The sequence below is a fragment of the Malaclemys terrapin genome, chromosome 1, assembly GCF_027887155.1.
Source record: "Malaclemys terrapin pileata isolate rMalTer1 chromosome 1, rMalTer1.hap1, whole genome shotgun sequence".
Classification (NCBI taxonomy): domain Eukaryota; kingdom Metazoa; phylum Chordata; order Testudines; family Emydidae; genus Malaclemys; species Malaclemys terrapin.
The window spans coordinates 153330106-153470726 of NC_071505.1; the positions used below are offsets into that span (position 1 = coordinate 153330106).

Sequence of the window (140621 nt, forward strand, 5' to 3'; positions counted from 1 at the left end):
CCCCTTGGATCTTAAAAGAAGGAAAAATCAATGAGGTTCTTAAAAAGAAGGCTTTTAATTAAAGAAAGAAAGGTAAAAATCATCTCTGTAAAATCAGGATGGAAAATAACTTTACAGGGTAATCAGATTCAAAGAGCCCAGAGGAACCCCCTCTAGCCTTAGGTTCAAAGTTACAGTAAACAGAGGTAAACTGTCTAGCAAAAGGAACATTTACAAGTTGAGAAAACAAAGATAAACCTAACATGCCTTGCCTGGCTGTTACTTACAAGTTTGACATATGAGAGACTTGTTCAGAAAGATTTGGAGAGCATGGATTGATGTCTGGTCCCTCTTAGTTCCAAGAGCGAACAACCCCCAAAACAAAGAGCACAAACAAAAGCCTTCCTCCCCCCACCAAGATTTGAAAGTATCTTGTCCCCTTATTGGTCCTTTGGGTCAGGTGTCAGCCAGGTTACCTGAGCTTCTTAATCCTTTACGGGTAAAAGGATTTTGGTGTCTCTGGCCAGGAGGGATTTTATAGTATTGTACACAGGAGGGCTGTTACCCTTCCCTTTATAGTTATGACAGGTGTATAAGTCCTTTATCCTTGGATTAGGCTGCCACTTTAAAATGAGCTGTGTCCAGTGTGTTAGAATCAAAATATGACCAACCCATTTCCCGCCCCCTTCCCACTCCAGCTCCTTAAATAAACTGCTTCCCCATGGCACAGGCATTTCTGAGTGTGCTGCAGAAGTTAGTGCCTCAGAAGTACCTTTAAGACCTATAGACCAAGCAGCAATGCTGCTGATTTCCAGTCACTCTTTAAAGGCTACAGTGAAGGGAATGGAAGTATGATCGAGAAGCACCCTGAAGTGAGTGAAAGTGGTAAAGCTAGCAAGGGGCAGAAGTACTGATTTGCCTAGGTTTGCCCTTGCACACTGTATTTGATTCCTGCTCTGGAGAAGCATTGGAGTTCATTACTTTTTCAATTTTAGATGGATTGGAAGAAGGTGTGTGTGTGTGTATATATTTTAATATGCCAGGAGCTCCAACCCACACCTAGTGCTGGGTGACACTAGAGAAGAGTTTTGGAAGAACGTGGCTCTCTCCACTGCGGTGAACAGCTGCTGGAGTGAGCAGTTGGGTCGATGCACATTAACTCCTATGTCTGAACAAAAATATGTCTTAAACCTAACCACTGCTACTATCCTCACCTAGCATTCAGCATGCTATGACACAGTTTCCCATCTATCTGCAGGAATTCGAGATGGACCACAGAATCCGTGAGGAAATGGATAGGCAGACAGCACAGAGAATCCAACTAGTGCAGAAGGAGTTGGCTTGGGATCAGGAGAAGCACCGCATTGGGCTGCAGAAATTGCAGAGTCGGTAAGGACTTGCTTTCTTTTACCCTCCTCTACCTTGAGATCTTCCATTAACTAAGTTCAATCTGCCTTGAGGAACAAGAAAGGAACATTTTCTTCATAGAACTAAAGTGTATATATGTCCTGTTTGTGACTGTATTCTCATTTGGTCTGAAACATACACAAGTTAGGCAAGCACTGATATGCAAATCAGGTTATTACTGAATCAGGACTGTGCTATCCACCTCCATGGCATCAGAGCCAGGTTTTGGGGGAACAGCTCTGCTTGAGTTTCAGCCAGTGACATTTGCTGGGGTTCTAGAAGTGCTGGTGGAACTCTGAGGAATAAACTGTGCAGTGAACCCATGTCCTTCATGTGTGGTGAAGTGCAGCTGGGGACAAACTGTTGCTTGCTGTGGAAGAGATGGTCCTTGTCTCACTTTGGGAGGGCAATGTACCAGCATTCCTTAAGAACAGATGGTTTATTGAGTAGTGGTCAAACCATCTCCTGATGTGGAGAATCTCACCAATTAAAACTCTATTGGAAATCTCTGTTTATAATAAATATAATAATAATATATGGAGATATACCTATCTCATAGAACTGGAAGGGACCTTGAAAGGCCATTGAGTCCAGTCCCCTGCCTTCATAGCAGGACCAAATACTGTCCCCTGACAGTTCCCCTCCCCATATCCCTCAATGGCCCCCTCAAGGATTGAACACAACCTTGGGTTTAGCAGGCCAATGCTTAAACCACTGAGCTATCCCTCCCCTCCCCTTTGTGGGGAAGAATGCTGTAGTGATGCAATTCTGTTGATTCCTGGACTCCTCAGATCTCCTTGACCCCATCGAGTCCAGTTTTAGGCCTGAGTTTGATATAGAGATTTGCTCTGCTAGGTGATTTTTCTGGTGGTAGACAAAGATCAACTATCTACACTAGTTCACCTTGATCTGTCAGATGCCTTAGACACCATTTTGGTTGATGGGGTATTGTTGATATGCCCACGCTTGAGGGGCTCCATTTCTAGACTTCATGAGGTCAATGGAAGGTACTTCTATCATAGCACTGATATCTGTTGTTTTATGTTTGCAAATACTATGGTTGTATAATATATTTAATTAGTATAATACATTGTTTAAGCCTTTTGGGGCAGCAATATGGGCTAGAAGGAAAATACGTCACAGACTGCTACTGCAGAAATCAGACAATAATGAATGCTATCTCTATTTTGTTTCCTTAGGTTTCGGGACACTCTGGAATTTGACACAGTGGTCGTTCGTGCTATAGGAAGTAATCATCAAATCTCCACGTATAGGCTCCTGGCAATCTCCGAGAGGTACTACAAAGCCAGAAAACAAAGTCAAACAGGGAAAAGGAGAACAAGCAAATTAGGAAAAGAAGCAGAGCAAAGGCGAGAAAGCCAGAAAGAGACAAGTAAGACATATGCAGAGGCCTAAATGCTGCCATTCTGTTTACCATAATGTGCTTTCCAGCCTTCATCTCACCTTGTTTATTTTCCTGAGCTTGAGTGGAAGAGACTGCAGTACATCACATCACCTTTAAGCAAAGAAACTTGGCAACAGAAGGTGGTCACAGAGTTATCTTCATGTTCTGTTTCAGTCACCACTTTGCATTCTCAATCAACAGTTCCCCTGTGCCATTTAGAACCCAGATGTTTTCCACATTCTAGTCAATGTTGGCAAAAACCCATCAACCCAAAGGGGAGACAAAGTTGCACAGCATTATAGTTTTTTTCACCGATTGATAATATGGCATGAGCAAAGGACCATTGACTGCAGCTATGCTGATTTATACCAGCTGAGGAGCTGGCCCAGTATGGCTTACAGTAACTGTGACTTGCTTTTAGGTCACATCAGAATACCTAATGCTTACACATCCACTTCATTCTTTTTAGGTCAGGCTGCTGGAGTTAGTGAAGAGGCGATGGAAGCTGACAAGCTGAAGAAAAGGCCCCAGCTGCAAGGTGCTATAGGACGTTTTGGTGGAAACCGACTTGAACAAATTAGAAAAAATATGGAGAAAGCTGACAGGGCCAAAGCTAAGATTATGCAAAGAAGGAAGGAGTGGGATGAACTGTAAGTCCTGAATCACAAACTGCATCTTTCCATTGGCCTGCCTTTGTCTGTGGTCAAATAATTGTATTTAGCTCTCATATGCTACTGTTATGTTTTTGTATAATTCCCTATTATTCTAAGGGGGCAATTTAAAAACTAATTAGCTCCAAATGTCAGTTATGGACAGCAGATGCTCTGGAATCTCAGGTGAACCTTAGAATTTTTTGTGCTGGCTGCCACGGCTCCTCTTTTAAAGCAATGCCAATGTAGAGGGCTAAATGACACAATCAGGTGGGGAGGTGAGGGAAAAGGAAGAAGGGAGTACTTGTTGGAGGTGTCTAATTCCATCTTGGCTTGGGGCCACCAAGACTTCTAGGGTCTGCCCTTGATTAACCCCTTGAGCAGCGATAGTGTGGTTGAGCCACTTGCACTAACATCATAAACATTATGTTAGCATGTGTGTACGTACATGTCACACTGTCCCTTCCCTTTCCCTGCTGGCTCCACTCTTAAAATGGAAAATGCCAAGAAAGTCTCTCAAAATGCATGGAAAACAGGAATCTCTTCAAACTTAATGTATAGCTTACTGACATGAATAGAGCCAGCAATGAAGGCAGAAAGATAGTGCAGTGAGTTGCAAATTCTTGAAGTCAATGAGAATTTGACTGGGTAAGAACTGTACGATTAGGCCCTGTACTCTATGCTGCAGCCAAGCAGAACTTTGCCAACCATCTCTCTGAGAAAGTCAGCAGCATGTGCTATGCACATTAGTTGAATTAGTCATGTAACTCCTATCCCCTCTCCTGCCCCTACCCTTTCCTTGGGTCTTAACATGGCTTGAGGTATTGAATCAGGGGAGGTGCTACACATGGTTGGTGCCATCTCCTCTTTGTTGGGTGTTTTGTCAGCTAAAATCAGCTTTATAGCGTACTGTCTGCTGCTCACTGCTATACAAGGGTCTTCTCTGAGCCCAGAGCCTCATTCAAGGGTCTTATATGAATCTGTCCTTAATGGCTACATCATGTATTTGTTTAGTTTTTAAAAATCACATTTTCCTATGGATGTTTGTTTTTCTCTTCAAAACTAAAGGAGACATTCGTCCCCAAGTATGGATCACTTTCTAACATTCCTGCTACACACAGATAAACTCTTCCAAACAATTGATATTTCCTTCTAAGTAGTACTTAGTCTTCCGCTGACTCCTAACTCTTCTACCACGCCTTGTTTCACAAAGCAGAAGTTATCAACAGGTAAGGTAAGCACAGAAGTGGGAGATTTGGGCAGTCTTTGAATTTCTGCTTGGTTTCGGTGCTTGGCAGATACAAGAGCAAACCCAGTGACAACTATGAGAACCCCAAGGATGTTCAGGACATCAAAGAGGCTCAGGAAAACATGGGGGATTTCAAACTGAAGACAGCCACAAACTACAAGATCCCGGAGCACATGCGTATGAACGCAGAGAAGAAGAAGATGCAGCTTAGATCGTTAGAGGTGGCGGTATGTAAATGGATTCACTGGCAGTGGGGCTGCCCCCTTTTTGGAAAATGCTCCATTGCAAAATGTTTTGAAAGTGACATGGTGGAGGGCCGCTAAGGACAGACCATGTGTGGTCAGTTTTTACTGCACATTGGTGCTCATTTTGCCAAGCTTTTGTGTTTCACCTAGCCCAAGGTTACATCAGTCCATACCTGTTATAATAATCCTCAGATGGCCTTCATTGACCAAGCAAATATATTAAGCAGAGGAATTGATTTTTCCCTGCCCTTTAATAGAAACATGCTGCAGTGTTAGGAACATTTTGGATTTTCATCCCCTGTTGGATGTAGCAGGCAACTTTGTTTCAGGCACAGATGCCTAAAATTGTTCTAAATGTACCTGAACCTGAGTGCTCATGTAGGGAGGATGCCTGTGGGAAAACTTAATTTTTTAATCTCACTAATCTCTGATGAGTGGGAATATACAGAGGTCACTCAAAGAAGAAAGGAGGTTGCTTACCTGTAACTTTGTTCTTTGAGAGTGTTGCCTCTGCATGTTTACGTTCCCTGTCCACCTAACCCTCTTCTCAGATCAAGAACTCTGAAATTAGGGAAGAAACCAAGAGCAGCAGAACCAGGACAGTGGTGTGGGCTAGTTCCCCTGCAATAGAAATATTGTGGGAGCTGATCTATGTTTCTGCCTCTGCAGAAACACAGATAAGCATTTCGTAAACTGCAGCTGCTCAGGCTGGGTGGGGCTCTGTTGCAGCTGGGGGCAGAGGTGAGACCAGGACCAAGAGAGACTGGAACAGCTGTTGTGGCACCTGGGATCAGGCCTGGAAGCATGTAGAAATGGGGTGATAGGACCAGGACCAGACCCAGGAGCAGTTATTCCTGGTGAGAGAGAGACCCCAATTTCTTCATTCTGTTTCACTGCCCCCACACTTTGCCCACACCTCGCCCCCATTCAAAGTGAACTTCTGCCACCTCTGGAAGGAACTGAAGTGTGGTTGGGGCCCCACTCCTCCTTTGATACCCATGGAATCTTCTGCAAGGGAAAGAGTGTGAGTGGCCTCAATAGATCCTGCTCACTAGAAAGATTCCACAGCTCAGTGCCAGGAGGTGCTAATCCCATAAGTGTGACTATGCAGAGGTGACACACTTGAAGAACAACAGTTACTGCTAAGTAACCTCTCTTTATCTGTCGTGTTAAGCGTTTAAACCCTTCGGGATTGTTTAAGTTAGACAAACCACTGATCAATGTCCTGTGTCAGAGAAGATTTTATGCTGTAGAAGTGTCCTTGGCAAGTCACACTAAAATTCCTCCTCTTTGCAGGTCCATGAAAAGAAATTGACAATGAACAAATGGATCATCTCACTTAGGGACCTCAAGGTGGCTATTATTGAAGAGATCGTCTGCCTGGTCCAAGAACTGAAATCCATACAATCAGCCTTGGATGCATCTGAACAACTCCCTATTCCCCCAATCCCTCAGTTACACCCGGAGGAGACTCCAGAAAAAAAATTCCAGTATGACAATAATATTCTTTTGAAGTTCAAACAAGAGCAGGAGCACAAGCAAAGGCTCTCTGAGCAGGTGGAAGATAACGCATCATTTCCAGTGTTTGGGGGAAAGTTCCTTCATGCACCTTCTCTAAAAGAAATAGATTCCCCCTCAAGAGGCTCAAGTGTGAGATCAATGAGAATAACATCCTCAGTCACCCCAATGCAACCAAAGGTTTTTGAGATTGAAAAGGCAGAGCCAACAGAGATGGAACTGGAAATTTTAAAACGGGAGAAGATCAGAAACATTTACCTTCAGGAGACCTTGATCAAGAGGGTAAGAGAATAAAAGGGAACTTTTCAAGGGTGACTGCCCCTACCATGCCCAAAACAAAACCAATTCACAGAGCTCTCTTTACAACTGTCCCACTGATGCTGTGGCAGCTTTTGGCTTTTGCATTGCCTTTGGGAAGTCCAGGAGAGTCCACTAGAACAAACTTTGGAGCTGATGTATTAAACTTCAGAGTGCACTAGAACACCATTGTGGGTATTACCTTGCCTCTGAAAGAAAACCCGTGGTTAACCTAGTTTTGGCAGATACTCGTGCTGAAACTGTTGTACCTTCCCAAGGAAGAAGTTGGTAGATATTCTGCAAGAGGGTGGATGAGGTGGAGGTCAGTAACATGGGTCTGCTGCTGCAGCAGGCAGGAGATTACATGAAAGTGCAGCCAGCACAGAAATGTGAGATAGTTCTTTGGAGATTAATTGGGGATGATGGGAGGCATCGAAACATCTGTGGAATTTCTGGTGATTCTTATATTTGCACCATGGATATCAAAAATATTCCCAGGGATTAATGTTGTTATCTTGAATACCAAAGTAGCTCATAATAAATGTTGCTGGCAAATTGTTGGTTTAACAGGCAGGAAAATTTTCTTTTTTGCTCCTGTCTCTTGCCTTGCATATTTAGACTCATTTCTTGATTTTTTTCCCACTCCACTTTTCCCCGTTCCGACATTCCAGATCAATGAACTGGTGGTCACCTTTGATGCTGAGCTCCACCTCCTGCGGCACCAGAAGCTGAAGCTGGACACGCAGATGAAGTGTGCTGACCTACGTCACATCACGTGGTTTGAGGAGCTGCTTCTCCTTAAGAACTTTGAGAAACACGAGGACACTCTCCAGGAGCGTGTCAACAACCTCAGCAATGAGGTGGAAGAGATGCAAGTATGTAGGATACGCTATCTGATTTGTTACTACTGCAACTGGTGGCCTGGAAACAAACATCCCAAAAAGAGGCGGGAATGTCCTTCTGCTGCCCTTATGCACCAGCCGATTCCTTAGTGCTGAATTCTAAGAAACAAGAAACATTCATTGATAATATAAGGGCAGTCCTTTTAAACTTAAATATGGATTCTTCTTTCCCTTCATGCTTGTATTTTTATAAACCATTGGAAGTATGAAATTAAAATCTATATCCTACCTTAAAATATGCAGTTCTCCTTTGGAAGGTGACTGTAAAAATAGCATCATGGGGCTCCACCTTTATGGCTTCTCAGTGATGCCAGATCAGATTTGCTTTCTTTACAAATATAAAGGTGAATTTTCAAACTCCGAGGCCTACTAACTCATCCTGGGATCTGAGATTCAAGCTGGGATCTTTCTGGCTCATGCATCTTCAGTAGCAGATTCTTCAAGCCAAATTCTGCCCAGGGTGACACAGATGTCACCCTTTCCATTTTCAAATGGGTAACACAAGTATAACTTCAGAGAGAATTTGCCTCTGCAATTGGAACTTGGTTAACAGTGAAGAACTGAAGTCAGTAGAACCATGTTCTTTCAGTTAAACAGATGCTTATGTGCTTTCCTAGATTGGGGCCCATATTAGGGAAGAAGAAAAAAAAAGTGAATCGAATTTCAAGCCTACCAATTTCAACAAGTCTGTCTGTCTGTTTCTCTCTAGATGGATAAATTGCTCTTAATTCAACAACTGAAATGCATAAATTATAATAATTAGCATGTATTTAGTGGATTTCATCTGAAGATCTCAAAGCACTTTGCAAAAGTGGGTCAGTATCATTATCCTCATTTTACTGATGGTGAAACTGAAGCACAGAGAAGGAAAGTGACTTGTCCAGCATCACACAGCAAGTGACTGGCAGAGAACTGGGACTAGAAAGCAGAGACCCCGACCTCCAATCCCTTGCTCACTACTAGGAATTGCTGCCTTTACATATACACCTCTACCCCGATATAACGTGACCCAATATAACACAAATTTGGATATAACACGGTAAAGCAGCGCTCCAGGGGGGCGGGACTGCGCACTCCGGCAGATCAAAGCAAGTTCAATATAACGCAGTTTCACCTATAATGCGGTAAGATTTTTTGGCTCCTGAGGACAGCGTTATATCGGGGTAGAAGTGTATGCTAAAAAGATCTAACAGGTGCTGACAACAGCCTAAAAGGCTAATGCTTCAGCAGCTCTCTATCAGTTTAATATACTGAGTTGTTTTACATTGTTTGGGGGGGGTGTTGTTTTTGTTTTTTAGTGGAAATTAGACAACTACCTCTCACAGATGGAGGATAAAAAATATGAGATTGCAAAGCTTCAGGAACGCGAGAAGGCACTTTATGCCACTTTCCAAGCATCCCTTGGAGAGAACAACAAATTTGCCAGCTTCCTCACTAAGGTCCTGAAGAAGAAGATCAAGCGTATTAAGAAGAAAGATGTGGAAGGAGACAGAGGTTGGATACGTTGTTTCTATAGTTTTATGTATTCGTTTACACAATTCAGCCTTGTCATGTAGCGATGGCACTGAACTGTGTCCCAAAACTTGGCTGAAACCCTGGACAGATACGAGGCTTTAACCTGGTTTCAGGTCATAAACAAAACATATGACTAGGTCCAATCTATACTATAAGACCAAACTGTTTTGTAACCATCATGAGGGATAATAGTGTTGTAATCACATCCCTTGCACAATTGTATTTGTAGTGTCAAAAGACCTTAAAATCAGCGATGAGGCATGTAGGTGTTGAGTGGAAAAAGGGAGCAAAGTTTTACACAGCTGCCGCCTATGCTGTACCTGATCTGTGGACAGCTGTCAGTCTGGCATCTGTGTACACTAAATTTCCCTTTCAATCTATCAATTGACTAATGAGTAATCATTAGGGTTGCCAATTCTGGTTGGACGTATTCCTGGAGGTTTCATCACATGACATAATCTTTAATTCTTGGAGACTCCAGGACCATCCTGGAGGGTTGGCAACCCTAGTAATCATAGACCCAATCTGTAATCATCCATTAGTCAATTAATAGATCAATTCGAAGAACCCAATCTATTGGATTTTCCTCAGCAGATAGGTTCTGCACTGTTTAATACTAGACAGTACTATTGATGTGAAATATTTCTTCTTTATCTTTGATCTGGCATTTGGTTTCTAGGAGGTGATCATGTACAGTATGAACTGGCAGCAAATATAGGCAATAACAACACATAGCTCACCTTTTTAGTTAGTTAATTTCCTCAGCTGGATGGTAACACACAAGATGACCGAACCCCTAGGTTTCAATGCAGAATAACTACAGTACATTAAAAAAGGATATATACATTAAGGAATGCAAAAAAGAAAGAAAGAAGGTACCTTTATCTAACTGTGCATGTACCAATATCTGTTAATCTCTTTCTCCACTTCTTTGTCCTGTGGATTCATTGAATTAGTGGAAGGGACTGAAGGTGGTTGGGCCCACATGTCCCTTTACTAACCTCTTTCAGAACATTTGAATTGTTGGGGGATGTGTTCACTCAGACTCAATGGGCACAGTTCTCCCATCTCATAAGTAGGGATCTGCAAAAATAACATACCAGGAGAACACCTATTGCTGTAAGTGACCTTTCCATGCCAGGTATGAACTTTAAAAATAAAACTATTTGAGTTGCTGATCCAAGTTCAAAGAAACCAACCTGACATTTCTAACAACAGAATATATTTTTCTTTCTGTCTTCTGATAGCTTAAAAATAGCCAGCAAAATGACATTTTACCAGTTTCCCCCAAAATTCACCCGTGGGTTGTGTACAAGTATAAGAAAATTCAGTCCAAAGAGTCATTTTACAAAAGTTTTTAAGCAGCCTTAAATAGTTTATAAGAATGAACATCCATCTTCATCTATAATTCTAGGGTCTCTACTGTAATCCTATAATACAAGATACTGTCACCTTTTCCCTTGCCGGATACCTGCTGTGTGTAAATGCCAGCATGAATTAACTTCTGCTGAGTCCTTTCAACTCACTATACATTTCTTTAATAGGATAACTTTTTGTACAGGTAAGATACTGTATATAAGTGAGAGATACTGTACCAGTCTGGGCTTATGCTAGTGGGATCAATGTATCTAAACAGGGAAACTAGAATCCTTGAGCAGGTGCCAGTCACCATTTTGTCTTGTTCAAAATATATAATCATCACCTTTCTGGGAAACTAGCTCTTTCCAGTTACTCTAAAGGGTTAATTTGCTGTGTCATTCTTAGACTGCAAACTCTTCTGGGCCTGGAATAGATCCGAAGCCCTGATCCTGACTGACAGTGTCTGGGTGGACTGCTGAGCCTTTGTGACTTCAACAGGGCTTTGTGCAGGTGCAGCAGTTTGGCTACATGCTGTCAGTTGCAGGACTGTGGTCTCAGTAGTTTGTAAAGCACTGTTTCCATTGGTGGTGCTCTTTAAATGATTTAATTGGCTTTTGAAAGCCAGGAGTATGGTATTGCTCATTAGGGCTCCACTGGTGTGCTGTACAGCCAGCCAGCCTGTCACAGATTAGAACCAGGGTTTTCTGAATGCTAACAATACTGCTTTCCTTTCCCAGATGAAGAGGAGGAAAGCGATGAAGAGAGTGACGATGAGTCTAGCTTGGAGAGCGATGAAGAAGATTCAGGATCTGATGATGAAGTCTTTGATGACTCTGTTTGCCCAAAGAGTAAGTGAGCCATTACTTTCTGGTGCGCTCTACTTGTTTAGCTTTATGGGTAACACTGTGAATTTAAATTCAAAATCAGGATTTTTTTCTTAGGTTTAATAATATTATTATGGCCCAGACTCTTTCCCACCTTGCTCCTTAAGTAATCTCAGTGATGCAGATGGGACCACTGTGGAGAAGAGTACTACTCAATTTGAGTAAGGATGACAGAATCTGGCCTGTGTGTTAAATAGCATTTGGTTATTTGTAAAGAGGAGTAGCAACCATTTGCAATAGATAAACATAGATAAACGTTTCAATATTCCCTTGCTTCATCAACCTGTAATAGCTGAAGTGCAATGACATATAGCCTAGGGGACTTCAATTACCATCTCTGGGGAGAAGGTAAGTGAAGGAAAAATCTAATTCTTAAAAATCAAAAAGGGAACTAACTTTAAATGAGTTCTGATGAGAGCCAGTGGGGCTGCATTGGTATTTGCTTCCAACTTTTTATTTGTGAAAAAAGGAACAAAAAACCCAATAGGTTTTTTTTTCAAAACATTACATACCTATAGCCAACCCTGAAATACTTATGGATGGGGGACAAATTACCAGGAGGTCTGGGTTCTCTTCCCATCTCTGCCACCGACTCAGTGAGAGACCCTAGGCAGTAGACACTCAGTGAGAGTCTTTTCCCCTCTGTAAAATGGAAGTGGCATAATACTTATTGCACAGAAGTGTGGTGATGATCATCACTCACAAGTCAGGTAAATGTACAACACAAAGTTCAATGAATTAATTAAGAGTGAAGGACTGTTTCCCATTTCCTGACCGTTTTCTCTCTGAGGAGTGGAATTGGAGCCTGTAATATATGCTCTTACCATGGAAACACAAAGAATAAACATTTTTGCTAAGATTGTTTTCCTTCATCCCATGGAAATCCTGAATGGTCCCTAATTTGGAGTATCAGGGGGTAGCCGGGTTAGTCTGTATCCACAAAAACAACAAGGAGTCCGGTGGCACCTTAAAGACTAACAGATTTATTTGGGCATAAGCTTTCGTGGGTAAAAAACCCCACTTCTTCAGATGCATATGGGTTTTTTACCCACAAAAGCTTATGCCCAAATAAATCTGTTAGTCTTTAAGGTGCCACCAGACTCCTCCTTCTAATTTGGAGTGTAAATTAAGTTCTTTGTTGCCATCTAGTGGACATAGGCCATAATTGCTCATTGGCAGGCATATTTCTTTGATTTACCAGTAAAGGTTAAAGGTTTTATTTATTTTTAAACTTGTCTGTTCAGCACCTTTGTAAAATCCTACCCGCCCAGTCAGCAAGGGCAAGTAACTTATTTTGTTGAGTGAGTAAAACCATTAGTTTAGTAAATGTTTGAGCTTGGCCTGGTGTATTTTTATGACCATTTACAAGGCTGCTTTTCAGGCTGGTTTATTTCTGATTTCATTAGAACTGATTAGCAAATTGCCTTGCCATATTTTTATAACTGATTTTTTTCAGTTCGCTAATGGTATTGTTATCCATATTCTTTCCTTCTATGCTGTGGTGGGAGGAGAATCCTGATAGACAGTTAAAAGCTTCTGCAAAGTACAAATTATTGATGCAAGGAGAAGGCAGAGAATTGAATTTGTGTTTTTATCTTTACTTGTTTGTGTTCTTAATGAGGTTTGTCTTGTTCATTTACCTGACTCGTGAGTGATGTCTGCTGTCTTTCACACATGCTTAGTGTTTTAATTGACAAACTGAGCTGACAGTATGGACTCCCTATCCCACAGTCCCCCGTCTCAGTCCCAGTCTTCTTTCCCAGCCATTCCCTGTACCCTCCACCCAACCCTCATCTCCTTGTCCCCAGTTTTCTTGCCCAGCCAGTTCCAGTTCCCCACCTCTTGGCTCCCCTTCTGATTTGTCTGTCTCCCTGATCCATCCATATTCCCCATTCCAACTGACTCCAAGTCCCAATCTCCCTTCCTGTGTTCCTTGTCCAATATTGGGTGATCCCCCTCTTCCCATCAATTCCTTGTCCACATCTCTTTGCCCAGCCAGTCCCAGTTCTTCCTATGCACCCTGGCTCCTTGTCAGATCTCTTTTCCCTCCCACCCTCCTTTCTCCACCCCACTGGTTTTCTGTTCTAGTATTCTTGCCCATCCAGTACCAATATCCCCCCACTCCTCATCTAATCTTAGTTCCCACTCCATTTCCCTCCTGGCTTCAAGATCCATCTCTTAGCCCAGCCAGTCCATTTCCCCCTCTCAGGTTGCTTGTCCCAATGTACTCTCCATCGCTCCCTGCAGATCCAGCTCTCGTCCCCTCTGTTCAAATCAGACAGCTTCCTCGCTCATGCTGCCTCAACCTGGTGCAGGAGATCATTGAAAACACAAGAGAGACAGGCTTCTTGCTCTTAGTTCTGGTGCTTAGACCTGGAATGGCTCACAGCAGCCCAGAGATGCAATTGCAGGGAAGGCCCTGCTTTTAGCCCAGGGCTGGTGCATGCTCAGTACAAATGGAATCTTTGGGGAATTTAGATCCCTGACACATAGGTCACCCCATACCAAATTCCAGGTTCTTGTTCAACACAAGGGGGTGCTAAATCTCAAAAAAAGACTTCCAGAATTTAACATGGCAAAACAAGTTTTTTTCCCTAGTCTTGTTCTTGGAAATGACTGAAGCATTGCATCTGAAATTTTCCAAAATGAATCAGACTGAGGCAGGCTCCTGGGATGGAAAATTTCAGCCCAAGAGAGTTAAAGTTTGGCAATGTTATAAGCAACTGAAAACAGGGTCTTATAATGGGAAATGTCAGGGAATCTTAGGTGGGGCTACCAGTCCAATCTATAAATATAGTTAAGTCCAAACTAAACTAAAGCTGCCACCCTTCTAGTTTAATTCCAACCTATCTTCCTTCTCAGATTGTGATGAGGCACTCTTCGAAAACACTCTTCAGCTCCGGGAGAAGCGGCTAGACATTGAGGAAGCCTTAGTGGAGGAGAAGAAAGTTATTGATAATCTCAAAAAGGAATATGATGCCTTGGCTAAAAAGGTACAATAGGCTCTCAACTTCCCAGCAAGCCTCATTTGCTCTGTGTGGATGGGAATGGCGTGGTACTCGAGTTGTCATTTTTTCATTGAGACTTAAAACCTAGGGCCTAACCTCTCAAAGTCATCGAAGATCCATTGGCACTTTTGGCAGGATTTGTGGGCAAAGACCTGGCAAAATTGCAGTGAGGGTGATTACATTCTGCCCACATAAATTCCCCTTTTAGTAGCAATTTGATACACTGATCTTCACATCCTGTCCTAAAGTGGTATGCAGTGTTGCTGTGCTACACGGCTGTGGTATTCCATTGCTTTAGTGGTGGGTGAAGTGACATGTAATGCACTTGAGGCTGCAAAGCATCACTGTTGAGAAATGTTCTTGCAGCAGTTATTTGCTGTCTCTCTTTTATAGCTTGATTGCATGATACATCTGAAACTATATAATTTTATGCCTCTTCCCTTAGTGTAAAGATACCAGGCCAGATTCTCAAAGTGTGAAAATCAGCATAGCTCCATTGAAGTCAGTAGAGCTACAGTGATTTATAGCAGCTGAGAATCTGGATCATTTTGCTGCATCATTCACATCATGTTATAGCCATGTCACAAACAGGATTTTGCTGGAATGAGAGAGAGAGAGAGAGAGAGAGAGAGAGAGAGTGTGTGTGTGTGTGTGTGTGTGTGTGTGTGTGAGAGAGAGAGAGAGAGTCTGAAATAATAGCAAATAAAGTTAAAAAAAACCTTCCTATTTTAGGTATTTCTAGAACACTCATCACACTCGTAACTAACAAATAAACCTGAGCTTTGTTGAAATATTATTACAAAAATAATCCACACCCTTAAATTTATTTAAGTGTAATTTGCAGTCTTTTTGATTGCATCTTTTAACATTAAGTTATTCTGAGCTCTTGGGCTTTTTTTTTTTTTTTCATCTGGAAGTTTAATTTTTTACTAATTCAAAAACACGTTTTTTTTTTATTTAAAGTGAGATTCTGTTTTGAAAAACTACTCTGCAAAAAAAAAAAAAAAACAGCATTGTGTAAAGGTCCATTTTTACTGTGTCTCAAGGATACCCAATCTAATGTGCTCAGTTTACAAGTTTGTATGTTTGTTTGATAAAGATTTTTCTAATCTCAACACCACACATTCACCCTGGGATCTGAGAGTCAAGCTGGGTTCTTTTCTTCTCACATTGCATCAACATCCTCCAAGCAGAATTTACTAGAACAATGCTGTTGATGATGCATGAGCCAGAATAGAATCCAGCCCCCCCTTCCCATAGCTTGTGGACTCTGCAAGGCTAATTGAAGTAAAAGCTTATTATTTTAGTCACTAAAGTGGGTTGATGGTATTCACCCAAGAGTCCTAAGGAACTCAGATGTGAAATTACAGAACTACTAACTGTAGGTCTGTAACTTATCATTTAAATCAGCTTCTGTACAAAATGACTGGAGGATAGCTAATGTGACGCCAATTTTTAAAAAGGGCTCTGGCAATTATGGGCAGGTAAGCCTGACTTCAGTACTGGGCAAACTGGTTGACACTATACTAAAGAACAAAATTGTCAGACATATAGGTGAACATAATTTGTTGGGGAAGAGTCAACATGGTTTTTGTAAAGGGAAATCATGCCTCACCAATCTACTAGAATTCTTTGAGGGGCTCAATAAGCATGTGGACAAGGGGGATCCTGTGGATATAGTATATTTAGATTTTCAGAAAGCCTTTGACAAGGTCCCTCACCAAAGGCTCTTAAGCAAAGTAAGGAGTCATGGAATAGGAGGGAAGGTCCTCTGATGGACTGGTAACTGGTTAAAAGATAGGAGAAAAGGAGTAGGAATAAATGGTCAGTTTTCAGAATGGAGAGAGGTATATAGTGGTGTCTCCCAAGGGTCTGTACTGGGCCCAGTCCTATTCAACATATTCATAAATGATCTGGAAAAAGGGGTAACCAGTGAGGTGGCAACATTTGCAGATGATACAAAACTACTCAAGATAGTTAAGTCCCAGACAGACTGTGAAGAGCTACAAAAAGATCTCTCAAAACTGGGTGACTGGGCAACAAAATGGCAGATGAAAATCATTGTTGATAAATGCAAAGTAATGCACATTGGAAAACATAATCCCAACTAGACATATAAAATGATGGGGTCTAAATTAGCTGTTACCATTCAAGAAAGATCTTGGAGTCATTGTGGATAGCTCTCTAAAAACATCCACTCAATGTGCAGCGGCAGTCAAAAAAGCGAACAGAATGTTGGGACTCATTAAGAAGGGGATAGATAATAAGACAGAAAATATCATATTGCCTCTATATAAATCCATGGTATACCCACATTTTGAATACTGCATGCAGATTTGGTCGCCCCATCTCAAAAAAGATATATTGGAATTGGAAAAGGTTCAGAAAAGGGCAACAAAAATGATTAGGTGTATGGAACGGCTGCCATATGAGGAGAGAATAATAAAACTGGGACTTTTCAGCTTGGAAAAGAGACAACTAAGGGGGGATATGATTGAGGTCTATAAAAGGAAGTGTTATTTACCCCTTCTCATAACACAAGACCTAGGGGTCACCAAATGAAATTAATAGGCAGCATGTTTAAAACAACAAAAGGAAGTATTTTTTCACACAACGCACAGTCAACCTGTGGAACTCCTTGCCAAAGGATGTTGTGAAGGCCAAGACTATAACAGGGTTCAAAAAAGAACTAGATAAATTCATGGCTGATAGGTCCATCAATGTCTAATAGCCAGGATGGGCAGGCATGGTGTCCCTAGCCTCTGTTTGCCAGAAGCTGGGAATGGGTGACAAGGAATCAATCACTTGCTGATTACCTGTTCTGTTCATTCCCTCTGGGGCATCTGGCACTGGCCACTGTTGGAAGACAGGATATTGGGCTAGATGGACCTTTGGTCTGACCCAGTATGGCTGTTTTTATGTCATTCTGATATGCACAGTGAGGGGGGGCTTACTGAGTAAAAAGGCCACTTTTGCACCAATACAGTCAGCATAGAACCTCACTTTAGAAAGGAGATGATCCTACTATTGGGCAGGGAAGTTCACTACAGATAACAAGACAGAACAAAATAGCGTGGCCCTTCCATATCACATTCCCTTTAAACTAGACAAAAGTTGCCTTCACTTTAACATAGAACCCAACAGTACAAATCTGATGGATTGGGACCCTACTTCTAAGCCAGTCCCAGAGCAGCCCTCAGTCACCATTGCTATGGTGGCTGCTTTAGGGCCAAATTATGAAGTCCTCACATCAGTATGTGGCTTGCATCTCTGCAGGTGAAAGTGGTGGAAGCCAGCTTGGACACAGCTGAGGGGGAGCTGGAGGCCTTTCAACGGGAGAAGCAGCAGAGACTGAATGAGCTCCATGTAGTAGTGCCTCTGAAGCTACATCAGGTGATGCAAGAGTGTGTGTGCTGCATCTGGTTTAGCAGCCGCAAGACGATTCCAAGCAGATGGAAAATAGGCCAGGTTGTGACAGTAGCAGTAGTATTCTCATGGGCCCACAGTTCATTGCTTGCAGTTTTTCTTCTCAGTGTTATGGGACTCTGGACTGACTTGGAATATCTAGTTTTTGTTAAAGTAGAATTGTTTGCCCCTCTACTGCTGGACCAGTAAAGGAATACACTGAGTAGTAAGGCCAGGCAGAAGTGCTCATTACTGCTGAGTGACCATGTACCTCAAATATGGTGTAGGTTTGTGGTCAGAAGTCTATTAAGGACTTGATCTTGGAGTCTTCATGTGAGCAAAATTCTCATTGAAGACAATGGGAGTTTTGCCCAAATAAAGACTGGCAGATTGGGCACAGTGTATTAATCCACAGATGTCCCAGTGGAGGTGATTTGAAAGTAGGGAGACAAACTTGACACGCTGTTACTTTTTCCTCTGGGTTGGGTGCTTTTTTGCTGTTACTTTATTTTGTGTCATGCTTGGAGGTTTATGCAGAGGCCACTGAAAAACTAGGACAGGCCCTGCCCACTCTTGCCCAGCTGCCTCTGGGGCAGGCCCTGCTCCCCTTGCCTGCTTTCTCTTCCTTCATTGAAATTGATCTTTGGTCAGAAATTCAGGACAGAAACGTGTCAGAACTGGCCTTATAGCGCTGCAGACCCCAGACTGCTGGAATGCGCAGGTAGTTGGGTAAAGAATTGCCTCCCCGCTCCATTCCAGTTGCCAAAGGTGGAAGCCTGAGCCAGCATCTGCGTTGGAGTCCATAGAGGGCTATAAGCAGGCTCTGATCATGCTGGGGTCTGCCTTGTTGGGAATGGGCTGTCCCTAGGCTGTACTCTGCCAGTCGTGTTTAAAACAGCATGCTGTCCTCACACAATGGCTGTGCCATAATCACTTGTCCGCCAACCAGACCACTGACTTGAGTTCCCAACGCCAGTAACATGCAGTCATCAGCCTTGTCTGTGACTATTTCTGGCAGGTGGAGTACGTGGTAAATGGGGAGTTACCCACTGACCTGTCCCAAACGTTGGTATTTACCAACCAATCCTTGGAGTATCTGCAGCAAAGGATCATGGTCCTGCAGCATGAGAAGTTGGATCAGAGGGAGCTCTACAAGCAGGCCCGGCAGCAGCATAAGCAGCTCATCCGGGACAGGAGGGAGATAGAGATAAGGATCGAGCGTAAGTTCCTAAGCACAGTTTGGTTTTCTCTGCTGTGTATATGGCATTCTAGGTCTCTTTCCACCTTATAGAGATGGGCATCTCTTCTTGCATGCATCTGTGCTTAATGTATACACATTGCTGGGTGTGAATTACTTCACTAGCTGTCTCTATCACCTCTGCTCCCTGCACCAACACCGAAATCCCAGTGGGTGACTGTGGAGATGGTGCGGATGTCATTATGACCACACAGGAGAAATAAGCAGGAGCACAGCAGAACTGTTTCTCATAGGCATCAGTGGCTTTTCAATGATATACATTGATAATGGATGATACGAAGAAGTGCTGGTTAGAACATCAGGACTCCTGGCTACTATTCCAGCCTCTCACGCTGAATCCTGGGGCCCTCAGGAAAGCACTTTAACCTCTTTATGCCAGTTTCCTCCTCAGTTTAAAAAAAAAATACTTATCATTTAGGGTTTTTTTTTTTTGAGGCTTTACATGAATTAATGTATTTAAAATGCTTTGAGGTCCTCAGATGAAAAGCGACATAATAATAATATCTAGCTCTTATACAGCGCTTTCATCAGTAGATCTCAAAGCGCTTTACAAAGGAAAGGAATCTGTATCTGTATCATTGATGTGACTTGCGCAAGATCATCTACTAGCAAAGCTGGGAACTGAACCCAGGTCTCCTGAGTTCCAGTCCACTCTCGCTCTAGCCACTAGGCAACTGCATCCCCATAGCTCTGCTAGCCATTATTATTCACCTATGAAAAATGTTTCCAAATACACATCTTTCTGGTAGGACTGGAAGAGAACTGTAATCAGCTGATGCTGATGAAGTTTGGCCGGATGGTGGACTTGGAAGCCCTGCAGACACTCTCTGTTAACATAAACCTGGAAGAGCTAAAGATGAAAATGATGGAGAAAGAGCACATACAAGCCCAGGAACTCAAAAACTGGGAGGTAAGGAGCAGGGACAGAGGCCCCCAGGCCAGTGATACAGCTGCAATTACAAGGAATTCACTTGCCTAGAAACTGAATAGCTGCATAAAAATCTCTTCAGCAGGAGTTCTCAATTTCTTTTCACCCATCATTCTTAAACCACACCCTTTTCCCTCCCATATCCCCAAATCCTTTCTGCTTCAGCCCCAAACTGCTGTTACACTTGCTGTTTTGTACTGGAGAATCATGACATACAGTCACTATTTTCCTGAGTTCAGTTCCTGTCTAAGGTATTTCTAGGGTGTTCTTCCCATCAGGGCCGGCTTTAGGCCAATTCCACCAATTCCCCCGAATCGGGCCCCGCGCCTAAGAGGGCCCCGCGCCCAGTGGCAAGGCCGCCGGAGGGGAGGGGAGAAGAGAAAGAAGTAGCCGAGAATCCCTTCCCTGGCTAGAGGCTCCTTTTTAATTTTTACTCACCCTGTGGCGCTCCGGGTCTTCGGCGGCACTTCGGCAGCGGGCCCTTCACTTGCTCCGGGTCTTCGGCAGCACTTCGGCAGCAGGTCCTTCAGTGCCGCCGAAGACCCGGAGCAAGTGAAAGACCCAAAGACTAGGAGCGCCGCCCGGTAAGTACAAGCCCCACGTGTTTTTTTACGTGGTTTTTTTTTTAGTCATCCCTGCTGGGGCCCCGTCGAAACTGTTCGAATCGGGCCCCGCACTTCCTAAAGCCGGCCCTGCTTCCCATTGTTTTCAATTGATGTTCAGCACCTAACACCCTAAATTTCCTTTGAAAATCTCAGCTGTAATATTGAATTTAGTTCATAAGTGCTTTAGGGTAGGTACAGTCTTTGTGTTCTGGTGTATGCCTAGGGTTGCTGAGTGCCACAGGAATACAAATAATTAAAAAAATACTTCCTGATAACTCCACAACCATCCTGGGCTAATAAACTCCTCAGCCTACTTGGTACTTGCCCTCTAGACCTAAGCATTTATTCAGCCTGAGACCCAGCTATTAGTTTGTAAACTAGAACCGCCTTCCAGTTATTGTTAGAATACCCAGGCGTTATTTATGTCATTTTAAAAATATGAAAACCATAGGGAACATCTGCAACAAATTTAAGAGTGATTGCAACAGTCAAGAGACATGGAAAACCTCCCATATAAACATACACGCTCTTGCCTGCTTTTAATTTGAAGGCATTTGACCAAAATATTATTGTTTCTCCCAGAAGTGCACAATAAAACATCCAGCCTACATACATATTTTTGATACATTGTACCTTCTTTTCACCGCCTTCTCAAGAAATCAATTGCAAAACTGTCTTTGGGCAAGATTTTGGGCCCAGATCTGCTGGGGTAATTCACTACACTTCAGTGGAGTTTCTCTGAGTTTACATTGGTGTAACTCAGATCTGGATCTGGCCCAGGGAGTTTTGCCATTGACTTCAGTGGGAGCTGGAGCAGGTTCATTAAGAAACATCTACTCCCTGCAATATTATGGTATTTGCCACTTAAAAAAAAAGAAAATAAAAAGTTTCCTTCAACTTTCCTCCATCCCAGGAGAAGATTTTTGAGCTGCGGCAACGGCTGATGTTGCTGATGAAAGAAAACACCAGCAAGCTGCAGCAGCTGAACAGCTTCTGTATTGAAAAGCAGAGACTCGGAATGAAGCTGGATGCACTGCAGAATAACCTGGTAAACTTGCCTGCTGCCCTGACTAACACTTGATTGTGACAGTTTAGTAAGAGGCATTTGTCTGTTCCCACTAGGACGCCTTTATAGAGTGTACTGCCATCAGCATTTAGTGATCTGGGTTAATGATGCTCGTGGTAAAAGTTGAGCAGCAACTCCTGATACTGGAACAGGCAATGCCCAGATTTCCCTTTGTTAAGGCCTTGCCTTCCTTTTACCACTGCAATCCAACCTCCATATTTCTGATCAAAGGAGACTGGATGGAACTTCCCTCACAGCAAGTCTGCACCACTCCAGTGTCCAGAGTGATCTGAGTGAAATGACGTGTGTTCTTTCCCCTGTGCTATCTGTGGTGCCTGCTCTGAGGCCCAGCACTGAATTAACTGTCACTTACCAAGTGGGCGTCAGATGCGAGTGGAGAAGGTGTAAACTTGTCCTGTGCCTGGGTTGGTGAGGGGAAGGTTTTGCTTTCCCAGCTGAAGTGAAGCCATGCCTTCTCCCGGTGCTTAAAGGGAGCTCTGTTTCCCTCTCCCTACAGGGAGCAGAATTCAAAGGCCCCCGGAAAGCTGAGATCCAGGAGAGAGAGAGGCTGATTACACTGGTCCAACTCCAGGCCCAGGAGGCAGAAGTACTCAAGGAGGAAATCACTATCTTAAGCAGAAAAGATGGGCGCATCTTCCCACCACCTCAACCTCCACCTGATACCAAGATACTAAACTAAAGTTCTCTCTGTCACTAGCCTCATTCATTAGACATGTCCCTGGTGACAGGCATATGTCAGTGAGAGGCCCTGTCAGCAACCAGCTCTGGATCCAATAACACACTGGGTGTCAAAGTTTGGGCCAAAGGTTTTGTCCCATTTGCAATCTCCCCCTGGGGTTTCATATTGCCAGTCATCCACAGGGCATCTTTAATACAGAGGGGCTGTAAACACTACAGATCCCAGCCTGCAATGCTCCCTTTTGAACTTCCATTCAGACCCAGCTAGAGCATTGCAGGCTGTGTTCACGGGCTGCATTGTGGTGAGCTGCAGCAAATGGCTTGGTTTACTGCCGATTAGGTGCAGTCTTTGTGGACCCTTTAAGCAAAGTCTGCACTCCTGCAATAAGGGCTCATCCTATGCTCCCATGGCTTTACAAGCTATTCTTCATGGCAGTCAGACCTGCCTTGGGATACACTTGTGCACAGCTCATTTGCCTCAGACTTGTCCAGAGCCCGGTAGCTGTCTGTCACCTATTCACTTCCTTGTCTTCCAGCCAGCAGGGTAGATCTTCCCTTCAATGCCTCTTGAAACATGATCCATTTTGTGTCTTCTTCTGCTGAGTGTCATGGGTAATTCTTAACTGTATTCATTAGCCAACACACCCTTACAGGATAATATGCATAAAGAATGGGAAGAGGTTGCATGGATTTTAAATATGTAAAGTCAGTTTTGAAGCTGGCATCATACTGTAGATAGTAAAAGTTTGTAAGCAGGTTGGAGTGTTTTGAGGCTAGTATACACTTTAATTTTTTAAGGCCAAAAGGGATCATTATGATTATGTCGGGTAAAATGTTCAAAAGTGACTTAGGTGTCTAAGTGCTTAAGTCACTACGGTGGTTTTTGAAATTGTTACTGTTAGTCTGACCTCCTGCATAACACAGGCCATAAAATGTCAGCCGCTGATCCTTGCATCAGACTCAAGCACTTATGGTTGAGCTGGCACATAGCATTTAGAAAGTCATCCAATCTGGAGTTAAAGTGATGGAGAATTCTCCTGACTTCAGCTGTCAGCCATTGGATCTTGTTATGCCTTAGGGTGGTAGACTATCCTATATTAGTATCATGGCTTGCAAAGCAAGGCTAAAATGATTTCCTTAAAGTTTTGTTTTGATCGTGTGTGCTCTGACAGCTAGGACTAATTACAAAGGGTAACCCTCGTAAACCTGCAAAGAAAGAAATACATTAAGAATGCACTGGAGGCTGGTGATCTTGGACAGTCAGAACACTCGTGTTTGGGTCCAAATTTTAAATAGTAGTACATACAGGTAATAAAGAAAAAGAGTGAGTAAGAAAGAGGGATAAAAATGGTGTCCCAACTCACATTCACTCGTCTTGTTTTAAACCTTTATCATAGTCTTGGCTAGACAATAAAAGAGGCTAGGTAGTGCTCCAGAGACCATCATAGAACAGTGTTAGTGATGTGCTATAGTGATTTGCATTGAGCAAATGCTGGATGTACTCTTTGCCCTTGTTCAAGAGGAAGCAATTTTGATGTGTGGGATCTACCCACTGGAAATTGCACTCCTCAGCTCTATCTTTGGTACTTAGGTGCCTAAAGTGTAGTTAATGGGTTTCTTAAGGTTGCATCTTGTGATGTAGCATGTCCTGACAAAGAGCAACTGGGTATGTATTCCGAGAGAAGCATGTTCCACCAGCTGTCTGCTGAAGAGCAGGCTAGCCCAGTACCACAGATGCTCTCTGCCCACTCCACTGGGGGGAAAGCGGGAAGGACACATTCTGAAAGGGGGAATGAGAGGGAGGAACAAGTTTTGGAGGAGCCCAAGACAAGTATGCTGTATACTGTGGATGAACTTCTTCAGGGTCTGAAAGGTTAAACTTTGCCCAAAGAAGGGAAGGCCATGACTAAATCACAGACTTTGCTGCTTGTCTCAGCTCAGTAGAAATAAGACACTGCAATGAATTGGGGTACTGAAGTCAGTGTTATTGAAAAGTGCGCCTGGTGTGTTTGTTCTTACACTGGTTTGACATTGGGGTAACTATGGACTTGGTCCAACTTGTTAGAAGAGAATTAGGCTGGATATATCATTGTTTTCGTGTTTTCTTCTTCCTTTCCCTTCTCCTGGGATCTGGTGGTTCTTTAACTATGGTCTACAGCACTCCTGCTGTCTCACTGCCTCAGTCATCAAGTGGTGAGATTTCATTCTAGTGTCCGAGGTGTTAATGGTCCAGAAACCTTTTTGAACCAACTAAACCAACCAATCCTCCCAGGCTCTCTGTCCCTTTTCAGGTTGTTCCAGATTGTTCTTTGTGAGGTGTTTTGTGTAAATTGAACCAGGCTCAAATGTGTGAATCACTCTCAGGTTGGAGGGGAAGCAAAGCAACAGCAGGACAGAACAGAGCATGGGACGCTTCCTGCATCCAGGGAAGATTCAGTCCTAAATAACGTAAAGCAGATGGAGCCAGCGAGCGGAAATGAAGAACAGCAGAGATCCCAACTGGGCAGATGCAATGCAGTTGCACCCATCACAATACAGCTAGTGTTTCTTGTACTGTCTGCTTGGGGCCTATAAGCACCTTCAGCTACCATTCAAAGGGGCACCTTTACCTACAGTTGCTAAAGGCTTTTGGAATTAGGGAAATGAAAAAGAAAACCAGGAGAGTCTGCACAAAAGATAATTTTTTCTGTGCAGCTCTGTTCACAAAGATAGGGGGAGTTCCACCTCCATCTTTGTGAACAGAGCTGCACAGAAAAAATGTTTTTTTCTTCTTTTCTGGCCCCTCGCCAGCTAGTTCAAAGGTCCGACTTTGTACCCCCATGGGCATTGTCTGGACTTCACCTGGAGCCGGACTGGGCCTCACCTCGTCTGTTGACTCCTGGAGTTAGAGGAACCAGCTGGGGGCTCTGTGTAAAGCAGTAACTCATGGAAAACATCCCCCCATCCCTGCTCCTGCCAGGGAAGGAGACTGGGCTCAGCATAGGAGTATTCAGCGTACAGCAGACCACAGAGAAGACAAAAGCCTTTATTTTAGCTGTTCAAGCAGGGGTTTGTCTTTGCAGATACGCTACTACAGACGGCGTGTATGTATGTGAAGGGTTGTTAATGCCAATATGTATTGTACATGATTTCAATCCATGCTGAGGGACATGTCGCCAGGAGATCCCTTCTAGCTGGGAGAGGAAAAGGGACCCTCCTTTCCACACTCTCATCTTTCATGTGGTCCCTGCTGCAAACAAATACTTTAGACCAGTCTCCTCTTCGCAGCTGTGCTTGGCCCAACGTCCTACGATGTCTCTTGTGCTTGTGCCGAGCAGAAGGCTGTCGTTCCCGGGCTGTGTTCTGATAAACAGCCCGATGCCATCGCTGGCAGATGCCCCAGTTTCTTGTCTCCTCCTGTCACCTTGCACAGGCTCCCCTCTGTCTCAATAGCATTATAAAAGGCACATGTACATCTATTTACAAGTGCATAAATATATAAATAGGGATGTTATACAAAAATAAATACCCAGTCTCTCTCTCTCTCTTTAGAATAATAGTCTTTTGCAAAGGCAGCTTTGTCCCTAACTGGTAGGAGGAGGAGTCTCAAAGGGCATGTGCCGTGGAGGGCTGCTGCTCAGATGCCTCATTGGGTCCTGCCCCAAACAGGTGATGGCTGGGTTCTGGGGACACCGTTCTCCTCTGAGCTGGCAGCAATCTAGCCTCTCTACTTCTTCAACTGGCACCAGGCCAAGGCAGCAAGGGGTACCTGAGAAGGGAGGGGAGCAAGAACCAATTATAACCAAAGGAAACAAAGCTTTGACTAGTGCATGAATGTGCCAGGTAGAACTGCTACCTCCAAACCACCTTCTAACAACGGATCCTGTTGGCAAAGAGAAAGTGATGTGGTGCTTGGTTCTCAACATGGCTGCTATGCGGGTAGCTGTGTCCTACAGAGACATGGCAGCAGGTACCAAAGTAACAGTGTCCTAGGACACTGACTGACCTGTTTTCCCCCACCAAGAAGAATTGTTTTCGTGGATCAGGCCCCTGCGGAATGGATCATTCTAACCTTTCATGAACTGTGAACTTAAGTGTGGCTTCCCATGCACTTGTTTGACTGACAGCCTGGAAAGCGCAAGCACTGGAAGGGTTAAGGTACTGCAGCAGCTGAGTACATGTCTCAGGTACATCTCCAGCCAGGTTAGGTACCTGCCATGGTGCAGACCAGTTAGTTCCCTGGGTGTAAGGCCTCAGAGCAATGAGAATCAGCGGGTGCTAGGAACCCCTCTTCCGCCAAATAAATGCCCCATCCTCCAATATACTGGGCCAGTTTTGTGGTCTCCACCTGCTATTCTGGCCCCCTCACATTGCTGTGTGATCCTGGAAATTACAGGCCAGTAATCCTAACTTCAGTACTAGGCAAATTGGTTGAAACTATAGTAAAGAACAGAGTTATCAGACACACAGATGAACACAATTTGTTGGGGAAAGAGTCAACACAGCTCATCAATTTGCCTCACCAATCTACTAGAATTCTCTGAGAGGGTCAACAAACATGTGGCCGAGGGTGATCCAGTTGTTACAGTGTACTTAGATTTTCAGAAAGCCTTTGACAGGGTCCCTCACGAAACGCTTTTAAGCAAAGTAAGTTGTCATGGGATAAGAGGGAAGGTCCTCTCATGGACCAGTTAAAAGATAGGAAACAAAGGGTAGGAATAAATGGTCAGTTTTCAGAATGGCGAGCGGTAAATAGTGATGCCTCCCAGGAGTCTGTATTGGGACTAGTGCTGTTCAACATATTCATAAATTATCTGGAAAAAGGGGTAACCAGTGAGGTGACAAAATTTGCAGATGATACAAAATTATTCAAGATAGTTAAGTCCAAAGTAGACTTGCAAAGAGTTGCAAATGGATCTCACAAAATTGGGTCACCCAATGAAAATAATAGGCATCAAGTTAAAACACAAACAAAAGGGGGTACTTCTTCACACAATGCACAGTCAACCTGTGGAACTTGTTGCCAGGGGATATTGAGAAGGTCAAAACCATAAATGGGTTAAAAAAAGAAGAATTAGATAAGTTTGTGAAGGTTATGTCCATCAATGGGTGTCCCTAAGCTTCTGGCTGCCAGAAGCCGGGAGTGGATGACAGGATGGATGACTCGATAATTGCCCTGTTCTGTTCCTTCCCTCCGAAGCACCTGGCATTGGCCATTGTCATAAGGCATGGTACTGAGCTAGATGGACCACTGACCTGACTCACTATGGCCATTCTTATGCCCTTTGTGATATTCAAATACTGCTCTAGCACAACAGTGCTGAACATTAAAAATGACAGCTTGCCTTCAGCCCTGCCCTGCAAGAGCCTTGGAAAAGTCTTCCCAGACTGATACTTTCCTTTCAAGATCAACCTAAACACATATAGCAGCAGCAAGCACTGAGCTCTCATGTTCACTGACCTCTGTGGAACGTGAGATCTCGCAGGGCTTCCAGGCTGGGGCCTCCCATCTTGCATCCTGTCACTGGGTGATGTAGGCCAACAAGTTGTTCCTGAAGATGACAGCAGTCATCTTGTGCCTGGAGCAGCTGGTTGGTGGAGTCATCTGGGAGGCTATAGAGGAAGGAACTGTCTTCTGGTCTAGCATCAGAGAGCCTGATAGAAAGACAGATTAGAGATGGGTACAGACAGTACCAACCCTTAATACTCCTTCCCAGAAGTCTGCTAGAGGGACATGGTGATTGTTGTATTCCAGCCAACTGAAGGAGCTACGAGAGGATTCCCTTTGGGTGAACAACGGACCTGTATTGGATATCACCTTCCATGGTGCTGCGTTCCAATACAATATCAGCTTCATGCAATAACAAAGTGAGTACTCCCAAATGGGGGGGAAATGTGTGTGTGTGTTGGGGAGCGGTAATTGAGATGCTGATGGAACATCAGGAAGACTAGGCATAGATACAAACCCTTATCTGATAAACCAACATCTGGCTAAAGACACAACACAAAACAGAGTGAGCTCAAGGGCTGGCAGGCTCCACGTCTGGTTTCAGATACGTTAAGTGCAGCCTGTCCTTCTACTTCAGGGCGTGTTTCGGGGGGGGGGGGGAGTTAATTAGAGCTGGATGGAAAAACTGAATTTCCCTCCCACAAAAAAATTCAAAGTTTTGAAAAATATTTAATCACAAATTGAGACAAAAAAGAATTCTAATGCAAAATTGACATTTTCCAGAAACAAGGGGAAATTTTTGATTTTTGCAAACATGGAATTTTCCATCAGAAAATCATTCCCAACCAGCTCTAGCTTTAATGTAAAACCTGGAGTCTTCAAAGCTGCTCTGGTCACAGCCTGGTCAACAAGGGTATAGAGAGGAGATGGCAGGAGCAGGGAGTGTCACGGATGATAGAAACCATGATCTGAAATCTGAGCAGTGAACCGCATTGCTACAGCAAGCCTAGAACTGGACCAAAGGCATCTTTTGAGGGATTTCATCAACATGGTGGATGTGAGCATTAATCCTGTTAACCTGTCTGAGTCTCCATCCCCATTCGGGACACAAAAGAGGGGGAGAAATGGATCTTGGCCATCTCTAAAATGAGGCCCGGCCAACTCCACCCTGACATTCTAGGAGGGATGAGATAGAATTCAGAGAGAGAAAAAATGTAGCCTGGAAAAAATCCTAGGCAGTGAGATGTTTTAGGGTATGGACTAATCTCCCAAGGGAAGGGTTGGGGGAGAAGGGTGGGACTTTAAAACTAGACTGGAGAATAGGCTGTGGCAACGATCCTGCATGTCAGAGAAGTTGACCTAACTAGCTCTTTTCCATTGCTAAGTTCCATGTCTGCGTATCCTGTCTGCACAACCCTCATCAGAGTCCCATGACCCCGAGCTTACCGGGAGGTTGGATAGTGTTCTTGGACAGTCCCATTTTGCAGCACCCTCCCCTGCAGTAAGGTGTTGGTCTCATCCTGTGGTTGAAAGGAGAAAGAAGAAAAGGAGCATCTTAGAAGAGCAAGAATCCAAGCAAGATTTAAGAGGTTCTGGACTCCAGAACTAGCGCAATGGAGGCGGCCAGTGATGAACATGCCTCCCGACGGGAGAGGGCAGAATTGTTGCTGCGAACTGGACTGAGCACCAACAAACTCATTTCACACTGGCCATGGAACCATCAGATGATAACGACATTTCCGTAATAGAACTGGTGGGCTGGGTTCTCCTATGTCTTAGCCCCTGTACAATCCCAGCGTGCCCTGCCAAGGTTTGAGCCAGGAGCTCTTATTGATAGGAAGTCAGGATCTCTTGCTAACTTCTCCAGCCGGCCTCTCAAGGGGCCCCTCTGTCTAATCACTGGAGCTAAGAAGATCTTCCCTATACCCCTTCTGCCCATGACTCAGGATCCATGGCACAGGGGCCTAGTGTTTCCATCCAAAGTTAACTAGAACTGGACTTCCCTTCCCAACCTGCCCATGTTGCCTCCTTTAACTGGGCACTGTGCCTGGCAAGCTGCTCCCTCCACCTGACCCCAGCTCTGGAGAGGGAGTGACTGGAGACCGGAATCTCAGAGCAAGTTCTAACCCAAGTAGCCAATGAGTCAGACCGGGCTTGACTGAAACACCCCCCTCATTCAGCCCCCAACATGCTGGTTGTTAACAAAGGGGGAGAAGGTACCTGGTGAACTTCATCCGGACTATAGTCTCGGGACTTTGTGCTTGGGTAGCCTGTCCCACCTGAGGGGCAGCCGCCGTTCAGTACACCATTGGCATAGGGCTGCCCGTTGGCACAGGGCTGCCCGTTGGCTCGAGGAGTGGGGACCCCTCGCAGGGGCACCATGGTGTACTGGCAGGAGGACACCAGCAGCCCCGTTCCAGAGAAGCCCAGGTCGATGGTTTGTTCTGAAGAGGGAGAAGAAGGAGGCAGCTTAGAGAGAAGACGAAACACCGCTGGTTGTTTGCAAGGATCCTGCGGGCACACTGGGCTGTACCACATGCTAACATGCCTGCCAGGTGGAACAATGATCCAACGCCCCCACTGAAGGGGGGACTCTGCCTGATGGAGACAGGAGAGGGGAAAAGGTCCCTTCTGTCTTCCTTTCCAAAACTCAGGACTCTTTATTGGCTTGACAAACTGGACAAGGGAGAAAGCTTGGGCCTCTGTCTGCATAAGCTTTCACTGGGACTTTGCTCCCCAATATAGCCAGGATCTTCCCACCCAACTATTCTAACTGGGACACCAGCCCCTAACAAACACCCTCCCTCCTCTTCAGAGTGAAGCCACTTACTCTGCTTGGACCAGGCTCTCCACAGACAGAAGGGGATGAAGGCCACAATGATGAGGACGATAGAGCCCAGCACTACCCCTACAATCAGGTAGGGCAGATCACTGGAGCGGGCCACCATGGCACCAGTTCCCAGCCCGCTGTGCCCACCACTGAGCGGTGGATGCTGCTGCGGGGGCACCGTTGAGGGTGGAAGGCGCCCAGGCAGCCCAAGAGACTTCCGAGCTGCAACAGGAAGACAGGGAGTTAGAAGCGGACATGTCACTCAAGACAACAGGCAGTTAAAGGGGGCTGCATACACAGTGTATGGTTCACAGAACCCCCGGCTCTCTAGGTCCATCTGGCTTGGTGGGTAGAGCCCTTCCTTACTGATCGTTATAATAATCATATTTCATGGAAATGTAGCCGCCGCTGGGATAGAACAGGGCAGTAATTTCCTATCACCCCAAAACACTACCCAGCAGCTCAGGACAGGAAGTGAAGCGGATTTCTGTGTCCAGTAAGAGCTGCAGGGGAATTTTAAGGGAGGCAGAGATAATTATCACTCTCCTGCTCTACAGAGGGGTCCTATGGGGCTTGGTCCTTGGTCTCCTTCTCCTCTCCCACTACACCCTTTCCCTCAGCAACATCATCCGCTTACATTGCTTCAACTGCAAAGTGTGCAGGTGAGTCACATATCTACCTTTCCACTCCTGAGCTGCTTCCCTCCATCCAATCCTGCCTCTTTTGACAATTCCTCCTGGATGTCTCACCAGCAACTCAAAGCTAACATAGCCAACAGTTAAGCTGGACTTTCTCCCTGAACCCTCTCCACTCCCCATGTTCTGTGTCACTCACAACATCACCAGCCTCCCTGCACTCGGCTCCACAATCGGGGCGTTATCTTTGGCTCCTCCCCTCTCACATCCAAGTTGTGTTCAAATCCTGCCATTTTCTGCACACCAACCATTCAAAAGGCCAGCCCTTTTCCTCTAACCTGACAGCAAAATCTCTTCCAGGCCTTGATCATCTCCTGGCTTCATCACTGCAGCCTCTTCCCTGGCACCCACATTGCCCCTTCCTATCCCCTCCAAAACGAGCCCACTAAATTGTTTCCTCAGACACTGTACACAAGAGTCACCTCTTGGACTGTCTCCATTGGCCCTGCCTTCTCCACTGCACCCGGGTACAAGCCACTTGTCCTCATGTTGCACACCCTACACAACTCCTCTGTTTGGCCAGATTTCCTCTCACCGTGTGCCAGCCCCACCATTGACACCAGCCTGGCTGCCTGACTGATCAGCTTTCTCAAAAGGGTCTCTGTGCATGCTGCCCCTCTCGCTACTCTGCTCTCTTCAGCCTCTATCCTCCCCTCAGTGAAAATCCTCCTGAAAGCTGCAGGCATCCTCCACAGGGCCCATGCCAAGCGAGTTAGTTTGCTCTGACAGGAAGCCGTGCTGTTATTCTCCTGACCGCTTCCTAGCGCCCCTACACCCCTGCTTGTTTGTTTCATTCACCTCTTACATCTCATCTTTAACCCAGACTAGGGGTGGGGACTGTCTCTTCCCAGCATGTGTGTACAGAGCCCAGCCCAATGGGGCTGTACCCCACCAAGCTGTGCACAGACCTAATACCAGTGCGACGGCATCACTGCAAACAGTGCCCTTCCTCACCTCCCTCATCTCTAATCCAGACTGTTGGCTCCTCTGGGCCAGGCCCCGAATCACTCCCCTGCGTTTGGAAAGGAGAAAGGGGTGGCTGCCGACCCGCCCAGAGGAGCCGGATACCTTTGGTTTCACAGATCATCACGTTGCTGAACTCGCTCTCGCCGCCCTCGTTGAAGCACTGCATCTTGATGTCGTAGGAGGTCTCTGGCTGCAGGTGGCTGATGGAGTGCCAGTACCGGTCCCCTGAGGGGTGGGGGAATGAACACACGGCTCCTTTAGCTCCCTGCCCTGGCACTCAGGCCAAGCCTCACTGCCTTTGCCCAAAGGCCACTGGCAAATGCGGACTCACTAATCCTGTCTCTGCACCCCAGCGAGGGCAAGGGGTGTGCTGGAGACAGGCTTCCCATTGCCACCTTGCCTTGTCATGTTGGAAAAGCCTCAGCAGGGCTGTGCCTGGACAAATGTGGCCCCTAGGCATCACTATAGCCAGGTGCCCCCCCACAGCCACTCCTTCTTTCCAACAGATGTTCTCAATGGAGAAACCATCCAGCACGCGGCAGCTGGAGCCAGTCGCACTGTGCCTCTTACCTTCCACCACGTCCTTCTTGTAGTCACTGTCGTTGTCGCTGTCGGTGGGGCGGTAGTAGATGTAAAAGCCATGGATGGGGGTGTTGTTGTTACTGGCTGGGATGTACTGCAGAGATGAGGGGGAGGGCAACATTTAGAGGTGTCCATGCTGATCAAACCGCCTCTCCCCAGGGATGTTCCCCTCTCCCCATGCTGCCCTTGGATAGGGGCTTCTTTAAGAGACCTAAGGGAGCTCACTATCATTTCCCAACCTCCTGCCCTTCCGTGGGGACCCGGGTAACAGCTGGAATGCCATCAGATTTGCCATGAACAGCAGGCCCACCCCCCTGGTCCCAACAGTGATGCGCCTGGCCATGCATGAGATCTGATGACCTTTGTTTTTACTCTACTAAGGCTCAGGTGTCCTGTACAAGCTGCATTGTGTAATGATCCAGTTGTCACATGCCACATACTGGAGAGAAAGACAGACAGACTAACCTCTCCCCCTCACCCCACTGGCTGACAGCACAGCCACTAGCCATCAGCTGCTTCTGGCTTCCCCCAAGATATTTCAGGTGAGACCTCACCTTCCTTGCCCTCCCCGAGCCCCCTTCAGATATCATCTCAATGTTTAAAGGAAAAGCAGCCAACAGTGGAAACTCTGCCATGAAGCCCCCATGGGGATTTGTGGCCAGAAGATGCGGGCTGGGAAGCGGGTAAAGCATCTCTGGCTCACCCTGGTCTAGTGGAAGCCCTTAGATCTGTGCAGGTAGGAAAGGAGGATGCCATCCTCGGCCCTTGTTAATTCATGTGTATCGATTAATAAATAGTTTCAGAGTAACAGCCGTGTTAGTCTGTATCCGCAAAAAGAAGAACAGGAGTACTTGTGGCACCTTAGAGACTAACAAATTTATTAGAGCATAAGCTTTCGTGGACTACAGCCCACTTCCGAAGAAGTGGGCTGTAGTCCACGAAAGCTTATGCTCTAATAAATTTGTTAGTCTCTAAGGTGCCACAAGTACTCCTGTTCTTCTTTTTGATTAATAAATAACGGCCCTTTCAACAGCATCCATGAGCCTGAAGGATCCCACCCAAAATTGTAGAGGCTGTTTAGCAGCACCCAGAAACACCACCCAACAGATGAGCACAGGAAGTGAAGATGAACAGTGTATCCCATTGAAACTGCAGGGAAATTTAAGGAGTCACTAATTAATCAAACAGGAATTAGGCTAGGGCAGCAAGCTTACCAACCCCACTTTCGTGAATCTTTGTTCAGCAAAATGGTCAGGTCACAGCCCCAGCATCACATCCCCCAGAAGACCGCATGTCCAGCAGCACATCCCCCAGCACCATGCGGGTCACTGAGTCAGTACTGACACTGAGGAAGGAGAGCACTTCAATGCATCACCAGCAGCACTTCCTAGATGATTGGAGTTTCCCCACCCAAAGTACTGAGGAAGCCTAGCCTGCTGTAGCTGGTGAGATCTGATAGCCACCAGAGATGTTATCTTCTAAGCCACTCAACCAGTGCCCATCCCTCCCTCCTGCAGACACGGATTCCCTCCCTCACCATCCATTTCAGCATGATGGTGGTCTCATTGATGGCATCAGTGAAGGTGATGTAAGGCCCGGTGACGGGGCGCTCGTATACTCGGTTACTGTATCCCGACACAACATACGGCTTAGATGCGGCGCTGGGGTCGCTCTCCCCCAGTATGTTCAGCGCCCGGACACGGAACTTATAGGAAGTGCCTAGATGGAAGGAATGGGTTGGAAACAACGGCATTAAGAGAGGATTGGTGCCTCCTGCAAGCCCAATAGCCAGCATGGCACCTAAAAGAGGAAAGCTGTGTGTGTGTGTGTCTCTCTCTCTCTCTCTCTCTGTTAGCTCAGTCCCACCCCACCCTACTGGATGGCACAGAGAGATGTTGCAAAGAAGGGGCTCCCAGCCCTTGACATCAAAGAAACTAATGGCCTGAGTTCAATTGTGTCCCAGACCAAGGCTACTTTTTCTCCCCGGGAGGCTGTCTGGATGGTCCACAGGCTACAGCTGTGAAATTCCACCACCCTGACAGGAAACAGCTGGGAGAAGAACCACCCCTCCTCCAGCTCACTGAAGATGCTCAAACGCCACAGCATTGAGCATGGCATAATAGAAGGGAACCACCACATAGAAGCAGGACTATTTGTCACGTCCCCCAGAAAGACAGCGGGGAGGAGCACATCTCCTACCTTTCTCCAGGCCTGTGATTTCCACTGAGAGCCGAGAGGGGGGGATGTCGCTGGTGGCCAGCACCCAGTCTCCTAACTTCTTCAGTTTCTTGTACTCCACTCGGAAAGACTGGATGGGGAACCCTCCATTCCCGCGGGGGATCCAGGTCACATAGACAGATGTCTCCGATGCTGTGGAGATGGTAGGGCGGTCTGGTGCCTCGGGAGCTGTGAGGAGCAGGGTAGAACATGAAACACCTCTCTCTCTGCCTCTCCTTCTCTAAAGCAAATTTAGGGTGGATCAGAGGTACCAGTTTGATTGACCCCCTCGCTCTCCCTCATCCTTGTACCTCCCACACAATCCCTCCCACTCCTCTTTACTGCCCCTGCTGCTCCCTGAAAACTCAGTGAGTTCCTTCTACCTTCTTTTTGCAACTTCCTCATGTCCCACTCCACCACTTCCAGCAAAACCCCTGCTGAGAGGGGCCCAGCTGGCTCTGAGCACGCTCAACCTGGGGACTCCCCTCTTTCATGTCAGGAAAGAGCACCTTTCAGCCAATGGCTCCCACCCAGGAGAAGGACCATCTCAGCCTCAAGCAAATGTGTGCAGGCCAGACGGGGCAGGGGTCTTGTACACGCGTGTGTCTGGAGAGGGAAAAGGGCTGTGTGTTGGGGAGAAGGGTGTCTGCATGTGGCAGGATCGAGGTAGAGAAGAGAGTTTGATTGATGGGGTATGCAGAGGCAGTGAATGATAAGAAAGATGGTAGAGACTGATACCGCAGCTGAGAGAAAGAGAGGAGGAGAGAGTGAAATGAGACAACAGAGAAACATGGAAAAATTATACATGGGGAAAAAAGTTTGAGGGAAAACCATCAAAATAGTGGGAGGAAAAGATATGCAGGACATGGAAAGAGAACAGGAGTGAAGGAAGGGGAATGAGAAGGAAGAATGAATACAAAGGGGAAACAGACAATTAAGAGAGAACTTCATAGGAAGGGTAATGGCCCCAGTAAACAATACCCACGTCAAACATGGGGTGGGACATGACGAACAGGACAAGCTGGGCTGGATTCATACTGACGTTCCCCATCTGCAACGAAATGCCAAGGCCTGGCCCTGCACAAAACCATCCCTAGAGTTAACATTAAACATCCCCCTGCTAGCAGGCTCAGTTGAGAGGCCAAGAACCTCACGGGCTACAAAGCCAGGACTCCCCGCTCGTCCTTGGAAGGGGTCCCTCCAGAGCAGCATGGGGTGTGGGAAATGTATATGGTCCCTTTGCCATGTTGCAATGGTTCTGTGGCTTGCAGTCTCCCTGGCTGGGAATACTGCACCCTTCACCAGCATGAAATTCAGTTAAAGAGCAGGGTAGATGTCTGATGGTCTCCTTGGGGATGGGGAAAGGGAGCAAGTGTGCTGTTCTGCAGGTGACACAAATGCTCTGTGCTCCACTCGTCATGAGCAAAAAAGCCCCAATAAACTAAGCTTAATGTTACCCAGGGACTGACTCTGATCCCGACACAGCCTGGCCTCGGATCCCCACAACGCACACGGCATTCCGCCCCTCCCCACTCAGGCAGGGCCTTACGGGAGAGGCGGCTGTTGTCCAGATGGCTGCTGCTCTGAGTGCTAGTGCCTGGGTCGTCCCTTTGGATCTGCTGCTCTTTACTGGCGACAATGTCGGGTTTTGGTCGTCGGCCTGGCCAAGGGAGAAAGGACGTCACAGAAGATGAGGCGCGATGGACAGTTATCTACTGGTGTTTATTTCCCATTGGAAATTCGCAGCCACTACATGGGAATAGTAGCACTTTGCACTTACAGAACCCGAGGATTTCACAGCATTGATAAGGCCCAACTTGCATTGCAGAATGATTGTCAGATAATCGCGGCTGAGTTGCAGGCACGGCATGGAAAATCGCGGCAAAGTGACAATGGACCGTTATTAATTGCGGTAACTTGGAAAAGCTAGAAAAGACCTATTTGTTTAAGATAAATTTGCTGGAACAACATATTATGTTATGCCTGCTAATTTTTTTTTTTTTTTTTTTTAAATAACTAGACATTTTACTGCAACTATATTACAGACATTAATGTGTGTGGCTGAGAGCCCAAGTTCCAGCCGCTATCAGCTCGAATAAATGGGATTCTACTGTACTAACGGGGAAACAAGTGTGTGTTGCAAAGCTCAAAAATGTATGCAAAATTATGGACTGGGCAAAGTAAGCTAATTACAATCAAAATTGCAGTGGAAGCCTAATATTGTGGGACCCGCAATTTCCGCAATATCGCAAATGAAGTAGGGCCTTCCGCAATGATGAACAAGCTCTAGGCTCCGATGTGTTGTGAAGATCAAGTGACTCTTTATAAATGTTCAGCTACATTTTTTGCCATTTAAAAACATTTCTAAATTCTTCCCAGAAAAATCCAGCACCATTTCCCCCACTAGCTGAACCTGAGAAGTTGATAACCATTGGTAGAGAGACCTCTACTTGGGCCACAGAGAGGGGAAACTGACTTGGCTAAGGTCACCCAGCCAGTGATTGGCGGCAGCAGGAATGGAACCCAGGAATCCTAATTCCCTCCATCCAGTGCTATCAGCACACTGCCTACCACCCTGCTCATTTCCTCCTGTAATGGGCGATGACTCTCAACATGGTGGCAGCTGCCTTTCCTCCTAACAGGCACTGAACCAAAACACAGCATGTGGCTAAAAGTCATCTGCAGGGTACAAGGTAGAGAGGCTAACTCCAGAACAGTGCCTGCTATCAAGGGCTGGGAGATGGGACCTCAGAGAGTTGAACCAAAACATCTAGGGAAAGATTTGACCTTTACCAGTCCTGAAGGTCACCATGGCCGTCTGTCCCTCCCCTGCACAGTTATAAGCTGCCATCTCCACCTCATACAAACTCCCAGGATCCAGTCTGCTCAGGGTCAGGCGGTGCTGAGTCGCAGGGATGTCCCTGACCGTCCAGTTGGCTGAAGAGTTCATAATCTGCTGAAGAACAAGTTACGAGCACAGGGATCACTGGCCTGGAAAGGGGGGCTGGCTTTGCTTTACTTTTAGGCTGAACTTGAACTTTTGCCGAAAACTTGAAATGAAGCCTGGAAATTTTGAAAAAGTTTTTCTCACTTGTCTCTCCCAGCCTTGTTGGCTTTCTGCAAAGGAGTGCGATTTTCCAGCCCAATTTTGCAAAGCTCAGCGGTCAGATATGTCTAGGATAAGCCTCCAAGCGTTGGGATGCTCTTCTGACCTTAGTACAGCTTATCCACCCTCTAGTCCAGTGGATCTCAACCTTTCCAGACGACTGTGCCCCTTTCAGGAGTCTAATTTGTCTTGCGTACCCCCAAGTTTCACCTCACTCAAAAACTACTTGCTTAAAAATATAAAAGTGTCACAACACTGTTACTGAGAAATTGCTTACTTCCTCATTTTGTCTGTGAGAAATGTTAGTTTTTACTGACTTCACTAGTGCTTTTTAGGTAGCCCGTTGTAAAACTAGGGAAATATCTAGATCAGTTGATGTACACCTGGAAGACCTCTGCATACACCCAGGTGTACCCGTCCCTCTGGTTGAGAGCCACTGCTCTAGTCTCACCCCACCTTAATAGATACTGCAGGGTATTTAGCTGTGTAATGGTTATGCAAATTTAAATCTCCAAGGGCTCTTCTGTCTATCATTTTGCGTTCAATTCAGCAGACTGCCAGACTGCGCCTGCGTGTACACACACACACACACACACACACACACACACACACACTGTGCTCTCTCATGGTGACTTCACTTCTGTTCTTTCTCCTTTTGATGTTTCACTTAAGATAAAACAACAGTCATTCTGACCTAAAGCGTCTGGCTGCTCTGTGTGTCTGGACAAACACAACCAGTGCCATTTATATTTGCTGTGGAAAGGCTCCCACCAAAACACAAAGGATACAATTTCCAAAAGTGCCTAAGTGACTTAGGAGCCTAGGTCCCATTTACTTTCTGTGAGATTTAGGCTCTTAAGTGCCTACATCACTTTTCAAAATAGGATTTTACCTACAATCATCTGTTTCCTGTTGTGCAAGTTGCCTAGATTTTTTTTTTTTAAGCTGATCAGCCCCTGCATGCTAGAGTGCATAACTACCGGCTTGCAGGTCACAATCCATTCTGCTTAGTGTCAACAAGCCATTACCCCATGGCCATCAGCCTTCAGATACCAAATATCAGGGTGTAGCTCTTTACATCTGTTATTCAGTCATCAGGAAATTCAGGGGAAATCAAATACCATGCAATAATTTCCCCTTACAGTGTGTGAAATGCTGAGCACCCCCTGCTAACTCGATACATAACGAGTAACAATTACAGTCCTTGGACCCTTAAAATCACCTGTCCTGCTAGTGCAGGAAGGGAGTGCCCATTAACAAGGACTCAGTGTTATTCAATGCAATACCCCCAGCAGGGGAAGTGGGATTTTAAATCCACCTCCCAGTGCTGCATACACTCTAGCTGAGGGCCTCACTGATGCACCAAGGAAGAGAACATCAGAGAGCTGGGTCAGCTCTAGTGATACAAAACAAAACTGTCTGCACAAGGGGATTTTAAGGCTGGGCTTTGTCAAATGAAATTCAATGGGAATTGGGTGCCTAACTCCCTTAGGCTTCTTGGAAACACCCAGCCAATGGCTAAGGAGAGACATTCTCATGCTGCCTAGAACGGGGCAAAGACAGTCAGTGCTATTTAAAGCTATATTGCATTATAGGAGTTTATGTGACCCTCTAGTTTAACACTGAACAGACACATATAGGAATAAGGGGGCGGAGTTAAGCTTGTGACCTGATCTCTGGTATTTCCTGACTTTTGAGGACTTCACCGTGCAACCTTAGTGTTCATTCAACATAGCTTTCTTCTGGAATATGCAGCATACGGCCATGGTCTCCAAAGGGTTTTTTAACACAGCTTCATCTTTCAGTGTAATTGAACAGCCAGGTCTAGATGCTGCGTACCACAGAGTATGAGGCCTTTCTCTTTTCCTTCCTCCCGTCCCAACCAAAAGAGGGGAACCTGCAACTGCAAGGATAATATTGTGCAGGCAAGCAGGTGGGACACCTCAGTGACCCTGTATGGAGGGGAGCAGTGGCAGTGCAGGCAACATGATGACACGGAGATGCCAAGCCTCTGCAATGTAATTTATCTTCTCTGAGTGTTTGACACTGATGGATTAACGTCTACCCAGTTTTATTTTTATTACAGAGTCTGTGGGATTGCGAGGCCAGAGAGAGGTCCCTCAGGACTATTACATTCAAGAAAGCAGGAGCTGGGGTGTGTGTAAAGAAGAATATTAAAAACAGAGATAATGACTGGATAGGAACGGACTTCCCTTAGGCTGTAAAACAGTAGAGTAGTTGCTCCTGTGTCTATAGAGTGAGTAAATGTGGGTGGATATAAATCACATACTGGTTGTAAAAGTCTATAGATCATTAATAGCTGCTGAAGTTAGCACAACAGAAAGAATCTTTACAATCTTATTTGCTTTTCACTATTTGTGCTGTTTATTTACTTTTTTTGCATTTCCTTCCACTGACTGGTCAGTTTCACTCTCATAGCCTAAGGGGCCTGATTTCAAAGGCACTCAGCACACACAATTCCAGTTGAAGTCAATAGGAACTGCAGGTATTCAGCATGGCTGAGAATCAGATCCTACGTTAGCGCCGCTCTGACATATATGGGTTTCCAACATACTAGATCTCGTGTGCTCTCTCTCTCTCTCTCTCATATACACATATATTTTTAAAATTGAAATAACTCCTCCCCCCCCATACACACACATATTTCTATTCATATTAGTTTTAATTAAATCTGGATCTTTATAAAACCATCCCTTGGGTTCGCAGTCACAGAAATGACAGCAAATTAAGGGTTAATGGGGCTAAACCCCATATGTAGGGACTTAAGAGGCACAAGGAAGAGTCTCCAACTGAGAATTTGGACTACACTGAAAATGTGTTAGTGCAGACTGCAGTGACCCTTGGCAACCTTTTCTGCCCTAATGACCTTCCAGGTGAAACACTGAAAAAACAAACAAAACAAGAACAAACTGCAGCCCATAAGCTAAGATCACGCGCAGAATTGATTTCATTCCAATGCTATTTGGGAGCTGCATCTTGTCCTTGCAGATGGAAAGACTCAATGATCCAAAGGTTTTATCCCCTCTCTCTATTAGATCTTGTGTTGATATCTCACATCTTTATTTTAAATGGCTGTTTAAAGAGACATGGTTAGTTTACGCCCCAGATTTCAGTTTTGTTTAGGAAAAAAGCAAGGATGTTCTCAGGGGTTATAAAGTCTTATACTAGAAATGGTTTCATGAAATTAACCATTTCTGGGGAAATAGACACTTTTTTAATATATATGTCAGGGATCGGCAACCTTTCAGAAGTGGTGTGCCGAGTCTTCATTTATTCACTCTAATTTAAGGTTTCGCATGCCAGTAATACATTTTAATGTTTTTAGAAGGTCTCTTTCTATAAGTTTATAATATATAACTAAACTATTGTTGTATGTAAAGTAAATAAGATTTTTAAAACGTTTAAGAAGCTTAATTTAAAATTAAATTAAAATGCGGAGCCCCCCGGACTGGTGGCCAGGACCTGGGCAGTGTGAGTGCCACTGAAAATCGGCTCGCGTGCCACCTTCGGCACGCGTGCCATAGGTTGCCTACCCCTGATATATGTAATTGAAATTTGAAATCCTCCAAATACAACAGAATTGGAGTGTGTTAGAACCGGAAATCTGTATCAGTTTTCTGTCCGTGATGAAGGAAATGCAACAAGTAAATGAATAGCAGCAGTAAATTACAAAAAAATACCCCCAACATTCTAACTTATTAAAACTAAGAAGGAATTTTTTAATAAAAAAAAAAAAAAAAAAAAAGTAGAACTTTTATCTTATCTTGACAGTGTCCCAACATTTTGAAGTGGCTGTCAGATTTTGGGCTCTGTAGTTTTTGACACCTCCCCCCAAAAATGAAGCACCTTAGCCTAGCGGGCCTTATCAAAATTTATGGCCCAGAGTTGAACTCGCACAAACATAAGGAACATGTATATTTGCATTTCGAACAGGAGTTGTGTTTCAGGATGAAAATTTGAGGTTCATCATTCTGAATATTAATTAACACTTATAACCTGGTGTGTTAAAATAACATTCCAGGGTGCAAGTGGTGGAAATTTTTCTCTGGCCTATCAGTCTGAAAGTCCCAGCAATGATTCACACCAGGAGGAGCAGCATCATGAGTGATTAGGTTGGTCAAAGACATTTTGTGATGTTACAAGGGGTTAATCCCTGAAACAAGGCAAGGATAGTTACCAGAGCAATAACAGTTCATCCCACACCACCAGGTAGTTTGTGTGCTCACCACCTTGTCACGTATTGGCTTCCAGGAGAAATCCTAGAAAAACAGGTAGTTTGGGACATTCCCTGAAGATTTAGGATTATTAGGACAGCTACCATACCTGTCAGCATAGCAATCCTGCACATCATGTCCCAGCCTTGCTATTTGTTGGACAGCACCATTTAGTTAGTGGGGGATTGGGGTGGATGCATTTAACGTTGTTGGGTTTTGCAAATGAAAAGGAACTGTAATTTTGTTGCCTGCATTCTGTACCTTTAAATTATTATTTAATGTTTTATATTACCATAGCACCAAGGAGCTGCAGATGAGTGCTCTCTGGCTTTGCAGTCAGTTGTCACTGGGTGATTTGGCTCAGGCACAGGACGTTACAGAGCAAGTCAATGTGCACTCTTCCCTAGAGACTTAGTTTCAGAAACTTAGGACATCCCAGCAACAAAAGCAGAAAGAAACCAAATGTCACAGGTAAGGCGCATCTGATTGCAAGGGTGAGTGACTGCCCCCATGAGGTGAGTGGCTGCACTTGGAACGCACTGTTATTTAACTGCACAGCCCAGTCACAAATTCACCTACAGAACATCAGTGATGGAAACATGGAAGCAGCATGGTGGTACCTTGCGATGCTTCACAGTGTAGTAAAGGATGGGGGCCCTGCCGTCATGTCGCGGTCTCCACACCAGCTCGTAGCAGTCCGTCTTGGACGTCCTGGGAGAACTGAGGATGATGGGCGCCTCGGCCGGAGACACATGCCCTCTGTTAGTCATGCACTGGAGAGATGCTTCCAGCGCAGTAGGCTTAGGCCTTTGCAGCATGGCTCTCTCCTTCAGAGCCTTGTCGCTGGACGGCGGCGTGGGGGACTGAGCTAAGCCCGACCTGGAGTCTTGCCATGGCTTCATAGTTGATCCTGAAATACGAGTTGGGGGTGGAAGGAGAAGGGGCAGACAGAACAAATGCCATTTTAAATCACCAGTAAATGCAGAGATAGTAAGAAGCTACCTAAATTCTCCTGCTAGCCCTGGTGCCAGGAACCTTAGAGGAACCATATCCAAGCTTCTCAAGAGGTGTTAGGCTGCTGCATCCATTTCACTTTGTCTGAACGACATAACTATAACACACCCCTCCATCTCTCCCGCAATAACAATGGGGCACATGGACACTGGGGGCTGATTGCAGAGAGGGCAGCTTCCTAGCACTCGGTAGCACCTCTTACCACAGACAAGCCCAATGGGGCCCCACCCCTTCCTGTCATGATAAAACTCGAAGGAGACAAGGGGCACTTGTAACATAGCCAGCTCCTACACTAGGATCTCCATGTCTCCTAATGAGAAGCCAGCTGGGGGTGTCCTAGCAATTTGGAGGTAAGCTGCTAGAAGAGCAGGACAGCTGAAACGCAAGCAGGACAGAAAGGAGGTATCAGCCCTTTCATACTCCAGTCACTTATTTGTACATTAGCCCCTTGAATTAAAGCACTGATATCTGCGGAAAGGTAACTTGTGAACTCTACTGAAGACTCACCAGGCTGGGCGGTCCTAAGGTGCACCATGGCTTGTGCACTGCCAACTTCATTCTCTGCCACGCACTGATATATCCCGTCATCCTCAGGCCCCACACTAATCACCCGCAGGGCCTTACGGGACAGCCGGAACCGGTGGTTGGAGGAGAGAGGCACGGCATTGCGCAGCCACATGACTGAGGGCTGGGGGTTCCCTCGCACCTCGCAGGTGAACTTTGCACTCTGACCCCAGGGGATGATCTGCTGGGACAGCTCCATGGTGACCTCAGGAGGTTCTGTAGGGTAAAAACCATGAAACAACAACTTGCTTTAGCTCTAGCAGAGAGCACAGCACTACCATGATTGGTCATTCGCTTCTAGCGGAGAGAGGGGTTGGAAAACCGAGCCTCAACCAAGAAAAGTCCTCCTCCTTGATGGGGTCCCCCAGGGATCCACCCTGTCGCCGCTCCTCTCCAGTCTCCACAGGAGATCACTCAGCGAGGTGGTGAGATGCCACACGTCCAGTGTCAACAGTGTGTCAATGATACACAGCTGTGTATCCCATTTTCCCCCAGTGCCACTACAAGGGTGTCCTGATGCCTACAGGAGACCAGCGCCTGGATGAAATACAGCTGGCTCAAACCAAATCCATTCAAGTCCCAGCTAATGCCTGTCGGAAGCGGGAAATGCTTTGCGGAATTATCTGGGACTTATCTTCCTAAACGTTCTTCCCTCAAATGGAGCCTCCTTATCCAGAGACTCTGAAGTCCGCTAGGGTTCCTTCCCATGCAGATTTCAATGTACCTGGAAAGCGCTAGATACTACACTAATGGGTGCTATAGAGTACCCAAAAGCAGAAATATAAATAATGGGAGATGGGATTCCCCACCTTAGACTCACAGTGGAACCTGTGGGTGAAAGGGGCAGGTGATGGGATCCTCAGGGGCAAATCCATCACCTCACACTAAAACGGACGCTAAAGATGCCAGCAAGGAGGGTGGGTTCACTTCACATTATAATGGAGGTGGGGTGGATATTTCTCCCTGAAACAGGTGCTAGGAGAAAGCCCGGGCTTTATCTGGGGAGACGGGAGGAAAGCTGCAGTACTACTCACCAAACACCTGAACGTTATAGAATATGAACACGGCTCCAGCCTCGCCCACCCCATTGTCAGCCATGCAGCTGTAGGTGCCGGAGTCTTCCTCGCTGGTGGCGTCGATCAGCAGGTTGCTGAGCAGGAAGCGGGTCTTGTTGTAGCCAGAAATACTGGAGCCGTTCTTGGCCCAGGTGACCTGGGGAGGCGGGATCCCGCTAGCCACACATTCCAGGATGAGGCTTTGACCTTTGATGACGATGATGGTCTGAGCCTCCGGGGGATAGATTATCCGTGCCGCCTCTGCTGTGGAGCCTGGTGAGGTGGGAGAAGAAAAAGAATAAGACACCACAGCTCCTACGAATGGGAACAGTGCCTTGTACAGAGCACTGACCTGGGGCAGCGGCACCCCAAGAACACTCGTTTCCTCCGGACAATAGGACAGACGGACGCACCATGCAGGCTGAGAAACTTGGTAGTTCTTATGTGACCAATGTGCAGAGGACCCAGTCAAGCAGTGGCGTTCAAACCCTTGCTCCCAGGTCTAAATGCTCCTCAGAGGGTATAACAATTCCACGGGGTAGACGCATGCACATGCAGCACAGAGAACAGACCTCTCGACCTTCTACTGTGAAAACTACAGCCCTCCACCATCTGCTGCAAAGGAAGTTTTCCAGGAGCAAATCCTGGCAGTCCATACATAAAGCTACAATAATAGAACACAGAGGCTGCAAAAGTAAACACTCAACAGTCAAGAGGTGCCAAAGATAACATCGCACACACAAAGAGGGATGGGTTGGAGGCCAGGAACCCAAAATGTTTATAGGGAGGCATCTTACGTCGCACGCGGAGTCTGTCACTGGAGACGGAGGTTTTCACTTCCTGGGTCACGGGGTTGTAGGCAGCACATTTGTACGTTCCTTCATCCTCCTGGCTGGCATTGACTATCTGAAGGTTCCCAGACGGCATGATCAGGTAGTTGTCTGTAAGGGAAAAGAAGAGAGGACCTTTCTCTGTGAGGAGCTATTCTACCAGCCAGATAACATCTCAGCAGTAGGTTTCAAACATGCCTGGGCAAAGGGAAGGGAGACGGTGGGCAAAGAGGAGGGAAAGAGAGCTGGATAATCAACATCACAAGCATGGTTCTCCTGGAAATAAACTGATTCAGTCTCAGAATCGGGATAAGGAGAGAACTTATTTGGGGAGAAGGGAAATGAACAGACCTTCTGGTGAAGCTGAAGTGTCACAAGTACAGATGGGCTCAAGTGGCAACGTTCAGACCTAGATTTCTGAACCCTTGGGAAGTTTTTAGGGGTTCAGAGACGGGGCTTTGGTTCTGACCCATCTCACGGGGGCGAATAATTCATTTTAACAAAATTAAACTTAGGATTTATTCAACTCAGGCCCTCTCCTTTTTCTGTTTGCAAATTGTTGTTGAGCCTGGCTCCCTCAGGCACGGCTGCCTGGGGACATCACAGAGGCCAGGCAGTGGCTCAGAAAGGAGCAGCTGTGGGGGAGACATACATTAGGCAGTGGGCAGAGGGGGCTTATTCTCTGCAAGACTGGAGAGCTAGAGGGAAGGGTAAAGGCAGAGCCAGCGGATATGGAGACGTGACAGAGCTCACTGGGACAGAAGCATGGGGTAGCAAAGAGAGTAGAGGGACCCTCCCGTCCCTGAATGCAGCTCACCTCTGGAGGCCTCCAGCCACTCCTGTTTCACACTATAGCGCACCTGGGCTTTGGGGTGGCTTTCGGGCAGGTCACATGCAATCACAGCTGTGTTTCCTTCATCCACTTCAATCACATGCTGGCCATCAAATTTGAAGTCTTTGATCTCTGTTAAGAGGACAGTAACAGTAAGTCTTAGCACTGGGGTGGGAAATTCAGGAGTTAATGGAAAGGAGTAAAAAAAAAAAAAAAAACACCCCAACAACCTGAGGTACATTCAGTACGTAAACTTGTAATTCAGCTGGATTCCAAAGCTGGACTAAAGCACACAATGGGGAACAAGACAATGCATATAGCTAACACTGGGCCCTTCTGTCCTAGGACTTCAAAGAGCTTTACAAACATTGGATTTGGCTTCCTGACACCCCCATGGAGCAGGTCTTCCATGTCCATACAGATTAGGCTGGCTTAGTGCACAAAGCTAGTCACGCTCTGGATCTTGGGTTTGGCGCGAAGAGTATCCTCTTCCTGATGTCTGACCTTTACCACCTCAGGTTTGGAGTCAGGACCCAGTTTAGTGCATCTTGGCAATGGATGGTACTGAAGGGGTGCCCTCGGCGATGAGTGGGACTGGGCTGGTGTCAGAACGCTGCTCCTTTCTATCACCTAATAGCTCCAAAAAGGGCTCATCAAGAAACTTTGTGAATAAACTGCTCCTGGGATGTGTATGAACATGAGAAATCCCAGCCCTAAAAGGTAACTTACTGAGCAACTGAAAATTGAGATGTGAAAGGTAAGTGCCATTTCAAACATAACTGTAGCCATGCTGCCCAGAAGCTACCACAAACATTGTGAGCTGAGTCCGTGCAGACAGGGTTCAAAGGCTGGGTAATACAGAAGAGAGGATTACATCATGACCCTTTGACTTTGCCTGAACACCTGAAATATGGTTAGAAAATGATATCCCCTTCTGATAAGTGGGGAGGACGGTCTTGAACTAGAAAATGTGGGGGCTGTGAGGATTAATTCATTAATGTCTGTGAGGTGTTCTGAGATCCTCGGATGGAAGGTGCTGGAAATGGGTAAAAATATTTGCTGCCCAGATCTTCCTCCTCTGGATTCAGTTCTACCCCTAATTATGCATTCACTGCTCCTACTGACTTCACTAGGAACTTGCTGGGGTGCATCTGGGGGAAGAATTGTACAACTGTGAAAAACTCAAACTAGGTTCTGGGTTCTCTCTCACCTCACATGTCCTCAGTGCCATTTCCATCTCCGGACAGCTGGTATACACCAAATCGGGGGTGGGAGTGGGGCAAAGCTTGCTTAGCGGATACCAGGGAAAGACAAAGAGCAGGATCAAGTGTGACGGTTACTATGGACAATGCTTTCTGGATCTAAACAACTGTTCAGCCCCTGGATAATATGGTGATGAATGCTATGCATCCTCCCATGCTATACATCCCAAACAGGTGTATTAGACCAGTGGCTCTCAACTTTTCCAGACTACTGTGCCCCTTTCAGGAGTCTGATGTGGCTTGCGTACCCCCAAGTTTCACCTCACTTAAAAACTACTTGCTTAGAAAATGAGACATAAAAATACAAAAGCGTCACAGCACACTGTTACTGAGAAATTGCTTATGTTCTCACTTTTACCATATAGTTATAAATCAATTGGAATATAAATACTGTTCTCACATTTCAGTGTCTAGTATATAGAACAGTATAAACAAGTCATTGTCTGTATGAAATTTGAGTTTATACTGACTTTGCTAGTGCTTTTTATGTAGCTTATCATAAAACTAGGCAAATATCTGGATGAGTACCCACTGGACGACCTGATTGAGAACCACTGGTTTAGACAGATGAGAGTATAGGAATAGATAGATAGATTCAAGAGATTTAGAAGGCAAACTTTGGGAGTAGAGGGGGGAAAAAAAGATCATAGTATTTCAACTCACAGACTTGAAAGATTTGCTCTGGAAGCAAATGGAGAAGAATTAATATGGAACAGGAAGTAAAAAGTCATTTTCAGAGTCCACTTTTGTGACCACAGCCACCACTTCAAACTCTTCCATTGCCTAAATACTAAGCATCTCCACACAGGGAATTCTTGCTCGAGTCAAACACTCAACAGTCACAGGCTGGTTTACCACTAGATTATTATTGTGTCCTAAGGTTCCCCCACCCCCAGTTTGTTTGGGGAGCTGTTGGAGGGGATGGTGGGAGGGAGGTCACAGAAAAAATAGAAGGGAATTATTGGTCTCTATAAAAATTAAAATGAGTTTAAAAGATACCGGAGAGGGAGAAAAGCTCTAACGACTGGCTACGAACCGAACTTTGACCAAGTTCCTTTGTCTGCTGACCCAGTTACCTACACCATGCCCTGAACACACACCACGTTCCTGGGGGCTAAAAAAAAACCCAACAGAGAGAGAATGAGAGTACCAGACAAAGAGGAACAGATCAGGTTTCAGAAGGGAAGGCATTTGACGTGACACCTGCCTGCTGGTACATTTGAGAAATCCATTAGGAGAGAATGTTTTGACAGAGCTGTTCACCGCCCCCACCCCCACCCGCCAGCCCAGTCCTCCACCTTCCTTCTCCCCTGCTGTCTACATTCTTCCAGCTGCACTTCTCAACCAACTCCACATGAGGCAAAGAGTTAGAGGCCATAATGGAAACACTGCAAGGACTCTCTGCTAGTCTTTATGAGCTGACTGACCCCTTCTCATCAGAACCTGCCCCTCCACCACCCTGCACAGCTGACCCTTCCTACAAAAGTTCAGTGACCTCAGAGACACACCAGCTGAACCATTGCCTCACCATGGACATGTCTCTGTAAGGAGACTTGAGGACTCAGATGAACTCATTATGAACCCTCTACACTTTGCTCCCATTAGGGGTGGGGATGGAGAACGGGAAAGTATCTCTCTATTTTTTAATACTACTCAGAAGAGTCGGAGCAGATACCAAGGTGAAATGGCCTGAGTCAGGTAGCTCTTCAAGTCTGCGCTAGCCACTCAGAAGCTGAGAGCAGCAATGCAGCTGGGTTTAAGACAATTCCAATCCCAGACTGGTAGTGGCAGGATTGCCAAACCCACAATATCAAAGACCAGAAGATAAACCAAAATAAACCCAGGAGACCTATTTCCAAACCCATTCCTGGTGCAGATGCTCCTGTAGCCTATATGTGCATTATAACATAGTAGCATTGGGAGCCAGTGCATCTCAACTCACTTATAGGGCAGGGAAATGCATCTACTATAGCCCTTACACCAAGTTCGGGAACCAACCTGTTTGAGAGTGCTTTAAACAAAGTTCTAGCTAGCCTGGCTCCTGGTAACAGTTTGACCAGCCAGTGTGGATGAAATCAACCCATGTTTAGAAAGCATGCTCCGACCAACTGCAAGTAAACTAGAACATGGCTCTTCTAGCAAATGTTTGCAAGTGTTTCCTGAGTCCTGCAAGCCCAGCTCACAGGAATGTTAAAGAGATGAACATTTATTTCAGGAATTTGGTTTCAGCAGCTGCTATGGGGGGATGCTATGTCCTTGCATTGGCACACTAGGTCAAGCAGGTAATGGCATTGTGTTTTGAGGATCCTGCATCTTCAGCACCTTGCTGCAATATGCTGTGACATTACAACAATACTCAAAGTTGCATCTTCCCTAGCATGACCTAGCATTGATACACTTCTTCAGAGTGGCATGACCCTGCATTGAAATGAGACCACATTGCCTCTTCAAAGCATAATGTAACAGCAACGCAGTATGACCTACACCACCACAACTTTGCGCAGAAGCGTGCCACTATCACAAACACAACTATTTTGTTCCTTGGAACCAATACAAAGCAAGGCCCGCACAGCCTCAGGCAGCTCAGAGAGCAGGGATCAGAAGAGCTCGTGGATTGCAGACTACACATGACCTTCCCTTGGCAGACCGGGAGAGTGGAAAAATGTGTTTTCATTCTCTGGGATTTATACCAGCTCTCCAACAGCAAAGACAACTCTGGCTCCAAGGTTCTCCCACCCACAGTCCTGGAAAAGTGACATGAAATGTCTCAAAACAGACTTTCTGATTAAAGCAAGATTCTTTTTAATTTTAAATAAAAACCAGCTCCCTTGGCAATGTGCTGAAAAACCTTCCCAAATGTAAAACGTATTAGTTGTCAGGCACGTTGTTTGGAGACGGTTCTAGTGCCCAGATTCGAGAAGCGGGGGGGGGGGGGTGAGGAGGGAGAAAGGAGGGAGAAGGTTGAAAAGAGAAGGAGAGGTTTAGCAATGTCATAAAAATGATTTGCAGCGAACATGCTCAAGACTTCAAGAATTTCCTGGCATCATTCAATTAAAAATAATAACAATAAAAAGCAGGAATAAGAGTGAACTTCAGAAATGTGATTAATCCTTTAAGACAAGCAGAGAAGGGGAGCCATGTTTCCACTGAGTATTAAAGCCAGATGAAGGTTAACTCTTAACATGCAGCACATTCTGTTCCTCTGATAATAAATGTTACCCTTGGGGAGGGGAAGGGTGCTGGGTGTTTTCTCCTCTGACATTTGATCCAGGGATTAAACAGGAAGAGACACAAACAGAAGGGGGTGGAGAAAAGGAGAGAAGCAGAAGTCTGCCTGCCCATATCACACATACTTCTCTGATCATCAAAATATAAACGAGCATCAGGAAAATTAATGTGCACCCTGGTGGTCTGAATTAATCACGGCCAAATTACAATCTCAGAGCCAAGGCCCAGGCTCCAGCAGTGCTGGCAGGGGTTTATAGACCCAGAAGAGGAGAGAGGCCTAGGAGCCAGTGAGCTTAGAGAAAGAACAGACCAACACCTCAGATGAGAGCAGCTCACCAGTGAACATAGTTCTTTAGGACATGGAAAATAACGACGAGATTTCTGCAATTTGAGACAGTGTTTCAGATACTGAGCTGGGTGTGTAGAGCAGTAGCGTAGCTAGGGGGGAGCGGGGCCTCGATTGCTCTCCCACTGAGCACAAGTGGCACCTTTTCAATTTCTTGGTGCCTTTTTAATTTTTACTCACCCGGCGGCGCTTTTACTGATGGGACGGCGCTCCAGCACTTCTATGGCGGGTCCTTCGCTCTCTCTGGGTGTGTTCGGCGGCACTGAAGGACCCACCACCGAAGTGCCGCCAAAGACCCGGAGTGCCGCCCCGTCAGTAAAAGCGCTGCTGAGTGAGTAAAAGTGCCGCAGCAGGTGGCGCCTTTTTTTGTGATCGTTTCCAATGTTCCTTCCACCTGAGTATGCCACTAGTATAGAGGGGAAGGATCGTCCTGAGGTTAACACACAGATCTCAGAGTCGGGGCTCCTGGGGTTTATGGTTGCTTGTGCCACCCACTCGGTGTGTGGCCTTCAATGAGTCGCTTTGCTTTTCTGTGCTTCATTTGCCCTCATCTTTAAAGCAGGGATATCATCTCCCTTCCACACGGGAGGGTGCAGAGCTAAAGGCCAGTGAGACTGGCAAGTAGGACACTGCACCCCATATTCTGCAGTGATATTATTATGATATGATTATGGCATAATGATGATGAATTTTGTACAAGACAGGTCATGTGAGGTATCATTGGAAAAGTTAGGAGTTGCTGAATATGATTATCCTGTTTGTATGCATGTATCATTTTTTGTATCTAAAGTTAGGAATATTGACTATGTATCTGTATTTCAATCGTGCTTACTCTGGGTGACACCCACAACTAGCCTTTCTAGTGCAACAATGAAGAAGCCAAACAGTGCTGATGGCCCATCAGCAAAGACAATGGACCCTGGAAGAACTTAACCGTCCTGAGAACACTCCACACAGCCTGTAAGTAACAGCTGCTATGACTCAGCAAGGTATGCAAGGGCATGTGACCAGGCCACTTGTCTCTGGACTCCATCTTGGGATGTCAGTGTTTTTCCACAAACTGATTTGGGACAAAAAGGTTCCCGCCTTATGCTAAAGCTATATAAGACAGGGAATGACATCATCTGTGGTTCTGCACTCCCCACAAAAGAGGACTCCTGAAAACACCTGAGAAACAAAGACTGGACTGGTGGAAGTGCTGGATCCAGGCGAAAGGGATTTTCTAGCCTGTGTATGAAAGACCTGGGGTTCCAAGCTATAAACCAAGTACAGCCTATCCCTTAAGAATCTGGAAGCCTGCTGGTAACATCTCTCATAGTGAGAAACTACTAATTCATATGCAGTCTACCTAGTATGTTAAGCTTAGTGTGCATTTTTGTTTATTTGCTTTGATCTGTTTGCTATCACTTAAAATCTATCTTTTGTAGTTAATAAACTTGCTTTTGCTTTATCTAAACCAGTGAGTGAAATGCATGGGAAATCGTAGCTCAAGGGGCAAAGGCTGTTGCATTTTCCTCTCCACATTGGGGGGTGGGAGGGGGGAGGGTGGCGCAAACTCTATGAGCTTACACTGTACAAATCCCTGTGCAGTGCCAGACAGTATAATTCTGGGTTTATACTCCAGGGGAGGTGCATGCCTGGGGAGCTGAGAGTTACCTTGGCTGTAGCCCTTCTATTATTGATTCATGCTGTAGCTGGTCAGAAAGCCTGAATGTAACTGCAGCTGGGTATGTCCCTACCTGGGTGAATGCTGGAGGAAGTGTAGGACCGGGAGCGAGTCTGCAGCTTGTCACAGCAGCACAGTGAGAGAGGGGGCCCAGGCTGGTGGGTCAGAGGGCTCAGTGGTACCCCAGTTCCAGGTGGCACCCCAGGGGGGAACCTGTCACAGGATGGTCTTGAGGTTAACACAGGTCTCAGAGTCGGGGATTCCTGGGGTTTATGGTTTCTTGTGCCACCCACTTGGTGTGCAGCCTTCAATGAGTCGCTTTGCTTTTCTGTGCTTCATTTGCCCTCATCTGTAAAGCGGGGATAATATCTCCCTGCCGCACGGGAGAGTGCAGAGCCAAAGGCCGGTGAGACGGGCAAGTGTCAGTGGGGCCTTCCACCCCCAGACCTCCAGGAGTACCACCCTTTGATATCACAGCAGCTACTCTGCCAGTCCAGGGAAGAGGGGGACCACCGCCCCTTCCTCCCTTCATCTCTCAGCCCAACACCTGGTCTCCGGGGGAGCTGAGGGTGAGGAAGTGGGTGGGAGTGGAGAGAGCCAAGAGCAGTGATGGGGAGGCAGTGGGGAGCCATGGCAAGCAGAGAGGCACCAAGAGAGGAAGAGAAGGGAACAATAAGGAACTTAAAGCACAGGACACAGAATATATTATTTTGACTAATTGGTTATTCAAAAGTTTAATGCCAGATTGTTCCCGTAAATGTCCACCCCCCACAAATAATGTTTAGTTGTATTTGTAAATGGCTTCTACCCAGGCCTCTGGAGTTCAAACCTGCCTCCCCTGGGGTACGTTTGCCCGTGCGCACTCACAACCTACATACAAACAGGTCTGGCAAACAGAGGGGCAGTGTGGTCGTATCTGGGCTGAGGTGCTGCTGCAAAGATAGTGCCAGTACTACCGCACCTACCCAGCCTGGCCGGGTGTCACGTGAGCCGGAGGGATCCTGCAGGGCGGGAGCCGGCCGGCCCAGAGCTCACCCACTGCGGAGCAGCGGCGTTAGGGGGCTTCCCCGGAGCCTGCAGGCCCTGAGTCGTTGGGGTCGATCAGAGGCCGGGTTGGTGCTTAGACAACGGCCCGGGACAGTTGGTCAGTTTGACCGTGTGCTTGATTGCTTGCTTGTTTGTTTGAAAAGTGTGAATTGGGAGTGCTTTGTTCCAGCTGGGCCTTGAGTGGGCCTGACTGGTATATAAGGGCAGTCAGCAGCGAACCAGCTGAGCGGCGAACAGCAGAGGCTAACAGCGGGAGTTTGCCTGGGAGAGCGCACTGAGGCTTTCATCTGCAGGTTTCTCCGAGTAGTTCCTGCAACAGTTGAGGAAGCTCCTAAGAGGACGGTGATATGGAAGGTGAGCGATCAGCTGTTGTAACCTGCACAGGTTGTGCCATGTTTGTCTTTCTTCCGCAGGACAGAAGCGACTTTGTCTGCACAAAGTGCAAGCTGGTCTCCATATTGGAGGAGAAGGTTCGAGGGCTGGAGAAACAAGTATCAACTCTGCGTTGCATAAGGGAAAATGAAGATTTCCTGGACAGACGTCAGGAGATGCTTCTACGGCCACAATGTTCTGAAGATTCAGAGCAGGCGCAGCAGGGACAGAAGGATTGTGAGGAGGTTTGGCAGCATGTGACCTCCAGAAGAAGAAAGAGGAGCGTCCATGCACCAGCAATGGAGATACAGGTGAGGAATCGTTTCCATGTTCTCTCTACAGGTGCTAATGCGGAGAGTGGACTAGATGGCCCATCTGAGGGAAGGGAGCAGAAGGAGACTCCACCGATTGGAAGGCAAAAGATGCACTGTCCTAGGGATGGGGGTTCCACGACCACCACTCCCAAGAGGAGGAGGAGGGTAGTGGTGGTCGGGGACTCCCTCCTCAGGGGGACTGAGTCATCTATCTGCCGTCCTGACCGGGAAAACCGAGAGGTCTGCTGCTTGCCAGGAGCTAGGATACACGATGTGACGGAGAGACTGCCGAGACTCATCAAGCCCTCGGATCGCTACCCCTTCCTGCTTCTCCACGTGGGCACCAATGATACTGCCAAGAATGACCTTGAGCGGATCACTGCAGACTACGTGGCTCTGGGAAGAAGGATAAAGGAGTTTGAGGCGCAAGTGGTGTTCTCGTCCATCCTCCCTGTGCAAGGAAAAGGCCGGGGTAGAGACCGTCGAATCGTGGAAGTCAACGAATGGCTACGCAGGTGGTGTCGGAGAGAAGGCTTTGGATTCTTCGACCATGGGATGGTGTTCCAAGAAGAAGGAGTGCTAGGCAGAGACGGGCTCCACCTAACGAAGAGAGGGAAGAGCATCTTCGCCAGCAAGCTGGCTAACCTAGTGAGGAGGGCTTTAAACTAGGTTCACCGGGGGAAGGAGACCAAAGCCCTGAGGTAAGTGGGGAAATGGGATCCTGGGAGGAAGCACAAGCAGGAGAGCGCAACAGGGGAGGACTCCTGTCTCATGCTGAGAAAGAGGGACGATCGTTGAGTTATCTTAAGTGCCTATACACAAATGCAAGAAGCCTGGGAAACAAGCAGGGAGAACTGGAAGTCCTGGCACAGTCAGGGAACTATGATGTGATTGGAATAACAGAGACTTGGTGGGATAACTCACATGACTGGAGTACTGTCATGGATGGATATAAACTGTTCAGGAAGGACAGGCAGGGCAGAAAAGGTGGGGGAGTTGCGTTGTATGTAAGAGAGGAGTATGACTGCTCAGAGCTCTGGTATGATACTGCAGAAAAACCTGAGAGTCTCTGGATAAAGTTGAGAAGTGTGAGCAACAAGGGTGATGTCGTGGTTGGAGTCTGCTATAGACCACCAGACCAGGGGGACAAGGTGGACGAGGCTTTCTTCTGGCAACTAGCAGAAGTTGCTAGATCACAGGCCCTGGTTCTCATGGGAGACTTTAATCACCCTGATATCTGCTGGGAGAGCAATACAGCGGTGCACAGGCAATCCAGGAAATTTTTGGAAAGTGTAGGGGACAATTTCCTGGTGCAAGTGCTGGAGGAACCAACTAGGGGCAAAGCTTTTCTTGACCTGCTGCTCACAAACAGGGAAGAACTAGTAGGGGAAGCAAAAGTGGATGGGAACCTGGGAGGCAGTGACCATGAGATGGTCGAGTTCAGGATCCTGACACAAGGAAGAAAGGAGAGCAGCAGAATACGGACCCTGGACTTCAGAAAAGCAGACTTTGACTCCCTCAGGGAACAGATGGGCAGGATCCCCTGGGAGAATAACATGAAGGGCAAAGGGGTCCAGGAGAGCTGGCTGTATTTTAAAGAATCCTTATTGAGGTTGCAGGAACAAACCATCCCGATGTGTAGAAAGAATAGTAAATATGGCAGGCGACCAGCTTGGCTAAACAGTGAAATCCTTGCTGATCTTAAACGCAAAAAAGAGGCTTATAAGGAGTGGAAGATTGGACAAATGACCAGGGAGGAGTATAAAAATATTGCTCAGGCGTGCAGGAGTGAAATCAGGAAGGCCAAATCACACTTGGAGTTGCAGTTAGCAAGAGATGTTAAGAGTAACAAGAAGGGTTTCTTCAGGTATGTTAGCAACAAGAAGAAAATCAAGGAAAGTGTGGGCCCCTTACTGAATGAGGGAGGCAACCTAGTGACCGAGGATGTGGAAAAAGCTAATGTACTCAATGATTTTTTTGCCTCTGTCTTCACGCACAAGGTCAGCTCCCAGATTGCTGCACTGGGCAGTACAGCATGGGGAGAAGGTGGCCAACCCTCTGTGGAGAAAGAAGTGGTTCGGGACTATTTAGAAAAACTGGACGTGCACAAGTCCATGGGGCCGGATGCGCTGCATCCGAGGGTGCTAAAGGAGTTGGCGGGTGAGATTGCAGAGCCATTAGCCATTATTTTTGAAAACTCATGGCGATCGGGGGAGGTCCCAGATGACTGGAAAAAGGCTAATGTAGTGCCCATCTTTAAAAAAGGGAAGAAGGAGGATCCGGGGAACTACAGGCCAGTCAGCCTCACCTCAGTCCCTGGAAAAATCATGGAGCAGGTCCTCAAGGAATCAATTATGAAACATTTAGAGGAGAGGAAAGTGATCAGGAACAGTCAGCATGGATTCACGAAGGGGAAGTCGTGCCTGACTAACCTAATTGCCTTCTATGATGAGATAACTGGCTCTGTGGATGAGGGGAAAGCAGTGGATGTGTTATTTCTTGACTTTAGCAAAGCTTTTGATACTGTCTCCCACAGTATTCTTGCCACCAAGTTAAAGAAGTATGGGCTGGATGAATGGACTGTAAGGTGGATAGAAAGCTGGCTAGATCGTCGGGCTCAACGGGTAGTGATCAATGGCTCCATGTCTAGTTGGCAGCCGGTTTCAAGTGGAGTGCCCCAAGGGTCGGTCCTGGGGCCGGTTTTGTTTAATATCTTTATTAATGATCTGGAGGATGGTGTGGACTGCACTCTCAGCAAGTTTGCAGATGACACTAAACTAGGAGGCGTGGTAGATACACTAGAGGGTAGGGATCGGATACAGAGGGACCTAGACAAATTAGAGGATTGGGCAGAAAAAAACCTGATGAGGTTCAACAAGGACAAGTGCAGAGTCCTGCACTTAGGACGGAAGAATCCCATGCACTGCTACAGACTAGGGACCGAATGGCTAGGTAGCAGTTCTACTGAAAAGGACCTAGGGGTCACAGTGGACGAGAAGCTGGATATGAGTCAACAGTGTGCTCTTGTTGCCAAGAAGGCTAACGGCATTTTGGGCTGTATAAGTAGGGGCATTGCCAGCAGATCGAGGAACGTGATCGTTCCCCTTTATTCGACATTGGTGAGGCCTCATCTGGAATACTGTGTCCAGTTTTGGTCCCCACACTACAAGAAGGATGTGGAAAAATTGGAAAGAGTCCAGCGGAGGGCAACAAAAATGATTAGGGGTCTGGAGCACATGACTTATGAGGAGAGGCTGAGAGAACTGGGATTGTTTAGTCTCCAGAAGAGAAGAATGAGGGGGGATTTGATAGCAGCCTTCAACTACCTGAAGGGGGGTTCCAAAGAGGATGGAGCTCGGCTGTTCTCAGTGGTGGCAGATGACAGAACAAGGAGCAATGGTCTCAAGTTGCAGTGGGGGAGGTCCAGGTTGGATATCAGGAAAAACTATTTCACTAGGAGGGTGGTGAAACACTGGAATGCGTTACCTAGGGAGGTGGTGGAGTCTCCTTCCTTGGAGGTTTTTAAGGCCCGGCTTGACAAAGCCCTGGCTGGGATGATTTAGCTGGGAATTGGTCCTGCTTTGAGCAGGGGGTTGGACTAGATGACCTCTTGAGGTCCCTTCCAACTCTGATATTCTATGATTCTATGATTCTATGACCCCAAGGACTCCTTTCTGCAGGCAGGTGAGATGGGGAATTTTGAGACCAGCAGAAGCTGCGGGTGACAGCTTCTCCCCAACACTCACTGACCGTCTGTATTTGGCTCTGCTCCCCACATCCAGCCAGCTCCTACCTGCCTCACCAGCTTTCCTATCCCCAAATCCCATGCTAGACCCTACCACTGCTCTATTCCCCTACTCACTGTCGTTGCCCATTAAAATTCACTGGGGAGCTGCGATAGCCCAATTCATCACTGTCCATGAAGTGCTTTGAGACCATCAGATGGAGGGCACTGGGGATGGCTGAGCTCCAACTGTGCTGAAGCCACTGTTTTAAGAAAAATGGGGGCAGCTCTTGTTCTCTTTAGGATGGGCTGTGGACAGAGAGAGAAAGCCAGCCTCTGTCTGTGCATGTGTGCTCATGCCCCTGCCAGCACGGCAATGGGCAGGGCGAAGAATCATCCTAGGACTAGTAGGAGAGCCCTCGTTTGGAGGAACTAAGGCCCTCGGGTACTACAGCAAGGGGGCCAGGTAAGTACATGGACTAGACAGATCAAATCGGATCAGACACAAGTGGGAGATCCATGTGGAACTAAAAAGTACAGGCCCCAAGGGCTTGAGCCTTCCCTACTGCCTTCACGCCAGGAGTGGAGAAGGGTCACTGAGGGAAGTAGGGCCTCTGAGAACAGGAAATGGCAAGGACTGAGGCTCCTCCAGTACAAAGTGGGGAGGGGGGGTAGTTATTTCTCACTAATCCCCATTTTGGCTGCCAGAGCCCCATGGGGTTAGAGCTCTCCTCCTGCATTAAGCCATGTTCCAGTTGTCGGCCTCCTCCCCGTGAGGAGTAACGGACGCAGCCCTCTCCGAGTGCCACGGCGAGACGTGCACAATCCCATTCTCCTCACCTCCTTCATGCATTCCTGTCCTCTCAGAGTCACCCCCTGCCCCCAGCAGCAGTGGTCAGATCCCCTTCAAACAGCTCCTCACGCGCACACCCCTCATCGTATGCTAGCATCCCATCACGTCCCCCCCACATCCCCCCCAAACCCCCACACCACATTCCAAGCTTGGTTCCGTGCTACATCACAACCAACGTGCCATGTCTCCGTGGCAGACGCCCCTCCCTTCTGGTGACTGACTCAGGAAGCGCCACCTGTGTTTTCATTCCCCCCCCCCCCCCAGCCTTGTAGCCAGAGGCAAGGCAAGTGAGCAAATGCTTTTTCAAGATGGAGATGAAGTTCCCCCTCCATTGCGTCAGGGGAGTCATCAGCTGAGAGGTCCAGCCAGAAGGAAAATGAATTGTTTTTTCTTTAGAAGACAGCTGCAAATTCCTAAGGGACTCCAAACATGCCCCAGAACAGGGGTCACAGCCCACTGGCACTTTGCAACAACACCAGGCTTGCTCCCATGTGCTTAGCCAACGCTGAGGGCTGCTCTGCTACTTTCGTTTCTAGAAGCTGAAAGGGCATGAAGGAATGACCCTCTCTGGTCCTAGAATGTTTCCAATATGTATGTCCAGCCGCCTCCCTGCCCCAAAAAAAGCACTCCTCTGTCTCCTCTTCCATTGCAACCAGGTGATTTGACAAAGAGAAAACCCAGTTTAGTATATTCCTCGCCTCCCACAAGTGCTTATCTGAGGAGGGCGGGGAGGGGGGGCAAGAGTTCCTAAGATGATAAGAAAAGGGATGGAAGTAGCAAAGTAGCTCAGCATGCACTGATTGGGCATTCAACAGGCACGTACTTGCCACTTGCCTCCATTTGGTATTCAGTAGGATCAAATTCAGCCCTGGCATGAATAGGTGCAACTCCAGTTGAAGTCCCCACGAGCTGCTCCAGCTTACACCAGTACTGTCTTTGACCTTTGTGTTAGTGGCTTTTCCTGCTACATCCCCCTCATCAGTCTTTTTGTGTAAGTTACGCTCATTTTGTGTGCCTGCTGAATAGTGCACGGTCCATTGCTTTGCCATTTCCATCCACTCACTCTCATCCAGCAAAGCACGTTTCAGTTCAAGCGTGCAAGCAATCCCGTTGGCTTCCACAGGGCTACTTGCATGCTTAAAGTTCAACATGTGCTTAAAGTCTTCTGTTGATGACTAATCTTCAGCAACATGTAACTTTTACCACTGTTGTCGTCCCTCCCAAAGCATTCCATGGGAGTCACACCCACTTAGTGCAGAGTGCACTTCATTCTTAGGAGACTACAAGAAAAAGGGGCTTGGAAGGGGGGCTGGGTGTGATGGCAAAGAGAAGAAACAGACTATATTCCTACACCCAGCGCTGTGCTATATATTTTAAAGTCAGGCAGCCTTTACAGAGTCTCATTCCATCCTTCAGCCCCTGTGGCCATGCACCGCCCCATTTAGAATGCCCTGGATTCCAATCACTCTCAACATAAGGGCTAGGACCTGGAACAGCCCAAGGGACTGGGAATCGGATATGGCGCCTCTCTCAATGTCCTATTCCAATGCAGCTTAGGCTGGTAGTGATCAAGGTCATTACCATCTGTTCTATGCACTGGGCTGGTGTTTCCCGCGGGTGGGAGGGGGGAAGAGAAGGAGGCGTCATTCCAGTTCCAATAAGTTATCCTTCTAGTACCCCAGCCGCATACACCCAGAAAGCATCTGCACCGTGTCTGAAGACTTGAACTGAACACTGGTGAAGTGATCCTTGTTCTGTTGCTTTAAGAACTCCACCTCCATCCCCTTCACAACTCTCTCCCTTCCTGGGGGCTATAAAACTATAGCCAGCTTTACCTCTACTGCTGGAATTAACTGCTAGTCTCAATCAGTCCTCTGAGTTAGCCTGATCAGAGATCGGCTCAGGTGTGCCAATCAGCCACGTACCCCGAAAAGTGCTGCTCCTTGCGTGTCTCTTTCATGTCCCACCCTCAGTTCCATCTTCTCCCCCTTCCATCCGGGGCTCTTCCCAAGGTGGGTCTGTTCCAGGGCTCCCCACTTCTCTGCCCCCCAGTGGGTTTCACTCTGTCCATTCTCATGGCTTCCTCTGCCCAAAGACAGCAGGGATCATGGTGGGAGCTGCCCACTTAGCCATGTGCCAAGATGATAAGAACATAAGAACGGCCATACTGGGCCAGACCAAAGGTCCATGTAGCCCAGTATCCTGTCTTCCGACAGTGGCCAATGCCAGGTGCCCCAGAGAGTGATCCAGCAGGCCCAGCAGCTTCCCTGCACGGCGCTGAAACTCGATGGTGTGGGAAGAAGACATGAGTTCTCAGGGGACAAGCCATGAAGCACAGAGGGCTCCACAATGGGTTACTGTCTCTCACTTATTTAACCCACCTTCTCCATCAGTTCACAAGACCCTTCAATGGCATTAATAACCATCCCCCTATTGGTGGGAACAAAGCCCAGTAAGCCCTCACCCTCCTTCTGCAACTCAGCTGATCCTCCTAGCTCCGCTCAGTGGCAAGATACTTGTGGCGATGGGGAGGTCTCACTCATCCTCCCCCTTCCCTGATTCCAGCTCAGTGGCTCAGGCCAAGTACCATTTATCTACCTGATCTCTACACCTCGTGTCAGGCCTGGTAACTGCTGTTATTAATATTCAGTCACACTGGCAGGCCTGTGCTAACTGGAAGCCCCAGGCATAACAATTCACCCCAAGTTCTCTCTGGCTTGGTGGGGGTGAGGGCAGGGATGGAGTATACCTGGGCCTGAATCAACACCAGGCCAACTTCTGGGGCCCCACTACAGCACTGGACGTGGTTATAGCTGGAGTCTGTTCCAGGGAGGATGGTGGGGACTTCCTGCACATTAGCAGCTCGATCACAGCCTCGGCAAAGGATGCCTGTCTCCCCCTCAGTCACCAGAGCCGGAGGGGGAAGGCAGCACCCAGGTAAACTGAACGACAATGGCTTTGTCCAAGCAACGACATTTAAGAGAGGCCTGAAAGCAAACAACCGTACTAAGGAGCGTGCGTGCACTGTTCTCCTAAATACAAACCATGCCCTCGGTAATTCCATCCACCTCTCCGCTCCCCTCCTGGGCCAGTCCACCGGCAAAACACAGCCCCCATTCTGCTCTGGAATGTGTTCTCCAAAACTTCATCTAAGTGCAAAGCCCAGGCCAAATCCCCCGATGGCTTCAACCCAATGACGGCCCCCTCCCACCCAGCCTCCAAGAGCAAGAACTGCTGTTCCACTCCACTCTCCCGCTCCTTCTCCTCCTACCCAGCCCGGCCTAAACATTTCACTTCTGATTAATGTCTTGATGACAAGCCAATAGTTCTTGGCTTTAACACAAAGCCGGCCCCCGTTTTGCACAAACATCTTCTCTCCTTCAATTTCTTAGACATATCCCCTTCCCCAGCAACCTCCCTGCCTCCTCTCAGGACCAACTGAGGGAGTTTACGAAGGAGCTCTGTCCATTGGGTATTACGGATAATGGCAATCTCCTCATAGACACGCTCTGTCACAAGTGTTACCTCTGAACGCCCCTCCCCCCAGCGTCAGCATCTCAAGAAGACCATGTCCCCGCCTCAGTTAGGGTTACCAACTTTCTAATTGCACAAAACTGAACACCCTAGCCCCGCCCCTTCCACAAGGCCCCGCCCCCCACTCACTACATTCCTCCTCCCTCAGTGGCTTGCTCTCCCCATCCTCACTCACTTTCACTGGGCTGGGGCAGGGGATTGGGGTGCAGGAGGAGGCTCCAGGCTAGGGGGTGGGGTCGAGGGATTTAGAGTGTGGGAGGAGGCTGCAGGTTGAGGCAGGGGGGTTGGGGTGTGGGAGCGGGTGAGGGCTCTGGGGTGGGGCCAGGGATGAGAGGGTTAGGGTACAGAAAAGGGCTCCAAACTGGGGGATGGAGCTGAGGAATTTGCAGTGTGGGAGGGGGCTGCGGGTTGAGGCACAGAGTTGGGGTTCAAGATGGGGTACGGGCTCTGGGCTAGGGGTTTGGGCTCTGGAGGAGGCGGGGATGAAGGGTTTGGATGCAGGAGGGGGCTCCAGGCTGGGGCTGAGGGATTCGGCGTGCAAGAAGGGGCTGCGGGTTGAGGCAGGTGGTTGGGGTTCAGGAGGGGGTACGGGCTCTGGGCTGGGGCCGTGGATGAGGGATTTAAGATGCAGGAGGGGGCTCCAGGCTGGGGCTGAGGGATTCGGCGTGCAAGAAGGGGCTGCGGGTTGAGGCAGGTGGTTGGGGTTCAGGAGGGGGTACGGGCTCTGGGCTGGGGGTGCGGGCTCTGGGCTGGGGGCGTGGATGAGGGGTTTAAGATGCAGGAGGGGGCTCCAGGTTGGGGGCACAGGCTTACCTTGGGCAGCTCCCGGTCAGCAGCGCTGCGGGGGCTAAGACAGGCTCCCTACCTGTCCTGGCACCGCGCTGAGCCCTGGAAATGGCCAGCAGGTCTGGCTCTTATGTTGGGGGGGGAGGGCAGGGGGCTCCGTGTGCCTCTCTTGCCCACAGCCACGGCCCCCCCCCCCCCCATCTCCCATTGGCTGCAGTTCCCAGCCAATGGGACTGCAGAGCTGGTACTCGGGGCAGGGGCAGCACACTGAGCCACGTGGCCTCCCCGCCTAGGAGCCGAACCTGCTGGCTGCTTCCAGGGCACAGCGCAGTGCCAGGACAGGTAGGAACTAGCTTACCTTAGCTCTGCAGTGCCACCAACTGGACTTTTAACGGCCCGGTCGGCGGTGCTGACCAGAACCGCCAGGGTCCCTTTTCGACTGGGCGTTCCGGTGGAAAACCGGACACCTGGCAACCCTAACCTCAATACAAGGTGCATTCGGGGATAGGGGTGGCTTCAAGATACCAACATGAGTGCCTCCCCTGCGCAGGGTGTACCCCAAACTGAATGTGTTGCCCCAGTCGAGACGCACCCCTAACTCAACACACTCTTTGACCTGAGCGTAGATCCCAGCCTGAAACAAGAATGCCCGTTGGAGATGTGTCCCCCATCACATTTACCAGGGTTCGTTTTGGGGCATTTCCATCGCTGACCAATTTTTAAATCAAGCTTCAAAGTTATTCTAAAAGATCCGCTGTGGGAGAAGTTCTCTGGCCTGTGTTATGCAGGAGGTCGGACTAAATGGTCACAATGGTCCTTTCTGGCCTTGGAGTCTGTGAATCTTTTTCCTACAAGACAAACTCAAATATGAGGGTAGCCCCCGGAGAGGAGATATACCCTGAGGTACTAGCACAGCCCCACAGCGTGACACATGGACCAAAATTAACGTGGCTCCGTGATCTCAGGTCTCCCCAACCCAACCAGCCCTGATACAAGACCCGACCCTCAATACAAATAACGCAGCAACGTGAGTCAGAAATGCCCCCTGGAAAGGAAAGCACACCCCAACATAATATTAGACACTCGGGTGTGAACAAGGGCACCTCGAAGCCTCCCTTAGAGAGACAAGCCTTGATACAAAATGCATCCGAGTATGATCATGCCCCCCACGCCCCCAATAAATGAATCTACTTCTCCCACAACATGAGAGGAGCTCAAAGAAGAGCCCGGACCCCCACCCCTGTTGGCTGTACGCAAGCACCGCCTCTCTTAAACAATACAATAGCACCCCTCTGAGCCCTTCCTCTCTCCGGCCTGGAATAGCAGAGTTTCCTTTTAATCTGAAGGAGACAATCCCAAGGCCTCTCTTCCGTTCTCCTGAGCATTTGTTGGGGTTGTATTGGTTATTTACCTCACCCCTTCCTTTCTCTCCTCCTTTACCCCTCCTTCTGTGGGTGATCTTAACTCTTCCATAGGACACCAGAAGGGACAGCTTTTGAGAGCTTCATAATAGTGGGGCTTAAGAGAAACCTTCCATGTGACCAACCAAAGCACTGATCCATGGTGCAGCTGTGACGGCCAACACGCTAGGAATTGAACTGGGGACCTCCTGTTGAAAATGCAGGGCTACCGCAACTTGAGCTAAGAGCACAGCTCCTTAGGTGAGAACTTTAACAGACTCCTCCTCTGTGGATCGGGTACAGGTGGTGACAGGTAACACACACGGATCAGTAAGTTACACGGTCCAAGAGGTGATGTGGCTTGCAGTGTCCTATAACATAGCCCACAGCTATACTCACCCTGCGACTGCAGGGTGGAGAGAGAGATTCCAGGAGTTTTTTTGTTGATATAGTCTCAACCAAGAAGTCAGATGCCATGAGGATACCTAGGTGCCTTAGAAAAGCCTAAGAGTGATACCGTGAGACACAGGAAGAGAACCAGGCAGATGGAGAAATATAAATCACTTAATCTATCTCAAGTGCAGACATAGGTACAGGTAAATATTACGTTATTCATTGGTTTATGTAGTTACCCTTAGAAGGTATCATGATATGAGCTTGCAGTCTATCATGTACAAGGATCGCTTTGCCTATTGCTAAGGTAGAACACGGCAGGCCTGTGTGTCAAAGATGCTACAAAACAGCCCAGGCCAAGGAACTACTCCAGAAGCTTCGGATCACACTGGGGATCCCAGCATGAGCAGGGGTGCCTGGTGGCACCATGGGATCAACCTGTCCCACTGTGTCTCAGAGGCTGCCAATCCCTCAAATGGAGATCCAACCAATGAGAAGGATCAAATGCAGAGTAGGGGATAGGAGAAGACAAAAAAAAAAACTACTCACTGGCTAAAGTCACTGTGGCTGGGACGCTGGCAACAACTCCCTCCGGCATGCGGGCGATGCACTGGTACCGGCCCACAGTGTGGTTGTTGAGAGCCATGATGATGAGCTTCCCCAGCTCAATGTGGATCCCCAGCGCCTCATCCGACCCCACCAGCTCCTTCCCATTCAGCCTCCAGGTAACGTTGACTTTCGGGGGCTCTACCACACACCCCAGGCTCACCAAGCCACCATACTTTTGGACGGTGGAAGCAGGTTGGACGGTGACCTGAAGAGATTCACCTGCATGGTGGGGGCGAGGACAAGATATCCACATGAGCATCAGCACAGAGAAGAGCAGAGGGAGATCTCCTCCACTGTCACACTACACACCCTGTGCCACTCTCCTCACGCAGAGCAAGTCTTGGAACTGTACAATGACTAGGTCTCAAGTAGAGAGAGGTCCAAGCTGGAAAGTCCAGCTCTGGATTTTGAACACCCCAAAGCTTAAGTGTGTGTTTGGATCCAGGGATTTGGTTTGGTCCATCATAAAGCTGGGGCCATAATTCTGCTCTCAAAGCAGGTAATTCAGAGTTCTGGTTCAGACCCCCATCTCTACTGAGGCTGCTGCAGTGGCTAAGAATGAGACGGAGAAGCTCTTCTGCTTAGGGAAAACAGACTACTTGAAAAACCTGAGCTCCTAGAGAGCAGCTTAGCTTCCAGGAGAAGGACACAGAGGAACTGGGTATTCAAAGCGTGCAGGAGGCAGGCTAGGCTTGTCCAGGCATTGGAGCAAAGGTAGATTAAAGACTACACTGGGACCAGAGCCACCAAAATTTTGCCTGCTCACGAAACATGCTGTCCCCTGTGGACAGCCACCCACCCTAGCTGAGCTACAGACATGCAACTCCTAATCCCTCCTCTCCTGGGCTCATTTTGATGTGGTTTGAGCTGTGGGCAGTACACTGAACCGCATGGTTTATCTCCTTTTTGCTGGATCCTATGCTGGCCGTAAGTGGTCAGGCAGCAGGAATCTGCTGTGTACTGCGCATTCGGCAAGTGCAGAACTGGAGCCCACTGATCTCAAGGGCCCTTTCTGAACCCTCCCCTGCACTGGGGCAGGTTTCCAGAAGAAAAGGCAGCCTGGAGCTCTCACTTGTCACACAACTTCTTGAGTGCTGGAGACCCTCCCCAGCCCCTGTGACATGTTTCTCCACTGCCACCGATCATCAAGGAATGGCAAGAAGGAGCAGGTTGTATGGGAGTGGCTATCTGGACTGTGGATACTATAATCATCCCAAAATGGGAATGGATTGTTCGACCAGGTGAGCAGAAGGGGGATCCCCTTCAGCGGTGGGCACTGTCCGTTAGGTTAATGAAGCAGTGGGGTCAATAACGCCTCCTGCAGCCTGTGTGTGGGGTGGGACGGGGGGAGAACGTCCCGTTAGGACGGGGTGGGGCTGATCCCTTTGAGATGGAAGCAGGGTCCATTCCTTGGAGACCTTAAGGGCCTGCGGTTATTTCAAGGCAGAGTATAAAAATGGGTAAGGAGTAAAACTCACCCAAATTAGCAAAGCAGCCAGCAGCTGCTAGGATCAGGCAGGCGACGGCAGCCATTGGTCTCTTCCTTCCCGGGGTCATTGTCATCCCATGCAGCGCAGCCTGGGGCAGAAGGACCTAGGCGGGGCTCCCATAAGCCGCCTCAGGGCCTGTGGCTTCCTGCGGATGACAGGAGGGAGATGATCAAACATGATTCTCAGATGCTTTTTCCTCAACCAGCCCTCCCCAGTCTCTATAGAGAGGAGCCCACAAGCCCCAGTGATGGCTGAGACTGAAGGCCCGAGAGGGTGGACAGAGGTAGGTATATGTGTAGTGCCTCCTTCTCCAACTCCCCACCCTGGGAAGTGGAGGATACCGTAGGCACCTCTGGTTTCACTGCCTCCCTACAGGGACTCTTTACAGGACGAAGGATGCAAGCCAATGCCCTGCGCTGCTCCAGTACCACCTAACCTCCTTAGGGGAGCAGTAGTAGCATAAGGGTCATACGAATAACCACACTTCTCTAGCACTTTCCACCAGAAGAGTCACTCAAAGCGCTATACAAACTTTAATGAAGCTTCACAAAAGCCCTGGGTATTATCACCCTCGTTTCCTAGAGAGAGAGAGAAACTCCGGCACAGGGAGTTTAAGGGTATAATTTTCAGGGGTATACTGATCAGCAGCTCCCATCGACTTCAACTGCAATAGTGTATGTTTAGCACTTCCGTAAGCCTGGCCCTAAGTGACCGGTCCAAAGTCACACAGCTGGTCAGCCATTGCATCAAGTCTCAGGTATATACAAAATCTCCCAAGGGAGGACACATCCTCAGCTCCCTGTAGAAGTCTACACACACCCCAGGTCAAATTACACCCACTGAACACTGTGCTAGGCTATCAGTGTACAAGATACCTCTTTCAGGAGCAAAGCAAACATTGCCAGCTAAGTGCCGCTTAAGAAGTTAGTTTGCCAAATGCTGTTGCCTCCCTCCATGGCTGTGGATATAAGACAGCATTTTGGTTTAAATGCTGGGAAAAGCAGCGAAGGGGCCCACACATGCTCTTTGGAAACGGCATTTATCACATGGAGAAATTGTTATGTCATCCCTGGATCTATGTCTCCAGTTCCAATTCATAGAGATTTCCCCATTTGATGCACATTTCAGGTTTGAAGGAATCCAACACTGAAAGGAGAAAAGTTGGGCCAAACAGCTCGGAGTGCTGGCTAGGTTTGCATCCCAGCAAACTTCACGCGATTTGGATTCAGAACATCACAGCACTGCTTGCAAGAGTCACAAATTTCAGACACCCTTGTGATGAACCTAATCTGAATTTGGAATGAACCCCCAATAAATAAGCAGTGTAGGGTGGCTCCAGGGTTTTGTTGCCAACAGCATTCCACCCAGCTCTGCTCAGGGAAACCTTGCATGTCAAACCAGGATCACCTGCAATCAAAGGCAAAGGATTTAAAGAAAGGAGACATTCCTCCTGTATGATGTGGGGATATGTGCAAGGGGTTTGAGTACTAATTGTAGCACTTCTTAGCACAGGAAATCGCCAGCTGGACCGTGCTGCTTAGAAGTGTTAATTACTGGCACCAGCTGGCTGGCTGGTCCCTTGTTTGTAGTGTCAGAGGAGAAGCCAAAGACAGACTAGACCATGGAGGCCAACAAGGGAGACTATTAGTACTAAAGAAATCTAAATTTTTTTGCCATCGGAAGAGCCGCATTATCAGCTGTCAAATTGCTACTGGCATCCTCCTGGTGTCTGGATTCTGCAAAGCAGTGCTATCTCCCTAGGCTTTTACACCACAGTCATCACTCCTGCAGCCTATGCTGAGCTTAGCACACACATGCGGCATGTCCATTTCAATTAAAGGGAAAAGAAAAGAAAATTATACCATGAATGCTTCAGGCATGAGGCCTGGCAACATCAGATCTCTAACAGAGGGGGTTCCTGAGCTAGGACTGGAGATGTCACGCTCCAGGGTGCTTACAGGCCAAGAAATGCCGGGTGTGTATTTGTGTATGCCATGCTTGGTGGGATGGGGTTGCGAAGTGGGTAAGGGCTGAGATAGAAGGTATCCTTCAGGCAATTCAAAAGAAAGGGCTTTTCTGCAGATCTTGCCATTGATGAATTCAACCTCTACAAGCCAATCCAGGCTTCCTCCCTCCAGTTCACACATCATAAATAAATACATAGCAAATGGAATATATGGATGCCTTCCAACTGGATGAGTTCCATGGGTAGATGACATTCTTTTTCAATTCCTATCTTAAACTATTGTGCAGTGTTGAGGTGTGTTGTTAAACAGCTGCCACATTCCACCTCAGAGTGGCTGCTTTTCCGAAGTGGGTGTAGTGATCGAGTGTAGCGTGCTATGGGATCACTCTGAATTAATTTGGTGTATAAATATATCAGGCCAGATTCTCATTTCGCCTTTTTGTCACTCCCGCAATATAGAGAGTCCTCAAAGTAGATGTAACTATAATACATTTCTATTGCAAATAATTTACACCCACTTTCAGGCTTGTTTACACTACCAGATTTGTGTGAAGAAGGCTTAGCATAAATTAGAATCAGCCCCCTTACTTATCAGTATCTATATAATAACATGCTCGCTTTGTCTGTCCCACAATGTCCTCTACAGCAGTGTTTCTCAACGACCTGTCTGTGGTCCAGCGCCAGTCCCTCAGATCTCTCGGACACACTTTAGGAAGGCAGCAAACCAGTCCCTGGTATCAAAAAGGTTGAGAAGCTCTGGTCTACACAGGACACACTGCCAGACCAGCCCAAGTGGGTGTGTTCACATTGCCCTCAAGTTGCTCATGGCAGATTTAAGCCCTTCAACTATTACACAAATTCCCACTCTTATTTTATCAAAGGACTTCATTATCTGAAACCTCAGGAAATTGCCAGCTACAGTTCTGAGATCTATTGAACACGTGTGATCACCCGCAGATTGCAGTGGTGGGGAGGATATGCCAGGCTGGTCAGGAGATTGTGCCCTTCTCTGTCCAACAAGGACCATACCGCTGTGATCCAGGCCTTTGTTACCTCCAGGAAAGACAATTACATCTTTCTTTACCCGGGTGTGAGCATGAGCGTCACACAGAAGCTACCACCCATTTAGCACGGTCATTGTGAGCACTTCACTTCAGCGCTCCACTCGCTCTGCTGGCACTCTCTTCACTTCCAGGTTGAACTGAAAGCCTTGGTCCTAATCTACCAAGACATACATGAGCTAAGGCCTGCCTCAGGGACTACCTCACTATAGCTGTGACTCTCAAAGACTCTCAGCTCCACGTGATAATGCAGCAGAAGAAGCCAGGTTCAGTCCCTAGCAGTGTGGGGATTCTCTATGGCCTATGGATTCTCCATGCCAGCTGTGCAGCCCCCTCCCAGAGGAGTGCAGACAGAGACAAGCTGGCCAGAATTTACACCAAGATGTAAATCCCATTTCTATACCATGGTCAGCATACAATGAAGCTGAGAAAGGAAGGATGATACAGTAGCAAGGGCATCCAGTAGCTAGTAGCTCACAGGTTCAATTCCCTGTTCTGTCACAGATTTCCTGATTTCCTTGGCAAGTCACCCTAGTTTCTCTCAGCCCCATTTCACCATCTATACAATGGAGGTAATGGCTCTCCCTACCTCAGAGGGAGGTTGTGAAGATAAACGCAATACAGACTGTGGAGATGTTCAGCTACTACAGCAGTGAGGGCCATATAAGAACCTACACAGAATAAGTCATTGAGGCACATGAAAATGGCAAGAGGGAAGAGGAATGAGAGAAGGTAGGGAAAAAGCAAATGCCAGCCTCAGATTGGGGAGAGACACCGAAAGAATCTAATTAAGACCTGCATAATAAATTGATATGTACAATATGATACCGCAGTGATGGGTGCTTTGCAGATACCACAGAGAGATGAGGTAAAGTCACTCTTTAGTGACTGCATCAGACAGAGGATATAAGACCTAATACCATTACACATGGGAAGCTCCATAGGATACTAGTTAGAAAATGATATTGACTATTTCCCATCCTCCTTATCCTCCCATGCCCCCACAGCCAAGGAGTAACAACTTGTCCAGTGACTCCTCCTGCCAAGAGTATCACCTACTCACCCACGCAACTGTTGCACTGTAAACCTGTAATTAGTGCCTTAAGGTGTGTCTACACTAGCAAAATTAATATCCTTATGTCAATAAATGCAAACAACATTGCTGCTGTACTGATGCCAAACCCCTAGTGTAGACAGGACTAAGGAGGTGCTATCTCCAACCCTGCTCAGAGCACGGTAATAAAAATGCCTGAGCCCCTTCTAGGCAAGTGCTTATGCCTCTGTCACCAATGATGCAGCTGTGCTATTGCTGGCAGTTGCTAAAGTACAGGTACTAATTATACTAGTGTAGACAAGATCGTCAGGTAGCTTAGGCCTAAAATGCGGGTTGTTGTTTTATAAGATCTAACAAGAACAGAAATGTTTTCAGGAAATTAAAACAAAACAATCAATACAATTTTGGGGGGTCGGATTTAAGTTTCCCCCTGCAGTGCTGGAAGCCTACAGCGAGTGAAACAGACTAGCTCAGTTCACTGTCCATGTGGACAGCTTTGGCAGAGAGAGGAATGAATACTGGAAGGAAAAAAGGGGTGCTTCTTGGAGTATGTGCTTGGGGGAAGGACCTCCCTGCAGGCCTCCATAAACCCCTTGCCAAAGGCTTTGCACTGAGGCAACAAGCACATATGTGCAATGCACCCTTCCCAGCTAGGACCATCCATGCGCACACAATTACAAAACTGATTGCCAACACTGGCAGAAAGGTGAAGGGCAACAGGTGGCAGAAAATGGAGACTGATCCATTCATTTGGCACTTGATCAATTAAATGGTGCTGTAGGTGGAATGAGAAGAACAGGACATTTAACACAGTAAGGGTGTGGTTCTTCCCCAAGCCCCCAGACGGAGTCCCGGCATTAAATAATGACCTTTCCTTTCATAGCTAGGAGCCAAGAGCAAAAAGTAAACAGCCAGCATAAATGGGGAAAAATGAAAGAAATAATTAAAATGGAAAGAACAGTTAATATCCAGAGACTGATTTTCATATGCTCAGTCGCACGCACAATCAGAACCAGATTGTCGAAAGCGCTCAGCTCCCAACATATCAAATGAAAATTCTGGTCCTAAGGTGGTGGCAGTAACACAGGCAAGTAAGTAGACTGATTTCTATCTCAATAGTGTTCCTGTAACCAACCTGGCTCAATCCCCGATTTGTGAAATGTCCCCGTCTCCCAGCTAGATTCCGATTGCATGCCCAGTACGTGCTTCCCCTGGCATTAGGCGCTGGTAGGACTGCAGTCCCACGGGAACGATTTCCATCTTTCTACCCAAATGTGTAGTGAGACCTTACTCAAAATGTCGCTAACTTCCTCTTCTCCTCTCCTGAAGGGAGCTACACTGAGAAACACCCCTTTTCCTTGCATCAAGATGTGAGCCCTACACTATCAAAACCTCACACTCACCACGGTTCTGGGAAAGAAAGGGTTAAAGTCATGGTTGGGGGGGGGGGGGTGTCTTTGACAGCCAAAAAAAAAAAAAAAAGAGAGAGAGACCATTTTCTTTCTTTTTTTAATTATTTCCTGTCAGGTTAAAATAACAATTTCCTGTCAGTGCAGTGAAGGTACCAAGTCCCTTTCAGACAGCCCAGTAAATCAAAGAACTGGGCCATTAGCATAGTGAGATTAACAAGGGCTGCATCAGATGTGTGGGGTGAAAAAGCTGTCAGCCTAGTTCCCTGCCACACACACTGCACTAGGGGGTGGAGTGGATGGGGGCAGGGGGGCAAGAGAGAATGAGGTCGGGAGGGGAGGGAAGAGAGTAGGAGACAGAAGAGAGATGTGAGGAGGAGATGGAGCGAGAGCAAGCACGCTTTGCATTAAACACAGGCAGCAACAGAAGTGTTGGCTGATTAGAAGCTGAAGGTTTTACTGAGGAAATGCTGCCCACAGACCTAGGCCCCCTCCTGCTTAATGAGGGCCAGCCAAACAATTCCTGTTACTACCACACTGCCTGTAATTCATGAGGGTCCCAAATGGAAAACAGCCCCTTTCTACCCTTGGGCATCAACATGCCCTTTACAGCTCCAGGAGAGTGGGAATGGCCTGTGAGGAAGGAAAAATGAAAAGCCAGAACAGACCATGAGAAAGAATGCTGAAGCCCAGGAGAGTGTACCCTGTCTCTGGACAACCCTCTTTCCCCCACATCTCTTGGGCTACGGACTGGATTAGCATGGGCTGGCCTTGTGATTCAGTGACTAGAGCATAGGACTCGGAGTGAAGATGCTTTGGTTCTGTTCCCCTGCCATTGCCTCATTCGGTGACCTTAGTCAAGGGACTGTGCCTGTCTGTGCCTCAGTTTCCACATCTGTAAAATAGGGATACCACCACCTTCTTAAAGTGCTTTTAGTTCTGAGAAAAGGTGCAACAGCAGTGCCAAGTATTACTGTTATTTTTTTAAATTATTTCCTGCTCTCCCTATATCCCCCAGCACAACCTGAGCTGAGAACAGGGCTAGCACAATGCTAAGCCATCTCCCACTGGCCTACAGTGGTATGGGCACCAGATATACTAAAGCTGAGGGAGGTATGGGCAGGCCAAGGAAAGAGTAGTAAGGGGCCTTCTCTAAGGACAATCTGGATCTCAGGGCAGCTGTCAAATAAGAAAACATGGATGTCCCACTGTGATTGGTAGTCAGATTGAATCATCTAAAAAAATAAAAATAAAATAAAATTAGTGTGTGTGTGTTTTGAAGGTCCCAGTTGTCTCCCCTTGGTGACAAGCTGCTGAGCCGAGCTGCCTTTAAAAATCCTAGCTGCACTGACTGCCCCGCACATCAGAGCTGAAGCTGAATATGAAAACAAGGACTCCTGCCTCAGTATCCTCGTATCCACCACCTCAGAACAGCTGTGCCCCAAACCACACTTTAGTAGGGACGCACCCATAAATTAGCCATGTGCTCTTGTCCCAGATAGTAGGGACCACCACTGGCTGAGAAAAGCCAGAGGAGTTAACGACACTCACAGTCCGAGAGAGTAAACCATCCATTTCTTCTGTTATTTGGTGACATTTACAAGGAAGTTGAGGCAGGAGGCCAGTTTGCATTGTCAGCATCAGGTCAGATGCACCAGTCTGTGCACACTGGATTTCTGAGAGACCATCCCTATCAAATACCCAGGCTTCAAACAGCGGGGACTTTTGGCTCTAGATCCAGATACAAGCTTAGGGCTTGCCTACACTTAAAATGCGACAGCGGCACAGCTGCTGTGCTAAGGACTAAATTTTTGGTTGTTCCAGGCTGCTAGACAGGGGGTTCCTTCTTGGATGTGGGGGGAGGGGGGGGAGAAGTATATCTGGAAGAGAAGGATTGTTTTGTGGTTAAGGCACTGAACTGGGCACCTCCAGAGATCTGGTTCAATTCCAGGCACTCCCACAGAAACCTTCTGGGCCTCGGGCAAGTCACTGAATCTCTCTCTACCTCTGTTCCCCCATCTATAAAATAGGGATAATATTTTCTCTCTCATCTTTTGTCTGTTTTGTCTATTTAGAATGTAAGCTCTATCGGGCAGGGATTGTCTCTTACGTTGTACAGTGCCTAGCACAGTTGGGACCCACTAGTCACTACTATTACACATGTAATAAACAAACATGTAGCACTTATATAGTACTTTTCTTCTGTAGATCTCAAACCACTCTATACTAGGCCATGCTAGTTTGAAACTGAAATATTAAGTAGCATTAGGAGGTAAGTTACCACTCGCCCCCACAGCAGAGAGTCTAAACAGGGTTAATGTTAGAGCTTGACATTGTTGGGGAAGTCACGTTAGTTATATTCACTCTCCTGGAGCAGTTTAAAGCGTGGGATAGCTGTAGCGGTGAGAAAAGATTTAACAGTAGCTGCACACTCCGTGGACTCTATTTAGGGAGAACTTGGGTCAGGAGGGAAAACTGACTGGTGTATCTAAAGTTGTAGGCAAATATTTGCGATATTTGTATTACAGTTCTTACTAATTCTCAAATACGGAATCATAATGCATATGCATATAGAGAAAGAATTAAGATTGCCAAAGTTAAGACGAAAGCACATTTTTTGACTTTGGAATGCTTAACTCCATGACCTTCAATTAATGCCATTTTTTGTACTGAATATCCAAGTTTTGTTTTGTTTTTTCTTTCTCCTCAAAAATGTTAAATGATTTTTTTGGAGGGAGGACAGGAAGGAAAAAATGAAAAGAGAGACACTCAGTCTCTCAAACGTTATGGTTCTTGCTGGCTGTTCCTGAGATCAGACTCTGGCCCAGCAGCAATGCCCCTCTGCCATGTACATTGGCCAAACCGAACAGTCTCCACGCAAAAGAATTAATGGACACAAATATGACATCAGGAATCATAACATTCAAAAACCAGTAGGAGAACACTTCAACCTCTCTGGCCATTCAGTAACAGATTTAAAGGTGGCAATTTTGCAACAGAAAAGCTTCAAAAACAGACTCCAACGAGAAACTGCTGAGCTTGAATTAATATGCAAACTAGATACCATTAACTTGGGTTTGAATAGAGACTGGGAGTGGCATTACACATATTGAATCTATTTCCCCAGGTTAACTATCCTCGCACCTTCTTGTCAACTGTCTAAAATGGGCCATCATGATTATCACTACAAACGTTTTTTTTCTCCTGCTGATAATACCTCATCTTAATTAATTAGCCTCTTACAGTTGGTATGGCTACTTCCACCTTTTCATGTTCTCTGTATGTATATATATTTCTTACTATATGTTCCATTCTATGCAACTGATGAAGTGGGCTGTAGCCCACAAAAGCTTATGCTCAAATAAATTTGTTAGTCTCTAAGGTGCCACAAGTACTCCTGTTCTTTTTGCAGATACAGACTAACACGCTGCTACTCTGAAACCTGTCAGAAATATCAGACTAAACTCATCCTCAGTGTTGAGATGGTTAAAGCATCCTGAACATAACTTGGGGTGAGCACAGCATCACTGTTTTGCAAAGCAGCAAGTTTGCCTTGTAAGTTGTGGATCATACTTGGGAGGGGGTGTATCAGAGGACTTTGCAGGGAGCGATCAGAAATTTGCTTAAAATGGCTTTGAGTATAGAGGCAGAAGTACCCACCAGAAAGAATTAAGTAGGCCCACAATGGAAAATAACCCACACACTTGGAGCAGAACTGTTCATGCAAACAGAACCAAACCAAATACATAACCACTGTTATAAGCCATTTCATCTTCCTCTAATATGAGACTATTGCTCCTCAAAACTCTATTCTACTAGAGCCCATGGTACCACTATAGAGAGATTGGATGGTTCAAGAATAGGAATGGGATAGAGAGCATTCCATTGCTAGTTTGGCTCAGGTCATTAGTGAGAGAATATCAGTCGTATCTGACAGCTCTTTGGTGGCCTATGTGAAATGAGTATCATTTTCTAGTGAGCAGCTGTCAGCAATGCCAGTTAGCCCCCTCCTAGGCAGTTTCAGCAGCACAGCAAAGGCTGAATTGGCTATGGAATCTGGACTCCCCTCTCAACTGAGAAGTGGTCCTTCTGAGTTGGGATGGATGGATAGGGGGCACTATGTGAGGGAAGCTTGCCCTGTGGTGTACCTGGCCTGTGCATAGAGGACTTCAGTTCCCTGTGCTGCCAAAACCCAACACCTTTAACCAGTCCTAAATTCATTACAAATATACAAGGCCAGCAAAAGGGATGTCCGCATTTTCCTGTCACATCCCAGACTTGTGCCTCGTTCTGTAACCTTCCTTATTCTATCGCCCTTCCCCAAAAAGGAGTCTTGCACCAAACAGTAATCATCCAAGTTTCTCTACCCTCTGCCCACCCAGACAATGGCTTCAGCCCTTTAAAGGATAAAACCTCCTTGCTAAAGTGTAAAGAAAAAAGAAAACTCGCATCTTTTCTTCGATATCTCGCCCCCCTCCCCACATCCCACACACTTAATTTCCCCCCCAACTCCCCCTTCCATTCTGTATAAATTCAATTTGACAACCCTGCTAATTGGATAAACGCCGCTCCCTACGCTCCTTTAAGGCCGTGCGCTTTTCTTTTCTTGTTTTTGGAGGGCGATTGTGGCTGTTCTTTAACACGAATTCCATCTGCTTTATTTCTCCTCTCCCCATTCAACACCCCTCCTGAATATTTATGAGGCCTTCCTTCTCCCCCCCTCACCTTCTCGCTTTCCTAACCCCCTTCTACTGCACCTCAACTCCTTCCTCCCCACCCCCACATCCCTTTCTCCATCCCTGCCTGCCTCAGCCCTTCTCCTCTCCTATCTCTCATTGCCCAGGACAATAACCTTCCAAATGCCCCTTCCCCCCCCCCCCCCCCACTACCCCCGCCACCCCTTTTGCTTTAGATAAACACAGGCAGTGTCAAGTGTGAGGAGAAGCGAGGAGGGGGTTCAACTGCCAGTCAAGCCTCAGGCCTTCAATGAGGCCTAGAGGCCTATCCTAATCTGCTGCATGCTTGCCATATGGGAGCTGTGTTGCCCTGGGAAACACTAACAGGCAGAACGGAGCTTAATAGAGTCCACATTCATTGTAATGCAGTGAGATGGCTCGAGGGACTATTGCCCCTTGGGTCGGTTTTCATTCTTCTGTTCCCCCTCTTTCTTCCTCCCCCCCTCCCTTTTTTCTTTCTTTCTTCCTTTCAAAAGGCCGAAGTCCCTGGAGAGCTCTAATCTGGAGAGGCTGGGGGCTCGGAGAAGGGCTGGAGTTCTGGGTTGGGGCGGGGGAGAAGAGAGATGGTTGAAGTCGAAGGAGAAGGAAGCAACGAATAAGCATGCAGTGGGCCAGCTGTCAAGATATTCCCAAGCCTGCTCTTCGGGCAAACGTCCAGCCCAAGTTGACATGGAGGTGGCTTTGGGTCCTTCTGGTGGAGTCATCTTTCCCCAGGTGGCTCGGCCCTTGTCTGTTGAGCGCAGCCCTGATTGCTGAAAAGGCCCAGGCAGACTGTGCTATGAAACCTCTTCAGAAATAAAATGCTCCAAGAAAGCAGAAGCTGTGCCATGGTCAAGCTCAGACCTGCTGCCCTCTTCCTGCTCCTTCTCTGAGCAACATAGGCAGGGGTGGAAACACCTAACCAAACAACCCCCCTAAATTCAACTCCCACCGGGGAAAGCTGCCAACAGGCTTTAGATGACTTCTCTTACCATCTTCTCTACCCCTTTCCTCCTTGATCTAGCTGCAGAAATTCCAGCCTTTTGGCTAACAGCCACTCTAGTGTCACTTTAATACCTGACAGTCCCCAGAGAGACAGGACATCTCCAGGATTTGCATAAGGGAAAATCTCAATGAGCCAATGAACCTTTCATTCCTCTTAATACACCTCTATCCAGATATAACGCTGTCCTCAGGAGCCAAAAAATCTTGCCGCGTTATAGGTGAAACCGCGTTATATCGAACTTGCTTTGATCCGCTGGAGAGAGCAGCCCCTCCCCCCCGGAGCACTGCTTTACCATGTTATATCCAAATTCATGTTATATCGGGTCACGTTATATCGGGGTTGAGGTGTAGTATCATCCTGTGAGATTCCAAGCAGCAGTCCACAGCTTTGCAACTCAACCTGCCCTGCACCCTAAACAAGCTTTTGGAGAACAGGGAAGGATCAGCCTGTAAAACCAACAGCAATGTCACTGCTCTCCTCATGGAGGTTTGCAGTACCTATCTGGCAGACCACCGGATATCCTCTTCCCCTCAGCCTCTGTTTTTTTGAGTTTGTCCCATGGATGCTGCAACCTCAGCTCACTGAACAGTTACATGGTTCAACTTATTTTGGGCTCTGCAACAAAACATTGCATCTGCACAGAGTATTGAGATATGAGAAATGCAGGGGACAGGGTCGCACATAGACAACAGCGTGATGTGGAGTTGCAAAAAACACAATGTCAGAATACCATGGGTTAATACCACATTGATTTTAGAAGCAAGGGATTTACTGTATTGGATCAGACCATTTGCCCATCTAGTCCAGCATCCTATCTTCTGCCACCCCAGAATACTAGTTATCTGCTATTTGCATTATAGTATTACTCAGAGGCCACAGTCAGGCTCGAGGCCCGGTTGTGCCAGGTGCTGTACAAACACATAGTAAAAGACGATCCCTGCCCCCAAAGTGTTTATAGTGTAATTTACAGGGATTATTCTCACTTTAGGATGTGTTACATTATTGGACTCATGAAGTTACCCATCCACCTCCTCCTTTCAAATCCAGCTGCAGTATTTTGACCTGCAGGCAAACAAGTGGCACCCGACTCCTAGATGACAGGCCACGACTAATCAGTGACATGTGTCTTTGTTTTTATTTAACTTAAACCCCCTCAATTCACTACATTCCATGTCTCTCATTCTCTCTCCACTATTCAGTTCTCCTGCTCTGTCTCCACAGAGGGATATGGTAGTCAAAGGGAGAGAGAGAGAGGGATGGGAGGGGGAGCATGGGCAGGTGAGGCAGACACACTTGGAGAGAGGGGATGCAAAGGAGAGTGACAGACTGCAACAGTGGTAAACAATTTCAGGAGGGATTTTTCCTCCTGCTCTGGCCTCCTAGTCAGCTAAAGGAGGACTTCCTCAGTGTAGGCACCGCATGGTCAGTCCAAGGCCGGCCTGCACAGGCTGCTCACCGCCTCAAGCATGCTGGGGGAGGGGATATACCGGGGCAGGCCCAGAACGTGTAGCACAGAGACTGGGTGGCACAGCTACCCACAAACAGCGTAAGCAGGGCTGCAGTAATTCAGAGAAGCTTCCTGCGCTATCAAAGTTATGCCAGTGGCCATTTTGGTCCCCAACCAGCCCAGAATCAGAAGAGGGCAAAGGTAATTTTAAAGCCAATTTTGTCCCCTATCCCCCTGGGCTGTGGCTGGGTGTATGGCATTTCCTGGAGCAGTAGCACACAATCACAGCCTTCTACTGTAGTAGGAAGAACTAAAAAAAAAAAAAAAAAAAACCCAACAAGTAACCAAACCATACACAAAAAAGCAACAACCCTCAACTGGTTTAAAAAAAGAAGGCAAAAAGAATTGTATCCCAGACAAGCAGTGTGGAATATGGCAGGATCTGGGCCCTGGCCTGGAAGGGGGACCTATGGATCCACACAAGTTGAATCAAAGATACACGGCACAGAGGGGTACTGGCAGCATGTTGGAATTCATCAGGAGGACTGGGAAAGAGTCTGTAGCGTTGGCAAGCTAGGAGCCAACAGTTCCACGATTGGTCAGAAGGAGGGGGCGGAAGGAGCTTTGGCCTGTTTGAGTCTAGGCCCCAATTAGGTTTAACCCAGCCCTGAACCCCAGGGTTTCCTTACTGAGCCAAATACAACGGACAGAGTATCAGCCAGAGAGAGGAGCAGAGGGAGAACTGATACTCCTCTGCCGGGAGTCGCTGTCCCAGAGATACAGATGTGCCTGTGGCTTGGATACGTTACTCCGGGCGCTGAGTTTGTTTTTCATTCTCATCCTTTCCCAACAAAACAACACTTGAAGTCTGGGGCCGGGGCTGTAATTGCCTGTTGGGCAGGAGGAAGGTCTGAAAGGAGACAGGCTAGGCAGATGCGAAGGAAACAATGCTGGGCAAAAGACCAAGGGTGTCAGAGGCGGTGGGAGCAAGGGAGGCAGAAAGGGAGAAAAATAGAGAAGAGGGGTTTGAGGAGGGAAAGGGAGATGGTTGAATGTTGGAGCTGGTGTTTGGCAGGTCCCACTATGCTGTGTTTTGCCCTGACTGCTAGAGAGATTCAATCAGCAATAATCAGACAGTCCTGTTTTCTCATTGCCTTCCCCAACTGATGCATATCCCCAAAAGAGCCCCAAGAAAACCCTCCTGCCCAGCAAGGCCTCACACCCAGGAGCGCCGCCAGCTTTTCTGCCGCCCTACGCAGTGGAAGGTCCTGCCCCGAAATGCTGCCCCCCACAGAGGCGGCGGAAGGTCCCACTGCCGAAATACCGCCACGGTCGCCGCCCCCCAAATTGTAGTGCCCTAGGCGACCGCCTAGGTCGCCTAATGGGTTGCGCCAGCCCTGCTCACACCAGTCACTAGGGTGTGAGGCAATAAAGAGGCAGGACCCCATTGTGCTGACTGAAAAGGTAATTCTTTTTTGAAGCTGTCCCAGACTGACAGATATCTAGTGTCACTGCACCGGGCTTCACTAAAACCTGGTCTGGATTACATAGTCATGGAATGGGCTGCTGACTGCTTTATAGTCTTCCAAAGGAGGAGGACTGCATAGTGTAATAAGGATAGGACAAAGAAAAGCTGGGAAGAGATTGATCTTTTCTTCCACGTCTCAGTCACATGATATGGGTCAGGGTTACAGTACCATTGACAATATATTTCACAGTATCCACTCACTCCAATAGCTACTGATACATTTTTCTCTCTTTGAAAAACACACAAAAATATAGATGCAAATAAAACTTATTAACCACAAAACCAAAAACTCCACTGCCACGAACTAATATAGCCAGTTAATAAACACACAGAAATACTTTAGAAATGTCAAACATGGAGATCGGGGTACTGGACAGCTGTCAATAACTACCATCTCTGACTCTGATTACAGAACTTGTTCTCAAAACAGTTTATTGCGCAGTGCGCTCAGATTCAGAGATGACAGTTATTCATACTTTTGAAAATCAGGCAACTTATTCAGATGCCAAAATATGGATTAAGGAGCCTAACTTTAGGGTCCTATTTTTGACAGTCTTGGTGGTAATATTTTTAATTGTAGTTCTGAGACAGCATAGAGTTGGCAGCAAGAATATAATGAAAACAAAGGTCACACCAGTAAATAGCTTCAGGCAAAACACAAAGAATTTGCAAGTGATAAACCAGTGTCTTTCTTGTCTCAGTGAGGAAATGGGTTGTCCCACAAAGCAGAAAGAAAACTTGGACACATGTTTTTAAACATTCAGCTTTTTAAAAAATATACACATGCTTGCCAAGTATGTCACACAGTCAGCATAGGAATCCCTTCTAGGGTTAGTCATTTGCTCTAGAGAGAATTGACCAAACTTTTGTAATCCAATGGCCCACCAGAGTTTTCCTGCAGTAACATTTCTAGATCATAAAAAGGGTTTGATCCTGCTGCCACTGAAGTCAAAATGACCTTTGCCTTGCCTTCAGTGGAAGCAGGCCCAGAATTCCAGTCAACGAGTCTGAGGCTAGTTTAACCCAGTTAACATCAAATCCAAAAGGGTGTACAGGGCAGACAGGACAAATGACTTGCTAGTACAATCAATTCAAAGTTTAATTTCCAGCTGACTGGCTTTGGAGGCATCCCCCATCACACACTGTACAGGGAAAACTGCCAGTGAGTTTGCACTCTCTTCAAAATTGACATGTAGCTCAGATGCTATTTTATTTAACCAGTGCAGTGTGAGGTCAGTCCCAACAGTGGTCTGCTGCCGAGTTTTAAAGGTGAAAGGCAAAGGGGAAAAAAGTGTCTTTTTTGCTTCTTTATGATGTATTAGAGGAAACCTGGAAGGTTTGTTCCAAATAAACTCTGTGTGCGCATGCAAGCATGCATGTACATGCTCTTACAGAGACACACATGCAGTTTGGTTTGGGTGATGGGTTTTTGTTTTTTTTGTTTTTTAAAAAATATGAGATTTGAAATTCCTGATATTTCTAGTCTTCCCTGTTTTCTCCTGGGGGACCAGAGATGTGGACTGGGAGCTTTCTCTGTCCTTACTGGAAGGTGCAACAATATTGAATCTTTAACAATGAGATTTTTCCTCACAGCAATTTATCAGGCATTTGAGTTAGATAGATATTGTCAAAATATGAACATTCTGACTAAAAATCCCTCCCTGTTTAGTTGCTTAGCTTTCATTTTCTTAGTATTTGTGATGTCATAAACAGACCTGTGCAAAACCTTTTTCACCAAAAAATGTTTTGGTCTACACAAATCTGCAATTTGCAAATTCAGGTCAATTTTGGCAAACTGTTTCTGTTAGAAAAACATTTGGAAATATCTAAACATTTTGATATTTTGTTTTCAAAAGTTTTTTTTGTTTTGGAATTTGACTAATTTTATTTAAAAACATTTTTTAAAAAACCTTTGAAATTGAAATGAAATATTTTCACCATTTCATTTTGCCCCCCACCAAAAAATGAACATGTTTCATTTTCGGCTGAGCCAAACTGAAATATTTTAGTTTTTTGGTTTAGCCACCAAACTGAAAAAAAAAATTGATTCGTCACACAACTCTCGTCATAAACCTACTCGTGTATTGGGTCTTCCAGGGAAAAACTAAGGTAAGGCAAGAATTTTGAATATGAAGCACAACTTTTTGTGGGGAGAAAAATGAACCCTTCTGTATATATCATAAAGAAGCAAAAAAGAGCATAACCCAGAAATGTTTTCCTTTGCAGATCACTTTTAGTGATGGTTTTTGTTTGGGAATAAATAGAGGATTTCGGTCTCCAAAGGCTGTCAGGCAAATGCTTTTGACCAGCACGAAATCTTTTTTTTTTTTTTTAAATTGAGAAAACCTGAAAAAATTGTGGGCAGAAACTGAGCTCGTCTGACTCTCTATGCTCAGTTTCCCACTGAAATGGTACGTCAGTAACATTTAAAGGAAAGAGCCCTATGGGATGTAGCTCTGTCAGTGCCAGAGACCAATCGAGAAGAGAAAAATTATTGCCTGAGGACAGTGCTTTGGCCTCTTTGCTGGCTCCTGATCCAATTCTGGCTTACCTACAGGGTGCTATCCCTGTGCTCTAACTCCTGAATGGGCTCGGACCAAGCTAATCCAGAGACTACTAGGCTTAATACGGGAGTAACTGGAGAAAGTTCTATAGCCTGTCTTATGCAGGAGGTCACTCCTGGTGGTATAATAGACACTTCTGGCCTTAAAAATCTATGACTTCATGGCCTGCCATGGCATCCTGCTCCTCAAGGGCTCTGTGGTGAAGCTCCAGGGGCTGGAGGTGACAGCGAGTTCTCAGAAGAGGGTTGTGACGTTGTGCAGTCTATATGGTTTTATAAAAACATAATAAGTGAATATTATGTAACTGGAATATGCTTCATGCAAAAGGTCTCTTGTAAGGTATCATTACAAAGCTTATAATCTATTGAGTGTGATCATCCTATTTGTATAAATGTATCACTCTTGTATCTGAAACTAGAAATATGAAATATAACTGAGGGCCTATTGTAATTATGCAAAGTGTGGGCCATTAATAGTGGTTTGGAGTCTTGATGACTCCCATTAACCAGGACCATTGTCTGCAGATGGCGGTGTTTACCTGTGAGTCTTCCTGTATATGTGTGTGCTGGCAAGTGGGTAATGAAGTCTTGCAGTGACATGTGATCATGTCACCTGACCTGGAATCCATCTTTAACCTGGGTGCTTTTCCAGTGAGTGGGGGTGGAAACCCAGAGGGACAAAGGGTTCCCGCCTTATGCAAAAGATATATAAAGGGGTGGAAGAGAACAGAGAGGGAGAGGAGCCATCATGAAGAATCCCCTAGCTATCACCGGAGCTGGAACAAGAGCCGTACCAGGGGAAAGAATTGTGCCCAGGCCTGGAAGGTGTCCAGCCTGAGAAAAAAAAAAAAAAAAAACTTACTGAAGCATCTCAGAGGGTGAGATTATCTGTATTCAGTTTGATTAGACATAGATTTGCGCATTTTATTTTATTTTGCTTGGTGACTTACTTTGTTTTGTCTGTTACTACTTGGAACCACTTAAATCCTACTTTCTGTATTTAATAAAATCACTTTTTATTTAGTAATTTACTCAGAGTATGTATTAATACCTGGGGGAGCAAACAACTGTGCATCTCTCTCGATCAGTGTTATAGAGGGCGAAAAATTTATGAGTTTGCCCTGCATAAGCTTTATGCAGGGTAAAACGGATTTATTTGGGTTTAGACCCCATTGGGAGTTGGGCATCTGAGTGCTAAAGACAAGCACACTTCTGTGAGCTGTTTTCAGGTAAACTTGCAGCTTTGGGCAAGTGATTCAGACCCTGGGGCTGTGTTGGAGCAGACGGGAGTGTCTGGCTCAGCAAGACAGGGTGCTGGAGTCCTAAGCCGGCAGGGAAAACAGAGGTAGTCTTGGTACATTGGGTGGCAGCTCCCAAGGGGGTTTCTGTGATCCAACCTGACACAAGGGTGATAGATTTCCCTCTCACCAACGATCAGGTGGAGACTGACTCTTGATTCTTTCAGGACACAAATGTAGGCAGCCTTTTCCTTAGTCGCAGAGCCATTCATAGCTCAGCTCAGGCTCCCCTGAAAACAATCACCCACTCAGGATAGCAGCTGAAACAAGGGCAGGGTGAGAACCTTAGTGATGGTCACACTGGAAGGGCAGGTCAACAGACTGACTTGGAGAGCAGCTGTCCAGTTTCATGGGGAGCATTGTCACCACATCTGCTCACAAACACCACATCAATGTTCACAAACACTAGCAAGGCTGCTCCCTGACTTTGGGCTGTATCCTTCCACAAGACCTGGGTCTGAAGCTGGGGTGTGTGTGTGTGTGTGTGTGTGTGTGTGTGTGTGTGTGTGTGTGTGTGTGTGTGTGTGTGTGCGCGCGCCATTGGGCCACAAGCAGCAACCTCCTCTTCTGTTGCCAGTGAGGGAGGGTGGACGATAGCAAGTGGTGGCATCTTCCAACTGCAGAAGATGGTGATGCGGCTGGCCACACCGTCCTCTTTGCTTGTGCTTACCTTAGCCCAATCTCCTGCCAACTGTTTCCACTGACCCACAGCCATGTCAGGGAGAAAAGAAACAGGTGACCACACATTTTATGGCAACCTGCAGTACCCATGGCACAACCTGTGACGCTTCCTTCTATTGATGACCCCTGGGCTGCTTTATGGAGTTCTGGAGTCCAATGTGGGCCACACCCACATGTCTTCTCCTGACACAGTTTGCCTTTACTGATTCAGTCAAGGGGACATCTGTAAATCGCTATAGTTCGCAGGCCTTTCCATCTTTACCTGTTCAGATACAGGCCTGAAGGGATGGTAACTTTGAGAAACATACTGTAGGATTTGACATACTGGATCCAACTGCTCATCTGAGAAGAAGCATGATCCAGTCGTTAGAGTGCTAGCCTGGAGCTCCAGAGACCTGGATTCAATTCCCTGCTCTGCCATAAACTCCCTGTGTGACCTTGTCCAAGCCACTTAGTCTCTCTGTGTCTCAGTTCCTGATCTGTAAAATGGAAATAGCAACATTGCCTTCATCCCCGTGGTGTTGTGAGGATAGACACATTAAAGACTGGGAGGTACTAAGGTTATGGGGGGCCATGTAAGTATCTTACAGACAGTCAAATCCAACATCCTTTCCTGCCATATACATTCAAACCAAGTTCAGTGTTTCGTTGCCAGTTGCTGATTCCTCCAGTAAATATTACGATAGCTGAAGTTAAATATTCCCTCCCACAAATAATGCTAACCAATTCTGTAGTGCTGCACCCACGTGACAAATACCTTCATAACTTCTGGGAGATGGTCCAGGCCAGGATTGGGACACCAAAATAGAAGTCAGGAAACCTACTCCCTGTTCTGCCATTGACTTGCTGTGTGAACCCCAGAACGTGAGATGTACCCTTGTCTTAGCAAGCACAGCTACTAAACATTATTGGTCATAAAAAGCACCCCTGGACAATACTATTCTTTAATATTCACCATTATTGTAGCATCCAGGGCTTCTGACCAGCATCAGGATGCCAAGGGCCAGCCAGCCCCACCCACCCAGAGAGATCCTGCTTCAAACAGCTTGCAGAGACTGACTGTAACAGGATGTCCCACATGACTCAGTCCCTGGCTCCTTGCTTTCCCCCTCCTCTCTCTTTACACTTGTGTGCTGTCTGGACAGACCCAAGGAGCGAGACTGTAAATGCGCTGCTTTGCCCCCCTGCTCTTCACACAATAAGCATCAGGCAACAGTTCCAGCTGGAAAGTTTGCTTTCCTTGACAGCCAGTTTACTTTCTTCATTCCCTGCCGCCCCTGCCACTTCCCCCTCGCTCCAAAAGCTCTCTCAAACAATCTTAAGCTTTAAACAAATAAGAGTTTGGAAAGCAGCAGCCTGCTCTCAATTTCTCCCCCTCCCCAGTGCAATGGAGCTGGCAAGAACAGCACGTGCACAGAAAACAAACACGTGGCTTGGCAGAGCTACTTACAAAAGGAATGAAGCAAGCGGGAGAGGAGAAGAGAAAGGGGGGGCTTGGAAGGATTTTACTGCATTCTAGATCCCCAGCGCACGCAGGGACATGTACATATGGACACAAATGGCTAGATCTATGCCTCCAGCAGAGATGGGCTTATGCTAGGGTTACAATTTGGCCAGTATTTGACTAGGGGCTGCCAACTTTCTAATTGCACAAAACCGAACGCACTTGCCCCGCCCCTTCCCCGAGGTCCCGTCTCCCACTCACTCCATCCTCCCTCCCTCCATTGCTCGCTCTTCCCCACCCTCACTCATTTTCACTGGGCTAGGGGGTTGGGATGTGGGAAGGGTGAGGGCTCCAGCTAGGAGTGTAGGCTCTGGGGTGGGGCCAGAAATGAGGGGTTCAGGGTGCGGGAAGGGGCTTGGGGTGCAGGAGGGGGGGGGACAGGCTGTATCTGGAGGTGCAGGCTCTGGGCTGGGGATGAGGGTTTTGGAGTGTGGGAGCGGGCTCAGGGCTCGGGAACGGGGTTGGGCTGCAGGCTCCAGGAGAGAGTTTGGGTGCAGAAGGGGGCTCAGGGCTGGGGTAGGGGGTTGGGGTGTTGGCTCTGGGAGGGAGTTAGGGTGCGGGAGGGGGTTCCGACCTGGGACCAGGGTGGGGATTCAGGCTCCAGATGCTTACCTCAGGCAGCTCCCAGTTGGCGGCACAGCAGGGCTAAGGCAAGCTCCCTGCCTACCCTGGCTCCTGGAAGCAGCCAGCATTTCCGCCTTCTAGGCGCAGAGGCGGCCAGGTGGCTCTCCGTGGTGCACACTGCCTGCGCCTGCAGGCGCCACCCCGGCAGCTCCCATTGGCCAGGGTTCCCAGCCAAGGGGAGCTGCGGAGCCAGAGCACGGAGCCTCCCTGATCGCACCTGAATCTAGGCGCCACCTAGTCTGAACCTAGCCTTAGCCCTGCTGCGCCACTGATCGGACTTTTAACAGACTGGTCAGCAGTGCTGACCGGAGCCGCCAGGGTCCCTTTTCGACCGGGCGTTCCAGTCAAAAACCAGACGCCTGGCAACCCTATATTTGACCAACCTGGCCGGTTTTTTTATGGATTTGCCAGTTGACAGAAAAATAATTTAATCTGCCAGGGGTTTTTTACGTGGGTCTAAAGATTTGCATTATCATCACAATACACATGGACATCTAATGTTAAAAGTTTCCGTGTCCCGCTAAAGATGCTGCAGTGTTCCCACTTCCTCAGTTTAAATGATAGCAGATCAAAACTCTTGAAAATGCTGCAGCTGTCTGTCCACCAACACTCAAGCGCACCATGCACCTGTGTGAGAGAGGGTTTGAGGCACGCAGAGTGAGGAGATATGTGATGTTATCAACGTTATCTATGTGTGCTCTCTCTGTCTCTCTAGTGGCTGTTCAAGGGGGAGTGGGTTGCGGAGTTGCTTTGTGGTTGGGGGTTGGCTGCTGTTTTTTTTGCATTTCAAAGGTGGTAATCTTAGCCCAGCGGTTCTCACACTGTGGGTCCCCATGCCTGGCTGGGGTGCAGGGCCAAAGCCCAAGCTCCACCACCCGGGGCCAAAACCTGATGGCTTCAGGCCTGGGTGGCGGGACTCAGGTTACAGGCCCCCCACCTGGGGCTGAAACCCTGGGGCTTTGGCCCCACCCCTTCCACCCGCCTGGGGTGGTGAGGCTTGGGCTTTAGCTTCTCCCCCCCGCCCCCCCCCCCACACACACACGGGTGGCGGGGCTCAGGCGGGCTTAGGCTTCGGTCCCCTCTCCTGGGGTTGTGTAGTAATTTTTGTCAGAAGGGGGTCAAGATGCAAGGAAATTTGAGAACCCCTGTTCTAGCCTATGCTCACCTCCACACTCCCAGTTCAGAGTAATCCTCAACTTTGTGGTTCATGCCCCAGCTGTAAGACAAAATTCCCCTCTTGCAGATCCCCACTGTTGTAGGGAGAACCACCGGTGGAGGGGAGATGCTGGGGGACATGTCCTCACCCAACCCCCACTTTTTTACTGTCCCATTTGTAACAGCTGCAGGACCTCTCGCTCCTTGTATCCTGAACTGTAGATAGTAGCAACCTAAGCTCACTGTGGATTTCAGCTCTGATATTCTGGTGTCCCTACATGTGCCCATCTGCATTAAGGAACTGTGAGCATGTACAGAGAGCAGAGCTGTGGCAGTTTCAAGCCACTTTGCATCAGCTTTGGCTCCACAAAGGATTTGCATGGTCTCTCTTCTATATCTCCCCCTCTCCCCGCAAATAATCTTGCAGTGAAACTGAACTGAAACCCTTGTAGTTTGCCTAGTTTGGAGTAGAAACCGCGTGAAATGGCTAAATTCCATGTGGTTTCCACCCCAAACCATAACTCGGCCCCAAGATACCTCAAAAGGTTCTCAGCTGTGTTTGGGGATGGTAGCAAAGCCAAAGATGTTCTATTTGGTCTTGGTACAAAATGTTCCCACCACCCTCGTAGAGGGGGAGTAGAATGCCAGAGTCTGTCCGGGCCCCAGGAGAGAATTTTGTTCCTTGCTAGTTAATACCCATGTGCTTTTTCCTCTCGGGCTCTTCTCCTGCAGCACTGCTCCAAAATACTGCGGGGCTGAAAACAAGAGGTCACTTAACTATCATCTTTCCTGTGAATCATGTTATGAACACTGGATCATGACTGGGGAATGCAGTGACCTTGGAGTAATGCCACAACCCCAGTTTTCAGGATTGAGTTTACAGTATTGCCAAAATGCCATTAAAATTACTAATGAGGTGGCATTTTAAAAACTGCATCTGGCACCCCTTCTTTCTAAGGTATTTTCTTTCTCTCTCAAGACACGGAGGGAAAGTTTCCTAGTGGTCAGAGCAGGGGACTGGGAGTCAGGATGGCTAGATTTTATTCCTGGTTCTCTCAGATTTCTTGTGTGATTTTATGCAAGTTACTTTTCCTCCCTCTGCCTCAGCTTCCACTTCTGTAAAATGGGGACAATAATACAGAACAACCTAATGGGTTCTGCGAGACTGAACATCAGTCAAGCGCTTTGAGATTCTCAGATTCTCAGCCTTATTGTATTTACTGCTTCCCTGAAGCCTCAGGATTAGTAAATCTGAAGAATCCCAACTGTCAGCATTCTGGGGTTGCAGCCCCACTGAATGAATCAAGCGAGGAGGGGCAGGCTGATTACAATGGAGAGAAATCATTTTTCAGAGCACACAAAATATTTTGGTTAACGGAGACAGAAGGGGGGGGGGGAGAATTATAGACAACAAAGGACGAGACAATTTAACAAGGGTTTGTCAGACTAAACCGCTTGTAATCACAGACTCCAGAGAAAGTGTTTGTCAAACAAACAGAGAGACATCCAGCTGCCAAGAGTGAAGCAAACAGTGGAGCTGTAAACGGCAACATGGTACCACTTGCAAATGTCACGTGATCAGCTCCCCCATCCAGTCATATCACATCTGTGCTTATATACTGAGGAATGGGTGACCCAACCATAACTAGCTGCCCAGTGCCTGTGCCTGTAAGGTCTTTTCAGCAAGTATAGAATCTCTACAACCAAACATATAAACAGCTCAGACAGGAAAGGGGGTCTCTGTCCACCTGTGGGTGCAGTGGGAATTTCCCACAGCCAGTGTGCTCTAAAACTACCTCCCTAGGGAGGTGGAATGAATAATCCGATCTAGGCTTCATGCTTGAAATGCTCCGCTGGGACTCCTCCACAATAAATAGCTTTTGCAACACACCGCCTTTAACTGTGGGTGTTAGCTATTAATTAGTTGTCGTCCAGTAGTGCCCAAAGACCCCAAATGAGATCAGGGCCCCATTGTACTAGCATTATACAAACACAGTGAGAGACAGTCCCTGCTCCAATGAGCTTTCAATCTAAGTAAGCAGCAAAGGACAGGAGAGGAAACAGATGAAGTGATTTGCCCAAGGTCACACAGCAGGCGAGTGGCAGAGGCAGGACAAGAAGCCCAGATCTGACTCCCAGTTCAGTGCCTTGCCCACTGGATCATGCATCTACCTTCCCCAAAGAATGAGTTTTGGAGCGCTGCATTTTTGATCCACCTGGACCCAAGTTTAGTACATCCTACCTCCAGCTGATTAGAAAGAAGCATTCAAAACACAAGGTGCATGTCAATGCCAGTGTTCATGGAGATATTCCTATATTAGTCACTGGCCAATCCATATGTCCATTACGCTGCAGCAGCCACAGCTCATTGCCTTGACTTGTGTGAGGCAGGTTTCCTTCAGCACAAGAGGTTAAATTTCACACGCTGCAGTAGAAATCAGAGGGGAGGGGAAGGAGTTTACAGTCTCCAGCTTGAGGTCAGTGACACCTTCTTTGGGGCTGGGGGTTGTGTTTATGTTCTGGATGTCCGTAAGGGGGATTAAGGAAGCTGTTTTCCCTGTAAGGGAACAAAGGGATTGTGGGAGTTTTGAGAGCTGGCAGGCTCTGCAGTCCGAGAAGCTGCTGGTCTGTGTAAGGGGGGTTCCCAGGTTTGTCACAGTGAATGGAGACTCTGCCTGAGTTAACACAAAAGGACTTTAACGCGTTTCATTTATGCAACATGGATCCCCCAAAGATCTAAGGGAGATGGGGTGGTTTTCCTAGGAAGAATCCCATCCAGATCAAGGAGGGGGTTCCCCATATAAACAAATAGCCCAACACCAGAGCTCACTCACTCTTTTTTAATTAGGAAGTGAATGAGCTGCTATGACTTCCTAACGCAGGGAGGATACTCCAACTCTTCATGGCGTGGAACACATCTTAATAGAGAGAGCGCCTCATGGACCACTCCCCCCTAAAGCCTGTGATTGTGCAACATCCCTGTGGCAGCTACAGCAGTGACTTATGTGGCAGGTGGTACATCTGACTTGAGACAGTTAACAATATATCCAAACTTCCCTAAGCGTTTTGCCTTTGTTTTGACAGAAGGTTGCAATGAAGAGCTTGGGTGCTCATAGCAGCAGCTGAAAATAGGGAAGAGTCGTCAGCACCATGTGACCAGCCAGCTCTCCCCAGCCACCAGGAAGTGCTCTGCTGACCACAGTATGGGAACTGCTGTCCTAATCAGCTGGGGACTGTGCAGTGGCTCTGTCTAGTTATTCTAAATATTATTATTTTGAGATGCTTGGATGACAGGGGGTATAGAAGGGTTTTTTTTTTTAAACAGGCATTTTATAAAACTGTAGGGAAGTAGCATTATTGCCATTTGTAGAGATGGAGAAGCTGAGGCACATAGAGGTGAAGTGACTTGATGAGACAAGTAGTTTGTGGCAGAGTTGGGAATGGAACCCAGAAGTCCTGACTCCCACTAGGTAAATGTTGACTTTTTAATGGCAACCATCATACTTGTATCTTCATTGACAGGCAAACCTAGAATGTTTGTTGGTTAAGGAAGACTCTAAAACATTGCACAGTTGTTATCCAAGGGGAATAGCCGGCTTTGCCTCTGACCTGTACCAATACCTAGGCCACATTTCTGTACCAATATAGCATGAAACACAAGGCAGCCACATTTAGGACTCTGAGGGCCATGCTTTGAGTCTCCCAGTCCCAAAGGAAGTGACTCTTACTTTGGATGACCAAGTGTTAACTCCGAGACAACCTCAAAACTATACATTGCCTTTCCAACCAAGAACAACTTTGGCAAGGTCCCCATCAGGGAAGTGACATCCACCCTCCTGCATTCTTTTCAGGGCTCAGAACAAAGCCTCTTGCTGCCCAACATATTCCTCCACTGGTTTCATCTTGGTCCAAACTTCTCTTGTGTTTTTTAACTCCTGTCAAGACAATACACACAAAAAGAACATGTATGTGTGGGGCAGGGAGAGAAGAAGGGTATTAAAACTGTGTCTTGATTATCTACTAGCCGTGGGAGGAAATGGTGGGGAGAGGAGATTTTCTGAGTATCTCATGTTATCTTGAAGCCTGGATCAAATGGGCCACAAGAGACTGTACATTATCCAGACGATCCTCCTCTTCCCACAGCCGGAACCCAGCTGCTTTCACTCCCAGGTCCGTGCTGGGTCACCCCACCAACAACAGCGACATCTTATTGCTTTGAGTTCCATCTCTCTCTGTGTTTACATGACATTTCTAGATTCTATAAGTGCAGGAGGATGACCACATCAGCACCCTCGCTGTGCTGACTCCCCCCTGCCCCCATTCCTAGGAACACAGACCACTGTCTCTGCTTATCATTCCTGAGGCTGAAAATAAGATGGTTTAGTTTCCACACAGACCAAGGACGAGTCAAGAGTATCAGAAGAAGCCAACTCTCCCTGTGCTTCCCTCCCCTAGCCCTTTCTGTTACCACTAGCAAAAACAATTTGTGGCATTGCAGTGATGCACTGGCAAAGCATGCAGTTCACAGCATGGCTAACTCTTGGCCAGCCAGCTGGAGCAACCATTTTCCAGATTCCTTTCTACCACACTCAATTTGGAGTCTGTCTCATCGTCTTATAAGGCTTTAGGAATCTGTGATATGGAGGTGTGCAGCCCCCATCTGTGTGTGTCCTAATGATGGACCTCCCTCCCCTCAGTTTAGCCCTTATGCCAGATCCTCTCATTTAATCCCAGTGTCCTAGGATGCCACAAGCTCAATATCCTGGGATACTACAGTCCTTCTCACTGCTGTGGCACCAAACTAATGGCTGCTCTCCAAGTCCTTGTCTAAACAGGCTTGGATGACATACTGATAAAAACACAAGTGCGCTGCCTACACTAGTGCTTCTGCCATTGCTACCAATGGAGGAACTGCACCAGTGCTAGAGCAATGGTGCAAAGAGTCCCGGTGCAGATACACACTAAGACAGGAGGAATATACACAGCTTGTGGAGAAGCTGCACGTGCCAGTCAGTATACAGACTGGCTCTTCTATCTCCCAGAGGAGACACAGAAAACTCTCAAAGAACAAAAACAGTTTAATTAAGAATGCCTGTCAATGCTGAATCCAGAGAAATCTGAGCAGGGGAGCAGGAATGGTGTTCTTTTGTTCCCTCCATGACAGGAACTTGATTTTTCTCCTCATACACCAGCATTCCCCTCACTCTGGTGTACTTGGAGAGAGGGAAGACCATCCCGCATTCTGTCACTCTCTCTATCTGAGGTATGTATAAAGGCACCCACCACATCTCTCCAGTATATAGGCACCGAATTCTCTTTCTTCCAGAAGAATGGGGCCAGCTGAACAAGGAAGAGAATCTAGTGCCAGTGCTGCTTGGGCAGCCTCAGACATGGTCAACAGCTCCGCCTGTCCCCAGATCCTTATGACAGTTCCAGAGCCATCCTGGTCTCCATCCAAAGACCTTCCCTTCTCCCTCTCCAATACAGACTATACCTTCCTCCATGATCCAAAGCTGACCCAGGCCTTCCTTCCCTACCCCAAAACCTATCCCATCTCCAAAACACCTCTCCCCTTCCTCATCCCATGATCTTCCCCTTCTCCCCATAGGCAGCCCCTCACCCACCACAAGGTCCCCTATAGATTTTAATGACTAGTTTCCAGGGTAGCAGGAAAGGGTTTACAACTCAGTGCCTCCCACCAACCACACCCTCCACTTTTTTTAATCTAATATTTCAGATGTCGATGCTGCAAGGACACCACTGCCTCATGTCAGGGTCTAATATGGAAGGCGGTTTCACAGCTCATCTGGCCTGCTTTTTGCCCAGTGGCGGATAAGAAGGAAATCCATTCAGCAAGGTGCTGCTACCTAGCTTTTTTATAACTTATATTACAGTAATGCCTCAGGGTCTGTTGAGAACAGGGCCCCACTGCAAAACCATAGAGCAACAGTCAGTGCCTGCTTCCGTAAGGCCTTCTCATTTTACCAGGATGGGGCCCCTTTTTACCTCACTCACCCTTAAGAGGCCATCACTAATAACTTTGGGCTTCCCTCTCCCTCATGCTCATCCATCCTTCACAAATTAACCAAATAGGGAACAAAACTCATGACCAAGTTACTTCAGATAAGAGTAATCTCACCTATCCCCAAATTCATCAGCTGGCCCCCAATTCTCAGGAAGCATGCCCCCATTGTCATGTAAATTCATTCACAGGAGTTCGTTTTCAGGATACTGGGAGGAGATTGTTTTGCCATTTTGGACAAATGCAAATACAAGAAGTGTCCAGCTCTAGTGCCTGGGTGGAAAGTCATTGAACAATTAAATAGTAAGAAATCCTTAAAGAAAACTCTCCCCAAACAAGAGGCCAAGGAACAGAAGACTCAGACGAGGTCTTTACTACAGACCTAGATCAGTATAACTATGTTACTCAGGGGTGTGAAAAATCCACATCCCCTGAGTGACGTATTTATATTGACTTATCCCCATGTGTAGATAACACTATGTCAGTGGGAGAGCTTCTCCCGTCGACATAGCTACCGCCTCTTGGGAAGGTGGATTATCTATGCCGACAGGAGAAGCTCTCCTATTGGTGTAGTAGCATCTTCATTTAAGCTGCACCACTGTAGCGCTGTATGTGAAGACAAGCCCTTAGTGGCATACTATCAATCATTGACCACTGGTTCTTGGATGATCTGCAACAGTGAAGCAGGAAAGAATAAAATACCAGTGTCTAGCTAGGAAGAGACATTCTCTGACACAAGAAATTCTTACAAGCCTATGCCCTGGCCATAAAATATGCACAGAGGTTCTACTTATCCTACACCATAGAAGAAGCGTGAACCCTTTAGGGTCATGCATTCTTTTCTCAACATAGAATGCTTTCCTATAATACCACAGAGCACCTCATACTGCATGATACCATCAGGCCTACTTGATGGATAAGTGCATCCCCATCCAGGATGGTATCTCTAGAACCACTTGCCAAGCAGAGGCCTGGGAAAATAGGATCCCTCTCAGATATTATCTCACTCACATATGAGGAACACTACAGGAAATCCCCACCTATCTGACTGATCCTTACGCTCTCTGAGGTACAAGGTGAGTGAGGTAATATCTTTTATTGTACCAACTTCTGTCAGTAAAAGAGACAAGCTTTCAAGCTTACACAGAGCTCTTCTTACTCTATCTGGATAATGGAGGAGGGTCAAGAGCATCTGGTACTCCTACTATATTACTACTACTACTAGAGTAGTACAGAGACCCCAACGAGGGTCAAGACCTCATAGCGTTAGGTGCTGTACCAACATACAATAAAAGAGTCTCTGCTCCAAGGAGCTTACAATTTAAATACTTATAGAGGATGTCAATAACTTCTTGGGGGGAGGGACATCTGCCACATATTCAGTAGCCCCAATTACCACTAGGAGAAGAAACTATCAGTGCATGCAAACAATCTATGCAAACCCCCATCCAGTTCTACCCTCTTATTTCTATGCCAGCTAACCCAAAACTTGCCCCCACTCCACCTACTCAGTGGCTGCCACTATCTCAGACCCCCTTCCAGTCAGGTTTCAGGTCACCAGACAGTGTCCACTTATCACAGACTATCCCTGCAAAATTTGAAGCAGAAAGGAAAGGAGTATTTTGAGGATTTTAAGCAGGGAGGGAAGCAAATCCAGTCTCACTCTTAACTATGGAGAAGCTCTCGCCTATCTAATAGTTTCTAAAGTGCTAGAGATCTTTGCAACAAAATTATTATGCATTATTTGTATTACCATAGCACCTAGGAGCCCCAGTCATGGACCAAGACCCCATTATGCCAGAACAAACTGACAGTCCCTGCCCGAAAGAGCTTACAGGGTAAGTAAATGCAATATTAAAATGGGAGGAAATGGCATTATGGTATTGCTCTGGATAGTTAAACAGCTGCAGTGAACTCTTCCTATATGTTATGATTTTTGAAGTGCTTTAGTGCCCAATAATGAAAAAGACAAGCTATACAAATATAAGGCATGACAGAGGTGCAAAACACAGCTTACAACATTTCTGCAACAAATCCAATAATGAAACCGTAATAATTTCCCTCCCTCCCCGCCTCCTGCCCAGGTGAAGTCTGTCTCTTTTTTCTATAGTGTCCAGAGCATAATGCTTCCACACATACTTAGTCATCTTCCCTTCCCTGCTTCTCACTATCACTTATTTTTCATGGGAGCCTCCAAAAGCTAGACGGCTGATCCAAGAGTTTCAGTAGACTTACCATGCTGTGGCCACAGTCCCTTTTCCCATCTCTGACTGATACAGTCCTTGTCATGTTACCTAGGATCCCCTCGCCCCTTCCGGTGCGATTACACCAACTTCTTCAGTAAAGCAATGGCAGCATCGACATGTAGCAGACAACTGATCAGACTGACAGATAAACTCCTTGGGCCAAACCCAGACCATGTGCACACACTGACTTCAGCGGAGCTGCATTTGCTTATGCCACATGTGAATTTGCCTCCTGGTGAGCAGGGTCGGCTCCAGGGTTTTTGCCGCTCCAAGCGGTGCAAAAAAAAAAGAAAAAAGAAAAAAAGCAGCCGCAATCGCTATCTGCGGCGGCAATTCGGCAGGAGGTCCTTTGCTCCGAGGCGGAGTGAGGGACCGTCCGCTGAATTGCCGCCAAATAGCTGGACGTGCCGCCCCTCTCCGGAGGGGCCACCCCAAGCACCTGCTTGGCAAGCTGGTGCCTGGAGCCAGCCCTGCTGGTGAGTCATTTCCCTGCTTATGTTTAATTTTAGAGATGGGTCAAAAACCATAACCAAAGGCTTGGATTCAAATCCCAAGATTCAAATTGACACCCCCTCCACACACCTTTGAATCAAATCTGGAAGGGTCTTATCTTCATGTCTGGATGGGGCCAAAATCTCCTAAGAATAACCATTCACCAGAATTACCCTCTGCTTTCAATTCCAGGGAATAAAGGCAATCCCCCATCATCTACTGTACAATGGAACTAGCCTTTGCACGTCGGGATTGGTCTCTTGTCCCCAGGTCAAGCATGACTGGGAGCACTGTTGAGGGAGCATGTTTAGACCTGGCAGGAAACACCTTGGGTTGTTCTTGACTGACTCCTTCAGACTATTCAGGAGCACTGTTAACAGGAGCAGAAGGAACAAGCCACAATGAGTCTCTCTCAGCTCTGGCGACAGTAATTAGGGCATGGAGCCCTAACATGGGGAGTTCAGATAAAAAAATTGGGCAGTGAGAAAACCCAACGGTTTCTGATCACAATCCCTCAGCCCTCGGAGAGAAAGCACACACACACTCCTTGAGTATAACATCTTAACCGTGATCTGTCTCTAATCCAGTTCTCCCCGCTCCACAATCTTTTTCATCACAGATCCTGAGACAAGTTTTACTGGTAAATTGAGAGGAGTAGGGGAATCCGTGTGTGCACGCATGCGCACACACCTGTGTTGGGAGAGAGGTAAGTTATTTTCTCGATGCATAAGGGGGACCCAATTTTCCAAACATCTCCTTATATGACCTCACCTTACATCCCACCCCAGCAACTGAGTCAACATTTCCACTTTGTTTTGGTCCAGCTAGGTTGGTGTTTCAGCAATCTGTTTGGTACACTGAATGCAACCTGGGTTTGGAAAGTGGAAAAGTAGAAGGGCATACAGAATGGTGTTAAGGTAACTAAGAATGGCCATACTGGGTCAGACCAATGGCCCATCTACCCCAGTATCCTGTCTCTAACAATGGCTGTTGCCAGATGCTTCAGAGGGCATGAACAGAACAGACAATCATCAAGTGATCCATCCCATCATCCAGACCCAGTTTCTGGCAGTCAGAGGATTAGGGACAACCAGATCATGAGGTTAAGTATCAGAGGGGTAGCCGTGTTAGTCTGAATCTGTAAAAAGCAACAGAGGGTCCTGTAACTCAGGAACCAACCCATGCAACAAACCTCGATGCCAACTCTGCCCACATATCTACACCAGCAACACCATCACTGGACCTAACCAGATCAGCTACAACATCACCGGCTCATTCACCTGCACGTCCACCAATGTTATATATGCCATCATATGCCAGCAATGCCCCTTTGCTATGTACATTGGCCAAACTGGACAGTCACTACGCAAGAGGATAAATGGACACAAGTCAGATATCAGGAATGGCAATATACAAAAACCTGTAGGAGAACACTTCAACCTCCCTGGCCACACAATAGCAGATGTAAAGGTAGCCATCTTACAGCAAAAAAACTTCAGGACCAGACTCCAAAGAGAAACTGCTGAGCTCCAGTTCATTTGCAAATTTGACACCATCAGATCAGGATTAAATAAAGACTGTGAATGGCTATCCAACTACAGAAACAGTTTCTCCTCCCTTGGTGTTCACACCTCAACTGCTAGCAGAGCACCTCACCCTCCCTGATTGAACTAACCTCGTTATCTCCACACTGATATATACCTGCCTCTGGAGATTTCCATTACTTGCATCTGAAGAAGTGAGGTTCTTACCCACGAAAGCTTATGCTCCCAGTACTTCTGTTAGTCTCAAAGGTGCCACAGGACCCTCTGTTGCTTTTTACAGATCATGAGGTTGCATCCCTGGCCCTCCTCGCTAATAGCCATTGATGGGCCTATCCTCCTTGAACTTATCTACTTCTTTTTTTATCCCAGTTATACTTTTGGCCTTCACAGCATTCCCTGGCAACAAGTCCATAGGCTGACTGCTTTGGGTGAAGAAGTACTTACTTCCTTATGTATCAGGGGGTAGCCGTGTTAGTCTGTATCTACAAAAACAACAAAGAGTCTGGTGGCACCTTAAAGACTAACAGATTTATTTGGGCATAAGCTTTCGTGAGTAAAAACCTCACTTCTTACTTCCTTATGTTTGTTTTAAACCTACTGCCTATTAATTTCATTGGGTGACCCCTGGTTCTTGTGTTATGTGAAGAGGTAAAGAACACCTCCCTATTCACTTTCTCTTGACCATTCATGATTTTATTGATGTCTTTCATATCTCCTCTTAGTTGTCTCTTTTCTAAGCTGATCAGTTGCAGTCTTTTTAAAATCTCTCCTCATATGGAAGCTGTTCCATAACCCTCATAATTTTTGTTGCCCTTCTCTGTACTTTTTCCAACTCTAATATATCTTTTTTTGGCAATAGAGCAACCAGAACTGCATGCAGTATTCAAGGTATAGACTTATCATGGATTTATATGGCAGCTTTATAATATTTTCTGTCTTATTATCTATCCCTTTCTTAATGGTTCCTAACAGTCTGTTCGCTTTTTTGACTGCCGCTGCACATTGAGTGGATGTTTTCAGAGAACTATCCACAATGACTCCAAGATCCTTTGCTTGAGCAGTAACCGCTAATTTAGACCCCATCATTTTATATATATAGTTGGGATTATGTTTTTCAGTGTGCATTACTTTGCATTTATCAACATTGAATTTCATCTGCCATTCTGTTGCCCACTCACTCAGTTTTGTGAGGTCCCTTCATAACTCTTTCCCTCCCACCATAGGTCTAATTATCCCTTAGAGCACTTAGAATGATGAGTAGCCCTTTATCACTCCACTCCTCCCATGATGCACCTCAAACCACCATCTTCCTGACCCCTCCCTCACTTCCCTGCAACACAGAATATTCCTGTTCTGACTATATGGATACATGCAAGTGATGCTGCCCTCTACTGACTGAGTCCACAGCATAGCAAAGGGGCCCACGACTGGCAGCAGCGATAACCGTTTGCCTTTGGCTCATGTAGTAGAGGCTTGTGGTTTTGGAGCAGAAGGATCAGAAGCCTAGTCCCAGCCCCCCTACCCCAAGAGAGAATGGGAGTGATATTTATATAACAACTGTGCCTTATCCGCAGCACACAAATTAGTCACGCTAGTTCCCTTACTCTCTGGCAACTACTCTCCAGCTTGCAAGCCACCATACCTCAGCTATTCTCTCCTGTTAGCTGGTTCCCGTATATGGAACTGGTTCTTTCCCTTCCACTAGGCCGGACTTGCACTTTTCCTTTCACCTGCCCTTTCCCCAGGATCACAGCTGAGCTTCCTTCAACTTTCTTCAGGCTGACAGGCACTTTGACACTGCAGTGGTAGGCACCATAGACAACTTTACGGAAGCGTCTACATAGCAATCAGGCGGTGCGGGTGCAGCTCATGTAGACGTACCCAAGCTAGCTTCAATCAAACTAGCTGGCTAAAAATAGCAGTGTAGCTGTGGGCTGCCCAAGTAGAATCCCATCTGGCTCCAAAGATACATATGCGGTAGTTAGTCTATCCCACCACGGCTACACTGCCATTTTTAGTGAGCTAGCTCAGTCCAAGCTAGTGTAGGTATGCCTGCACCTTCTGAATTTAGCCTCACAACACCCCTTTTTCCTCTTTACCTCGCTAGCTAAAATAAAAGCCAAGTGTTCAGCTGTGACATCCACCTCAGAAAGTTAGTGTGGGCCAATGGCTAGAGCACTGGGCTGAGAGTCAGGAGATGTGGGTTCTACTCTACATTTTGACACTGACCTGCTGGGTGACTTTGAACCAGTCACTTCACTTGGTTTTCCCTCCCATCCTTTGCCTGTCTTCTTCATTTAGAATGCAAGCTCTTTGAAGCAGGACTCTCTCTCACTATGTGTATGTACAGCACCTAGCACAATGGGGCCCAGAACGTGGCTGATTCCTCTAGGTGCTACAGTAATACAAATAATAATTTAGGATTTAAAGTAAAAGGGGAGCAAGAGGCTCTTCTCAGGCTCTCACCTGGAGAGTCACATTAACAAACCTCCTCTTAACCCTTCTACTAGCCAACAGGTTATGCTCACATTTTTTTGGTCTGGTAAAATGTGGATGTGCTTGTTTGGTTAGTATTTTTTAAACGGTGGCTCTCTGAAATAGCTCTGGGGTTTGGGATATTGAAAGCAGTCCCAGCCTAAATGAATTGGTGGGCAGAGTGCAGGTGAGGTGGCCAAAGGTGCATAATAAATATGACTTACCACTTGGTTCTGCAATCTCAAACATGGTATGTGTATAAATGCCATTCTGTTTCCTCTCCAGCCATCCCCCACCCTTCCAGCAAGCAGCATAGCCTTCCTTAAATGCAGCTCAACTGCCAATTTAGGTGAGGCCAGCACGTTTTCATTACTACTCTCTGTTGTATACTTAAGGCTTGTACCTGCTCCTAATGAAATAACTGGGAGTTTTGACATTAATTTAAGTGGAAGTCAGAGCCAACACAATCTGTAGTATGTTGTTTAAGTGCAATTTATTGTCTATAGAGGTCTTCTGGCCTCTGTTTGGCATGGACATGAGTAGTCCCCAGTACTACAAGATAAGGTAGAAAGGGAAAAGGGATGTTGTGAGGCTAAATTCATTAGTTAGTAAAGCACAGTATGATCCTTAGAAATGCAAGACATCATAGCTCAATGTTTGTGAGGAACTTAGTTATTAGGGTGATGTGGGCTACATAAGTACACACAGATGGCCAAGATTGCTTTCTTTCATCTGGGCTTGTTGAGAAGGGTGCAACCTTTCTTCTCAGAGGTTGTCTTTACCACAGAAATCCAGGCCTTTGCCCTCTCAAGATTAGACTAATGCGACACTCTCTACTTGGAACAACACCATGGGATCACGCAGATTGGCAAACCCTATGTAGTAAGCCAGGCCTCGAACAGAGATCACATCACATTGATGCTTCATAGTCCATTTCCAAGTAGGGCTTAAGGTGGTGGTTTGGAGCTAGACGGTTAGAACCTTAACAGGGTGGAAACCCAGCTACCAGAGAGACCACCCTGCTCCCCGGGTGACGCCACCACACAGGATCAGTGAGGGCACTCAAGAAAACAAGACCCTGATTTTAAAAGGAAGGGGAGTTGGTTGGATTTTGAAAAGCACCTTAGTGACTTAGGAGCACATGGCCCACTGACTTTCAACAGGCCTTGCCTTAAATCACTTCGGTGCTTCGGAAAATCCCACCCAGAGCAATTTCCAAGAGAATGCTTCAGCTTTGGATCTCAGTCCCACCCTCTTGGCCTGACACAGCTCAGACTTGTTGACCTAACAGCTTTCCTTTAACTCCTGTGCCAGTTGTCTGGGGCCCTGGGGCCCAAAGGAAGTGCTTGCTGGCGACGGCAGGCTCAGAGAGCAGCTGGCCAAAATGTGCCCATACCACCCACAGCCATGCAGCCATGCCATGCACTGATTGAGTGCCATCCTCCCACCCCAGAGCTGAGTGCCTTTGATTGGAAGGGGTGGAGTGAAGAGAAACCTCTATGCATTATCTATAGTTTGGAGCTCTCCGGGATGAAAGGCCCCAGATTAATGTAAAAATATTAGTCATCATTCAAAATACTACTGGCTTCCAAATAACTGTCCATTTGTTTGCGAGAGAAAACCCTTGCTGCATGGAGTATTGCCAGTGTGCTCTCTGGGGAGAAGGCCTCTAAATGGACTTAATCTAGGCTTTAGATTTTAAACAGGAACAGCTCAGACTGTTCTCAGACATTTTCTCTGGCAACTGGACTCCTAGTGGATGTGATGATCTCTCTCTTGCCTCCTCTTTCTCCACTTTCAAAGTGTGGCATCAAAGGGCTTCTTTGAAGATAAGGCCAAATTTTCAATTTGGGGCGGGGCGGGTCTTCATAAAACAAGAAGTGGAGGGATGGAGAATGGAGAGGTGGGAAAAGGCGTGAGTCATTTTGCTTGTGGAGATGCACGCTGCCTGGAACATAAGATGGCAGTGGTCTCTCTGCACCACCACCGGCTGGAGCCATAAATCTGTCGCAGTGCTGCTACCGACACTAGACTCCCTGATGGTCACACTCAGCTAACAGGTCTTCTATAGCAGGTCACCAGCTTGTTCTCCAAATCTCAAAGCACTGCACAGAGCCCCCAGAAAGCTTCCCATCCATCCAGTACAAGCCTTTCACCACACTGCCATGCTTGAAGAGGCATGCTACATTTCCATCCTAAACCAATCCCGGTTCCTATCTATTGCCTCCAGAATCACAGCACCTCACAATCTTTACTGAATTTATCCTCACCATGCCCCTGTGAGGTGAGCAAGTCCATTCTTACAGATGGGGAACTGAGGCACAGAGAGGCTAACTGACTTGCCCAAGGCACACCGAATGTCTGGTAGAACAGGGGATTAAACGTGGGTCTCCCCCGGGCCATCCTTCATCTCAGCGCTCCTCAGTGCAGGGCAGGTGGGCAGTATCTATGTTGTTTTGAATCAGCTTTAGACCCTGTCTCCATTAAGGAAATAAGCATCAAGGTAGCTACATCAGTGTGGACCCATAATTAGACACACTGGAGCAGCGAAAAGCAGGGGCTATGCTGGTGCAGTTTATTTTAGTGCCTCACTGGATTAAGCTGTATCAGGGTAAGCCCCGCTTCGGGCCAGTGCAACGCATCTAGGTCAGGGGGTCATACCAGTGTGACTACATTGCTGGAGTTACACCTGCATAAATTTACTTAATGTAGACGGGGCCTTGTTTACCATTACGCAATGGCTCAGAGGGCTCTATCTAACCTGCCAGCTTGGCCTGCCAGCTTTCAGATGGCACCAACCCTCCATTGCGGAAAGCCTCTAATTTCAGGCAATTTGAAGTGGTTTGGAGAAAATAAAAATAACCTAAAGGCTTCTGGTCTGATGTTAGAAAGTTAATGCTAGAGTTCTTAAAGGAATAGCCCTCTCACTCCCCAACATTTGTATCATTATAGCGACAGGGGACTGTCCTGACACACAGGCCCGTGCCTAAAATCAGTTTAGAATCCAATAAATATATTTCAGTGCCCGGCAAAAGGATACACACACACGCCAAGACCCTGACTCTACTGATCCCTTTGCTGGATGGGACCTTTGGTTGCCAAAATGGAATTTCCACCAGTGAGGTTTGGTTGACAGACTTACTGGCTGTTATAGGCAAATAGCTGAACTCCTGGAGGGGAGACGGACTAAGTGGGATGAAATTGATTTACTTTCAATCCCTGACTGAACTTTTACAACAGTCTGCGTATACCCACTGCAGCCCATATTGCCTTGACTCCGCTGTATCCTCCTAGTGCCTGACTTCTGTGAGGTTTGGATTAGGCCCAAGAAGCCTGTGGTCGCTACACAACGACCAGGCACAATCACAATCCTCACGTCTGAGAGGAGCTCAGGGACTGCTCTCCCCCCACATCCCACCAGCTGAAAGCTGCTCTGAACCAGTTGAGGAGAGAGCAGGGTCCAGGTCTGTCTCCTTCTTGGCACTGGCACTCTGCGTAATAACGGGGTGCAGTATTTATGTAGCTCCCACAATCTGAAACAAGATCCCTTAGTTCCCGCTGTGGGCAAGCAGCTCTGCACCACCTCTTACTCAGGACTCTTATAGGCTATTATAGTAGTACCTAGGAGCGCCAGACACAAGCCAGGACCCCACTGTTCTAGGTGTGGTACAAACTCAGGACAGACAGTTCGTCCCCCAAAGAGCTTACAAATGTGATTGTCAAGCACAACTGAACCTTTAAACTGCATATGGACACCACCTCTTTTACGGGAAAAATAACTATTTGCACTGTCAATGATCTGAATAAAAATAAAATTAAGAAATCAATCAAACATGATCCAACCCGTTCTCCAAAACGCCATCTGACACTCACTTTATTTTGAGGGGTGGTGTTTAAAAATAAACTTGGCTACCTTTGTCATTGTTAAAATTGTTTACATTTTTGTACTTCTTTGCTTCCTGAGTTAGTATCTAAGACCCTCTGAAGAGGGGTGTGTCATTTCTTAGTTATCTGTAGGGCCCTGCACACCCGTGGCATTTATAGAAGTAGGCAAGAACTGAAAAGCCTTTAAACACAAATATTCATCTTTGGGCTTGTCTACATGGCGAGTTTCACACCCTGGCTTGCCACACAATATCACAGCACCCCAGATTCCCACACAGTAACTCGCTGCATGGATCCTGCTATATATAGCTCAGTGAAAGTCCCCCAGCCCATTCTTACAGATCCAGAAGGCCTGAACAGCCACCGAAATCTCAGAATGTTTATCCAAACCTTATATGAGCCTAGTGAAGTCAACAGCGATCTTGCCATCGACTTCACTGGGACCGGGATTGGGTCATTTTATATCCATCTGCCATTGTATCCTGCCAAAACCCCATAGTGAATGCAGAATGAAGGTTGCCTACTGCCACTTCCTTTGCTTCCGGAACATGGTGGGCGACTAACCGTCAATCTCTTGAGAGCTAGGAAATGCAAGGGTAAGTTAATGTCTTCCACACTGCACTCCTACCCACCTTAAACTCTGCCTCTGTGGAGGTGGCAGTAGGCACTGTGAGTACAGAAGAGCTGTGTGTGCTCAACACAGCTCCACCTCACCATTCCTAATCAAACAGTTTCACAATGTCAAGAAGCATTGGTGTGGGGGGTATTTGCAGGTGATCAGCATGGCTCTGACCATCATCTCCCCGCCTAAGGATGTTGAGAGGCAAAGAGATTAGGAGAATGCTTCACCCCATCCTAATGAGCCTTGGCACCTGGGCCATCCCTAGAGGTGCGGGGCCCGAGGTGGAAGTGACGGATTCGTCTTTTACGGGACCAACAACGCCGGCCAATCGCATCGGTCCACGGGGGCCCCAAAGCATGGGGCCTGGAACAGTCCAAGGGACAGCTCTGCTTGGCACCTTCCCAGTGTCCACCAGAACTCCACACCTGCATTGCCAGTCATATGCTGCTGGGAACCCACACTGACCCCTGTGCTGCACTGTCACTCTGATGAATACTAGCGACGCGTTTGCTGCATCATTGTGGCCACAAGACTCACCAGGGTAACTGAAGAGGACATCCCAACTGGAAACCTTAGGACAGGAACAAACAGGTGTTAAGCACCTGCAAAGTCTTTAGGGGTTTGTTCTGACTAAGAGAAACAGTTGCCTTTATATCCATGCCTTTATATGCATCCGAAGAAGTGGGCTGTAGTCCACGAAAGCTTATGCTCTAATAAATTTGTTAGTCTCTAAGATGCCACAAGTACTCCTGTTCTTCTAGTTGCCTTTAAGTCAGGCTTCATTATAACTAGACTTGGCAGAAGCTGAATTTTATTTCTTTACAATTTTGACAGATGACATTGATGTTTATTTTTATGCATTTTTTTCTATTTTTATCTGTTTAAAAGTTCTCAGTTGTGGGAATGGGGGGGGGAGGGGAGGGAAGAGTCAGATAATTATTTAACAATAGCGGACGTTGAGATTCATAGTTAAAGCTTTAAACTTGTTAAAACACCCCATGTCAAAATACAAAGTCAATATCCTTAAATCAAATTCGAACAAGTTCTCAAGCCGCATTTTTGTTACTTTGCTGATCTGTACATTTCAATCATCGTCGTCGTCAAAGTGTTTTCGGCAGTTTTGGCATGCATAGGGAAATCGACATTCACAGATAAAAATCTGATCCTTCTGAGCCTATTTACTACCATACCAAACTGCTGCATCTTCAGAACTGCGATTCCACAAGCAATGGGCTGACTCAGCACTATAATCATCAAAGCACAATGGCTGGTTACTGCAACACGCACATGCAATAGGATTTCCAACTAATGTTTCTGAAGGAGCTTTAAAGCTGAACAGGCTCCACCCAGGAGGCGGATCACCTGAGCCAAAAGATCAGCAATCCCCTGACCATAACGCACCAACTACAAGCCAGCAAAATCAGGCATTTAACATCATGGATCTGACAAATGACCTCAACAAAGTCTACCTTGCAAACCTCCACTAGAAGATGTCTGAGGTGATATTTTCAAAACCACTCAGAGTTGACCTAACTCTTCTCTCACTCAAATCAAAATTCCCACTGACTCTCATGGGAGCAGCGTAGGGTGACCAGACAGCAAATGTGAAAAATCGGGACGGGGGTGGGGGAGGTAATAGGAGCCTATATAAGAAAGACCCAAAAATCAGGACTGTCCCTATAAAATCGGGACATCTGGTCACCCTAGAGCAGAGCAAGGCCAACCATGAACCCTTATTGTCTGCGGTAGTTCCAATGTCTTGGGGCTATCTGTTACACCAGCCTAAATCCAGAGACATTCCTCGGCCTTCAGCTGCTCAGCTATGCATTACAATCTGGCCATCAGCGTGCAATGACGGGAGGGTGGCTTTAAACATATGCTTTAGCTGCTTTGCCTTTTTCCTTTGGCCCCAGGGTTAAATTGAATGTTTTGTTATTAGTCACCTTGAAGTCACCCTAGAGGTTCATGTGCCTTGCTTATGGTTGTAGTCAGGAAACTAGCTCACCCTTTTCAACACAACTCCTCCTCTGGGGTGAGATTTTGCACTATACCTCTTAGCGGTGCAGCGCAACATTCATTGTGGAGAGGAGGCTAAGGTGGCTACCTCCCATTCCTCGGCCCCCACTGTAATCTGGACAAACCTGAAGGCCTAAATTACAGCACCCTATCCTTGCTGCCTATGGCCGTCCCAAAACATGCCTTGGTTCCCCGGTACACATGCACCTTAAGGCTTGCCCGGGGACCTCAGAAAGCACTCTGCGGCTGTCTTCCTCAGATCCTGTGACAAGGGAATCCTTTTAGATCCCCTTTATGCTGCTTCAGCTCTTTTACCCACCATATAGGGGGCAGAACTGGGGTGAGGATATCACCATATGCATCCAACGTCTAGCCTCGCTTTACCAAGAGAAACAAGGGTTTATATTTGTTGGCCCTGACGTGTCAATATTATTAATCATATTTGCAATTCTATAGTGCTTTCCATTCGTGAGTTAGGTCAGTATTAGACCAAATTTTAATAATGGGGAAATTGAGGCAAAGAGGGAGGAAGGATCTTACCTCAAAAAAATCACACCGGAAGTCTGTATCAGCCAGGAATAGAACCCAAGTCTCCTGACTCCCAGCCCTGCGCTTTAACCTGAAGATTATCCTTCAGCCCCTGTTTCTATTCCGCCCTAAGACAGCCACACCAGTCTGAGCGGGAATCTCTTCTGTGAGCACATAATCCAACTGTCAGCCTTCCTCACTCCTCAGGGTGTGAGATGCAGGAAGAACCCAGGTGGCACTGACAGTTAGAAAAGTAAAGTCATCTGTTGACTTGGAAACCAAGCACATTTGATCCAGTACAAGGAGTTTTTCTGACTGCTGTCACACTGACCTCACACCCTCTTAGGCCGGGAAAGAGCTTTTTTAATTTGCACCATTCTCTGCAGTGGGCTCAGAGGATTTCATGGGTTTACAACCTTAGCTGCAGCTTTCCTTGTTTTGGGGGACTTAAGTTAGATCCTTAAGGCTGAATTCTGCCACTCTCAGTAACCCAGGTGAATGGGAGTTGCACCCCTGGATCTGAGCTCCATGGTCAATATAGTTAAGCTTGCAGGGTTTGGGGGGGTGTGTGCAAGGAATTTCAGGAGGCATGGGGAGTTGGGCAATTATTCAGCTGTTCTTTGGCCAAACAAACCCCAAAAGGAAAAGGACTGACACCCAAGGGGCTAGAAATACCTCGTGAATACTTAAGTGTCCCATTTAGCAAGGTGAAACCAAACAGTCCACGTGCTGTACTGTGTCAGATGGATGACCCAGTGCATCACAGTAACAAACAGATGAGGAAAAGCGGTGCTTTCCAATCCCTAAGGAAGTAGAGAGTGACCATGAGAATTCACATCCTAGAATGTAGCAGCCACAGCCACCTGTAATGTATCCTCTTTACCCCTAGTGCAGAAGAGAGGGCAGGGTGTGGATGCTGCCACCTTTACAGTTTTCACTGAGATCTCTCTCAAAAGAGGAGTTATTTTTGAAAGGGTGAAATGAATTTGGTCCTCAATTTTGTACATCAGCCTTTTGCGCTTCCTTCATGTGAACATGCCCTATTTTTCCTATGTAGAACTCATCAGCAAGGAGGGGAGCACTAGGTCTGATCTCAGCCCTAACAGAAAACACCCACTGGGAATTTAGCCTGCTTTAGACCTGGAGGATTAGACCTTTTGATTGTGAGGGAAGCAAAACTCCACTGATTTCTTGCCACAGATAAATCCATCCATTCTATGGGAAAATCATAACTCTCCCTAAATTATATCTTCCCCAACAGAGTCCATGGTGCTTCCTATTAGCAAGGGGAGCTATTTACATTCAGTTATTTAGGTCATTTAAAAAACAAAACACCCATCATTTGCAACCCTCACAGTGTTTCTTCTGAAACCTTTCCCAGAGCCGTAAGCCTCAATATCCAACCCACCAAAAAGGTGTCTTGCGTGTTCATATGTGTGTGTGCGTGCATGTGCAAAGCCAACACTTTTCTCTCTTCCAAATGCAGGCAGACTGAGAAAGCACACTCCCAAAAGGATAGGAAAACCAAAATAAAACCCTACTTGCAAACAAATGAAAAACAAAAAAACCCACCACCAACACAAAACCCCCTCATATTCCTTTAATCGTTTTCCACAATGAAGTTTTTTTAAACCATGGGAAATGAAGCTTGACAGTTAGGCTGCAGATGGACACATCAAAACGACATTGCCCAGTGCTGCTTGGTAGCTTGCAGAAATTAAGAGAATTGGTCACCAAGTAAATCAAACAATTTAAGACATGCAAGAAATTGTATGTGAACACAGACCAGTCTGTATATATAGAATCACACTCTCCTGTTCACATAAACCAGAATATGCATGGAGGCAATAGAGTTTTATTAAAAAACAAAACAAAAAAACACCAACTTGACTAGATCCTGAAATACCTCTTCTACAACTTCACTGAAATATACTTGGGGAACTGTGGCCCCTCTACAGGCATACGTTTTAGTCAAAAATAAAATATTTGTGTTAAATCAGTTTGCCCTTTGGGGGTATCAAGAAAGGCGCTTGCTTAGTCTATTATTATTATTTTTTATTATTAGCAAATTCTTCAAAACTCTTATTAAAAGAGTAATTTGAATGCAGCTGTAAATCCTGAACCCTTCCCTTCCCTAAATAATCGATGCATTTTCTACTTAAAGACGATGTTACAAGGACCTGCCAAAGTTACAGTCCAAACACTAAGCTACACACGCATAACATCCTCTCAAGTCCCACATCATAGCAGAAAGCGATTTCCCCCAACTCTCCTTTAACATCCCCCCCCAATCCATTTCATAGATCACCTTCGCATAAGGACTAAAATATACAATTGCACAAGAAAATGCAGGCAGTGAACAAACATTTTACTCACAGAAAACCCACCCACGCTTCTCTCTGCAACAGGAACCCCTCCACATAATCACAAGCCAAGATGCCTTTGCATTACTTGTCTTTTCTGCAAACTCCCATCATTTTTTTAAAATAAATCCACTATTCTTTACGAAAGATGGGGAGGAGAGAGTAAAGAAATCGGTTTCTTAAATCGTCTTTCCACCCCCGTATCTTGTTGGTTGGGGAAGGGAGCCGAGTTGATCTTTGGGGAAGTTTTGGGCATTGGAGCTGCAGTACCCACACAGTGCGTGCAGGGCCCTCCATTAATGCCGAGAAACAGACAGAGTGAAATAAACAAGCCCCCAAATCCCACCTGCCCGGTCAAAAACAAAACTTACCATGGAAGGGGGGCGAGGGAATCGCTGGGGAAACGGTTCTTCTCTTGCTATTTTTATTGCATTAAAAAACACAAACCACAGAGATTTCCCCTAAAAACATCCAGCAAACAACCTTCCCAAACTCCAACACAAAGATTTGCGGCTCTTACACGTAGGAGCTTAAGGAAAGAAAAAACCACAACCCACCAGAACGTCTCTCTCTCACTCGCTCGCTCCAAAGCAAACTTTTTTTAACCTCCCCACCCCACCCCCAGCTGTTTCACTCACCGGAGATCTCTGATGGAGCAGGAAGGAGAAACACAAAGATACACAAAATGAGAAGCAACAAAGAGGCTAATGTCCAGGGGCTGGGAAGTTCCAGGCCGGATCTGGAACTCAGCAAAAGAGTCAGGGGGTTTTGATTTTGTGACTTACTTTCTTTTCGTGCTGGTTGATTTTAGGGATAATTTTAGGGGCGGAGGGATTCTGCAGGGCTCAGGGGAGGAGGAGGAGAAGGAAGCTGTTGCAAGAGGAAGAAAGAGACATTGGAATCAGGGCAGCCACATGGAAGAAGGTTTTTTGGATGACTGAACTCCCAAACAATTCCCTTCTTTTGCTACCAGTCCTGCGGCGCTTCTGGAGCCTCCCATTCCCCCCTCCCCCTTAGTAGGAGGAGGGAAAGGAGGAGGAGCAAGACGTGAGGGGGGGGAAATAACTCCCCAAAGGAAGGTAACAAACAATAGTCTCCCCAAATACTAATAATGGGCATCAGATGGATTCTCTCTGTCCCATCTCCCAGCAATTGGGGTGAGTTTAAAGAATCACACACACACAAAGCAGCAGTCCTGGTGCTCTCCTCCCCCCTCTGTCCACAGAGAAGCGGAAGCTGGGAAAGTTGAGCTGAAAAGTTTGGCAAAAGAAGGAGGGTCCCTCCACCACCCCTTGTCTTGTGGACTTGGTATGTGGCGGTCCTTAGTGACCCCCTATTCATCATGGGGGGGGGCAGTTAGAGGCTGGAGCTGCTGCAGCAATGTGACTTTTTCTTTACACACAACACTGAACCTTTAGGCAGGAAAGTAGGTCTCTCTTGGAACTTACAGCCTTGCTGATGGAAAAATTGTGTGTGTGTGTAACCAACCAGGGGCCCTATTTTTCTTTATTATTCACTGCTCCATACTGCACATGCAATAGTATTGTATCATATACTGTATGATGGCTAGGCTGAAGGGAAGTTGGGGAAAGTATGTCTCATTACAAAACTAAGATATATCAGCTGTAAAGGATAGATGTTTAATTGTCTTCCCCTGTCCCAGCCTTTTGGATTTTGCTCACTTTTGTAAGCCCCTCACTTGCAAACACTTAAGCATGTGCATAACTTTACTCATGTGTACAGTCCCGTCTAAGTCAAGAGGACTGCTGGTGAAAAGGGTTTAACTACACTTACTGTTGCAATCAATACAGCGAATGTCCATTTAGCAAGTCTGGTGAAGACACGCTAAATCGATGGGAGAGCACTTGCCCATTGATTTGTGTACTCCATCTCCGGGCTTGTCTACATTACTGGCCGATGGGCAGTGATCGAGCCAGCGGGGGTCGATTTATCATGTCTAGTATAGACACAATAAATCGACCACCGATCTCTCTAGTGTCGACTCTGGTACCCCACCTCAACGAGAAGCGCAAGGGGAATCGATGGGAGACAGTTTCCCGTCAACTCAACGCAGTGTTGCCACCACAGTAAGGGATCTAACTATGTCTACTTCAGTTATGTTATTCACGTAACTGAAGCTGCGTAAGTAAGATCGATTTACCACAGTAGTGTAGACTGTCACACACGTGCTTCAGTGTTCGCAAGCTTGGGCTTTAAATCTTTAAATTGTCAGATCTTTGGACCTGACCGTATCTCCCCCATGTTTGGGCAGCAGCTAGCACAACAGATCTCCTGCTGTCATTGAGGCCTCTGGGTGTTCTTTTCACCATGGGCCCAATCCTGCTCCCACTGACGTTACAATTCCCATTGCCTTAGGGCTGGTCTACATTGCGGGAGGAGACTGATCTAAGTTACGCAGCTTCAGCTACGTGAATAATGTAGCTGAAGTCGATGTGCTTAGAACTACTTACCGTGGTGGCAACTGCACTGTGTTGACGGAAAAGCATCTCCCATCAATTCCCCTTGCGCGTCTGGTTGAGATGGAGTACCGGAGTCGACGCTGGACTAGACACGATAAATCGACTCCTGCTGGATCAGTTGATCTGGATGGTAGTGTAGACATGCCCTTAGAAACAGGGCCGGCTCTAGGATTTTTGCCGCCCCAAGCAGAAACAATTTTGGCCGCCTCCCCTCCTCCCCCCCGTTTTTTTCTTACCTCACACACGGCCCTGCCTCAGCTCCGCCCCTTCCCCAAATCCCCAGCCCTGCCTCCTCCCCCCAAGCTCTCAAGCCTAGGAGGGAGGGGGAGAAGCGGCGCACGCGCCGCGGCCACTCAGAGTCTCCCCCTCCCTCCCAGGCTCTCAAACCTGGGAGGGAGGGTGAGCAGCGGCGCGCGAATCAGCTGTTTTGCGCGCCGCAGTGGCTCGGGATCTCCCCCTCCCTCCCAGGTTTGAGAGCCTGGGAGGGAGGGGGAGCAACGGCGCGCGAATCAGCTGTTTCGTGCGCCGTGGCACGCGAGCGGCAGCAGCGGAGGTGAGCTAGGGCGGCGGGGCACGTTTTTAGGGGCGGCATTCTGGCGCCAGCCATGCCGCCCCTAAAAATGTGCCGTCCCAAGCACCAGCTTGTTTTGCTGGTGCCTAGAGTCGGCCCTGCTTAGAAAGGTGCAGGATCAGCCCCCAAATGCATCATAATGAAAGAGATATGTAACTGCCAAGTGCTTGGTGGTACAATGAGCAAGGCAGTCTACTTTGGAGCTGAGCACCCACAAATCCCATTGATTTCAGGGAGAGTTGTGGGTGCTTAGCACCTACTGGGCTCAGAGAGAGCCATCGTTCCCTGAGAGCAACGTGGCCAGAACAGAACGTGGGACATCGCAAGCAAGTGCTGATAAAACCTTGATACTACATCACTGCTTCATGAATTCTGCATGTGCTACAGATTTAGCAGAAAAGTCACTTTAGAGAGCTTTTAAAACATTTTACTGGGATTATTTTTCATATCCCTCAGCCTATAAAACCAGACTCCAGTGATTATCATGACTGGACCTTGGAGAGAGAGAGAAATAATAACAAAATGAGCTACTAATAAACATGAATAGAATCCTTATGGAAAAATCCAGTAGATTTTAATAGGGATGAAACCTATATGGGGTCTGTAGAAATTACTTTTTCTATAGAATTAAATAGAGAGGATGTCTTTTCTATAGGTATCAGAGGGGTAGCCATGTTAGTCTGAATCTTAAAAAGCAACAGAGGGTCCTGTGGCACCTTTAAGACTAACAGAAGTATTGGGAGCATAAGCTTTCGTGGGTAAGAACCTCACTTCTTCAGATGCAAGTGAAGAAATGAGGTTCTTACCCACGAAAGCGTATGTTCCCAATACTTCTGTTAGTCTTAAAGGTGCCACAGGACCCTCTGTTGCTTTTCTCTATAGGTGTTTTTTTAACCATGCTAAGGGACCTCTAGCAGGGACATAAATCTCTATGAAACTCTCTGGGTGGTTCAAAGATTCTAGAGGAAAATTGACATTTTCTATTAAAATCTATAGGACTGTCCCATAAGGGAATACGTAATATATCCAAAACATCATGGCCCACCCTTTTCTGCAGCTTCAATATCTTAGTGTGACTTCTTTCCCACTATTCCGTCTATAAATTGCACCAGTAAAGAGCCAGGCCAAACCTTTATATTAAATACACTTCTACACGTAACATTAGCACATTTAGCTGCTGTCCTTCAGGGCCCTCAGGAAAATTAGATCCCACACACTGGCTCTGATGTGGCTCACTCCCTTCCTCTCTGCGTGCCTCAGTTTCCCCAGCTGTAAAACAAGGATACCACTGTGAGGCAGATGCCTTATCTGTCTGACACGGGTAATTAATGTCTGTAAGGAGCTTTGAAGCATTCTGTCTGGCCAGCATTACCCAGGTAGTGGTTCCTCTAAGTGAAGGTCCCCCTTTCCACCGATGTAGCACCATTAATGAGGCTGGGCAGTGGACAGAGGATTTACCCTCGGATGCATTGAAGTATCCCAAAGGAGAGAGGGCAGGAGAAAATGTACACTAAAAGGGGAATGGGATGAAGGGGAGCAAAAGAAAGAAGAATGAGAAAGAGGAGTGACGGGGAAAGAAATGAAACCTTGTGAAAAATTCAGGGAAAATAAGAGCAGCCCAAGCAAATACAAGGCAAGAGAGAAAAGACCGCAGACCTCTGTGCAGAGAGAACAGAATGTATGGCATGGCCAGGGAACGAGGGGGTGGAGCAGGGGAATGCTGGCAATGCCATCAGTTAGCCAAGTCTCTTTCCCTCAGCAGCAGGGTCCGGCAAGGCTCCATTCCTATGTTCAGTCCCTTTTATTGGAGTCTGGGGTTACACCTCCAACCACCCCCCTTTCTTCTGAGCCTTCCTACCCCCAGCAGATCCCTCTTCAAGGAGCTGGCCAGGGATTTGGAGGAATTTGCCCCTGAAGAAGCTTTGGGATATAAATAATCAGATTTCCCCTGCCACTCAACAGGCAGAAAACCCTGATGATAGAGGCAGCAGACAGATCTCCCTCATCAAATGATGTCATCACTGGAGACCAGAAGGAATCCCCTTAGCCCTGGGATTGTGATCTTCTCTAGATCCACCATGGTGCATTGCTGTTGTCTAGTCTTCACCAAGACCCACCTTGCCTGACTTGGCAGGGTAAGGGGACCGCAGACGTTTATCAAAACGGCATGACTTTTCAGGACAAATGATGTGTATCTCTAGCCCTATATCATAAGTCACCCAGCCAAATAAAATAGTAAAAAAACAGCCCCTGCAAGCTGAAATTAATACTCACGCCCCAAATACAGCAGTATATATACAATAATTCACATATCCAGTCACCCAGTGGGAATTAAAACCATTGGAACAACTCACCTAGTGTTGTGATAGATTCCATCACTTGAAGTCTTTAAATCAAGACTGGATGTATTTCTGAAATATTTGCTGTAGCATACCCAGAAGACTCCTTCCAGGCTTGATATAGGGCAGTGGTTTTCAACCCGTGGTCCGCAAACCTTGGGGGTCCGCAGACTATGTCTAAGGGGTCAATAAAAGGTTGTCGTTACCATCGATCAGTGGTTTTCAATCTGTGGTCCGCAGATCCCTGGGGGTCCATAAACTATGTCTAAGATTCCCAAAGGGGTCTGCACCTCCATTTGAAATTTGTAGGGGTCTTCAAATGAAAAAAAGGGTGAGAACCACTGAGATAGGGGAATGACAGGGTGAAATTCTACAGCCTGCGTTATGCAGGAAGTCAGACTAGATGATCTAACGGTGGACTTTAAAAATCTCTATGAAGTGCTTCAATCACCCCACTCAGCAGAGGTGCAGGAGAAGAATCGAGCCATGCATGGTGCCCCACAGGCCAACAGATTTGTGCTCTGTTGGATTAAATGAAAGGCTTGAGCACACTTTTGAATATCCCTCTGTTTTGCAACAGGGCTTGTTAGCTTGAGCCCTTCTGCAGGCCAGGACTGCATGAGGACCTCAGGGGAGAGAAGAGGGGCAGTCTTCTCAGGTAGGATGGTCCCCCCCAAGCCACTGAGGTCAAAACCATTTTAAACTACATCTGGAAATCATCATTCAGTGCAGAGCTCAATGTCTGTGCAATGTGCTTTCTACAGTTAGCACTGCTTAACAATCAGCCAGCCACATTCTGCACTAACTTAGGCATCCAAGTGCTCTTATGCAAGAGCACATGGCCTTTGCAGCACATCAGACCAAAGTTATGCAAGATGGACTCCAGAATTATGAAGCAATGTGTTCCTCCCACATGCCTTCTTCACCTCACTGCCCCCACATCCAGGCCAATCAGCAGGGCCGGCTCCAGCATTTTTGCCACCCCAAGCACTTGGCGGCAGCTCAACTGCTGCCGCTTTATTCTTCGGCAATTCAGCGGCGTGTCCTTCCCTCCGAGAGGGACTGAGGGACCTGCCGCCGAATTGCCGCCGAAGAGCCGACGTGCCGCCCCTTTCCCTTGGCCACCCCAAGCACCTGCTTGGTGCGCTGGTGCCTGGAGCCAGCCCTGCCAATCAGTACACCTTCATGCATTATTTATATAATTTGATATTCAATTCCATTGGTATTACTTTGCTCCCAAATGTGTAGTGTGCCACTGTTTATGAATTGCAATGTCTAACTGCACTGTAGAAGTTGTCGGCAGGGACACTCAAAGTTCTGATATCTGAGAAAGGGGCAGTTGGAGCTTTCGGTAACCACACGTGGGAAGCAGTTTAGGTTTCTGGTAATGAGAAGACAACTGAGGCTTTTAATATTGAAGAAGGAATTCATCTCCGCCCTCCCTCCCTCTTTTGGGTTAGGGTACGTTTAAATATTGGAGGATGGAGTTCTGAGTCATCCTTGCTCTTCATCTCAGCAAACCAGCTGCTCCCATGACTCCCTGATCCAATAGCTGCCACTACATCCAGCCACAACAACAGTGGAAGAGAACATTTCTGTTGAGGTGATCAGCAATTAATGTTGACATTTACGTTGTCATTAGGTTTCAGAGTTAGCATCACCATTAAGAGGAATCAGATTGATTCATGTGGGTGATGATTTGGGGCGGGGAGTTGTGTGCTTCTTTATGATGTATAAAGTCAACCTGGAAGTTTTTTTTTTTTTTTTTAATTCTGCTATTTTTTTATATTTAGACATACCAGGAATGTCAAATCTGGTCTGTGCTGGAGGATATACTAGAGATCTTGAAGAGTGTGTATCATTGGATCTTACACGTATATTGAATGGGCAGGTTTACTGAATCTTTAACAAAGATTTTCTTTCTCCAGAAGGTTAACTTTCATGTCTAATGAACCAAAAAAAAAAAAAAAGATTTTCTGCTCATTTTCTTATGTTCAGCTCCTAAATCCACATGTAGGCACCTAAATAAATGGCCTGGTTTTTAAAAGTGCTGATCACCCAGCAGTTTCCACTGAAGTGAAATAACTTGTCTGGCCATTAGTGCCTGCATCATTTAATGCAATTTGAAGATGCTCTACATTAGTAAACAGGAGCTGAAGTGGCTCTTGAGCAGTTTTAGGATTGGGGATGGGAAGGAAGAAAGAAGAGAGAAAGGTGCCTTAGAGTTACCCTACCTTACCCCCAACATCTGGCCCAGTGTTTGTAAAGAGAGATTAGTGTTAGTACAAGGCACCAGAAGGACAGCTCTGGAGTTTTTAGTTCTCTGTTTATTCCCAGGCAGGGAAGAGTACATGTGGCTGCAGTGCAAGTTTTCCACATGCATTGTCCTCCTTGTGTGCCTCATCCCTAAACCCAGGGTAACCACCTCTAAACTGAGGAAGTAGAGAGTGACCATGAGAATTTACATCCTAGAATGTAGCAGCCACAGCCACCTGTAATGTATCCTCTTTACCCCTAGTACAGAAGAGGGCTTTTCAGTTTCTTTGGCCCTTCAGACCTGGGCACCTCTCCTGAGAATGCCAGAGTGCTACCAGTAGTGTTGTTTTTGTGACAGGGAGATCTGCCCCCCTGGGCACTCGACTGGCACCAACTTCTTTCACACTGGCCATCAAACAGCCATTAGATGGCAATGACTTTTGGTTACTGTTGACCTGGACCAGATTTGAACCAGCAACAAAGCTGAAAAAGCCTCTTTAGCCCAATCCCCTAAGTCATCCAGTCCCTCAAAGGAAACTTCTTAACATGAACTATTTATGAGGCTCGAGCCCCAGCTAGCAACATTTCATCAGCAGTATGTGCCACAGTGTCTTTGTTGTCCTAGGCTACCAGCTAGTCTGAATAAAGCCCAGCCTTTTCTGGTTTCACTGCTGCCCCAGTTAAATTAAAACCCCACCTCCTCAGAGCTGCAGAAACTCCAGCTGTTTGATATTGTGCTGAGGAAGACGGGGGAGCATAAGAGGACTCCAGATGAAAGAGAGAACTCAAAGGAAACTGGACAGTGGAGTTTCGATAAGACATTCAGTGGGTAACAGGCTCAGTTAAATTTGCTCATTCAGCCAGTGAAGAAAGCGAGTTTTCTCATACATCCTGCTAGGCTGAATTCATCCACACATGCCATCCAATTACTGTAGAAGTAATAAACAGAACAGGGGGAGGGGGAGCTCAAAATTCCAGATCCAAGCACCCACAAAACTTTGGAGAAGTTTGTAATCTGAATTTTGTGGCTGACAACTATCTCTGCACTGAACCCATCCAAAACCAGGAATTCCAAACGCCTCAGACTTCTGTGGAAATTTGAATCCTGATTATAAACTCTGTGACTCAGGCCCATCTTGAATCAGCATTAAAATATACACCCGTGGCTGCACAATTGGAGTGTATTTCAGCCCTAACACCAATTCCTTATTCAGGCAAAACTCCCAGTAAAGTCAACGGAAAGAAACTCAGTAAGGAAGTGCTTTCAGTTCTTGCTCTTAGTGAAAATGGGAGTTTGCTGGGAGGGGATTGGGCTACAGAGCCAAAAACAAGACAGAGGGAGGAAAAACTCTTTTGCAGGGGTACAAAGCTGTCAAGAGGGATTGCTGGTTATATTGGTGAAGGGAAGAACAAAGAGGCTGTGATTATTTCCATCCAGAGGACAGGGCTGGGCTGAGGGGAGCAGCCTCTATTAGAAGTGGCCAGAAAGTCATCTTGACAGCAGCAGGGGAGAGATGGAAAGGAATCACATTAAGAAGTGAAGTGATTAGGAAGCCCCTAGTTCAAAGACTTGAGACATGAGTTTTACTTTGTTTACTCTGTTGTAAAGCTGTTTGTGACTTCGATAATCCATAGGAAATGGGATCGTTTCTCTCTTGGCATGTCAAATTAAACAAACAAATAAAACCTTGTTTGGCTGGAGAGAAGATTAGAGAAGAAAGTGTCAGAGCAGGATTCAGAAACTAAGCATCTTTTAACAACAGATTAGACAAATCAGAGAAAACAAAGAGGGAAGGGCTCCAATCAGCAAATCACAGTGCACTACATTTCAGAGGTAATGCAAGAACTAGGCTTATCTCGTTTAGGAAATTGGCACTAGTGTAAACTAAATTGCTTTGATGTCGATTTCGTATACCAATACGACCCCTGAACATAGACACACTTCAAATGGTTTTAAGTTACATTTAAACTAGTTTATTTTAGTCCTGGTCGACACTTGGAAATTAGATTGACCTATATCCATCACTTAGGGCTGTGAAAAATTGTGTGTCCTGTGCGATGTAGTTAGGTCAACCTAACCCCCAGTGTAGATACGGGTAGGTTGACGGTCGACGGAAGAATTCTTCCGTCAACCTACCTACGACATCTGAAAGATGGATTAACTACATCAACAGAAAAAACCCTTCCCTCGCTGCAGGAAGTGTCTACACTACGGCTACAGCAGCACAGCTATAGTGCCATAGCTATATCACTGTAGCGGTTATAGTGTAGACATAACCTTTTACACTCAAGAGGCCATTTAGCCCCCTTATTATTGTGTAGAGGGATCTAAGATGGTGAAGCTCCCATACTGAGCAACCAGAAGACACTGTAACAAGGTATAAGTTATAGCAGGGTGGGAGCCAAGTTCTTACACCCTCCTCCTGTTGATTGTTTTTCTTACTATACTCCTTTTCTTCTGGGCCCTCTTGTGTAGCCATAGATTTTACACCCAACTTGCCTTGGCCTAGGCTATGCAGGTTTTATACCAGCATAAGTATCTCAGCTAGGGTGTGACTTTTTTTTTTTTACTGGTCTAGTTATACCTGTACAACCCCTAGTATGGACACAGCTATACCAGTGTAACAGTGCCTTATGCTGCTATAGCTTTGTTCCCTTTCTGTACAGGTATGCTTGGTAGCAAGGTGCTTGATACTATAGAGCTGCATCCACCCTCAGATGGTTTTGCTGCTTTAGCTACACACTGGTACAGCTAATGAGGTACAATTTGCATGTGTAGGCAAGCAGTTGGTGTGTGTAAATGATTGTACAAAATGCAGGGCAATAGTCAATAGGCCCCTTAAGTTGTGAATTACAGCTGCGTAGACTCACCTCTAAATTTGGTCCACTGTCTTAAAAATATTCAGGGATAGACTATATTCTATTAACTTCATGGAAAAATATAAAAACTTTCATGAATGGTTAGAATGATGACTTTTACGTGCCTCTGACAGAAAGGTGGAGCATTTGGGATTTTTCCTGTACTCGGTGGCCCATAATGAATGAATTCACCAAATAACAAAGCTTCTACCTCAGTGAGAAAGTGGAAATAAGTGACTCCTAAAGTCTCCCTGTTACAAGTGCCTGTATTCAACTATAATTCATAATTATTACTAATTAATCTACGTGAAAATACCCTAAATTAATTGTCCAGGCTGAGCAAAATACAAAAATTGTAAAAACAGCATAAATAGTGAGACCACGTTTTAAAACACAAGATTTTTTTAAAATAATGAATCATATTTAAATGGATGGCCCCCAAATGGCTCCTGGGATCTAAATTCACCCAAGCTTAAGGGAAGCTTAGATCCAGGGCTGATTTTACTATTTCTAATTTCTGAAGCCAAGTCCTCTCACTTGTCCTCTTTATGACACCTTAAATTATTAATTTAAGCACAGGAAAAATTTCTTTCTCCACTGCTGCTAATGATTGACGTCCTGCATTTCATTCACCAGGAACACAGAAAATTGAGAAGTTACAATTTCACTTTGAGTTGCAAACTCTGGCCTTAATCTTCCATTCTTCGCACACCCCAAACTCTCACTCCGCTCAGGGAAAATTTTATGCCAGCTTTGTGCCTTTGTTGTTTGGGACATACTGGGGGATGCTCAGGCCCCTGGCACAGGTTAGAGCAGTCTGAGCACTACTCTAACTTGTGCCCAACTGCCCATGCACGGCCCCAAGAGAATTATAGCACCCAGGAATAGTCAGAACCCAATAGTCAGAGCCTCTTCACTCCCAGATATGCCCCCTGAGACAGCTACTCCTGTAGGGAGTAGTGTCGGACTGGCTATGCCTGTTCTGTAATAGCTGGGGAAGCCTCCGACATCAGGGGCATCCCCTGGTTGCCATAAAGGGGCCACATGGTAGTGATGGATTGGGACCAGAGATTTTAGAAGCTCTAAAGCAATGCCCAGAGGGATCCCCTCTGATTCCCCCAGACTTGATGGTCTATTTGGCTCCTACTTCTCATTAACCTCCACTCACACTCCCTGGTGCCCGGAATCTGCTCTGATCTTGGCCTTAGGAAACCTGCAGCCTTCAGTGCCTTGTCTGCAGTCGTTAGATATGGGCAGACAGACATAACTGCTGCCTCTGTGCAGTTCCCTTGCCTCCCTTCTGCTCCGGTGGTGACATTCAAGTACGTAAGAGCAACGTATGTTGTTCTCATCTAATCTGCAGTGCATAAGATCTCCAAAATCCTAAGCACAGATCCTTAAAATGTACATGTTATGAGTCCACCACAGAATAGTTGCACTTGGATATACAATAGTCAGGGCAGGGCTCTGCAAGTGGTGCTCCGGCTGGGGGACAGGGGGGGGAAGAGTTTAGCCAAAGCACCACTCTTCAGAGCACTAGATTCTAAGGTGAATAAACACTGAACACGATGGCACTCTTTTTTTTTTTTTTTTCATTTGGATCTGTCTTGCTAAAATTTGGCCCTTAAAGGTCTAAATAAATAAATGAATCCATAATGCAATGCAATAGTCTTTTGCTATTGTCTGCGATCCTTGGTTACTATCCGTGATGATTATTCTGCGTTCTGATTTTTCGGAACACTTCATTTTTCCAGAGGCTTCATTCAGGGGTCCCTGTGGCTTGTATTTATTTATACAGCCTCATTCTGGCTAAGAATCAAAGCTGATGAGATGAGATGGTTGAGCTGTATCCAGTCCTGTTATGATTTGGTATTCTGGGCACTGCATCTTTACACCCCTAGGAGTTTTTTTCTTTGTGGAGTCTCTTAATCTGAAATAAAAGTAATCTAGGCAAAGACAGAGTTGGTGCTTAGTGCATGGAAAGCAGCAATAATGCTAGAAGGCTGTTTAAGGGGTTTCTGGGCTAATTTTGCTGATTCAAGTGATCCTGAACTTGCGGTCCAGTCTTTGAGGGTTCAGGGCATATTTAATCTAACACTAATCACCATGCGGATCACACTTCTTCTCTGATAAGACTGTAAGAACAGGACTGTATCTATAGGCATGGCAGAAATCAATTTTTTAAAATAATTGATAATATCCTTCAAAATATTTATTTTAAAGCATTTTTTTTTCAACTTAAATGTTCAAAGTTGTGGGAAGTTACAGAGCAGGGTGTCAGACACTAATCACTTCATGAGAGTAGATCCTGTAGTTCAAAAAGGTAAAGTTTTATAACTGTTAACACAAACTGTCGATATCATATGTCAACATTTTAGCCTTAAATCAAAGTAAATTCTCAAGCAGCCTATCTGTAAATCTCCATCATCATCAATGGAAAAATTTCTCTCTCTCTCTCTCTCTCTCTCTCTCTGTGTGTGTGTGTGTGTGTGTGTGTGTGGTGAAAATCAACATTTACCAATAACAATCTAATCCTTCCAAGCTTAATTATCTACAGCTGTATTCTCCTCCCCACTTGTTCTTTTAGCACACATCCCCATTGACCTAGGTTTGTTCTTTCTTGGCCCCTTCAGATCACCCTAAAATTGACATCCCATCTTCAACAAGTGAAGGGACTGGGTTTCTGATCTCTCCAGCCCCCATTAGTCCATGCATCCATTTCTCTCCCTTGCCACATCCCAAGCGTAAAGGCTGGATTAATCCAGCGTGGAGCACATTGTGCATGAGTCATGACAGACTCACTAAAGCGTGTAATGCTGATAAAAGGTTGTCCTGATGGGCTCTGTCAGGGACCCTGGAGAAACACCATGGAAAAAATCTGCTAATCCCTATCTCAGCTCCAGCACCTGGGGTCCCAAGACAGGGAGGCACCTAGGAGAAAAGCCCACAGTGCTGACCTGGCCCTGTTCCTGCCTCAGTCCAGAAAAGAGCCTTCACCACAATCCCCATTGCCTTCTGCTTTGCCTGGTGGCTGCTGCTTTCCAGGGGCTGCATGGTCAGCTTCAAACTTGCTGGGCCAAGTTCACCCCTGGTATTACAATAAGATTAGCCCCCTGGCCCTCTCTGCTGATGGGGCCCAGAGAAAGATTCGGATAGTTACTGACTTCTAGCAATCAGAGATGGGGCAACCCTGCCAGGCCCCTCAGCCATCTGACTGACATAGGGTTCTTCCCCACAGTACATTTTCCAGCACTTTGTCCCGTTCAATTTGAAATGTCCCAAATGATGGGGTTTCCACACATAATTCCACAGCCTTAGTTCTCAGCGTTAGCAAACTTACTGTTGTCCCTTTGGCCTGAGTGGTTAGCCATTGCGGGACTGTTTCCATTAGGAGAAATTGATGATGGAGGCACGTATGTTGTCTGGTGCAATCCTGTTTATTTACAATGCGTGCCCACTAAACCCTGCTCTCCTGAACCCAGTGGGAACACACAACAGGCAGTTTCCTTGGTCACTATTTCCAAGTCTGCCTCTCCAGTCAGTTCTGCACACCAAGGAGTCGTGTCTCTGCTCCCTCAGGGCCACGCTGACAACTGTTTCTCTTCCTATCTGCTGGTGCTCTCCCTCTAACACCCAGCTTGCCAAACAGTCCCTTAGCCCCTGCTTTGCAATTAGGGAACCCCTCAGCCCATATGACTTAGCTTCTGATTGGGCCTTGCTACGCAGCCTGTTGCCTTGGACAGTGGCTTCTGTTGCCAGCAAGCTCACTACATGAAGGGTTTAATTGCACCTTCCATTTTAAGCAGGTCTGTGATTGTTTATAGATCAAAGACCCGCTTAGTGGCAGCCACTACCACCTTCCAGCATAACATTATGTTATTCACTTTAAGTTGTCCTTTTCAGCCCATTACTTCCAGTTATTAGGATCATCCTAAACAATTCCTCACCATTTCTGGTATTACGACGTGCAAATACTGACTTACAAAATTAAGCCCCTCCTCTTTAGCTGTAGTTTGACACACATACGCTCTTCTCTAGTTACAGTATCTCTTTTTTCATAGTTACTCATTCAAAACAACACTTTGTCCCTTTAAAGGCCACCACAATGTTGGAACCTGGGGATCCCCACTCTGAACTGTGCAACAGGAAAAAAGAGTCGTGCTAAGAGCTGTACCTGTGTGCACACATGCCTGGATTTACCTTGCACTGGGCTGGACACACATTTCTACAGCATCCTTCAGACCAGGATCTCAAAGCATCTAACAGCCACCCTAATTCCTGGAAACTTTCAAAACAAAAAGTCACTCCTGACCTGGAGCTAGTCCTGAGGCACTTCTTATAGGAACATAGGAATAGCCAGACTAGCTCAGTCCCAAAATCCATTTCATCCAGCATCTGGCCTCTGACAGTGGCTAGATGCTTCAGAACCCTGCAGTTGGCAGATACAAGATGGAAATCCTGATTCATCGATTCCTGATATTCAGCCTAAATTTTCCTCTGCTTTATTTCATCCTATTACTTCTGATTTTACTAGGTTGGACCATCCAAAACAAACTGTTGCCCTCTTTGGTATTTCTTTGATCTCATCTTAACTGTTAATTAGCAAGCAATGCTTATTTCAGGCCTAGTTCTCCTCTCAGTTACCCTCATGTAAACCCCACTTAATTCCCGCCAATGTAAATTCTAGTGTAAAGTGAGAGGTGAATGGGGCCTTTAGTTCTTTTAGTTTCCCTGCATAAATTAATTCCTTCTGCAGCTCCTTAGTCATTTTTCCAAGGCCCAAACATGCACCAACAAGGTTTTAGTGACTCTAGAGAGATCAAATGAACTGTGAAGATTCAGTTACCTTATAGGGCTGCAAACAGCCTGGCCAGAGGCACTGAGCTCAAAGCCTAGCGGGCAGCACACAGGTCTGTGTCATGAGAAGGACTCTTGGATGAAGGATGAAGTTAGCAGTAGCTGCTTCTGTCTGTTTAAATGACCTACCCACCAGCGAGATTACTATCTACAGATCGAGTTCAGTCTTGATCAATACATTTGCCCCTTCTCCATCTCAACAGAAGAGCTGCAGCTTATCCCCCCCCAAGAAATTGAACTACTGCTAAGTAGTTTTTCATGGCTGTTTCTATAGTGTCTCCTGCTGGGGTTGGAGTAACTATGAATTCTCCCACAGCCAGGGTTCCTGCACTGCTGCCTCAATTGCCTCCTGCTGGGACAGCGTGGGACAGGAGTAGCCATCAGGGCCGGCTCCAGGCACCAGCCCACCAAGCTTGTGCTTGGGGCGGCACCTAGAGGGGGGCAGCACGGTGCTCCGGCCGCCGGGGAGAGTGGGGCCACGGCCGGGGCTTGCCGCCCTCCCCCTGGCGCTCTGGCCGCTGGGGAGAGTGGAGCCCCGGGCGGGCTCGCCGCCTTCCCCCCGGCGCTCTGGCCACTGGGGAGAGCGGAGCCCCGGCCGGGGCTCGCTGAGCTCCCCCCGGGGCTCCGGCCGCCCTCCCCTGCCGACCTGGGGCGGCAAAAAAGCCAGAGCCGGCCCTGGTAGCCATGAATTCCCCTATATCAGAGTGTGTACCAAAGCCTGCTCTCATGGTGCAAAGATTGTTACCCTAGGCTCAGGTGCCTCCTGTTCTTTAATTGGGTAGCAGATTTAGCCTCCTGGAGAGCCCCACAAGGTTCCTAAAAATTCATGTCTTCTGCTTGAAGCCAGAGGACTGGGCCCCACACTGCTCAAAAGTCTCTTGCCTATTGGAAAGTGGGCGGAGTCCCCATGGAGGAGGTACATTACAAGTGTAAGATACAGAACGACTTGGAAAATTTTCTCCCCCCGACACACGCACCTCTATCCAACCCATTCCCCCCTGCCCTCCGCCCCACACAGACACACACAGACAAAATCCCACACAAACCACTCCTCTGGCCTGGGAATACATGAGATATTTCAGATCCAAATTATTGTTTTTTAGAAAATTAGAAGGGGTTAATTTTTAAAAAAAGCCTTTTAACAGAAGTTGTCTTACAATCTTAAAAATATGCTATTAGGTTCTTTACAAAAATCCTTTCCTATCACATGTTAGGGCTATGATTTTCAAAAGACCCTAAGTGAGTTAGATGCCAATTGAAATTCAGTGAGATTTGGGGACTTAACTCACTGAGATCCTTTTGGAAATCCTACTCTAGGTTACTCAAAATAAATATTTGTCACACTATTCCAAGGGCACTATTTGTCCTGTTTACTTTTTGCACTTCTCACAGCTTGGACATGGAAAATAGGTGGTTGTTTTGCAGTCAGTTTCATTAGCAGGTCCTTATGCCCTAGCACAATGATGCAATGTTTGGGTTGCAAATGCTGCAGAGGAATGTTTTTAGAGCTAAAAAAAAGTTTGCATTTGAATTATCTTGTGGTCTTTGGTTTTGTAAAAGCTTGGGTTTTTTGTCTTCTGCTTCCCCCCAGTTCCTAAATTTGGGCCCAAATTTAATCCTGATAATGTCATGACGAACTCTCTGGCACTTCTACCACACATCACATGATATCCACGTGCCTTTGATCATGCTCTTAAAGCTCTCCTCAGTACGGTCATCCTTCGGTATCATGTGGTTCCCAAATTCTCTTTGTCGGGTCGGGGGCAAGGGGCAGGTGGTGACCATGACTAAAAGTCCCTGATTTGAACAACCCCACATTATTCCTTACTTGAAACTGACATGAGCCCACCCGTCATGCAGGGCCGAGTACAATATGTGAGCAAGTTGGGAGAGTTAATTGAAAGTGCTACTTAGAAGGAAAAACAAAAAAGTAATAGGAAAGGCATCCTCATGTGACCCAGGGCTTAACCAGAACCAGGCCTTTCTCCTTCATCCTCCCTGCCTGGAAAACAAGGGAACAGCCACTCACAGTGCATGTGCGTGTATTCCAATGGGAAATCTATATGTATGTATACGTAGAAATATGTAGGCCAACCTGCTCAGAATCATATGGAACCCCATGCTTGCTCCAGAGGCTGCTATTCTGTATAGATGACAAGGTCCACCACAAGCTCTCTTATAGAGCTTCCTGATCTGCCTTTGGTCCATGGAGAACACATCTGCTAATACTGCACTATGACAACTCATGGCAGTCCCCCTCCAAACCCATCTACCCCTGCAAGTCTAATCTCATTTGGACTCAGAGGAGGCTCACAATGACTGGAGAAGAATGTGGCAGAATGGCCACTGAGTATCAAGATGACCACTGTAGACACCCATCCCCCCGTTCCAATGCTTGGAAACATGAGCAACAGCATACAGAGAAGTGTGCTCCTGGGAAAGTGTATAAAGTGTGGACAGTTCCCCTTATGCCCAGCAAGAGTACTGAGATTGTGAAGCTCCATTGTTTTTCCCCAAAGGCATGAATAGTGCAGAAACACAGACTGTGGGGAGTTCATAGCTACTATAGTGCCAGCTTTTCCCAGGAAGAGGTACTCCAGGAGTGGAATAGCTACGGGGCATTTCCAATTTATTCCATTTCAGGCCTCTCCTATTAGAAGGTGCAATAGGCAACGGTATAGGAGCATGTACTAGCTGTAGAGATCTTCTAGTTTACTTCAGTGCTATGCTAATCTGGCCCACTCTAACCTAGCAAAAATTGGTTTCTACTTGTGGTACGCCAGACCCAGCCTCTCCCAGATGGAGTTAAACTAGGAAATGGTGTAGGAGCATGGGCCATGCTCAAATTCACAGCTCCTCCTGTACCTGCATCTCCCAACAGGAGGCATTGTAAGGCCATTGTTAGAGAAGTTTCCAGCCACCTCCAGCAGTTGTCTGGAGGACTAGTGGAAGAGCACTGGCCAGAGAGAAATTCCTAGCTTCCTCAGTCACTCTGTCCATAGCAGGTGTGCCTACAAAGGAGAACGTCCAGTGAATGCTGTGGCAGTGCTGGCCTGGTTATCAAGATACTTAGTCTTCTTATTCTGAACAGAGAAACTGATGCATACATTTGCCTTTAGTTTCTCCTCCCTTCCCCACCCTCTGCCAGCCTTTTAGCCCCCACTCCCACCCCTCCTTCCATCAGAGCCCATCAGTGAGAGTGCTGTGTGAGGGTGAGAAACGGACTGAAACAATGGATCAACTTTCCTGCAGCTGGGCCCTTTATAGCTGCAGGAGGCAGCCGGCTGTAGGGGTCTGGCATGTGTATGAAACAATGTGTGGAGTGAGGAATGTTCGGGGGGAAGGAAACAGTAATCATGGTCTCCCTGTAGGGAAGAACCTTCTGGGCAGAAGAATGAGGAGACTTTGCTTTTGCTTATTCTTCTAAACACATTATCTCTGGGATCAATTCCTTGGTGCTGCCAGAATCCCCACTGAAATACAGAACACTGTGAAACTTGCTCCAGTCACTTGCCGTAATAGCTGGTGAAGTTTCAGTCCCCAAGAGAGCTGCTCCCAAACATACGTGATACAGCTGTCATGGCCAGGAAGCATCAGGTCCCTTTGGTGGGCATGAGGGTTTCACTGTGTGTCTGTTTAGATGACTATTAAGATTTCCTTCAAAGAAAAAAAACAAACAGGGCTGCTGAAGATGACAAGGGACAGAGAATCGGAAGGCTGAGTCCTGGCTTGTTTATAGCCATACAATCTAGGACACCTTAGTGCTCCACGATACCGTACAGGACATTATAACCCCACCACTGGCATGGCTGTGGGAGCATGTGGTACTGTAGGCCATAGCAGCACACGCTGGGAGGTCCTAGTACCTGAGAGGCACAGAGAACCGTAGCCTCCCATCTGGTGATGTTATGGTACCCCAAGGGACACACTCTGTGGAACACCATAATCATCAGTCTGGGCCTGTGTGAGAAAACCAAGGGGCACTTTGTATGGGACATGGTAACTGCAAGTCTGGTCATATCTTAGTGCCTCCTAGGGCTCAGTAACCACCCTGCACCCCCAGAATGTGTTATAGTTCTGGGGGCCATGTTGACTAGGATATGGTAACTACACACCCTGTCTCTCCTGTTTGCACATCACTATCTGCTGCTGGATTGTGGTTCCTTAAAGTTATAGAGGTAGGCTATTTATTCTGTTTGGCATCTACATCAATTCCTTCACATTTCTCTCTTCCCCTCCCAATTCTGCCTCCCCCCATCCAAGCTAATGTCTTCCAGATGAGGTGCTAGGAGCTGCTAATTGCACCCGGATCCATCATGATTTGTGCTTCAGTCAGCAAGGCACCTCACTAATGGATCAGAGACTTGGCAATGGGCCTGGGACCAGCGTCAATGGAAACAGATGAGAGAAAGAAAGAGCAGAGTGTTAGAGAGAGAGAGCGCAGAGAGACCAAGAATGGAAAACTATCACTCTTCTGAGCAGCCAGTGCCTGAATCCTGATAAGGCTTGTGGTACTCCCCAGTGAAATTGTATGTGTGGGATTTCAGACAGCACAGCCTCATTCCTTTCTCTGAGCAGAAACCTGACACCTGCCCTGGCTGGCCCTTCACTTTCTTTCCAATCACTTGGCAGGGAGCATACACTCTGAGGGAGGCTTATGTTCTAAGGCTGACAGCAATGCAGAGCTATAACACACCTGGGTTTTATGAGCTTTCCTCCCATGCAGGGCCTCTGCTGGCTTGAGCTACTGGAGCCAGTTTTCCTGGAGCGGAGCTTGAAGAGGCCTGACTGAGGAAAGCTGGGAACCCCGGTCCAAGCCGCTTCTTCCCAATCAATCGGATGCATTCATCATGCTTTAGGAACACCCTGCGGGAGAAGAGGAACCAGACAGGCCAATGGGAAATCTGAATCCTGGGGGTGGTGAGGGGAGGGAGAGAAGAAGGGTAGAGAAAATAGGAGGGATGGGGAAGTAGGGTTGCCAGGTGTCTGTTTTTGACTGGGGAACACGCAGTCGAAAAGGGACTCTGGCAACTCCACTCAGCACCACTGACTGGGCCATTCAAAGACTAGTTGGCATGGGGCTGACAGGGTCCTGGAAGTCTGGCAACTAGGTGTAGGCGAGGCCAGGGGGGCTCCGCATGTTGACTCTGCTTGCAGGCGCCACTCCCACAGCTCCCATTGGCCAGGTACCATGGCCAATGGGAGCTGCGGGGGAGACACCTGTGGGTGGAGGCAGAGCGCACTGCATAGAGCCGCCTGGATGCCCCTACACCTAGGAGCCAAGGGACATGTTGCCCCTTCTGGGGAGCCCCGAGGTAAGCACTGCCCAGAGCCTGCACCCTGAATCCCTCCCACACCCTTACTCACCGGCCCAAGGCCAGAGCCCCCTCCTGTACCCCAAATCCTTCATTTCTGGCCCCCACCCCAGAGCCCACCCCTCCAGCCAGAGCCCTCCCTCCTCCTGTACCTCACCTCCTGCCCCAGCCCAGTGAAAATGAGTGAGTGAGGCTGGGGGAGAGCGAGCAACAGAGGGAGGGGGGATGGAGTGAGCAGGGTTGGGGCCTTGGAGAATGGGCGGGGCAAGGGGGTTCAGTTTTGTGTGATTAGAATGTTGGCAACCCTATAGGGAAGTGGGGGAACGGTGCGGAGGGAAAAAAAATAGGAAGGAGGGAGTGAGGAGTGAAGAGGGAGGGAGGGAGATGGAGGAAGGAGAAGGAAGAGAAAGAGGGTCTGAGAAGTGAGAAACATAATGAGAGGTACTGGAATGGGGCGAGGAGGCCCGAAGGCACAAAGGGGAAAAAGGGGAGTAGGACTAGGAGGAAAACACAAGAACGAGTGGTGGTAGGAAAGAACCTGATAGAATAGTTTGAGGACAGCCCATTTGGGTCCCATCCTAGCTGACTTACACACCTTTCCCTGTTTGGAGAGGTTCTGTTACTGGTTTGACTGGGCTTTAGATTTCCCTGTCTCTGAACTGCCCAGTTTCATCTACAAAGAGCACCAGCAAGATGGCATGAGGGAGACCCTCACACAACTCTACCGACTAGGCCAGAGCCAGGAGGGCTGAGACTCCTCCAGGGACTCCCAAGGAGAAGAACTTCCAAACCTGTGGGGACTTCTCCCAATGTTATAGAAGTTTGCCAGTCAACATGGCTGGCGGGTATAATAGGCCAGGGTAGGCTAAGCCTCCCCAAACAGGATGCTGCTGGCCTGCCATCTTTGGAGTGCGGCCCATGCTGCGCCCCGAGCCTCCACTCCCACATCCCATTCTTGCCTGGTGGTCCTGCCCACGCTGCTCCTCTTCCCATCCCCGCTCTACCGCTTCTCCCCGCGTGGTGCCCCCCGCCCCCAGCCATCTCTCATGCTTCTCTGCTGCTTCCCCTGTAGGGTGACCAGGTGTCCAGTTTTGGACCAGGACACTCGGTCCAAAAGGGATCGTGGCGTGGCTCTGGTCATCACCGCTGACCGAGCCGTTGAACATCCGATTCGCTCAGCGCCACAGCGGGGTTGGCAGGCTCCCTGCTAGCCACCATGCCGCGGACTGTGTGGCTCCTGGGTTGGGTAGCAGCTGGCATGTGTAGCTCCTAGCCTTAGGGGCTACCAGGGGGCGGTGTCCGTGTGCTGCCCCGGCACAGCTCCCATTGGCTGAGTCAGGGCAGGGGAGGAACTAGTGCCACTCGAGCGCTCAGCAGGCGGCTGCTGAGGGGTTGCATGGCGCGCACCGCTCCTGCTGTTGCCTGGCCCTTTTCTCCTCGTGTGGCTGGACTCAAGCTGCGGCGTGTGTCCTGTGGCGAACCACGGTCTGTTGCCCCATCACCGGCACCCAGGAGTTGGAGGTATGTGTATCCCCGTCTCCGAGTGCTGGGAATGGGGCTGCATCCCCATCACTGCTTCCCTCCCCATTCCTGCATCCCTCCCCATCCCAACCTCCCCCCCACCCCTCTCACTATATCCCTCCCAGTCCCAATCCCCCGTCCCTGCATCCCTCCCCCGTCCCATCCCATCCCATCCTGCCTCCCACACCTACCCATCCCAGCCCTATACCCCTTACAGCGCTCTCCCATCCATCCTTTCCACCGCCTGGAGTCGCCACCCCCATGTCCCTCACCCCCCACACCCCTGTGCCCCATTCACCTCTATACAGTGCTGCACTCCCATTATGTTCCTATGTACCCCTGTGCCCCCCACATCCTCATGCACCTGTAGCCTTCTGCCTCCCCATGCATCCCCATCCATCCCACATACCCCCTCCTCTCTCCTTCACTACCCCCTCTCACTCCCAACCTACTCTCATCCTTGGCCTCTTTCCCTCCCCATCCTTTCTCCTCTACCCTACCCCACATCCCCCCGCAAAATCTTTTCCCCTCCAGCCCATCCTCCTCCTCCCTTCCTGGCTGGGTGATTTAGGCAGCCCCTGGAAACGTGTATGAAAAAGTGTCTCTGTGTAGGCAAGTGTGTGCATGCATGCATGCATTGTATATGTGTAAGAGACTGTGTGTCTTTGTGTACGGAGGTGCATGTATTAGTATGTATACCTGTGTGAATACAATTAGCAGCCTAACTCTTTGACTTTTATTCCTTTTGCTGGCTTGCGCACACAAAAAATTGATGACATAAAATGTGTGTATTCATTTCATAACAAGTTTTTAAAAGAGACAGGAACTCTAAAAGAAATGTATTATTCCTTAAAAAGTGAATGTTGACCAGTAATTGCAGAAGAGCCAATATGTCATACATTTCTCCCCACCTTTGTCTAGCTACATTATAAACTCTGAGTTGCAGACTCTCTCTTTTTATGTGTATATCCAGCACCACCATGGAGCCCTGATCTTAGTTGGAGTCTCTAAGCACTAAACAAGTGTAATAATAAATAATGTGGAAGTATATGTGTTAGTGCATAGATGTGTACAGGAGCGCCATCAGCTTTTCCGCTGCCCTAGGCGGCGGAAGGTCCCGCCCAGAAATGCTGCCCCCCACAGAGGCGGTAGAAGGTCCTACCTCTGAAATACTGCCGCAGTCACCGCCCCCCAAATTGTAGCGCCCTAGGCGACTGCCTAGGTCGCCTAATGGGTTGCGCCGGCCCTGCGTGTGTACACATGAATACATGTGTGTATCTGCATGTAGGTGTGGGAGTCAGTTTCTACAGATTTAATTATATAGGTATCTGGACAGGTGTGCTCTATGAATTTGTATTTGGGCTTTTGGAGTGGGCCTTTGATGGACTCATTGCAGCTGTGATAAGGTGTGGTCCTAATTCCACACATAAAATTACAATAATTTGGTGAACAAAAAACATGGAGCTGGTTATGAAAGATGGGAAGAGGGGAGGGAAAAAATCATGAAAACCTTTGTGAAATTTCATTTTTTTAAAAATTACCCTTTTTGACTATTTCGCTGCCAGCTCTAGTGTCCTGTAACAAATAAAACCTGAACTTAGCATAATACATCTGTCAAAACAATAAATACGACTGTTTGGGCCTTGCAGTGAAAATGAGCATGTGAGCAAGGGTGGGGGGAGAGCGGAAATGGAGTGAACGGGGACGGGCCTCAGGGAAGGAGTGGCGCAGCACGTAGGGCACCGGTATTTGGTTTTCTGGAATTAGAAAGTTGGTAACCCTACTCCCTCCCCGCCCCCAGCTGCCTCTCGTGCTTCTCCACCCGCTCAGAGGCAGAGATGTGTGGGCAGGGGGCTCCTTGGGGAGGGGGCTGAATGGGGCCAGGCATTGGGGGGGAGCAGGGTATTGGGGGGAGCAGGGAGTGCCAGTGCCCCCCACCCAACACTTCTAGGGAGCTTCTGGCACTCAGGCCCAGCATCCCCAAATGCAGGAGTCACGCACTGACCATGACAATCTGTACCTGAGACACAGGCCAATTATCAGGCAGCTGGATGACAACTGCAAGGACACTGGGAAGTTCCCAACCTCAACACAGGGAAAGGTGCATTTCAGGCCAGGAACAAGAATGATGTCTTGGGCCTCAGGTGAAAGGGGTCAGATGTCCAATCTACTAGTGCCTCCCTATTGACCCTGTTCCATAGCCTTTATAAGACTGTCACAGAGCTTTCCCCCCTCAGTAATTGTTACAAGTGATCAGCAACAACAGCCTGCATCCTTGTACAGGAGACCAAAGACTTCTAGCACCACATTCCATAAATCCTCTGCTTCAGCATCCAAACCTTGGGGTTGGGGGAAAATTTGTACCAATCCCTGTGATATTAGTCCAGATGTTACATGACCATCTTCCCCTGTGGTGGCCAGAGGCCTTGTGGAGATGTAAGGTCTAAAAGTGGTGGCAATGCTCCCCAGCAGTGAAATATGTCTTGTGTTCAAGTATAAACAAGAATAAGCACATATGGAGTGTTTTTCATCTGTAGATCTCACAGCACTTTACAAAAGACAGGCCAGTATTATAATCCCCATTAAAAAATGGAAGCACAGACCAGTGAAGTGACTTTCCCATGGATCACACAGTGAGTGAATGGTACAGCCAGGAATAGGCCTCAGGAAGGCTCCCAGTCTGGTGCCTTATCTATTGGACCACATCTGTTGCACCATCACCTGTGAAGTCCACACAGCCATAGAGTCATTGCCATGGGAAGCACGGTTTAAAGCTAGATTTAGGCTAAATGCAAATTCGAAAGTGGTGTGAAGAATAAACGTAACTGTTTATTTAACTAATCTGGAGGGATGGGAAACAGTCTGAATTAAAATTCCATCAACTGCAAGCAGGAGAAGCCTGGTAGAGAGACCTAAAGAAATAATCTGTGGCTGTCAGGGATGGCAGCTATGGGGAGAGGCTTCCAGTAACAATATTACAGCACCAGTTGTGTTAGACAACCACTACTTGTGCCCTCTAAACCATGGCTAGACTCACTGTGTGTACGTGGGCACAAATCTCAGCTGAGATGCCAACCATGACCCTCATGGCCCATAGGCACCAGCTCTGACGGGAATCTCTGCTGGTCCCAACCAGTAAGAACCATGCAAAGCTCCCCTTGGCTGAACGTTGCTCTTTCATCAACTTTGCAATTCTTGGCAAAGTTTATAGGGAGTTTCCACTAGACTGTGATTCATTTAGTGAAATCTGATCTTGGCCAGCAAGGGAGGGAAGCAGAGACAGACAGAGACACCACACATTTGAAGCAGAGAAAAGAACTGGGGAGAAGCCAGAAGTCGGCAGAAAGGACCTGTTCTACAAGATATGGGGTTTTTGTCAGCTTCACTGGACAGTCCATTGGTTTCACAGTGAAGGCAGAAGGTTGAACCCATTGTAGACAGTGTGTATTTACAGAGTGGTTAGCTCATGTTTCTAAAGCATTCTGGAGATGAAAGGCAGTGAAGTATCTCTTTTCTTACATACACCTAGTTATTCTTGGACATGTTTAAATAAATACACTGCCCAGGTGCTGGAGGCATCAAAACCCATGGGGATTGGTGACAACCTTTCATGTTTTTCCATTCACAAAGAGCAAAGTATTTCCCATCAGGGTGACCTTTATTGTAGATTGAGAACAAGTCAAAGGGAAGAAAGGTAAAGTCTCCTAGCAAGAGAGCATGACAGGTTTGTGCATCTCCCCTATGTCTGCACTGTCACAAACACAAAAGATCTGCACATGGCAGAATCCTTAGAGATTTAACGGCACAGCACAGCACACTGAAAACAAAGGCATAATACCGGCACAGCGAATTGCAGCACACATTTGACATAGTAATTATTCCCAATGTCATTGCTGGAGGATGCCTACTATGTGACAGTGAGGGGAACCAAATGCTCAGGCCATCGGGGATTCTTGTGAAGATGTGCTAGCAATGCCCAGCTGTCACAACATGATTATATTATAGTTCTGCAACACCTATGTGATGAAGGGCACATTCATCCCTACTGTAATCCCCAGCTAAATAAATGGAGTTGCAGCAGGTCCAGCATCTCCTCCTTTTACTTCTTTGCTCCTCCCCAATTTTGTGGTCAATTTCTGGTACCCGTCCCAGACCTATCTGGAGAGTCGGAGGGATCCCAGAGATCTCTCACGTGACTGAGGGAGCTTGGGTTTCATAGTGCTCTGCTTGCTTGGCCTAGATCTAGGTGAAGCAAAAGCTGCTCCAGTCAGCCCCATGGCCCTCACAGGCAGCCCCTGACATTCCTGTAGAGCTACAGGGTGAGTATCTTCTCTAGGAGATCTCTGACCCTCTCCCCTGGAACGCTTGTTTCCTCACTGTGACTCTCCCATGATTTCCAATGCTCACGTTAGCGCTGTGCCTGGCCCTTCGCCTGCCTGATCCTTGTTCACCAGCCATAGAAGCAGGAGCAAACAATTGCAGTGTCAGCCACCTACTACTGGCTGGGACTCCCTTAGAAGCTCAAAAAAGCTGCCTCTTAATCTGTTTGAGGCATTGCTGTTGAGAAATACAAGGCCCTTCCTTTGTCTCCATCTCTGCCTCTCCTGGAGCTGAGCTGTCTGGTTTCACAGCAGTCTCTGGTGTGGACAATGCAGGTGGGTAGTCCCCACTCCTTGGATTTTGACTTAATAGTTGTCTTCACAGCACTAGACTCATAGAAATATAGGCCTGGAGGAGACCTTGGGAGGTCATTTAGTCAAGGCCCCTGTGCTAAGGCAGGACCAAGTAAACCTAGATCATCCTTGACAGGTGTTTGTCAAATCTTTACTTAAAAAATAAAAAATGATAGGGATTCCCTAACCTTCCTTGGAAGCGTATTCCAGAGTTTAACTACTCTTATAGTTAGCAAGTTTTTCCTTGCTGCAGAGTAAGCCCATTTATTGTCCTATCAGCAGTGGACGTAGAGAAAAGTTGATCATTCTCTATAAACAGCCCTTAACATATTTGAAGACTTTTCTCAGGTTTCCCTCAGTCTTCTTTTCTCAAGAAGAAACATGCCCAGGTTTAACTTTACTTCACAGGTCATGTTTTCTAAACCTTTTGTTGGTCTTCTCCAGATTCTCTCCAATTTATCCAATTTTTTCCTAATGTGTGGTGCTCAGTCTTGGATACAGTACTCCAGCTGAGGCTTCACCAGTGCAGGGTAGAATGGGACAATTGTCTCCTGTCTTACATATGATACTCCTGTTAATATATGGAGATATACCTCTCTTATAGAACTGGAAGGGACCTTGAAAGGTCATTGAGTCCAGCCCCCTGCCTTCACTAGCAGGACCAAGTACTGATTTTTGCCCCAGATCCCTAAGTGGCCCCCTCAAGGACTGAACTCATAACCCTGGGTTTAGCAGGCCAATGCTCAAACCACTGAACTATCCCTCCCCCCCATACACCTCAGAATGATATTAGGCTTTTTTGCAGCTGCATCACATTGACGACTCATTCAGTTTGTGATTCACTATAACTTCCAGATCCTTTTCAGTAGTACTACAACCTACCCAGTTATTCTTCATTGTGTAGCTCTACATTTGATTTTTCTTCTGCAGGTGTAGTACTTTGCACTTGTCTTCACTGAATTTCATCTTGCGATTTCAGCTCAATTCTCCAATTTGTCAAGGTAGTTTTGAATTCTAATCCTGTCCTCAAAAGTGCTTGCAACCCCTCCAACTTGGTATCTGCAAATTTTCTAAACACACTCTGCACTCCATTGTCCAAATCATTAATGAAAATATTGACTAGTCCCCTGTGGGACCCCACTAGATATGCCCTCCCAGTTTAACTGCAATCTATTGAAAACTAGCCTTTGAATACAGTCTTTCAACCAGTTGTGCACCCGCCTTTAGTAATTTCATCTAGACCACGTTTCCTTATGAGAACATCATGTGGAATGGTGTCAAAAGTCTTACTAAAAAGCAAGACACATCACATCTACTGCTCCTCCCCCACCCCAATCCACTAGGCAAATAATACTGTCAAAAAAGGAAACTAGGCTGGTTTGGCATGATTTGCGCTTGACAAATCCATGCTGGCTATTCCCTTATAAACCTATTATCCTCTAGATGCTTACAAATGGACTGTTTAATAACATGGTCCAGTATTGAAGTTAGGCCAACTGTTCCATAATTCCCCAGGTCCTCTTTGTTCCCCTTTTTAAAGATAGATACTATGTTTGCCCTCCTCCAGTCCTCTGGGACCTCCCCGTCCTCCATGATTTCTCCAAAATATAACTGCTAGCAACTAAGATTTAAGGAACAAGCTGAAGCACTGTAGGGTGAATATCAGGTTTTGATGGTTTGAATACATCTACCTTATTTAAATATTCTTTAACCCATCCTTTCCCTCTTTTGGCTTGCATTCCTTCCCCCTTCGTGTTAAATTTATTGTGTCGAGTCCCTGGTCACTATT

At 47.0% G+C, this 140621-nt stretch overlaps 2 protein-coding genes across 8 annotated transcripts in view; one reads left to right on the forward strand and one right to left on the reverse strand.

Annotated features, from left to right (window-relative positions):
* CFAP44 (cilia and flagella associated protein 44) overlaps positions 1-22655 on the forward strand; it is a 65448-nt gene extending 42793 nt beyond the window's left edge. Inside the window, exons 22-35 of the mRNA XM_054043999.1 lie at positions 1238-1368; positions 2586-2779; positions 3261-3441; positions 4740-4917; positions 6232-6735; positions 7422-7625; positions 8951-9146; positions 11264-11374; positions 14273-14403; positions 17695-17811; positions 18842-19043; positions 19831-19991; positions 21528-21662; positions 22198-22655. Of these exons, the coding sequence (XP_053899974.1) occupies positions 1238-1368; positions 2586-2779; positions 3261-3441; positions 4740-4917; positions 6232-6735; positions 7422-7625; positions 8951-9146; positions 11264-11374; positions 14273-14403; positions 17695-17811; positions 18842-19043; positions 19831-19991; positions 21528-21662; positions 22198-22380 (2628 nt within the window). The 3' untranslated portion in view covers positions 22381-22655. The remainder of the gene's footprint in view (positions 1-1237; positions 1369-2585; positions 2780-3260; positions 3442-4739; positions 4918-6231; positions 6736-7421; positions 7626-8950; positions 9147-11263; positions 11375-14272; positions 14404-17694; positions 17812-18841; positions 19044-19830; positions 19992-21527; positions 21663-22197) is intronic.
* A 2729-nt stretch (positions 22656-25384) lies between these two features.
* On the reverse strand, positions 25385-112914 carry BOC (BOC cell adhesion associated, oncogene regulated). Of its 7 annotated transcripts, none has more exons than XM_054044058.1 (19): positions 112747-112914; positions 67746-67902; positions 66208-66486; positions 46719-46865; positions 45869-46012; positions 45051-45344; positions 43960-44232; positions 43059-43348; positions 37891-38050; positions 36647-36757; positions 35080-35286; positions 34418-34599; positions 32869-32974; positions 32401-32523; positions 30638-30859; positions 30028-30251; positions 29254-29327; positions 27820-28013; positions 25385-26127 (listed from the first exon to the last, which is right to left on the reverse strand). In XM_054044058.1, the coding sequence occupies exons 2-19, from the start codon at positions 67828-67830 to the stop codon at positions 25943-25945; spliced, it is 3300 nt and encodes a 1099-aa protein (XP_053900033.1). In that variant the 5' UTR covers positions 67831-67902; positions 112747-112914; the 3' UTR covers positions 25385-25942. The 7 variants fall into 7 exon arrangements, with proteins under 7 accessions (XP_053900033.1, XP_053900012.1, XP_053900022.1 ...); XM_054044037.1 differs by having other exon boundaries at positions 37885-38050; XM_054044047.1 differs by having other exon boundaries at positions 37891-38053.
* Between the last annotated feature and the right edge of the window lie 27707 nt (positions 112915-140621).

Coding starts and splice junctions, on each gene's coding strand:
- BOC (XM_054044012.1), bottom strand. CDS start 67,830: ATGACAATGACCCCGGGAAGGAAGAGACCAATGGCTGCCGTCGCCTGC. Junction 35,287..36,646: donor GGACAACAGCCGCCTCTCCC/GTAAGGCCCTGC, acceptor TGCTCCTCACAG/CTCCCGAGGCACCAGACCGC. Junction 30,860..32,400: donor GATGATCTGTGAAACCAAAG/GTATCCGGCTCC, acceptor TTCCTGTTGCAG/CTCGGAAGTCTCTTGGGCTG.